The 141,165-nt window shown below is 45.7% G+C and overlaps 9 protein-coding genes and 3 pseudogenes across 10 annotated transcripts; 8 read left to right on the top strand and 4 right to left on the bottom strand.

Annotated features, from left to right (window-relative positions):
- Positions 1 to 8,930: 8,930 nt before the first annotated feature.
- Positions 8,931 to 17,296, bottom strand: LOC112886119. Its single transcript, XM_025951904.1, has 4 exons — positions 16,585 to 17,296; positions 16,335 to 16,460; positions 15,617 to 16,216; positions 8,931 to 10,098 (listed from the first exon to the last, which is right to left on the bottom strand). Exons 1-4 carry the CDS (start codon positions 16,814 to 16,816, stop codon positions 9,404 to 9,406), a joined length of 1,653 nt encoding a protein of 550 aa, XP_025807689.1. The 5' UTR covers positions 16,817 to 17,296; the 3' UTR covers positions 8,931 to 9,403.
- Positions 17,297 to 27,199: 9,903 nt separating this feature from the next.
- On the bottom strand, positions 27,200 to 28,085 carry LOC112885326 (annotated as a pseudogene).
- A 4,765-nt stretch (positions 28,086 to 32,850) lies between these two features.
- Positions 32,851 to 44,521, bottom strand: LOC112884165 (E3 ubiquitin-protein ligase KEG). Its single transcript, XM_025949519.1, has 15 exons — positions 43,791 to 44,521; positions 41,533 to 41,880; positions 41,227 to 41,457; positions 40,898 to 41,023; positions 40,488 to 40,821; positions 40,249 to 40,406; positions 39,902 to 40,059; positions 39,585 to 39,706; positions 39,345 to 39,479; positions 37,811 to 37,935; positions 37,498 to 37,602; positions 36,446 to 36,679; positions 35,381 to 35,714; positions 34,825 to 35,013; positions 32,851 to 34,749 (listed from the first exon to the last, which is right to left on the bottom strand). The coding sequence occupies exons 1-15, from the start codon at positions 44,519 to 44,521 to the stop codon at positions 33,193 to 33,195; spliced, it is 4,887 nt and encodes a 1,628-aa protein (XP_025805304.1). The 3' UTR covers positions 32,851 to 33,192.
- Positions 44,522 to 47,007: 2,486 nt separating this feature from the next.
- LOC112887002 (decapping nuclease DXO homolog, chloroplastic) lies at positions 47,008 to 53,410 on the top strand. The gene is made up of 13 exons (XM_025953072.1): positions 47,008 to 47,509; positions 48,525 to 48,748; positions 48,827 to 48,892; positions 49,016 to 49,094; positions 49,473 to 49,555; positions 49,641 to 49,664; positions 50,001 to 50,122; positions 50,780 to 50,987; positions 51,068 to 51,121; positions 51,607 to 51,653; positions 52,359 to 52,443; positions 52,722 to 52,785; positions 52,913 to 53,410. Exons 1-13 carry the CDS (start codon positions 47,101 to 47,103, stop codon positions 53,032 to 53,034), a joined length of 1,587 nt encoding a protein of 528 aa, XP_025808857.1. The 5' UTR covers positions 47,008 to 47,100; the 3' UTR covers positions 53,035 to 53,410.
- Positions 53,411 to 53,852: 442 nt separating this feature from the next.
- LOC112887307 (pentatricopeptide repeat-containing protein At3g49240, mitochondrial-like) lies at positions 53,853 to 56,061 on the top strand. Its single transcript, XM_025953449.1, is given in 2 exon segments — positions 53,853 to 53,907; positions 53,910 to 56,061. Coding segments are annotated over 2 exon segments (1,986 nt in total). The 5' UTR covers positions 53,853 to 53,867; the 3' UTR covers positions 55,856 to 56,061.
- Positions 56,062 to 57,860: 1,799 nt separating this feature from the next.
- LOC112886564 (EEF1A lysine methyltransferase 4-like) lies at positions 57,861 to 60,141 on the top strand. Its single transcript, XM_025952504.1, has 8 exons — positions 57,861 to 58,062; positions 58,636 to 58,749; positions 58,831 to 58,899; positions 59,053 to 59,072; positions 59,155 to 59,207; positions 59,306 to 59,336; positions 59,418 to 59,499; positions 59,805 to 60,141. Exons 1-8 carry the CDS (start codon positions 57,861 to 57,863, stop codon positions 60,008 to 60,010), a joined length of 777 nt encoding a protein of 258 aa, XP_025808289.1. The 3' UTR covers positions 60,011 to 60,141.
- Positions 60,142 to 78,683: 18,542 nt separating this feature from the next.
- On the top strand, positions 78,684 to 86,382 carry LOC112886434 (cyclin-dependent kinase D-1). The gene is made up of 7 exons (XM_025952336.1): positions 78,684 to 79,069; positions 79,758 to 80,056; positions 80,118 to 80,226; positions 81,644 to 81,769; positions 84,986 to 85,221; positions 85,304 to 85,624; positions 85,758 to 86,382. Exons 1-7 carry the CDS (start codon positions 78,938 to 78,940, stop codon positions 85,819 to 85,821), a joined length of 1,287 nt encoding a protein of 428 aa, XP_025808121.1. The 5' UTR covers positions 78,684 to 78,937; the 3' UTR covers positions 85,822 to 86,382.
- A 3,634-nt stretch (positions 86,383 to 90,016) lies between these two features.
- LOC112884980 (SNF2 domain-containing protein CLASSY 4-like) lies at positions 90,017 to 97,994 on the top strand. The gene is made up of 5 exons (XM_025950641.1): positions 90,017 to 92,584; positions 93,931 to 94,086; positions 94,175 to 96,146; positions 96,583 to 96,973; positions 97,716 to 97,994. Exons 1-3 carry the CDS (start codon positions 90,155 to 90,157, stop codon positions 96,104 to 96,106), a joined length of 4,518 nt encoding a protein of 1,505 aa, XP_025806426.1. The 5' UTR covers positions 90,017 to 90,154; the 3' UTR covers positions 96,107 to 96,146; positions 96,583 to 96,973; positions 97,716 to 97,994.
- Positions 97,995 to 104,240: 6,246 nt separating this feature from the next.
- Positions 104,241 to 104,732, top strand: LOC112885325 (annotated as a pseudogene).
- A 3,098-nt stretch (positions 104,733 to 107,830) lies between these two features.
- Positions 107,831 to 111,439, bottom strand: LOC112887025 (peroxisomal adenine nucleotide carrier 1-like). Its single transcript, XM_025953097.1, has 5 exons — positions 111,100 to 111,439; positions 110,049 to 110,280; positions 109,830 to 109,976; positions 108,592 to 108,758; positions 107,831 to 108,511 (listed from the first exon to the last, which is right to left on the bottom strand). Exons 1-5 carry the CDS (start codon positions 111,261 to 111,263, stop codon positions 108,220 to 108,222), a joined length of 1,002 nt encoding a protein of 333 aa, XP_025808882.1. The 5' UTR covers positions 111,264 to 111,439; the 3' UTR covers positions 107,831 to 108,219.
- A 2,046-nt stretch (positions 111,440 to 113,485) lies between these two features.
- Positions 113,486 to 117,841, top strand: LOC112888106 (putative leucine-rich repeat receptor-like serine/threonine-protein kinase At2g14440). 2 transcript variants are annotated; one of them, XM_025954458.1, is made up of 8 exons: positions 113,548 to 114,349; positions 115,207 to 115,661; positions 116,113 to 116,248; positions 116,339 to 116,410; positions 116,487 to 116,555; positions 116,642 to 116,713; positions 117,230 to 117,301; positions 117,383 to 117,841. In XM_025954458.1, exons 1-8 carry the CDS (start codon positions 113,670 to 113,672, stop codon positions 117,423 to 117,425), a joined length of 1,599 nt encoding a protein of 532 aa, XP_025810243.1. In that variant the 5' UTR covers positions 113,548 to 113,669; the 3' UTR covers positions 117,426 to 117,841. The 2 variants fall into 2 exon arrangements, 1 of the variants encoding a protein (XP_025810243.1); XR_003227721.1 differs by lacking the exons at positions 117,230 to 117,301; positions 117,383 to 117,841 and having other exon boundaries at positions 113,486 to 114,349; positions 116,100 to 116,248; positions 116,642 to 116,719.
- A 382-nt stretch (positions 117,842 to 118,223) lies between these two features.
- Positions 118,224 to 130,450, top strand: LOC112885324 (annotated as a pseudogene).
- The last annotated feature ends 10,715 nt before the right edge of the window (positions 130,451 to 141,165 follow it).

Here is a 141,165-nt window from a genome sequence, read left to right as displayed (position 1 = left end):
TTTTGGCTTTATGTTTCGACTTTCCACCATGAGTTTAATTCCGAATCTTTTCATTGTCAAAGTTCTAAGTGCCATAGTTGTGTGCAATCTAAACAACCTCGAAACCTCACAAGGTGGCAAAGGAGAGATATTTGGCACATTTAGAACTCGTTCATTCAGATATCTGTGAGATGAATGGCGTGTTAACAAAAGATGGAAAAAGATATTTTATGACCTTGATTGACGATGCAACGCAATTAGATTTTACTATGTGTACTTGTTAAAAATGAAAGATGAGGCTCTTAACTGCTTTAAAATCTATAAGGCTGAAGTAGAAACCCAACTCGAGAAAAAGATCAAACGACTTAGGTCCGATCGAGGAGGTAAATATTTCTCTAATGACTTTGACTTATTCTGTGTGGAGCACGAGATTATTCATGAGAGGACATCTCCCTATTCACCCCAATCAAACGGTTGCCGAAAGGAAGAATCGTACATTATCTGACTTGGTTAATGCCATGTTAGACACCGCTGGATTATCTAAGGCAAGGTGGGGGGAGGCAATATTGACTGCATGTCATGTCATGAATAAAGTTTCCATGAAGAATAAGGAAAAGACTCCCTACGAGGAGTAGATTGGGAGAAGACCTTCACTCTTTTACTTGCGCATATGGTGTTGTTTGGCCAAGGTGAATGTGCTAATCAACAAGAAGCGCAAGTTGGGACCTAAAACTGTGGATTGTATCTTTTTGGGTTATGCACATCATAGCATTGCTTATAGATTTCTAGTAGTCAAATCTGAGGTGCGTGATATGCATGTAAATTCACTGCTTGAGTCTCGTGATGCTACTTTTTTTGAGATTATTTTTTTATGAAAGACTCGCATGTTATATCTTCATTACCTCTGAATTAAACAGTGAATACAACTCCTGAATTTGTTGAATTTTCTGAGCATGATGAATACACATTTGAATCAAATCATGAGAGGCAAAGGACTGCAAAGTCTTTTGGTGATGATTTTATTGTTTATCTCATAGATGATTCTCCCAAAACAATTACTAAGGCATTCTCATCTCCTGATGTGGATGATTGGAAAGAAACTATCCGTAGCGAGAAGGACTCCATTCTCTCCAATGGAACTTGGGAGTTGGTCGAAAGACCGTATGGTTGCAAACCTGTGGGTTGCAAGTAGGTGTTCAAGAAGAAGATTAAGCCTGATGGTACTATTGACAAGTACAAGGTTTGACTTGTGGCTAAGGGTTACACTCAGAAAGAAGACGAAGATTTTTTTGATACTTACTCACCTGTTGCGAGATTGACCACTATTCGTGTTTGTTATCACCATAATTTAGACAGGCTGGAAGTGGGCCGTAGAGCAAGATGGATTTGAAGGATAATTATAATGGGCTTGTGAATCGGACCTTGTGCAGATGTTTTGGGCCCAGGGAGGCCGTGTATCTAGATAGGTATGTTTAAATAGTTTAGATAGAGATAGTTAAGATTTATGTCGTGTTTGGTTAGGGTTATTTAGGAAAGGAAAGTCTACGGATTATAAATATGTATCATGAGTAAACAATAGAGGAATCATTCAATTCGTCAACTGAAAGGATCGATGGACCAAGAGCGGGGGTGAATTGGACCTTTTTCAATTTCTAAAACAAGATAAAGCAATCTTAACCTATGCAAAACTAGAAAGGCACCAATTCACCAACCGGGTAACTACCTACGCAAGCTAGGAAAGATAAAAAGAGATAAAGCCTAGCAAGGTAGAGCAAAAAATGATCCCTTTATCAAGCACATGAAAATATTACAAGAAAGATAATGCTTGAATAAGTAAAGTGGACAAGAGACAACCGGATTTTTCCCGTGGTATCGATGTGTTGGCACACACCCCTAATCCACGTTGTGACACTCACTAAGAGTATTGTCACCTCCCAAGTCACCAAGATAAGGGCGCTCACTAAGAGTCTCCGTTCACCATCCCGGTATGGTGGAGATCAAGCCACGTACAATCTTCTTCTCCGGGCTCCCACAATTCTTGGCAAGCTCCGCGAGAATCACCTCGATCACCAAGATCGCCTAGGTGATGCCAATCACCAAGAGTAACAAGCTAAGTCCTTTCACTTGAGTAAGAACCGATCACCAAGAACGGATGCACACAAGCTTCTCTCTACTCAAGTCCTTAATCTTGCTTCTTGAATGATTTAATGAACAAGTGTGTGAAATGATGAAGCTCAAAGTGGCTCTTGACTATAGTATGAGGGTTTGGATGTTGCCTGGTGTCAAGAGTGGTAGAATGACCCATTGGAGGGGTATATATAGGCAGCTCACACGAATAGAGCCGTTGGAGAAAAAGCTGCAAGAAAACTGCGTAGCGCCGGTTAATCCGACGTCCCTCCAATAGTCATCGTCGTTTTAACCGGTGAATGTAAACTACCCCTTCTGAAAACTAGCCGTTACAGCTTGGGCAGATTAACCGTCGTAGCATCGGTTTAACCGGTGAGTTTAGTTGTCCACTGATCAACTGAAAAATCAAGTCTCTGGACAACTGCACCGACGTTAAATTCAATATCGTCGGTTGAACCGTTGTATAGACTTGTTCAGACTCTGTTGACACCGTTTAACCGACGTGTAGAAAATAGAGACCGTCGGTTCAACCGGTGTTAAGGATTTTTCTGATTTTGCCTTTTCTGACTTGAGTCTTGAATGTAATCCAAATATTCTTGAGATATAAGTTGAGAACCACTCATTTGAGCTTCTAGAAACCTGAGTGACCGTTGTGTGCATCCATTTTCAAATGACCATGTCCATGCTCAAGTTACTAAGCCTAAACCCCTCTTAATAGTGCGATCACTACGAAACTATAAAACCTATACTAACCTAAGTGTCCTTCTCAACCTTATGACACTTAGGACTAGAAAGATCCTTAGTCTTGACATATTATTGAGTTGAATACCGAGATCGCCTTTTTGAATAAAAAGAATTGGGGGCCTCTTTTGACATATAACCAAATGAGCGATAATGATCTATAAAGCTGCACAAACTCATTAGTCACAATAATGGTTGTCATTAATCACCGAAACATACCTTGAGGGCCTAGATGCTTACATCAACAACTCTCGGCGCATCGCCTCCCCTGTTCTAGGGTTTCTCGGGTAAGTGCCATGTAGCCCCGATCACGCTCTGCTTGATCGGAGCAGCATCACCCTTGCTTGTTTACTTTATGTGTTTCTCGTTCTGAAGCATTGTTGATGGCGAGTAGCACTAGTTATCTTGACGCGTATAGAGTAACGTTAGCTTTTTCATATTTTAATCGCGATTTGTTCGTTACCTATGAGCGTTCAGCAGTTATCGTGCCCGAGCCCTGGTGCGAGGGCTGCACATTGCTTTGTTCTTGTTTAGTAGATCCAATATGTTATGGTTAGTATTTGATTGTTAAAGATTTAGTTTAATATCTGCATAATTAGGCCTTACAAATGAGTTGAAAGCTCCGGCAGTATGATTGGTATCTGGTAATAGCCTAAAAAGAGATTGTTCCAGAAATCGGCTTTTGGTTGGTTTTTAGGCCTCTGTTTAGGTTATTTTTGTCGTTACCTTTGGTATTTGTTAGACTCAATCACGTGTGGGATGTTCCGATTATACAGTGAAAGCTTTAACCATCGTAGATTGGATTAGCTTAAGATTTACAAAGCAAGATTGATATTATCGTTGGAAGATTTCACTTTATTTATAGATCCGATCCGGTATTGAACACAATCAGCTCTTTACAGCCGATGCCGGGGAACATCCGATGAGCGGATCACGGCTCGGACTAATGTTTATGCGTGTCTGTGCATGCAGGAAACTAATACATCATACCTTCCTAATCAGGTACAAGGTCAGGTGGCACGTCTAGCGACTCCGAAGACAGGGTGTGTGCCGGATCTCAGACGGTTGACCGAGAGACCGAGGCCCACCAGCAGTCCCGGAAGCCTCCCGGCTCCTCGTGTTGCCTGTCACTGCCCGTCGGCGGGTTTTGACTGACAACAGTGTTCTACTCTCCCTGGCTACCTCGCATGGTCTTCTCATCCATCAGATGGATGTTAAAACAGCTTTCCTCAACGGAGAGCTGGAAGAGAAAATCTACATGACACAGCCTGATGGGTTTGTAGTAGAGGGTCATGAGAACAAGGTGTACAAGTTGTATAAATCTTTGTATGGCCTGAACCAAGCACCTAAGCAATGGTATGAGAAATTCAACTTGACACTCATATCAGCAGGCTTTAGTGTCAATGAGGCTGATTGATGTGTGTATTACCGCTATGGTGCGGGTCAAGGAGTTATATTGTGTTTGTATGTCAATAACATACTGATTTTTGACACTAGTCTTGATGTAATCAACGAGGTCAAGATATTCTTGTGTCAAAACTTTGATATGAAAAATCTTGATAAGGCTGATGTTATTGTTAACATCAAGCTGATCAAGGGAGAGAATGGGATTACTCTTTCGCAATCCCATTATGTGGAGAAAATGTTGAATCGCTTTGGCTATAAGGATAGCAAATCTACTTCAACTCCTTATAATCCGAGCTTGATCCTTTGAAAGAACATAAGAATTGGTAGAGACCAATTGAGATATTCACAGATGATTGGCTCACTCATGTATCTTGCGAGTGCAACAAGGCCTGACATCTCTTTTGCTGTTAGCAAGTTGAGCCGTTTTACTAGTAATCCGGGAGATGATTATTGGCGTGCGCTTGAGCGCATAATGCACTACTTGGTGGGTACTATGGAATACAGGATTCATCATTCCGGCTTTTCTGCAGTAATGGAAGGATACAGTGATGCTAATCAGATATCGGACCTAGATGAGCTGTATGCCACTAGTGGATGCGTTTTCACTCTTGGCGGTGCTGCTATTTCTTGGAGATCATACAAAAAAACGATCCTAACGAGGTCTACTATGGAGGTAGAACTCACAGCACTAGATACAGCTACAATGGAAGCCGATTGGCTTCGTGAGCTCTTGATGGACTTACCTATTATCGAGAAACCATTGCTGGCAATAATAATGAACTGTGACAATCAAACGGTGATTGATAAGGTAGACAGTTCAAAGGATAATATAAAGTCTTCAAGACATGTCAAGAGACGGTTAAAATCAGTCAGAAAAATAAGAAACTCCGGAATTATCATTGTGGGTTATATCCACACTGAGAAAAATCTAGCTGATCTGTTCACCAAGAGCTTGTAACGTAATGTGATAGACAATGCATCTAAAGAGATAGGTTTGAGACCCGTATAAGCTATTCCTTAATGGTAACCCAACCTATGTGATCGGAGATCCCGTGAATTAGAATCTACGAAGAATAAGCTAGAGGTTAGTATGAAAGTAACCTTTTAACTCACTTGAGAAGGATGCAATACTCTCGATTACTGCATGGCATGTTGGCATTAGTCTTAATGTATTCTGTTGGCTTTAATTAGCAAAGACGTTATTTTGCAGAACGTTCTCGAAAGAATACACCTATGTGAGCCCGACTGTTGGACGGTCGCAGTCTGTAAGATTCGGGTGATCTCTATTAAGCTCATGAAGAGACAAAGGAGTACGACCTATATGCTCCAACCATGAAGTAGCCTACTGGAGGTCAAGTATCAGTTTGACAATAAGTGAAACTCATTTGCACAAAAATTACAATTCAAGGCTTAATCCATTGTTCAAGTTGTGAATGAGTGTAACTTGGTGTTCTAGATGGAAGTTCAACTTAATAATCTCCATTGAAACACTCGCATATTAAACAACAGTGGGTTGAGACAAAGTTATAATGAGATTTTGAGATCTAGTGGGGGATTGTTGGAATATTTAGGCCCATTAGTGCAAAGACCCACCATGTAAATCCAAATAATTCCAATAAAATCTCAAAGATCCATTAGTGCAAAGGTGAGTAGCAACAAGTTAGTCCCACCTTGCTAGTGGAGGTGGAGGAAACCCAAATTAAATAGTTGGATGCTCTCAATGCTCTTCCAAGTGTGGGTGAGAGGAAGAAGGAAGAACACACATGCTCGCTCGCCTCGCCGGGCCGGGCTCGGGCTCGGGCTCGGGCTTCGGGCGAAGGGCGCGCAACGTGCGCGTGAATGGTCTGCCAAAATCCAATCCAATACTTGCGGGCACGCGGCTTCCTTTTGCCACTTCGAATCTGTTACGAATTTCACGTGCGGAATTTTGGAAACTCGTAACCGACTTCATTTTTGGGACGCCAAAAAACCTAGCGGTTCCTTCTTATAAATACACGCGGGTGCCGAAAAAAATAGAGAAGACGCACAACACGCCTTAACCTGACTGCTGCGCCGCCGCGTACGCTGCTTCGTCCCGTTCGTCGGCGTGCACCGGTGATCAGGAGAGCAAGTCTTCGGAACCTCGTCCTCAACGATCCTGCACCGGGAGAGGGGGAACAAGGTTTTTGGGAAGCGCTCTGCGCGACTGCTCGAACGCTTCCACATCGCCGTCCTCTACGACCTCATCGCCACGGCTCGTTTTCCTCCTCGTCGGTGGGGCGCGACTCGGCGTCGTCAAGCGCGCGGAGGTGCTTATCATCGCCATCATCTTCTTTATCCGGTTGTCGGAGGAAATCTCCAGCCGGGTGGCGGAATGCACCCGCCTAATCCTAGTTAAGGATGGGTTTGGAGGAGACTTAGGAGCGCTCGATCAATGCGTGGATGAACACAGGAAGAACACAAGAATTTAGAGTGGTTCGGGCCGCCGGAGCGTAATACCCTACGTCCACTTTGGTGTTGTATTGATTGTGTGAGCTCGACCTGAACCTTATCTTCTAACGAGTGCACTCTCCTTTTATAGTCCAAGGGGAGTGCTTACACTGTGGGGGGCCCCGACAGGTGGGCCCGGTAAATAGGAGCCTGTTCTATGAGAGATATGGAGATCTTCATCTCTAGCTCCTTTCCGTAGTCTTCTCTATCGGGAAGTTGATGTGCGTATTTGCAGCCTGGATATGGCCATGTGCAGCCTTGTCTTGCACGGTGACCGCTGTCAGTGTTTTCCAACAGTGAAGCCGTGTTGCCACTGTTGGGTGGGAACCTGTCAGGCGAAGGAGCAGCGCTGACCCGCTGCGCCGGTGCCTCTGCGTGCACTGTGGCAGCGCACGCCTCGACTCTCCAGTTACAGGCCATCATCACGCCGCGCGCGGCGCCGTGACGGGACTGTACGCCGCTTGCGCACAATATACGGTGACACGACGCGCCGTCTTGGAAACAGGCGGGCTACCGTGGTGTCAGCCTACCTGCCCCGTGTGTCAGTGGCATGCCATACTTTTTAACTTGGGCGCGCCCGGTCCAACTACCGCATTAAATGCTGTTAGGTGGGTTGGAGACCCGCGAAGGGCCTCCTGCCACAGGCACGTGGCAGGGCCAGCCCCGCTCCCACCGCGGGGGCGGCACGTGGCGGCACCGGACCCCTTCCCGAGGGGAGGAGGGTCCGGACCCCCGAGGCCGGTTGGAGCAGTTAGGGCTGTGATGGTTTGGCCATCACACGTGGCGGCGCCGGACCTCCCTGGGGAGTCCGAGTCCGCAGAGGCTACTCGAGAGCTCCCCTGGCTTCATGGGCACGTGGAGGCCCCGGACCTCTGAGAGCACGGGGAAGGTCCGGAGACCATGGTCCCAGCTGTCAGGCCCGGGCCGTACGCCACGTCACCCAGAAGACGAGGGGGAGATTTCGGATGGTGAGACGCTAAGGGCCTGGACACCCTAGCAGGAGGTACCCCTGTCCGTATATACCGACACCGGTTATTCCGGTCAGGCGAGAAACATACGGTTTTCTATCCCTAACTATATCTTTCATACCTAGTACGATCTGGTTAGGCTTGATCTTGCTGCTGCAATGTTATATCTTAAATCACTTGATGAGCATATTTTGATGAGCATATTTAGATACCTTCATTTTCTATACGTAATTTTCGTCATGGTCATAATTTATCTTCAGATTAATTTAAAACTGAAACTTCACTTGATGTGCCCTGGGGTTAGTATCGTGATAAAGATAGTACTACTACTATGAAGCAGCAGCTGGAGTGAAGTCATCGAGGTCGATCTCAAAAGAAAATATTTGAGGTTTGTAGATCGACGAAAGTCGAAGGATGTGCTTGAGGAACACGTCCTGGAAACGTGTGACTTGGTCGGGGGTTTTAATTGTACAGCTTGGTGTCTAAGCACCAATGGTTGCAGTCGCAAGGAGCTTAATTTTCCGCGTTGGAGATGTAACAGTGTGGAGTATGGAACTGATGGAGATGTAACAGTGGCGAACTCCACCCACTGCTGTCCTGACGAACTGATGATGAGCATCATCATCTGCCTCACGGGTACAGGTTGACTAACATTGTCCACGAGTTCCACCCGTAACCATGAAGCGCGATCTGATGCTGGCCAACATCATTTCGTGCAGGGAGCCCCAGCCCAAACCGCACGACGCTCGCCGCCGGCACCACCGTAGGGAGGAGACGCCATCAATCCCAGGCAGGCCCGGCCTCTGGGTGCCAACGGTCGTATGGCTGTCAGGTCAAATCCTCCCCCTCCCGTCCCCGCTCCTCTCCACTGGCTTGCTACCTTTCACTTCACCCGTCGCCGTGAACGCGGGGGAGCACGTGGCGCCAGCGCCATGCCTTTCCCGTCGGCAGCATGGCTGCCGCGTGTGCTCTTGGAGGGACAGCTCACAGCTGCGCTGTGGGAGCAGCGAGGAAGGGTAGCCAAGCCCCCAGGCGCCACGTGCTGCTGGTGAGAGCCTAGGTGTTCACGACGGTGAAAAGACACAAGTGGACAGATTTAGAGTTGCAGACCATCTTCTCCATGTGAATGGACCTCTCTTATCATCTTTCCCTTTCTCTTTTTGCATCAAAAGGCTCCACGAGGGCTGCAATGTGTAGTTTCGTGCTGCCTTTTTCAGATTCGTGTCTCCATGCTGGAAGTGAGATGGCACTCAACGGCCGTAAAAGAAAGTCTGGATTTCTATTGCTCTTTGTTACAGAATGTAGTTCCTTGTACATCATCTGGACACCCAAAGAATGAGAAGAAAATAAAACAAAAAAGGGCAAAGAGAAAAAAAAGGAAAAGAAATAAGAAGAGCTGAAACTCCTATGACCTACTGTGAAGAAGAAGCCGTCTCAGGAGAGCCCACCCCTATCATACATTATTCCTCATCTCTAACAGCACGACGACGAACTCAACGAATGCACTGTGCACGGAGGCGATTGATCCCTACCAATCTCTCTCGACCAAGAACCAACCCAATCATATTTACAGGATCACATCTCATCTCCTTTTCTTTTATCCCTCCCCCCCTCTCTCCTCCCAACCAAAAAGAAAATAAAAAACCACAAAGAAATTGACAAAGTATGACTAAGTAATTAACACCTAATTAACGAAGCTCAATTAGCATCTTCTACCTCAGTGCCGCGGCGGCGCCGGCGCCGGCGGCCTTGGCGCAAGCCGTGGTGTTCCTGAGGTGCGTCCGCGCCGCCTTGAGCAGCTCGCCGAACCGCTTGATGTTGACGGTGACGTTCTGCCGGTCCATGTACACCTTCTTCATCTCCCACCACCCGCGGCTGCTGATCACGGAGGGGTCCCGCACCACGGTGCTGTTGAGCCCGTACTCGGCGGCCAGCGAGCTCTCCTCGGGCGCCACCTTGTACTCGAGGTACTCCAGCCCCAGCTGCTGCGCGGGCTTGCCGTAGAAGGCGTCGGCGGCCCAGTCGAGCCCCACGGGCACGATCTGGAGCAGCACGGACCCCGGGCGCATGAAGAGGAAGTGGGTCACCGCCGCGCCGTGCACGGCCACCATGGCGTCGGCCGAGGCCAGCGCGGCGTGGATGGCGGGCAGCGGGGTCTGCCGCCGCAGGTTCATCACGTGCGGCGCGAACCCGGCCCGGCGGCAGGCCGTCACGACGTGCGGGAGGTTGAGTAGCACGCGGTTCTGCTTGCGGATGAAGATGAGCAGCTTCGGCTTGGCCGGGCGAGGGCACGGCCGGGACGGCGGCGCCAGGGGGAGCGGCACCGGCGGCGACGCCGACGACGAGGACGACGCCGCCCGGCTGTAGCCCTGGTGCAGGAGCGCCTGGAAATCCTTGATGCTCTTTCCTGCGCGTACCATCAGCAGCATTTCGCGTTAGCTTAACATCACAGTTTCAGGTAGCATTTCCCGTGCAGGACGTCGAATCAATTTAGTCGAGTGTTAATTCAAAGAGAATGCAAGGTAATTCGCAATTTTCTGTTGGCATGCTTACAACTTTCATAAATCAGAACGGCCGGAGTCACGACCGTTGGGAAAGACCTGAAAGGCATGACAAGGACACACGCACCCCTTCCCAGGTGGTTTTCCTACCTCCCCCGCCAGCGGCGACGCGATCTAACACGAACCATCCCCGCCGCATAACCGCTTGCCCGTTTCGGACGAGCCGCGTGCTCCGCGACGGCATGGCACACATCCAGAGATGCTACTACGGCTACAGCCGCCGCCGGAGCGTCATGCCTAGATCATCCTACTTCAAGCCCGGGAAATGAGCTCTCGAAAAAGGCATGCAGGTTCGCTTCAGCATGACGCAAAGCAACGCCCCGGATCGCCGGATCGCTCCCAACCACCAACCAGCACCAAGCTCACCAGCCGCAAAGGCACGAGCCAAGCCAGGAGCCACGAGACCGGCACTAATTGCCACCGGACACCCGCCGCACCGAGCAGCGGCCGGCCGATCGGGCCTCCCCCGCGCGCGCGCACCATCAATCGCCTCACCACCGACCGGTCCGCGACACGGCCCGGCACGGTCAGGTCAGGTCAGCGAGCAGCAGCAGCCGCCGCCCGCGATCCGGCAGCAGCGGCAGCGCCGTGGTCCGCCCGTGCGCGCTGTCCGTCCTCCCCAATTGACCACCCCCTTGGTACTATCTGATCGACCAATGCCGACAACGGACAGGTAAGCTCCGCGTCGCCGTGCCGAGGCCCCCCCTGCGCCTTTGCGTGCCACGCTAGGCTCCGGCACGGCGCCGGCGCCGGCGCCGCCCCAGCCTGGCTTTGGCGCACGGGGCGCTGAACCGGAAACCGGGTGTGCGCCCACGGAGTCCCTGGGATGGCTGGATCCATCCGCCCCCCGTCCTCCAGCAACTGGGACACGGCGGGCCCGTGCTCTACCTCTAACATGCATGCTACTATCGCCACCAACCAATGAAACTAGTAGGCACCAATGCGAGACTAGATTTGATCCTGATTGGTCCGGTGGTTTCATAAAAGTCCCAAACGAGGGCCCCGTCCAAATGGATGGTTTCACGAGAGGTGCTAGAAGGGCAGGGGGTTGTTAATAGTGGGAGCCATCTGATGATGAGATGAGAAACAGATGAACCGAATTTTGTCTACGTACCAAAGATAGAAGTACAGGGGGTGACATTTCCCAAGCGGGGCGGTGACTCTGTCAGCAAGAACCTGTGTTCCAAGGATCTAGTAGACCATGTCAGTGATCAGACTAAGTCAGCCAGATGCTGTTCGCCCCGTCCGTACCCGTTTCTCGTTCAGCGATGCACGCAAATAGTAGCACCCACATCTTGCGGATTCGGCAGACAAGAGTACGCTTAGTTTGGTCGTGTTCTACTTCCTATGATTCCTAGGGCATTTCTAGAGCAACAATCCCAGTAATTGGCGATGCACAACGTGGTGATTCAGCGGGCGCCCTTCTTAGACATGATGGTTGATTAGCAGTGCTGCTAAGATGCAGGAGGGAGGATCTAGGGGTAGATAAACGTTGGTTAGCTCGGCGCCCACCAAATTTGCTGCCGGCTCAAGCCCACCGACAGACTGGCCGTAACTGAAGTTTGCTTTCGAGAGTTGAGGCCAATATTACGCTATCAGCCGCTCGCCTCTCTCCTGCCCTCTTTTACCCTTTTGGGGAGGGCACCTTTTCGCTTTGCGGAGCATTTTTCGGTAGTTTGGTGGCCTTTCTGCGGCAATCACAAGTTCCAAGCCTCTTTCATTGCCAAAGAGATCTAGGATTTGGTCAATCTGGGGCATTTAATTTTCGGCTAACGGTTAATAAGACCGCGTCATGTTCTTCCCACGGATCCCACATGCTAACTTTGCCAATCCAACACCATCTCTACTCAAGTCGCGTAACACAAGCACGTGCTCTGTTTCTGCTACTTGTACATTTTGTTCCTTTATTGGAGTGGAGTCCTAGGCTAGCTATCAAACACTTCACTTATTACCAAACATGATTAAGCTAGTGCATTCATTCATTGCAAGCACTACGCTTTCACTCCGAGAGCAGCAAGCAGAGTAGTCCTAGTAATAAATAAAACCCAGCTGAGCACGTTACGCAGCGTGTCACTCTCACCAGCTCGGTCCTCGCCGTAGCAGGAACTCACGTATCGTTCCACTTCCGGACATGGTTTCTTCTAGCGCTAGTGCTAGTGTAACTTTCAGGGTGTCGGTCGCCCCCACAGCTCAGTGACCGACTCCTAATAAAAAGGGCTGATCAGGCATGCGTCACTGCACGAGAAGCATATTGCAGCCTCAGCTAAAGCACCCCGGGCGTCACCCATCCCAGTGGAGGAGGAGAGGCACGATGACGGCTCACAAAAGCCGCTGCGTGCTGGTCTTGTTAACTAGCCGTCTCTGTCTCTGTCTCTGTCTCTGCGTTATGTTTGTTGTTTTGCCAGCCTGCATCCAAGTCGCATGGTCCCAGGAAAAAGTTTGGCCACCCTCCCTGGGCGCCCACGCATCGCGCCATCACACAGGGGCAGGCGCCTGTCAAGACTGAAGATCTCCTATTCCATTCCATGCCCCGCCCCGCTCGCCTGACAGTAATGTGGCACCAACCTGCTGCGATGCTGCCAGTGCCCATCCAACACCGAGCACCCGTCCACTCATCAGCAGGCTGCAGCAAATCCACTGGCACGACACGATTAGGACGCGAGACCGAGCGCTTCGGCGAGTGAGATGATGAGATCACACCACAGCTACCCGAGTCCTTACACGTCCTAGTCGAGCTCCGGGCACGTACACCTGTCCTCTTATCACCTCATGGAATGGAAGGCTTGTACTTGATTTCTGAGGAGGACCCGGCGTTTCGATCGTACATCTCCTGCAGATTCTTCCGCGGCTACGCACAGTGCCGGGAGCGGACAAGGCTTGGTGTCTCGCTACATGGTGTCCCCTCTGATGGTTTAGATGCTCGGGTCCATCAATTCAGACACAAAACCAGGGTTGATCACGACTACTTAGGGCCGTTGCTCTTGGGAAGAAATGGCAGGCAGCCACATCGCCAGCGGCCATCAATCGGTGCACGTGGCACGCACGACGCTGTAGCTAGCACCGTGCCGTCACGACCGGAAGTCGGCATAAAACTGAGGGAATAGACAACAGTCCTGGTCACAACCAGCGAGGCTCCAGGTGGTGATAACGACGGTAAAAAAAAAAGGACGCGGATGCCGTATTGCCATCGTTGTACGGGGGGCGCTCATGCTTCGTGCAGCTAGCTAGCTAGCTCTACTTCACCAAAAAAAAAAAAAAGTGGCAGGGCACGAACCGCCGGACCCTAGAACCGGGCAGCTACTACCTAAAGAGGGAGGGCATAAGCATGTGGCCGTAAGAACTAGACAGAAAAAAAAATTCTCACACGGATCACGAACGCCCCTGCCCATGTAGCGCCCGGTCTAAATTAGACGCGCCGGTTGTTATTTCCTGCAATGCGGGGGGGCCCGACATGTCGCGCCCTGTGAGACGATTCCTGCGCGCAGGCAAGGCAGGCAGGGCCTCCAGCAAGCCCTCGCGCCCCCCCGCACGCCCGGTCCGGTCGATTTCAAAACAATTCCACGCACATGCCGCGGCTCGCCTCGCCCCCTCTCTCCGGCTCGCTGCCGCCACGCCATTAGCCGCCTATTGTTAATTTGTTATATATATATATATATACTATAGTATATTATATCGACCGCGCGCTGCAGCCTGCGAGGGTACGTGCTGCAATGGCGCGCGTGCCTCGCCATGTCGGGGCACCACCAGTTGTTTACTGCTCCTGGCGAGATCCGGCGCCGCAGCGGCTTGCGACCTCCCGGTACAACGGGGGCTTAATGGGGCCATAAACGCCTTGTAGTGGGGCTCCGGTCGCTCAGAGCAAATTGGGCTTGTGTCTGCTCCTAGCGTAATTCCTTCCTGCGAACCCCATTAACCAGTCGCTGCGCAAGCCTGACCTAAATAAAAGTTCGTGGTGATCCGTTACTAAACCCCCTGCGGTTCCACCGAATCAGTGCGGCAGGTTTCGAAATCCAAATGCTAGTCCATGTTACGGCTGTTATCCTGGCCCAATCAATGCATCCCTCGTCCAATCAATGCATCATCCATCCCGTTAAGCTACTGGTAGAGCACTAGGAGGAGGAGAAAGAGGGTTGTTAATGCCACTGCTCTCCGAGTGGTGCCGCACGACGCGCGGCCGTTTCCGTTGTGCCCCTTCACGGCGACTAGTCCGCGCACGCTGCCGGAAGTGGCTTGCTTGTCCGCCGGATCCCGCGGCCTCGCGGGCACCGGCATCGGCATGGACCCTCCCTCGTTTGTGCGGAGCGCGCCCTCCCCCCGCTGAGGCTAGCTTTTCGCACTGACGCTTTTGCGAAAGCCGCCCTTCCGCAATGATCCCCGCCGCAAGATTCCCGCGCGACCCACCCCCCAATCGTGCTTCGCCTCTCCTCTCCTTCCGTTCCCTGCCTGCTCCTTTTCCTCCTCACCCGACGATGCCGTTTCGCCGTGCCGCAAATGCTCTTCCCTCTCCCTCTCTGTTGTGGTTGGCCTGGCCCCATGCCTGCCGTTAGTTAAGAAGAGGAGAACAGAGGGAGGGTGCCGAACTCGCGGGGCCAGAAACGGTGCCCGGCGCAGAGCGGCATGGACGCGAGGGGCAGGCAGCCCGACCGGTGCCGTACGCGACGCGCCCGTGCGGGGCGTGCCGCGCTGACGGAACGCCGGCCCGGGGCTGTCGCCATCGCTTGCGAAGGATTGAAGGGAACAGCAGAGGGCGGGCGAGAGCAGAAAGGTAGGGTGACGGATCGCGTGGAGTGGGAGGAGAGGTGGCTGGTGACCATTGCAGTGGAGGAGTTTGGCCGGGACGGGAGCGTCGGATGCGTCAGCAGCAATCTACCGTCCCCTCGCCCCTCTCCTCTAACCACCCTAACGAACTGGTCGTACCGCCGCTGCAACCACTACTCCACTGCCGAAAGGAGTACTAGGAGAGGAGGGGAGAGGCAGGAATGATTAGGACATGGCGCAAATTGGGGAGGAGGAGGAGTGGCTAAGCACGGCGCCTCGAGGTGTAGTGTAGGGGCAAATGATTTCCCCTCCCCGGCCGGCGTTATTAGCCGGCACGGATCTCGACCGGGGCGCGCGGATTTTCACACGCCTTTTTGCCGCCCCCCCCCCCCCCCCCCCTCTTCACCGGCAAGCTAAGCGAAGCGGAGCTGGCCGGTAATTAGCCGGTGGATCCCAGAATCATCCTAACGAGAATTAACTAACAAATTGACATCGCAACGCGGAGAATGCGATGCGATGCGATGCAATCAGCGCCTGATGCGATGTGAAAATGGGCGGATAGAATTGCAATTTGCCAGAGGAATTGGGGGCAATTGGGGGGCGTACCGTTGGGCATGAGCTTGGGGTCGACTACGAGCTCGCCGTGGATGCGGAGGCCGACGATCATCTCGTCGAAGCAGTGGACGCGCCGGTCGTAGCGGAAGTCCACCACCTTGTAGTTGGTGAGCCGCTCCAGGACGGCGCCGTAGCGGCCGAGCCACCAGTAGTGGTACTCGAGCACCACGAACACCACCTCGCCGGCAAACCGCTGCGCCGTGATGAAGAGCGGGATCAGCCCGTCGCTGAACTCGTGATACACGTTCCCCGTGTACCCGCCCGTCGAGAACACCACCGCCGGCACGCCGCGCGGGTGCCGCACGTCGCACCGCCGCCGCAGGGTGCCGCCGTCGCCGGCGCTGGCGCTCGCGTTGTAGGCGCCCGCCACGGGCAGGATGGTCACCTCGTCGATGGTGCTCATGATGCTGCCCTCGAACTTGCGCGTGTACGGCCGGACCTTCTCCGGGGAGCTCCCGCGGGGCGCGTTGTACAGGAGCACCGACGAGGTGGACGGGTCCGTGCGCACGTCGCCGCGGAGGTAGCACACGTCGCTCCGGTAGTGGCTCCGGTCGCAGCACAGCACGCCCTCCTCGCCATACCCCGCCTCACCTGCGCGCCGCAGCAATTCGATTCGATTTCATTCTCATTGAAGCAGAAGCGAGGGAGCATCTCGAGCATAGCAGACAGCAAGCTGATCCCCAACCCCAACCCCAACCAAGCGACTCACCGTTGATAAAGGCGGAGCAGGGGAGGGAGGCGACGGACCGCGTCTCCTCGCGGGCCTCGAGGCTGTTCTGGTTCGACGGCAGGTGGGTCTTGAGCGCCTCCAAGTCCTCCCGCCGCTCCACGCGCTCTGCACAGGACCGGGTCGCCATTTCAGCGCGCGCAGGCAGAAGAAGGACGGGGAGAAGCGAGCAATCCAGCAATCCACTGCGGCGAGAGCTGGGAGGATTCGGGTCGGGAGCCCCCGGGGTTACCTGAATCGGCGGTGGTGACGACGAGGGAGGAGCTGGGGATGCGGAGCACGGTGAAGACGCTGTAGACGGTGAGCACGAGCAGGGGCACGAGGCGGCAGGCGTACCGGCTCCTCCCGCCGCCGCCGGGCTTCTTGTGCGGCGGGGACGGCGGCGGGGACCTCCGGATCCAGGACGAGCAGCAGGAGGGGGCGGAGGGCTTGCTGGGCTTGTGATGCTGCGGCAGCTGCATCATCCTCCGCGCTCTCGCTCCCCCGGCTCCCTGGCTGCTCCTCCCTCCCTCTCACCGCCGCATGCTACGCCGCCGCCGCCGCCGCCGCCGCTGCTCTCCTTGCTCGTTTTCCTCGCTGCCACGCCGCGGCGCGCTGGGGCTAAAACAGCTGACCTCACACACACACACACACACCCACGGGTCCAATTGGGCGGGGGCTATATACACACACAGCTGGTGGGATGGAATGGCGGGGAGGTGGCGAAGTGGAGGCTGGGGATGATGCTAGCAGCTTCTCGCGATCATATTCATGGGGGTGGAGTTGGGGAGGGGAAGAGGTGGGGCGGTGGAGGAAATGAAGAAGAAGAATACAGAACACGGGGCTCACAACTCACATGGAGGACAAGGGGAAACAGGGTGTTTTGATGACGTTGATTATATGTGCGCCCTCGGGTGCTAATTGGACTTCCCCTTCGCCTTCCTCTTCCTCCCCGCCGCTGTCTGCAGCTAATCCGTGCGGCTCCCGGCCGGTCAAAACCATATGGTCTGAGAAATGGGTTGCCCACGCTCTACAGTCTACACTACAGCTGCTCACACCGGGCCAAGTGGGCTTCGGGCTGGGCCTGAGAAAGCCCGATCCCATAATACCATATTTTTTAATAAAGGAAATACCGGATTAAAGCCTGGAAAAGAACCTGCAATTTAGCATTTCATTATTCAAATATTGGTAAGCTTCTATTGTTCAAAACTGTTTTTATCTTCTATTCTAAATTATGAAAAGATTATTTATAACCTATTTCTCGAGTTGGGCCACTTCAGCATGACAAAAAAAATTGACATCCATTCCATGATCATGTTTTCCTTCAGAATCCGGAAAACTCTCTATGGAATAGAGTCTAAGATGTATTTCGGTATATATATATATTTCTTTACTTGTCTTTTATGCCATTTTCTCTTCATCATAGCGGTTTCCCTGTAAGAGATATTTTCTTTCTATAGTAAGTTAGTGTATCTTTTAGATGCAAGGTAGCAACCATGGCTAGCTTAAAGATACAGTGGCTAGATCATTTCTCGAAAAGTGTTCATAATTTTTTTTTGCTCATAATACTTAATCGGTTCAAATAGCCATGCAAAAACTAAAGATATCATTATTCACATTACGGCAAGACTTAATTTGGTTCACAGCTACTTAAATTTGTGATGATATTGTAGTTTGTAGTCATGGTGACTCAATTTCAAAAATGGTATCATGATTTTTCAACATGCCAAGTATTACCAGCAAGATTGATTACATTGGACATGTTTCATGACTACTATGATATTACTCTGACAATACGACAAGAGGTACCCGTTGATTTAGTATGATTGAAGATTTTGGCAATGCGAAAACTACATTACAAAATTATAGAATCCACATGTGACGGAATGTGTTCATTCCAGAAGTGTTCATTCCATAATTTGTAAGGTATCCAAATGTCTACTGCACTCATGATAAATTGTACTGAAAATGACACCAAGGATATCAACAATTTGAATGAAGAACTAAGAAAATGCAACTGGTGCAATTATTATCATAAATTGAACTAAGAAAGTGATACTAGTTTGGCTTCTCCTTCCTTCTGGGCATCAATTGTCTCAAAGATTACCCGCATTACCACAAAAATAAAACCGTTTTGCCAAATAATTTATTCAAATATTTCAGCTCCACCGAAAAATCTGCTTCACCATTGAAACCAAAGTCAGAATCATTTAGAAGGAGCCAAAACATTGCTTCCACATTTCTTCTGATCAAATTCTGTTGCGGCATGCCGGCACACATGTTGCATCGGGAGAGAGCATGTACGATTTCTCTCACAACCCTATTCATCACCACGACATGCATATTCTTCTATCCACCAAAAAATCTGCGTCACCCCGGGTCCGCCGGTCCGCCCGTTCCCTCCGTGCGGACGCGGAACCGGCTCGCTCGGTCGCCTCCCGCCCGCGCGCGCGCGTCCGACTCCGCCCGCCCTCCGCCGGCGGCCTGGCGGCTGGTGCCCCTGCCCCAAGCAAACCTCCTGGCTGGCGCGGCACAGCGCACCACCACGCGCCCACGCCATTCCACTGCGCACGCCGGACGCCAAAGGAAGGAATGGCACAACGCACAAAAGGTGCTTTCCGCCCCCTTCCCCGCGCTGCCGTGCGCCGCCGTGTGAGTGCGCGACGCGTGAGAAGATTCCTGGATTTCGGCGGGCGTTCTACTCCGGCCGAAGAAAGAGCGCCGATGCTCTGCCACACGGAACGGGGATCGCTGGCGGCGGCGCCGCCCGCCGCCGCCGGCAACGCTGATTCCTCCGGCCGGTCCCGGCTCGGCTCCTTTCCTTGCCCGCCGCGGCAGCCGCCAGGCAGCAGCACGGCTACGTGGTGTCGTGCGCTCCACCGCGAAACGAATAGGGCAACGGATAACTGGGCGAAAAGTTATGGAACGGAACGCGTGCTGGGTCGTGGGGTCAAAAACGGTGAGGGATTACTGGATTAGCAGCGGTGGGTGCGTCCAGGGCACGCACGGCACAGGGTTTATTGTTAAACAAGTGGTCGTTGGGCGAACTGGAGGAGCGGGGATTAGATTCTCGGCTCGGGTCTCTCGGGAGTTAGTGGGATGATGCGTCGGATTAGAATAATAAATTAAGCTCAGTGGCGAGTTGGTGACGCACCCATGCCTCTCTTTGTCACGGGAGATCCTTTTTTTAAATAAAATAAAATAAAATAAAGAAGTATTATTCCCAGGCCGCTTTTGTGTTCCTGAGGCGGCTGGCTGTGTGCTGTCGTGCGCTCGTGTGAGCCCGTGTTCAGTTCCGTCTGGAGAGGCATGGTGTACGTGAGCTAGTTTTGTGCGTGTGCGGCGAAGTCGTGGTTCTTCGGTTTCCGGGAATATGATGGCCAATGATCGCTGGAGAACAGGGGAGGACAAACAGACAGAGAGGCTCACAGGCAGCAGCCGGGGCCATCGCCCGGTGTGAAGGATGGACTGTGTGAGACGGACGAAGCCGGAGTCATCGCGCGCATGCCATCGGCACGAAATCCCCCCGATGAACAGTAGCATGCGCGCTGCGCGCGCCGGCCGTGACCACCTGAGGTGTACCGGCGCCAGCGATCGCCTGACCACCCGCGGACGAGCCACCTGCGCGAGCAGTGCGGCGGGTACTCCCGCCAGGCCCTGGCGCCTTGCCACCGGCACCGCACCGCTGCGTCCTGGCACCCCAACAGTGGCGTCGGCGTCACGGGCCACGGCCGCATGGCCGCATCGGCGAGCCAGTCCAACAGGACGGGTGGAATGGAATTCCTCCGCGAGGCCGTACAGATCCGCCGCCGCGTCCGCGTGCAGTGTCCACGGCGCGGCGGCGCGGGCGGTTCGGCGCCGTAATTATTGCCGGCTGCCGGTGGCCCCGGCTCGTCGTCGAGCGAGCGATCTGAGCAGTTAACCGACACCGGCGGGGGCGACCGCCGTACGCGGCACGAGGGGAGAGCGGTTGGTGGCTGCCGCCGGCGCTGCGCCCCCAATTCATTTCACCGCAGTGGAGTGAAGCGAACCGAAGCGCTACCGGCCGGGCTAGCTGCTTCAGCTTCACTGCCACTGCATGCAGCCTTGGGGGGCCCATGCATCGTGTGCAATAAATGACTCACGTTCAGATCGCGAGCTCGAAGCGCTGGCTCCTGTGGTAGGAGTGCTGGCCCGATCAGTCGTGCGGTGCGCCACCGTGCAGTGCCGGCCGGGCCGGCGAGAGACGGCGAACGCCGGCGATGGGGCGGTAGGCCGGCCGCGGCCGGTCGGTACGACTACGACGGTACGGTAACCTGTGTGGGCTGTGGTCGTACGGCCCTTTGCTTGGGGGGGGGGGGGGGTCCCTGGGCGGGCGGCCTGCCGCACTGGCCGGGAGATAGAGCGGCAGCGTGCATGGCCATGCTTGGCTGGGTCCGGTGGTTGTGTGCGCGGTGCGGACCGGTAGGGCGAATGATTTTAGCTTCGAGTGCACACCATCCAGGCGGGCTCGTGGGCGCCACGCGCGCGCCTGGTCGGTTTGGCGCTTTGCTTTGTTGGCGCGGGTGAGCCTGCCGGCCGGCCGGTTGGCCGGCACACGATCAGTCGGAGTTCGGGTGAGATCGGGATAGCCGGCTCAGTGCTAGCTCTCTCATAGGCCACACTGGTGATGGCCAGCACGTCGCCATTGCCCGTTGTCTCCACTCCCTCGTCCCTCCCTACTACTGTATACTACTACTACTACTATAAGCTGCCATCAACTGTCGTCAGATTTTCTCCAGCCTAGAGGCGAGAGAGAGAGAGATCCATGGGTCGAGGGGACCAACCGACCAAGTGACCAACCAAGCATTTGAAGCCCTGCTGCTCGATCCACCACCACGACACCTTCTGATTTCTGAATTCTGAATTCTGATCCTCCAGGGAATGGGCTGAACACATGCGCTCATACGCCCTCGTGTCAGCAGCCTGCAGGCTGCCGCTGCGCCCTAACGGTAAAATATTCTCTTCCCGCCGGCGCCGTCGTTCCCGGCCGGCCTTGTCCGATCCAGCGGCACCCACCTACACCTACCACGCCAACCCCGACCGCCGTAGCCGGCGCAGCGCAGGACACAGATCAGAGGAGGGCGTGCACGACAAGGCCGGGGCGCCGGCACGAGGCCGAGCAGTGCGGCTACGCTGCTAGCTAGCTAGGCCGCCGTTGCATCGGCTCGCTCTGGGATATGCTGTGGCGCTGGCAAGGCGTGGGGATCTGCAAGCAGCCGCCTCCGCCGTGCATGCACGGCACGGTGAAGTGCGAGCCACTCCAGGCGATGGCAAGCCGACAAGGCCTTCGACATGTGTACAGGTCGATCCTTGTGCGCCCATATCCCTGTTTGTAATGGCTGCACACCCTGCTTGTTCTTGCATGGTCATCAGTTGGTTGCTGCTGATGATTGGGACGATTTGGTTAATCACCCAACGACCTGCGGTTGCCTTGGGTGAATTGCCTACTACAGTAGTATAGCTGGCAGCTTGTGTGTTAGCAGCTGAGAATTCAGTAATCTTCCTTTTCTGAACCAGAGAATGGAGTGATTGACCGACAGGGAGTCACAGCTCACGCCTGGACGTACGCCACGAGCCGGTGTTAGCGGGATTGGGGACGTTTTGGTCAATGTGGCGAGCCGTTTCTTTTTTCTTTCTAGACAGCAAGATACCAGTTCGAGGGGTTAGTCAAACGTAGGACTTGCAGGGATGGAGAGCTGGAAACACACTTGGTATTCCGGTGGAGAAATGAGGTGCCATGTGCTCTGTGCTACAGTGGTCGCATCGGTTGGATGGCCGGTCTTTGGCCACGTATTGTACACCACCACATGTGTAGCGAAGACCGTTGACATGTGAGAGCATAGGCAATCATTTGCTTCTTTTCTTTAGACTTTCATTTTCTTTTAAAAAAGGAGGAGAGTAAATGCCGAGCATTGTTGAGAGTAGCTATGCTTTTACAAATTATATGCCAGAATGTGGGCTCCAAAACAACCATCCAGCTACGATACCACAATGCACTGCAGTATGACCCGTGACCAGCGGCCAGCAGCTTGCTTACTCTGCAGACTCGAGTCACTGTGCGTGCTGCACTTAAAAATAAATGAAAATCTCTTCCACGCTCACGTCTCGTCGAGGTACAATGACAGGCTACTTGAGCCTCTTCCACGCTCACGTCACGTCGAGGTACTGCAGGAAAAAGAACCACAGAATCCGATCCAACCAATTTTTCGTAATCGATACATGCTCCCAACCAAGAAAATTTTGGTTGGTGACAAGTGTCTGTACATCGTTGCATTCAGGTAATGTAGGTGCGAAGCACTGCAGCAGCATGCGTGTAGATGCAGGTGCATGCACACCTGCTCCACTGAAGCGATACCAGCTGAACGAAACAACGATAAAAGGATGGACAAAAACGGCGGGCACAATGTGCAAGAAAACGCGAACACTGAGAAAGATTCTAAGAACTTGTCGCAAGGAACGAAGTAGCTAGAGTACATCATTGATCAGAAGCACCTACCATGAGTGTGCCGTGGTCTTCCATTTCCTTTGTCATGTTCTTCTGAAACTAACTGTACCTAGCTTAGCTACAACAACATAACGAGCAGGTTCAATCAGAAGTGTTTGGTAAGCTAACTCAAGTCAAGCCGGGACGACATGCACGCTTGTCCATCGAACAAACGTTTGCAGCCGATGGGTCGAGTTATTATTGTATCAAAAGAAAAGACAGGTTCAAGGAAAATTAGGAGCAATAATTTCATGGGCGAAGCTTCTTTTCTTACCAACTACGAGATTCGAAACTGTTTGTGCAGTTGGTGGAGTAGTGTAGGAGTAGTTGGTATTTGAACCCTTTTGAGGCAACAAACTGTGATCTCCCTTCCTGTTAGAAAATGAGTTGAGCAATGGAAATCTTGCACATGTAAGGGATCACAAAATGGGTCGACAGAAGTATGAATGTCCGGGGACATGTTTCAATCAGAAACCAAACAATGTCTGTGATTATTTAACGTTTTATTTATACATTGGTACCTGTTTGAACTAGTTTCAGATCAGGTTTTGGGCACTGGAGAGTCCAAATCCTTATTAGAAGCTAATAGCAAAAAGTTAGGGTGTGCTCCAGCATACGGCTTAATTGCAACTTCCACCGTCAGACCACAAGGCACAGGAGCCACAAATCTCATATGGTTTGGTTTTCCCTTTTAGTTCATTTTGGGCTTCTTCAATAATTCGGAGCCATGGCACGAAACTTTGCGTATCTTCAATTCTGCCCAACCAAGTTCTTCTGCCGTGTGCCTGCTCTCAACTTTCGCTTCTTTGCCATGAAAAGGGGTGGTTTTCCCTTGACCTTAAATGTACAGGTGCATTAGCTGTTTACACTCTCAGAAAGTGGTGAACAAAAATAAGATTTCTACATAACAGGGACAAGAAGTTCTCCATAACAACGATAGCCTAGCCCCTCGCAGAGTCAAGGGTAGATAGAAGAAACATGGAAAGTTCTGCACATAACAGTCTGTTCCAGTTCCAGGCGTCAAACCTGAAAATCATAGTCGCTAGATGCTTCAGTCCAGAGCATTTGATTGATGCACAAGGTACTCCATCATTCACTACCGCAGGCATGCATGTGCCCCCCGGCCGTCTTCGGAGGAACACAGAAAGGGTAAAGAATACCGAAAAGGATAAAGGAAAGGCCGGCCCAGGTTGTTAGGAATAGCTAATCAGGTAACCATAATCATTCCTGAGGTGGTGTCAACACACCACACAGCCTGTGGTTATCCATCTGCCACCATGTTACATTCTGCTTGCCCTGTTTGCAGGCAACAGCCATAAACTACAGAGTGCCACAGCCAGCTGCTTAGTTCTAAGCATTTTGCAGGCAAGGAACTGGGAAGGACAGCGCAACACCTAAGTCTCACGTGTTTACACTTTCTTTTTTCTTCTTCTGGCAGCCTTGCTAGCAAAGGGGCCCCAAATTGTTTACATCTTCATGCTGTTGTGTTGCCCCCAAACTAACAGCCACCATGCTCGCCAGCAGCATCCTGCAAGTTGGAAGCAGTTAACAGAACATGCACATACGAGCCATCGCATGCAGCCAAGCGTGCACGTTTGCAGGAAGCCATTGGGTGTCTCCCTGACAAGTGGGGGTTAAAATTTTCAGACTTGCAGTGTCCAATTCCCCAACGATACTTGTTCATATTGTAAAGCCTATGTGGCTATGTATACATGAAAAATTGCAGAGCCTTCAAACAATTCAGATATACCATTAGCAAGGATTAGGTACAGTATGTGAGACCAATAAGTTGTGTGTCCCATGTAGGTGATTCTTCCTACTAGCTTGTAGCCTCCCGTGTGCATGCATGGCCTCTGCTTTTGCGAAGGAAAAATGCAGTGTGGGCAGCCTGTAATCGTTTGTCTCTCCTCAGGGCAGAGACACCAACCTTGTAATTAACTAGTAAAAAAATTATTTTGTAGGCTTATCTTAACCACTGGCACAGGTACTACCCAAAACCAAGGCCACAACTCAGTCTAGAATAATTGGCGGTGCTTGGGGTGCAAGCTTTTCCCTGCACAAAATGCATTGTTTAAAGTGACAGCTGGGTTGAGTGGGAAACAGCACAAATACTGCAGACTTCCCTGCACCATTTGTCTGCATTTGTGTTCAAGTTCTAAAGCATATGTGTGAGCTAAGATAAGATACTGGCACTGAGAGCAGCCTACAACCAAACACCGGTGACAAAACGTAGCAACACTACAGCCGTTAATCACCTGGGTCCCAAGCTCCAACCCGATCACATCCTATGATCTTATCCTCATCTCTTTTCAAGATCACTTAGGTGAGCACCGGCAGGGTTTTGTTAGACTGGTGGTTAGCTGTATGGATTGAAGCTAGCTGCCTTCATTAGATTTATGCCTTTTTTTTGTTCCTCTTTGTGACAAAAGAATGAATGGCGATAAGATCGTAAGACTAGATATGTGGAACTAATTAAGGGTCCATCGGTGTATATTTTGAAGATTGATGCGCACTTAGCATGGCTAGTGATGATTGATATGCTACACATATATTTAGCATTGTCCGGGCCCTGTTATTAGTTGGTTGGAGAAGCTGCCGTGTACGAATCATTCTGGCGTCGACTTGAAACAATAGCGACCCTGATGATGTGTTCTTTCAGTTGATTATATGCACATAAAATTGTCACTTTAATTTCAAGACGTATCTTTTCCCCTCTTTTCTTTTTTTGAGAGGTCTTTCCCCTTTTTTTTCTGATGGTAAGGACTTATGAGGGCGTCCGTTCGGTCGCAAAGGGTTTATGAAAAATGAGTATAGTGTACGCATTTTCTTTATATAAGACTTTTGGTGTGGCCTCCAACACCACACTTGACAATTAACATGTGTTATAATGTTAAGAAGTATGAATCTGGCATCATATTGAGGTATTTCCGATGATACTGAATTATTTGTGGTATAATGTATAAATTTTTAGACTAAATGTTAGCCAAAGATTAACAAAAATAGGATTATTGCTGACGAGTCATGGCAACTGGCAAGTGGCAAATACTCTAGCTTGTTTTCTTTTTCTTAAAAAAATGGTTCCACCTTTTCATGTATACAGACGTCGTACCGAATGGATAGGGTGTCAATGCGTTACTGTGCACATCATCCGAGGTTGAAGGATAAAATCGTTAGATGTTGCACAATTCGGCAGCAAGGGCCTGGACCTATCATCCAGCTGCATGAAAGTGAGCAGATTTAGGGCTCGCCTTTTCAGGCCGGGAGGTCCCTTGCAGCCGAATTGTCTTCCGTCGTCTTTGCAGCTGGGCACAGGCTTGAAATCATCACCTAATCATGCCCTTTGGGGATGGTCGTACGCCTACGAAAACAGAAGACGTAGCTAGCTCACGGGAAAAAGGTAAAAAATATATGCTGCGCTTAAGGGGGTGTTTAGTTTGCGCGCCGTAAAGTTAAAAAAAAAACTTTTTACAAAGAAATCTTACCAATTTGAAGTACTAAATGAAGTCTATTTATAAAATTTTTTGCATGGATGGGTTGTAAATCACGAGACGAATCTAATGATGCTAATTAATCCATGATTAAGCAATAATTAGCGGATGGTTACTGTAGCATCACTGTTGCAAATCATGGATTAAGTAGGCTCATTAGATTCGTCTCGCGATTTACAGCCTATCCATGCAAAAATTTTTGTAAATAGACTTCATTTAGTACTTCAAATTAGTAAGATTCGTTTAAAAATTTTGCGTTTACGGCTTTTTTTAGATTTACGGCCTGGGAACTAAACAGGGCCTAAATGCTGAAACCAGATACCAGCTACACAAGCACAACCTTAAAGAAACAGAGGATCATTTGAAAGTTGGAGCAGGTCCCGTACAAATGTAAGGCGCCGCAGCGCATGGGTCAGCTTTCAAGCACGAAACATCACCAAATCAAACCAGAGACAACGCTTGCAGATTTGCAGCGAAGCTCCTGCAACCCTGACGTACCAGAAGCATCATAAGCATGTGCCACTACGCCAACGACAACGAGCCAATGAAGCTGTCAACTAATTGGAGGGTTCCATGTCACGAATCCCTTGGGCATCCTAAAAGACCTCTTCATTTGTTTTCCCTCATATAAAAAAAACCCTCCATTTTTCAGGAAAATGAAATTTTGTGATACGAAAAGATTCAATTACAAGTTCTATGTTTAGAGCCCAACAACCAAAAGAAGGGTCACATACTACCGCAGCATCCCGTCCTCAGGTGGTTTTCATGTAACGACGATGCAAAGCATTGTACAATTAACTAAAAAGAAAGGCTTGCCAACCATGAGAGGCTCTAACTCGGAGTCAAAAGACCAAAGTCGTCAACATCTGCATGATCTACCTGCAAGAAGTTGAAATGGTATTCGTAAATGAGCCTCGAAGCATAAATAGATAATTAGGTGCAGCACAGAGATACAGAATAAATAACATAAAAATGACATACCTAATACCAATACTCGTTCGGCTTGATAACAATTTCTGGCAGAGATTTGGCATTTGCCAGTATAAACTTCGCTACTCGGGACCCTTGTATCTCCCTGCACGCAAGTGATTTTAAACTTCATAAAATGTTTGCAATTAACCTTCACTTCTGATTCATCAGTTCCGTGATGACTAGCTGAAGCTCCAATCTGGTGAGAAGAATGTAAACCCTGTCAAAACATTGATTCTAAAGCAAAAAAAAACTCCAACGTGATAGGAAGGAATGTGCCCTTACCAATCGAAGACGCAGGGTAAGTTTTTGTATGACTGGTGAGCATCCAAGCAAGTGGATCAATGCATGGAGGTCATCATCAACGCACCAATCACCAAGAGACAGGTTTTTCAGGTTGTTTAATGTCTGGCACCTCCGGAGGTCCCTTTTCAGTAACTTGTTTAACATTGATGAATAATCATCATACTGCAGTTGCATAGAAAAGCGAAATATGAGCTATACAACAGAAAGAAGGGAAGAGAACCATGGTAAAGTCAAGATCAGAGATCATACGTTGTAAACTGGAGAAAGCAACTTCAACTTCGTAACATTTGACAGAGCAACCAACTATACTGTATTTTGCATCAAAACTTGAGAAGGACTCTTCTTCAAGGGAAATTGAGGCTGTTACCAAGGATGGTACATTCACAAGGCAAGGAGCTAAAAATGGAAGGTCCTCCAGGTGCAGTGAAATAAGGTTTGGGGCATCTATCACAAGATCTTCAAAACCGCCACCATAATTACATCCATCAAGGCTACGAGACATAATAATTAAATTCTTCAGAGTGGTAGAGGAAAATTTGGTGGCAAGAACATGACAGTCTACCATCACTAGATTTTCCAGTGCTGGACAGCCCGAAAAGAGCCTCTCAATGAAGATGTCAGTGATTGAAACACCGGAGAGATTTGGTATTCTCAGATGGGCTGAAGTGAAGTAAGAGTGATCTAGATTCAATAACTGATGATACTCATTGATCTCAAGCTCCCTAACATTGCAACACAGAGCATAGGAGACACACAGGTTAGCTATGTCATCGTTAATTGAAACTCCACCATTCGAGGTCCATCGAAAGCTGTCCAGAGGAACATAACCACGGCAAAGTAGTAAATTGTCCATGAACTTCATGAATCCCATCATGCTAGTGAATTCGCGTCCTTCAATGTTAAGGCGCCTCAGTGGTTGCCAAATGTGGAGCCACCTCATAGACAGCACGCATGTCTGCACAGCCTCCCGAGCTGTCATGAAAGATAGGATATGGTGAAGCAACTCATCAGGGAGGCTGCTGATCACGTCACAGGTGTTGGCCTCGAGCAGTTCGTCTCGTGTTCTTGTTGGACATCGTCGTCACTGAAAAACCTCAGTCCAAGGTGCATCTACTCAAGCACGTGGTGAACAATAGCCCTGTGTGCAAAATCAATGACATACATATTAGTGGATTTTGCAAACTTAAGCTGTTTAATCCAATCAAGTAATTCTTGCCAAGTGAATACAATGGACAGTGTAGGTGAAAACCATGAAGCGATCAGAAATTTCACAACCTGCGTGTCTTAGGGAATATCACAATTTGCATTACTACTAAAGAAAGAAAAAGTCTAGAAGCATCACAAGTTTCTCTTGTCTTCTTTTATGCTGCTAAGTGCTAACTGAATAGCACCAAACTATAGACGTGCAGTAGAAAAGGGAGACAGCAAAAACCAAAAGGGCGAAAACCATCCGCAGAAACAATAACGACAAAAAGCTAATAGCAATTCAACAAGATTGCAGTGGCAGCACTTTCTACCATCACCACCACTTCAAAATAGAAGACCACATATGGAGCATAGCAGACAATGACAACCAGCTCAATCTCCTTGTTTGACTTCTCTACATCCATCAGTCAAGGTACGATCCAAGTAATTTGGTGCCCCATCTCTTGAATAAACCAAAGGGCCATTGCTTGGAGTTGCTCAGCATTGCTGGTCATAATGTCCATCATTGATTCATGCTGTAGAGTTACCCAAAATTTGATAAAAGCACAGGTGTGGCAGACTGCAGATTATCTTCATGGGGGATTTGAGTGTCTTTTTTCTCGAAATAAACTAAACTGTGTATTTAACAGCTGGCCCAGATTACTGCTGCTAAAAAGACAACATACAGATGAAGAAGCTTCCAAGATAACCACTTTCCACCAGTTCTCAAGCATGTTCTTATACATAGATTTCACATCCCAATAGTTCGCTAGGATACTATGTTCCCAGTGGCCATTGTCAGTTCACAAGATCATTCTGTAGGCAGTAGACGCAACTTCAGTTTGCATACAAGTATATTTTCATCTCGATTCAAAAAAAAAACTCATGGACTCAGATTAATACTGCAGCATGAAGCAAAATGTATATTTCAGCCTTATCAACCATCAAGTAAATCCTTGCTAACCTCATCAAATGACACTAGAAGTAAAGCATTAGTATCCTTTTCAGCCAAACCAATCCAAACCAGAAACCACAATATTTTCATAGCTTCCTATGATCACCTACTACAAAATTTTATCACTAACCAAATCTAACCAAAAAAAACAGCCAACGCTGCCAAGGACCTAAAGGAAGCAGAGGCCACGAAAAGCCTAACCAGCAAATGTAGCTAGAACAAACAACAAACAAATGCAGGTCCACACACACCAAGGTGACATGTTGTGCTCCAGTCTCCCTTCCTAAATGCCTCTGCACGCTACCATGTGTTGGCTGGCAAGACGAGCTGGGAGCACTACCAGCGCGCACGTGCAAGCCCAAAGGGCTAGGGGCGGGCATTCAGTCAGTTGCTGTGGTTAATTTTTGGGGGAAAACATTTCTGTTTTCAAGATACAACTATTATGAATGTAGAAACATCACCAGATTAACCTAAATTGTAGTTTTTTTCCAAAAAAAAAAAAAATTGCATGTGATACCACCATCTGTACCAATTCATAGCAGACCACATCTTTTATACGAGATTAGCACTCGGTGACACAAATGGGAATTACTAACAAATTGAGGTTAACCTGTCGGCTAACAAATCGGCACTACTTAGGTCAGCAGTTTACTACTCGTACAAAAGACACTAATTGGTGGCGGAGATTTAGTAATCGGTGGTTGAGATGGAGTAGGTCGCGGAGTCACTTACTGAACGTGGAGAAAACAAATCTCCGCGGCTCGTTGTACCGCCGCCGCGCGCGCGACGGCGCGACCGCGCCGAGTTTCCGTTCGCCGTCGTGGCCGAGAATGCAGGCTGTGGTCGATACGGCGCGTTGCCGGGCGTGGCCTGGCGCCGATGGATCTGCGCTGCCTCAGGCAGCCTCCTGGAGTGGATTAGGGCCGGGGCAACGGGAACTGGAGCGAGGCTACAAATCTTACGGCCTAGTTACGGGGGTCCATGACTCCATTCGCCGCTGAACGAAAAAAAAAACAATTTCGGTAAAATAAAACTCGTAGAATTTGAATTTTAGTGTAATAGGCTGTATAATCTTAAACAACAGATTTCTCGTTGCGTAGTCTTTCCTCTCCTCGTAGGAAGATGGGACAAATTGTGAATACCAATTGTATAGCTTCTTAAATATTTGATTTTTCCTTTTTTGTCAAAATTTTGAGAAAAGAAATGCGGAATCTCGCAACATCGTGACACTAGAAACCATATATTTCTTGAAACACCCGTCTGCATTACAACTAGGAGCGAAGCTAAATATTAACTGGGAGTGCCCATGCACCCGCAATTAAAAAATAGTAAATAGGTTTAATTTTTCATCGTATATGCACCTCTCATGATTCAAATCCATGCACTCACAAAGCAAGCGCACCCGTTCAATTTACTCTAGCTTCGCCACTTATTACAATATTTCGACTGTGATGCCTCAGCGCACAGAGATGCACCTGAAATCACGGATGGATACTAGAAATGTGCAGCACATCGCCCTTTGCCGAGCAAGGTGACCACGGAGTATATCTTGCACTCCGCTTGCATATAGTACAGAAAAACAGATGAAGTAACTGATATTTCTTTTTTTTTTTGGCAAGTTTGAAAACCCCATACTTTTTTGAAGCATGCCACATAAACATCACTACAGCCGGATAGCTATCTGAACCAGTGGCGGAGCTAGGAGTCAATCAAGGGGGGCCGATTGCTATAGCATATCATGCCTATAGCCGAAGTGTTAACGCCTGCTCTAAATAAAAATTATACAAACTAAGAAATAGATGATTTTTAGGGAGTAGCTCTTGAGGTTTAAACTTTAGAAGCAAGAAAAAATAAAGAAGCAAATATGAACTACAGTAGTGAAGCACACAAAACTGATGATGGACTAGCATTGATGTGCGGTAGTATTAATATCCAAACTAGCAAATAAACTTGATGAAAGTCAAAATACATAGGAGAATATCGGGCCGTCTGGATCCTCCAGACTAATTTTTTATTCCATCACATCGAATATTTGGACACCAATTAGAAATATTAAATATAGACTAATTATAAAACTAATTGTATAAATAGAGAGTAATTCGCAAGACGAATTTATTAAACCTAATTATTCCATGATTTGGCAATGTTGTGCTATGGCAAACATGTGATAATGATAGGTTAATTAGGTTTAATAGACTTGTCTCGTAAATTAGTCTTCATTTATGCAATTAGTTTTATAGTTAGCTTATATTTAGTCCTCCTAATTGGCATCCAAACATCCGATATGATCCGGACTACAAATTAGTCTCTGAATCCAAACATGCATGCAGTCATGCAAATGTGCAGAAGTAATACATATGCAGTAAATATAGGCCTTCATCCTTTATATAAATGTGTAGAAGTAATAGGTATGCAGTAAATATAGGATTTCATCCGTTATATGTATGATCTAGTAAATATAGGCTTTCATCCTTTATATGCATGATCTGTTGTAGATGTACGTATCAAACACAAATTGCTGAACTATAGGTTCTTTAAAAATTTATCCAGAACAAGAGGGACCCGAGCCCTCTATGGCCCGGAGGCTCCGCCAGTGATCTGAACAGAACGCAAGCAGCTTGGGAAAGCGCAGGACGCCATGCAACCATGGGCCTGTTTAGTTCCTTCCGTAAAAACGCAAAAAAACCTGTAAACGCAAAGATGCCAAAGGAATCTTACTAATTTGAAGTACTAAATGAAGTCTATTTATAAAACTTTTTGTATGGATGGGCTGTAAATCGCGAGACGAATCTAATGAGCCTACGTAATCCATATTTTGCAACAGTAATACTACAGTAACCATCCGCTAATTATTGCTTATTCATGGATTAATTAGCATCATTAGATTCGTCTCGTGATTTACAACCCATCCATGCAAAAAGTTTTATAAATAGACTTCATTTAGTACTTCAAATTGGTAAGATTTTTTTGAAAAAATGTTTTTGCGTCATGATCTAAACAGGCCCCATATGCCACTGAGCAGCTTCCAGTCACTTCTGCGAGATGGGGCACGGCCAGGCACTCGGTCCACATCGAGCCAGTGATTGTCGGAGCTATCAGCACAGCCGCCAATTAAGTAAAATACAAGGCCACTATCAATTAAATTAATGTTCAGGTCCGAACCTGTACAATGGTATATATGATACACTGAAACCAAAAAAAGGCGCCAGGCACATAATTATACATGTAAACCAAAGAAAAAAAACCCTAGGTGGTGGTTATCAACTCTATTTCACTATTGCTGTCTCTTTCCATTCCCGGGTTATCAACACGAAATACACCCCTCCATGCTAGCGAGGATAACTATGTGCAACTTGCAACTCCACTGCAGGTTGAGATCTTACTAAATTTGAAATGCTGCAAAATGGATGGGTGCAAGAAAATCAGGTATGGGGTCAAAAGAATACCACAAGCCTATGAAAAAAAGCCATTAGGAGCCTCTGTCAGTGAGGGGGCATCATCGAGAACGATATCAGCAGGGTCCCCGATCCAAAGTCTATCCCTCCACCGAAATTTGATCCTCAGTTTTCCATTTGCATCGACACCTATAACCTCACCTTTGCTGGCATAAGTCTCCATCCCCCAACCCCACCTGGGGGATACAAGACCTGGTCGTATCCGTACTCTATCCCCTTGTCGGAAGGGCCTCACCTTCTCCACTTCCCATGCTTTGCACAACCATAGTCTCTCACAGAAGCAGAAAGCAATCCAGAGCTCTCCATCATCAGCCCGGTGGACCACCCCTATGCTGGTGTGGTTCACATCACCCCATTGATATGTTGGGGTCGCAATGGAGTCCTTAACCTTCACCCAGTCCCCGACACAGATTTCCTCCTCTTCCTCCACTTTCTCCACCTCTGCTGGGTCTATCAACCAAGCCCTGGCACCAGCTGGTGTGTGAATCCTTAGTTTCCCATCGGCGTCAATAGATGAGATCGTTCCTATACTCGAATGATTGTGATTAGACCAACCGAATCTTGGCTGGCGGATACAACCTCTGATTCGAACACGCTGCCCAACAACAAACTTGCTAACACCTTCAAGCTGGCTAGAAGGCCCTGTCCACCTTTCCTGCTCACCACAGAAAGCCACATGAATGGTTCCATCCCAAGCATCACCATGATATCCCACCCCATGCACCACACCAATGCTACCAGGTCTGAGCGATTTCCACTGATCCGCATCGTTCCTCAGCCTAACCCACTGTCCAACCTCAAAGATTTTCTCGATTTCAAGATCTGCAGGATCACCTCTCCACAATCCAGGCACACCGAAGAAGGCAACCCTAACTTCTCCATCAGCATGTACACCAGCGATAATGCCTCTAGAATCAGGCTTTGCATCTCTCCATCCCCATCTAGGCTCTGAAATTCCGGCACGAAACCGAACATGCTGACCAATCTTAAAGGGCTCTACCTTCTCAATGTCTGTGTTATGAGTTAACCATTTCCCATTCCTGAAGCAACCAGCTAACTCCAAGTAACCAGAGTCCTGAATGCTGTGGACTACTGCAATGCTTATTTTGCCAATACTATTCCAGTCATAAGTAGGTCTGCTCCCAATACTTGGTTTCTGGCGGACCCAGTCTCCAACCTCAAAAGCTGAAAGCCTCTCAGCATCACCAGGAGCAACCTTCCACAAGCTTTTTCTGCCAGAAACCTTGATATTTAAAGTTCCATCCATGTCAATCCTTGCTATGGCTCCAATGGTTGCTGCAGTTTCATTCAACCATCCAAGGCGTGGCTGAGATATGGAAGGTGATACATGAACCTTTTCCCCTACTTCAAATGGCTGTGCCTTCTCCACGTCTGCAACAGAACAAAGAAAAAGCTTGCTTCTGAAGCAGAAAGCAATACCAACATCCCCATCATCTTGTAGACTATGCACTATTCCAATACTATTACGAGTCACATCCTCCCATCCATATTTGGGTGAAGGTACCGTTGCTTTGACTCTAACCCAATCACCAACCTGCAAATAGAAACGGAAGATGAGGATCCAAAGAAATTGAGAACAGCACCGACACGAATGTTAAGAAGCTTATACCTTAAAGTTCTCGATCTTCTCCATGTCTGACGGGTCTGCCTGCCATTGTAAAGCCCGATTAGGAATATCAATGATGAGCAGACCATCACTCTCGATGTCAATTACTTTCCCCACACTGTGATGGGTCTCACCACCCCATGCATATCTGGGCTCTGCAACAGACCTCTTTACACATACTTGGTCGCCAATCTGGAAAGATTTTTGCAAAATCAAGAGCATCAAACTAAGCAAAACCAGACAGGTCCCAAAATGACACAGAAGCACAAATATATGAAAGGTTAGTTCCTAATTGTTGTGTAGCCATACTGAATCTAGTTGGACAGAGAAATAGTGAAACTTTGATGTTTATGACTCTTAAAAATATGTATATAACCAAAAGGAAGTAAATAAAAGTGCAGATAAAAGCCACAGCAGTACCAAAGGGACTCTTAGTTGTAAAGGATTGCAAACACAAGAATAAATGGATCATATTCACTAGTATATAGTTCAAAAAAATGTGTGGGAAGCAACTTAAAAATAGACCATATATTAAGTGGTAGATAATTCAAACAATTACCTTGAATGGGTCAACATGTTCGACCTCCTCTGGTTCACACAACCATGGATTGGACAAGTAGCAAAGGCCCAACAGAAGACTGCTATCTGGTCTGATGGAGTATACAATGCCAACACTTCCGGGAGTAATAGACTCCATGCCATGTACAGCAACCGTTAGTGAAGGGCGAATCCGAACCCAGTTACCAACCTTATATTCTTCAACCCTTTCAATCTCAGCAGGATCAGCTCTCCATCCCCTAGAAGCTCCTGGGAAACCAACCCTCAAGATTCCATCATCATCAACACAGAGAACCGTCCCAATGCTATCTCGCGACTGACCACGCCATCCAAATCTGACAAGAGGATATTTGATAGTGATAAAAAATGACAATTTCACATGAAAAACAGCTATATACTACAGTTTTTTCAGACACTTCACACATTATTTCGTTAGCACAATGATAGTGAACGTGCCATAGAAATCAATCTCAGATGAATGATCATGCCAATATCATTAGCATGCAAATGGAAACTATGTATTCCACGAGTGTTTTAAACTTCACTGTTTGCAGTAGTACGAAAGTGCAACTTCAGTTTTTGTAACAGATAGAAGCAAAGCCCCATTTGTGGGCTATCTATCACTTGAACGGCATAGGATCAATGAAGAGCTTAATGTATCAGTTTAACATTTTTTCAACAGCTGAATATAACCAGAACAGAGACTGACAGGTCTCGTGCAAGTTTTGTTTGTCACAGAACTACAAGTTACTAGCATGATCATTGATCAGCGTCTGTGTAAAACCTAGAACGCCAGATTGAATAAGTACATAAAGCATTAGGGAATCTATCTGCTGGAACAATCATATGGCCTTCTACTTACAGTTACTGACGGAAAACACATGGTATAAATCATAAAGTGATTCACAAGTTTTCGAACAGACTAATAATCTCAGTGTCCAGCAAATAAGGAAAAAACATGTTAACATAATACTATAATAGGCATTGCTTTATTCACTTCACAGTGAGGTTTCAGCCACATAACAGGGTGTAGCATCAAAAGTATGAAGAAATAAACTTGATTTACCTAGGTTCTGAAACATCTGGCTTGAGCTGCACATGTTGGCCCCTATTTAATGGAATGACTTTGATAACTTCACTTGTCAAAACACGTGCTTCTCCAGTACAAAATGACACAACAAGGTGGTCATTGTCTACAATAGACTGGACAAAACCAATGCTTCTGGGTCCTGCACCTTGCCATCCAAAAGCTGGGGATGTTACATTTCTTCTAAATTTCACCCAATCCGCAACCTCGTATCTGATTACAGCATAAAGCAAATGGATTACTAAGACAATTTGCAAATAGCATGACTGAGTTCCTCCTTGCCATCTTAGAATGTGTTGAGTCAACTTTTCCAAAATATATTTCTTGGATTGTCATCAAAACTCAAAAAATGTGAATATCATAGTTTGCATAACATTTTTTTCGCAACATATAATTAGGAAAGGCAACGCTCGACATTGTATATTGGAGGCTGTTAGTCAAAACAGCGTGTAAAATAAACGGAGTTAGTATTGAAGATGCCCAGCTAGAACTTAACTCTACAGCACTTAAACAGATTGCAAAAATGCTAATAAAAGAAAGAGTGGATTTCATGAAACTATGTTGATCAAACTGTCACAAACCTGACACTTCCACGAAATTTTTACATAAGACCCATGCATCTTTTGACAAACATATTAAAGGAAAAAATATGAACAAATTACAGTCCCATACAGCGACCTCTGACCAATTGGGCCCTCCTGTAAGTGATACATGGTAATACTCAATGTCATGTGGACCAGATAAATCATCATATAACCTGCTGGCTGACACGACAGATTTATGGGATGGAGCAAACACCCCTTACTACCCTTTGGTGTCATGCGGATGACAGCAAATTGTTTGGCCCACATGATAGCTCCATCTTAGCATCATTACAAACAGAAATTACTGTATAGCGCACACAGATGGGCCTGCCAGTTGGTCAGAGTATGTCGTCTACAATGAAAACTTGCTAAAAGTATGGTTTAGCTAAACCATACATGTAGTTTCGCAAAATTTACTCAAAAAGCAACGCAGCACAAGTTCCTTACATGGTTGGGGAGAGATGAACTCCTTCATCTTCAAGTGTTTCCATCAATTCTTCATAAATCCATTCTCGTGGAAGCCTCTCAAGAAAATCTCTTAGTGTCCAGCCTCTGTAATTTATAGGGATATTCTTCTACTTGTTAGCATACAAACCATGGAACTTCTTCATTCACACAACTAAAATTCAAACAGCATTGCAAAGAGAAGGTTTCAAATAAAAGAAAATGTTAAGCAATAATCAGATTTCATCTCATGATGCTTGCTGTTTCCTTTGGCATCACTTTTTTTGGATAGTTGATTTCCTTATAAGTTGCTTACCGGTGGTTTCTCACATCAACAGCTGGTGACGGCTGTTGTAGCATTTGAACAATCCAAGTCAGGTTTTCACGTATCATTTTTGCTGCATCAGCAGCTATGTGAAAAGCATTGTCGCCATCATCATCCTGATAACCAAATAGCACAACAATTAAATATATACAAATAATTTGGTTCTGACATAGCATAGCGGTAGTACCAGGTTGTGTAAAATGGTAAAGGTGCACCAAAAATGGTATAAACAATCAGTCATGTGTAACATAACTACAGACCTGAAAAGGTCTGAGATAACCGAAAAAAATGAAATGAAAGAAACCAGGCAGAAGACCAACAGTAAGGCCTTCCTAGAAAAAGGTCTCAGTACATCCAAATTCGTTTTTGGGTGGTCATAGCACCAATCATCTTGACTTCTGAGCAGACCACCAATGAATATTACTTTAGCAGCTAAACATTTTCGAAGCATCCATATGCCCACTACTAAAGTACTAAGATGATCCATTTTATTCTGGAGATCATTAGATCATGAATAGCCTATTTCCAACACTTAAACATGGTCTTATAGTTATAGTCTTGTGCTCTTAAGAACATTTCAGGAATTGGAGGTATCTATCATTAATAATCATCTAGCCATAGTGCTGGAGCCTAGTGGTTGAATACTTGATTGGGATGAAATGGGATAATGCAGTTGATCTTTATATGTCTCCGGGGTGCAGGACTAGGAACTACATGAAGCCCAATATTTGTTGGCACATATCATTGAGAAGTTGGCACATTTAGTTTCAGACAAATCAGTACATTTGAGACAGAGCATCTCTTAATAGCCAGGTTTATTTGAGAAACACTGGTTAGAGGCTGCAAAACTACTTCAAGTCACCTCCTACTTTTATATAGGCTGATGTAGCCAAATTGTTGGGATGAATTTTATCCCTTATGATTTTTGCTTTCCTTTTGTTTTTTTTATCCAGTAAACTTCTTTTGTACAGTTGATTTCCTTTTTAATGTATCAGCTAGGTCTTCCAGAACTAATATCAGCCAAAAACTTAAACATATATGTGATTGGCTGGATGTAGAAATAACACAGCAAAAACAAATTCCATTACATGTACCATGCAAAAATAGGACACAATGCCAACTGACCATGAAAACCATAGCATTTGAGTAGATTATAATCACGGAAACCATATTACATTTATAGAGGATATCAAAAAATAAATGTGACAGACACTAATGTCATTCATACATTTTATAGGTTTATGGTATATTTTAAGTTCCTACTGAAACTCCGCAAGAGACAAAAACATATGGTGCCAAGAACAGAAAACGCAAAGAACATAAGCTTCGTTCAGTACAAAGTAAATCATAAATAAAGTGAATTAGAATTATTAGAAAGAGGTTCACTACAGCTCCCAACTAGTAGCACTACTGTATATTTCCTAATATTGACTTGCACAAGAGTATTTTATTGGACTTGGCTTCCAAAATTACCCAGTGCTATGTACAAAAATTATATGAAAAAACAGACAGCAAGACAGCAAACCTGTATGTTGCAGTTTGCTCCAGCTGCCAAAAGCAAGCCAACGCACGAGTTTGCACCTCTATTAAGTGCAACATGTAGTGGGGTTGTATTTTGAGCATTTCTTATATTTACATCAACTCCTGCTTCCAGTATGATCTGCCATTAAAAAGATAACACAAACAAGTCTTGTTATCATATGTAAGCAGAAACAGAAGAGAGTAGGGGAAAAATCAAGTCACCAGATGGCTTTTAGACCTTTACCTTAACCAGCTCCACGTCATCAATCATCGCTGCAGTATGTAATGCAGTTCTGCAGTGTGGATCATCTTGTGCTGTAGGATCAGCACCAGCAGCGAGCAAAATTCTTACTAACTCTCTACCCTCTGGCAAATGTAAGTCAATAGTAGTATTAGAACAAAACAAGATTTGCAATAGACAAAAGAACAGAATTATCCAAAGATCCTAGACCTGATGGAACTGTAAAAACAGATTATCCCATAGTGTTATAACCAAACATAGAACTATAAAAGTATGTCCTTGTATCTGCCGAATGTAATAGAAGCAAAACCATAAATTACCTTTCTCGTGCTCCTTTTTAAGAGCTGCTGCCATGCATAAAGCTGTCCCAACAGGGCTGGGTACATCAATCGCTTCTGCTATCTCCTCTAAAGATGCAACTTCAACCCATCTTCTTACTACAGCCGTGTTCCATGTTTCAATACATAGATGCAACGGCCTATTCATCATAAGAGTGAAATGTCACTAAAACGAAATAACTAGACAGATAAAACATGCAAATGGAAAGATTTAATGCAGACATAGCTTAAATGAGTTTTTTTTAATGCTAAGTGGCAGATCAGCAGTAAAAAACATAATAATAGAAGCTGATTCCCTAGGTTGGCCCTTCCACTAGGCAATTTCTTACGTTTTATGATGAGAATTTGGTATGCCCATTGATCTGCAGCCTCCGTTTTCCAGTATGACAATAGCACAATCAGTATATCTCCTGGCCACAGCAATATGCAGGACAGATTCACCTTCTCCATCTACTGCATTAGGATCAGCTCCAGCCATCAGCAGCTCCTGCATACACATACAATGATACAAAATCTAAAAACAGGAACCAGCAAGCTCAAACGGTATGAGATGAGCATGATGACATACTTGCATGCACTCCGGTTGACCATGATGGGCACAGACATGGGCAAGGGTAGGACCCAGGCCTTCTCTAAGCCTAGAATTGATACTAGCAGACCTGCCTACAAGTGCACGAACACATTGAGGAGAGCCAGCAGCCAAAGCAAAAACTATAGGAGGGTCATCATCCTTGTCTAATATGTCTACATTCTCTTGGTAAGCCACAATAGCTTCCACAAGCTCTGCTGAGCCTCGGCGGCATGCTAAATGTAAGGCAGTGTGCCCATCTGTATTTTGTGCTTCTAAGAGAGAACGAATTAAACTACCATTTCTCTCTGACGCGGCCTTTGCAAGTAGATCCCTGGTATTTACAAAAGGTTTAGTGTGAAACAGTATACGATGTATGTGCAACTATACAAAATTTGCCAAGGACAAACCTAACAACAGCAGCATCTCCTTCACATACAAGATGATGTAAGGCATTTGGATTATCATGAACCATCTCCAGGATGGAGGTTGTTGGAGGTTCTATACCATTGGGCAAGCTTTCATTTGCGAAATCACTGCAGACGCAAGTAACTAAGTCAAAACTTAAGTTCGGAAAACAATGTACATTTCTAGTTGAAGATGAAAGAATCTTTTTAGGAATAATTAACTTGAATATATTTCACTATTTGCTGCTACACTTTAGGGTAAGGTTCTCCAAAGCTTTTAGCTTCCATGTATTTTCTCAATATAGTAATACAAAGGCAGATAAAGAAATTACTTCTCAGGACTAGCAGGTGAGCTCCGTGGTATGTCCAGAAGATGTCGGAGAAAAGTTTTTAGCATGTCCTGGAAGGATGGTCTTCTTGAAGCTCGGAACTGCAAACAATCACCAATCATCTTCCACAACTCCCCCGGAAGTCCTACACCTACTACTCTTGAATATTGAGGCGGTGGCTTCTTTTCTTTCACAACAGACTTACAGATTTCCTCTGCACTTAGCCCAGCCCATCTGCATTTCAAGAGCATCTAACCACACCATTCACAAAACATTAAGGATAACAAATGAAATAATCATGCCACTTACGGTACAGCACCAGTACACATTTCCACAAGTGTGCAGCCGAAACTCCATGCATCTGACTCTGGTGATATGCCATTTGCACTATCCCAAAACATATTCAATGACTTCTTCAATGGTCCCCATGCCTCTGGAGCTGTATAATTGGGGCTAAGCAGTGTAGCATCAATGCCAGCACTGGAGTCATCAGGTACTCTCCTACTAGTAAGGTTCTTCAGAATTGCCGAAAGACCATAATCTGAAACGACAGCATGTCCACTTGCATCCAAAAGAATGTTTGATGGCTTTATGCTCATACAAACAATACCCGCTGCATGGAGTTCTGCTACACCACGGGCAATATCTGCTCCATACCTGCAACGTCAGGTACATGAAAAGAAATCATCAGTGGTTCCACATAGTTGAATAACAAAAGGATAATCGATCACAGCGACACTGGTTAAGAATGCCACGAATTGTTAAAATGTACTGGACAGTGACAACGAAATAGACTTATTCACAAAGCTCAGCCTCTCATTCAAACTTCAAAGGCAGAAGAAATAAATGAATATGAATGTCATTGCAAGATAACTAATTATACTAATTTTCCATGCACTCAGCATGAAAAAAATAAAAATCAATCCACAGGTAGCTTCAGTGTATACTTGGGGGACTCTGTTGCTTACTTAGAGATAGAGCTCACTGGGTATTAAAATGCTACAAGTTTCAGCATATTGTATTCATATGATTTTGTCCATCAGCTGTTGACAGATTATAAAAGCTTTCATCAAATGTACCACAGCAATACTGCATACTCAGAACAAGTTTACACAGTTAACTTGACAATATAAGAATGAAGTTGAACCCCAGATCGTTTTGGTAGAACCATAAAACACCACCGTAGGGTTTTCTTTTTAACCTACCCCAATTTGTTTGTGTTTAAAAGGCTTGCTGTTGTTGTTTTTCGTTCTGCCACCATAAGTTTTTGATACAAATTGTCAGCAAAGCTAACTCAACTAGCTTAGGACATTAACTGATCTTCCACAATTTTGGCCAGTGATATAAGGCGCGCTGATTTCGAGTACCAGAGTATCACTACCACACTGTTATGTTGATTATGAACTTTCACAGTTCAAATGTACTCTGAATCGGAAAATGATCAAAGTGCTATAAGGAAATCCAATATCTAAGAACGTGAAATAGGACAGGCTTCCATATTAGGGGAAGTAATGAATTGGCATATAATGACATGCAATTAAGTATTGCCAAAACTAAACTACAATGTAGTTATCACCTTATAAACAGTTAGCTGTATAGAAAATCTTAAACATGAACTGTTGTTAATATGGATGCATCCAAACAGACAATCACCATGACATATTGGTTGAATTGCCTTGCTAACATATAGGAGGAAATCCAACAACAGTCAAAATACAGAAATGGCCTCAATTGCGCAGAAATATAACATAGAATCTTTGAATTGAAGTTAGAGATGACAATGATGGTCTCATTGGTGGGAGTTTCGCTTCGGGCTTCCATTCAAAAGACCACATCAGTCTGGTGGAGAAATGTTAAATGTGCCAGTGCCTAATGTTGCTGGGAAAATCATGGCACTTCATGAGTTGTGCATTATTATAGAAATTATACTCACAAGAATGCAAGCCATAGGGACTTTAATGTCCTCGGCATATACAAGCGTTGTAGTCGTTCTGTGAACTGATAATAGACAAAACTGAAGCTGCACAGCTTGGCAACTTGATGGTAATTGACCCAGCAACAAATAAATGGCAATCCAAGTTATGTAATTCACAAAATATGTTGCGCAGAAATATTAACCAATATGACGAGCATTAGTCGTGATCAAGTTTACCTTCTTCGAAATTCTAATGCTATGACACGACAACGAATAGAAGAAAAAAGCAAACAAAGAAGCTAGCAGCACTCATCGAGCCATAACCAGACACGTAGCCATATCAAAGACCCAATGAGATCGAACTGTGTAACGCCATTATTCAAGAGGCTACTTTACATGTCAGGAATCAAGCTACCATACTACCAGTCTACCAAAATTTGACACCTTTAGTGAACGTTGTAGCAACGCATGCTTCTTACTGAGTAGAAGGTTCAAAAGCTCATGTGAACATGTGTATTGACAACATGATGGTGCAATTCGATCCATATTTACAGCACTGCCATTTCCAGCAAGGCAGCTAGCAATGGTAAGACCGCAGCAGAATAAACTACTCAATACTAGTAAGTATCCAAGTTTAGATGCAATGCCACACCTGAGAATCTGCTCCAGTGTGAGGCGTCCACCATTCTGCCGCATCTCCGCCTGCACAGACCCCACATATCGATCCATCACGAAGCAGAGGTGGCCACCGACCCTGACAGCGCCATGGAAGGTGCACACGTTCCGACACCATGTGGAGGCGCGCCTCAGCCGCTCCACCTCCTCTTGAACCCCCTCGAGTCCGTCTCCTGCAGCCACGGGCACCCTCTTCACCGCCACCTGATGCTTGCACCGCTTGGCCCCGCCGCCGCCGCGACGGGACAGCGTGCCGGCCCACACCTCCTGCCCGGCGGGCCCGGGAGGGCCGCTCCCGATGCGGCGTGCGAGCTTGAGGTCCGGGTGCGAGGCGAGGTCGAACGAGCTGCATCCGGGTGGCGCGGCAGCGGGCACGGACGCGGGGCGGCGGCTGGGGCGCGCGAAGAAGTCGTCTTCGTCTTCGGAGCCGTCGGAGGATGACCCCGAGTCGGAGTGGAGGAAGGAGGGGGATGAGGGGGACGCGGAGAGGAGCGAGAGGATTGGGAAGTTCTTCCGCAGCGCGGAGACGGAGTTGCCGACGGCGGTCAGGTGACGGCACCGCGGGCACGGCAGCGTGGCGCCGGGGGCGGCCGCGAGCATGCGGGAAAGGCACGCGCGGCAGAAGCCGTGGCCGCAGTGGAGGAGCAGCGGCGTCCGCTCCTCCTCGTCGTACCGGACGTTGCACAGCGAGCAGCACGGCACCCGCATCGCGCCCGGCGCCGATGGGTCCCGGGCGACGCGGCGCGGCGCGGTGCCCTAGGGCGCGGGGTGGGGGGAGGGAGCTGCAAGGCGGAGGAGAAGGGGGTAGATCTGGGCGTCGGGGTGGGGGGGTTTGGGGAGGGAGACGGGCCGAGGAGCGTGGGATTTTCTGAGAGGAATGGCGGGGGGGCGGGTGGGTTGGTGGTGATGCGGTGGGAGGAGCCTGGGAGGGACAAGCAAGCGCGGCGCGTTGCTGCTTCCTGCTCCTCTCCCCCTGCTCCGCCCACCTTTTCGTGCGCTGGGAATGGAGGTGCGGCGCTGCCGCGTGTGTTCGGCGGTGTTGGTGAGTGCTGAGTGCTGACGGTTCTCGTGAGCTCATCCGGGCTTTCAGCGTTGTTGATCGCGGCTTTGCAGTGTCGACAGAAAAAAATTCGGAAAATTCGTGGAAGGCTCTTAAGCAAATGACGCTTCCTTGTATGATCCTGGAAAACTGAGACGCTCTTCCGTGGCCTTCTTTTTATTTTCGTTCCCTTCCATGACCCTTCCGTTAGATCCGTTAGCCCATTCTGTTAAGATTTAAGGTTTGAGGTGAGAAGAAAAATATCTTGATCTGAACTGCCCCTGGCACTCCCACACGCCCCTGACCCCATCTTCCCCATCCATCCCGTGAGCGGCGTGCGGGCGGCTGCGGGCGGCGAGCGGCGGGCTGCGGGCGGCGGGCGCGCGGCGGGCGGCGAGCCGCGGCGCACGGCGGGCGGCGGGCTACGGGCGCCGGGCGGAGGGCTGCGGGCGACGGGCGGAGAGCTGCAGGCGCCGGTGCTGGCTTGTTTGGAATCTTAGAGCTAATAAACAAAGAAATATTTATTACAAGTTTCTTTGCTGCCATTTCATGATATCTGGAAGTAGGCTGCTCATTTTATGTGCCATTTTTCTTCTTGTGCTTCAAATGTAGGAAACATTGTGAGCTCATCAGGCTCAAATAAGGAAGTTGCAGTTTTGCAGGGCCATAAAAGGAAGCGTGATTTGTTTGAGGGCCTTGCAGGGGATTTCGCCCGGGGGTACTATGGTCTTTTCACAGCCACTTAACTGGGACTTAACTGCAGATGTAACGGGAGGACCGTGGAAGGGAACGAAAATAAAAAGGAGGCCACAGAAGGACGTCTCAGTTTTCCAGGGCCATAGAAGGAAGCGTCATTTGCTTGAGGGCCTTTCAGGGAATTTTCCCAAAAAACTTTGTAGGTAAGCTCTTGCGAAACACTCTGGGAACACACTATTCTTAATTTTTATGTTAAATAAAGTACCAACATGATTATAATTCTACTAATATATAACAGGTTATATAAAATGTATGAGAAATTATCTTTAATGTTACACCATAATTAGTACTTGCAGCTTCTTTTAAAATATTGCTAAAATGTACAGTAAGATGATATGTTGTTTGATATTTTTTATTATCAATTTTGCTGTAGCAGTGCATGAGTAAGTAAAGTTCTAAAAATAAGTTGTGCATGTGGCTTCTACCATGTGGAAAATTTGATATTTATGAAAAAAAAAGATAGTGTGCAAAGAAATAAATAGTGTGATTGCATTTTACGACGAACAGTTACGTTATTTATTTTGTAGATATTATTATAGGAAGTATGAGATCTATATTTTTCAAAATTGGTTTGGACAAGAGCCTTGGTACTACAACAATTTTGTAAACACAGTTTCGTTGTTTGTCTTTTTGAAACAATTAGTATGATGTATGTGGTAAAATTGTTTTCCATGTTCATAATATATGTGGCGAAGTTACATAACAAAAATAAGTAGAATTTTTTTTACTAGCACTCAATTCATAAAGTTGTAGAGTAAAATTTTTTTGTCATTGCAACTCATAAAGAGAGGGGAAGAAAATTTGAATTTGCTGAAATAATGGCATGCCTATATAAAAGAATGGATATTGATGTAATAGCTAACGAGTTTTTTATTTAGCATTGTTCAAAATTAACACATTCTAGTTATGAATTATTTTATTTAATCTTACATTACAAATATTTCTCACTAGTGCGCTAATATATCATATTTGAATTAAGTGTACAATCGATATTTATTTCAAGGTGGAAGATTTAGTTTAAAAAATATTTAACACATGGAATATTGATGAAGGAACAATTTCTTTTCTCCTCAACAAGGAAAATACTAATGAAGCTTAGGATAATAATCGGAAGAAGATCTAGGTATATTCTTTTTATTGGTAACGTTACCAATATCTATTCATCGTCATATGAGTTGTCTCGTAACTTTGAAGTATGGTATTATAAAATAGAAGGTAGAAAATTATATATATGTAGAAATAATATAATTTTTTATAAGGATAGAAATAATATGATTGGTTTTGCATGCCAAAATGGCTGTTCAGCTGAGAGACCCTCTTCATTTGGATCTAAGCCGACGGACACACTGCCCGTCGATCTGGTCCGGTGAACCCTATTCCAGGGGTTTTTTTCGCTCCCTGCCTTGTCGGATCCCACTACAACCCTTCTCGCCTCCGACCAGGCCCGAAAGGAAAAAGCCTTCCCGGCCGCCCCGCCCCCGCCGCGCTCGCCATGGACTTCTCTGAACAGGACGTCGACGTCTTCGGCGAGGACTACGACGTCCAAGACGGCGGCGCTGAGGCTGAGGCCGACGGCGGCGGCGACTCGTCGGGCTCGTCCTCCCCGTCCTCATCCTCATCGTCCTCCGCCGCCGCGTCCTCCTCATCCTCCAGTGGCGGCTCAAGCCGCAGCAGCAGCGACGGTGCTGGCGGCGAGGGCGAGGACGGCGCCGACGAGGGGGACGGCGAGGAGTACGATTCGTCCAACCTCGTGGGGACGAGGGGCACCGGCGCCGGTGGCTACCGGGACGACGAGAGGGGGGAGGATGGGGACGAGGAGGTAGAGGAAGAGAGGGATTTGTTCGGCTCCGACAACGAGGATTACGTCAGAACCCCCGCGCGCAGCCAGTACCTAGTCCCAGGTCCGTCTCTCCAGTACTAAGTTGGGTGCCAATGCCCTAGGGCCAGTTTCTAGATTGAATAGTAGTAGCTTCTGTCGTTGGTTTGCAGAACTAGCTACGAGACCGCTACAGAACCTTACCAAGTTTCTCGAATGGTTTTGTTTTGAGTTGGTTGTCCGTAGGGTTTAGTGAGGTAGGGTAGACTTTTAGATTGTAGAATTTCATACTTTAGGATACATAACAATGTAGTGATTGTTTTATTGTTCTCTATCTCCTTTTCGGCTTCCACTTTCCTTAGACATAGTGTGGCGGTGGTTTTCAGCTGTAGGTTGACCATCGTCTTCTGGCTGATGGTTCTTAGGCTTTCGCGCGCTGTAAAATATTTTGAATTAAAGCAGCATGAAAGTAAAATTGTTAAGGAGTATACTTGAACAGCCACAGTTTGAATTCGGAACATTTAGTGCAAAAAGGCTTTGCCTCAAAATTGGAGAGCAGTTATTTGGGATTGGGAAGGATGCATCTAAGCTGTTTTCATTTCCATTCACAAAATTGTAAATTATATCTCTGAAGAATAGTGCACTAACCTTAATGTGTCTGTGCAATGAATCGTCATAGTCTTTTTGGTGAATAATACCTGGTCACTTGGGGATAATCAATAGGACACAATTACAAAATGTAACGAACACTTACAGCTTTTGGCAATGCATCTTTGTGTTGAAAGCATTCTGAAAAGTTACTAAGCACTTCATTTGTGCGATTATGGTGACAACGGTATAGCGCACATCTGACAAAAGCTTCCTATGTAATAACTCAATATCTACCGTGTCAACATTCATTCAACCTACCAATATTTCATTATAGAAGGAAAATGCCCTTGCTTTGTGTTAAGGAATGTGATGAATGGCTGGATTGTTTTCATGGCCAAGATTCTTGATATTTTGGTGCTTGGTGCAACTGCTTTTAAAAGCTTAGATGGATTTAGGTTGAAAGATGGGATTAATAATACTTTATTTCATTATGGGTAATTTTTTTGCAGTGCTTCCTGCAATTCGGAACACTAATAATCATTCCCGAGGAGGCTTTGGAGGACGAGGTGGCAGAGGTCCACCACTTCTTCCGAGACCAGGAGGTCATCCAGGGCGACATAACTTTGGCTATGGTAGATTTGGGAATGGGCGTAATGTCGAAGGTTTTGTTTCAGACCTGAAGCTTAATAAGAGCGAAGAAACATTGTCTAGAAAAGCTGTTGCTTTTCAGGAGGTGTGTATAGTACTGTCATGTTCATTTCATCTTCTGATACAACTCATCTCTGTGGAGTCATGTTTGCTGCTCATGCAGCCTTATGAGATCGCATGCTTAAGCCGCGTTGAGGGTGGAGGTGTGTTCTTTGATGATCGCAGCTTGGTAAGATACTGGAGCAGCATTGATTTATCTTCCTTTTCTGTAGATATCTGCTAAAAATTTTGTCTGTGTTTTTACTATTTCTTGTTATATTGGATGTTATACTAACATCCTTCTGTTCTCTAGAGGCTCTTCAAACGTGAAATTTGTGACTATGTCGGTGCAGATCTCAATAAAGGATTCGAGTCATTTATAGAGAAGAAAGGTACATTCTTTCTTGAGCTCATGTTTTTCTTCACTACATCCTAGTTGATGCTCACAATTACAACTCTTATCTTAGTATATAGTGTATGAATCTGTTGCTGTCAATGCCTCACAAAATTCTTTTTCAATTATTATGATATATAACTTACATTGGACGGACCACTTAGGGCATATACATTGTAGTAACATAGAGAATGCAAGTAGAAGATGTTTCAAATAGTAGATAAAGGGAGAAAAAACCTCACTGTCAGTTTTTCCTTTTGTATTGTACATAAGGATCCTGAAAAGAAGTAATTCTGCTATTGAAAGGTAGTCTTTTTTAAAAAAATGTGTTTGCATCTGAGGGTGTTTTGTCATGATGGACTTGGTTCAATGACAGATTTGGGCTCTGAAGGATTTGGCGATCTTCTCGCATGCATAAGAAGTACGAGCATAATTCTTCAGAATAATATACATTTTGTGGTAACGTCACATTGATGCCAATCTTCATTTGTTACCTTACTATACAATTTATTGGTCCTGCTGATAATATGTGCTCTTCTTGCAGACATACCGCAATAATCTTAACAAGGTATGGTGCATACTGTCTAAAACTTCTTTTCCCCCTTTTTGTTACTTACATTTCTAGTGACTTTTTACTAAAACATTGCTGGTATGGGGCTTCGGGTGCAAATTATCTGAGGACAACAAATTTTTTTGTATCACTAATCTAGTGCAAACTGTCTAAAAGTCCTTCCCCCCTTTTGTTACTTATTACGTTTTAGTGACTTTTTACTAAAACATTGCTGGTATGACCAACATTTTTTTGTACCTTGTTTAGTTTCTAATCACCCTGCAACGCAACATTTCTCAGTAACTTTTTATGCGCTTTTATTCTGAAAGACAAATATAACAACTTTGGCATCAGATATTGGCCACTGCTTACCTAAGAGAACCATGGAAGATGGGCGTTCACAAAAGAAGGGGTGTTGTATACCTTGATGTTCATAAGCTCCCTGAAAGACCAAAAAGTGAGATGGAGCGTAGGAGGTGATTTCTCTCCCCCTTTCCTTCCTATTTTGCCCCCTTGCATGATAGAAGGTTGAGTAACAAAGAAGTTAATCAAAGTTTAGCATATATATATGTTGAATTCGCACAGGAATTGTCTTGTGGTGATTCTAGCAAAGGAAAGTAAATGATCATCTGATATTAACCTACAAATTAAATTTACTTTTTATAGTGCAAAATTGTTGTCCTGTCCAATCTTAATTTCACGATGCTGATTTAATTTGTTGCCATATTTTCGCCCAATAAGAAATAATTAATTGTCTAAAGTGTTAATATTTGGTGGGAAGTTTGGACATTTGGGAAGATATAACTTCAAATCTTTGACCATTCCTTTTAAAACTTCACGTGTTACATGGGGTGATACCCCATAGTGAAAAAAAAACATGGTTTGCAAAAATGGCTCATGTGCATTCTAGTTTGATAGACCAGCACTGTTTAAGAAACCAAGTATAAACTTCTATGATATTTATACACATTCATTGGTGGTTTTTTTGTTTGTCGGTGTACAGCTGGATTAGCTTAATAGTGGCATATTGATATTTCTGATGATGCGTTCCAATTCCTTGATAACATGGAAAGAACCCAAACCACATTAATACTGATGATCTGGTACTTTCTCCCCTTATATTCGATTCTCAGATGTTATTGGGGCTATTCTTTTGAAAACCTTGCCACTGAGAACTCCTTAAGTGAGGATGGGGGAGGTATTGATGCAAATGTAGAGTATTGTTCTGTAATAAAGACAAAATTGGGTGCCCATCGCATTATTATGGGTGCTGAGATGGACTGCTGTGATGCAACTGATGATGGCAGGCGATTCTATGTGGAGTTGAAAACAAGCAGAGAGGTTTGTTTTTGCATGAATTCCCAAGTTATGCTACCACATTTTTTTATTAAGATTTTATCATTGAGCTTGATGTGTAACAGCTGGAGTACCATACATTGGAAGCATATGAGAAAGAAAAGCTACTTAGGTTTTGGGTATTTTACTCATCTTGTTCTTTCCCCTTTAAGCTAGTTACATTCCAGGGTCTACAGCTTGTTCTCTATTCTTGTTGTTTTAGTTAATTTGAATTGTTTTCAAAACTATCTATTCATTTTTCTTATTCAATTATCCTTTGTGGTGTGGAATTTTATTTCAGATATAGATGTCTTTTCTTGAAAAAGTGTTTCTTTATTATATTTGATACTCCCTCCGTTCCAAATTGTAGGTTGTTCTCGCATTATATTTTGATGCATAGTAAAATCTATGTATCTATAAAAGTCAAAACAACCTATAATTTGGAACGGAGGGAGTACTCAATATTTCCTTAACCTTTTTATATGATGACATGATGTATAGAGTGTAAGATGATAACATAGCAATTCTGTTACTAGTCTGTGGACTAATACTTTTCAGCAAATAGCGTTTTAATTTCATAAGTTCCTAATATCTTGAAACATCACTACTTCTCTAAATATTGCAGATTCAATCATTCCTGGCTGGTGTTCCTTATGTTGTTGTGGGATTCAGGTATTATTCACCTTTTATCATGTTCTCCTCTATATTATAACGGGATTCTGCCATTCTGGTCTACTGAGCTTTGTCACTTGCCATGCAATTAAATCTGACTGCTGAAGCTAAATCTTGTTGGTATGATTATAAAGCAAAATCTGTTGCTAACGGTAGCCTTGGGTTTAATAGCTCTACGCTTATAGGTGCTGATTATTAATCTGCCATTCTCACCCATCTGTATGACTGTCTTATCTATACTATTTTAAAAGTACTCTAAGCTATAAAGGCACAGGCATCCACAAACTAGATGGATGGTCAACATGTCTCAAATGGTTGATGGTTAACCATGCACTATATTTAGAAACCATGCCCTGGATTAGGAAGTCAATTAATTTCATAACTAACCACATGAGGGAAAAATTCTTTTCCTAAACAACACACTCTCAAATTATAGCAACCATCTGATTCTATGGGCCTAATCTATTCTAGCATTCCTGGGCCACGTGCCCAACTGCTAGTAGCCTAGTACAAGTTGTTGTATCATTTTTTATTACTATTCAATTGGATGCCTTGCTTGGTTTTTTTGTTCTGTGTCTAACACATTGTTTGTCATAAGAAGACTAAATTTCTTGCTTGCTCTAAGTTTTCAAACACCCAAATTCTAATGCTATCATGTGGGTCTAATGCTTCCGATGGGATATCTACATTTCTTTTGGCTTTTAGGAATGATGCTGGCATACTCGTGCGTACAGAAAGACTAAGAACTAAAGATATTACACAAAAGGTGAAGGCAAAGAACTACTGGCAGGTACGCTGAATAATGTTTCTATAATTTATCGGTAGTGGAGGAATCTAGCAATGTTGAACTAATTCATGAATCGTCTAATGTACTCATTTTTTCTGGCACACTATCCTATTTTAAACACTGTTTGAAACTGAGGGTGAAAAACTTTTGTGGTAAGTTGAGAATCCAAATGGTTTCCTCCAGATTAGATATGATTGGACCAAATGTGGATTTGCAGTTACTTTCTTGCACTCAAATTTTAACATGTCTTTCAATAACTGTACTAATCTCCCTGTACTTAGGGTGGTGTTTGCCTGGCCTTCGCTGATGAGGTCTTATGCTGGCTGTATGGGACTGTCAAAGAGAGTAAGAATTTCTTCACCTTTTTTATTAAGTTACACTTTCACCTGGCAACTTTTTAATATTGTTCTTGTGTTCATAATGTTGTCATCTCAGTTGGCGCTCTTGCTTTTGTTTATCCCATGTCTTGCAGACGAAGACTATGTTCTGCAATTTGTACATCCATTTAATCGCTTGGAACTTCTACGTGCCCAGTCTCCCTGCCCTGAAGCCATAACTTTGCATGTGCAGCAGCTCTCAGGTGCAGCAGATTAGATTCTATTATAGACATGACTTCAGCGGTGACAACTACCTTGGAGAAAGTTCCATGGGCTCCAGTTCTATCAGATGAGCTAGAATTGTTGAGCTGACAACTTACTCTAACCCAATCACCAAGCGAGATGAGCTGATGCATCAAGAGCTAATGGCATCGATCACCGGGAGCAGCTACATCCATGGTGCACTCTCTGAGTGGCCAAAGAGATTTTGAACCCATCAAAGATTGTATTTTGATTGTAACATTATGTTATAAACTAGAGAGATGAAGAGCTATAGTACTATGCTACTGGTTCGAGTTATCAATCATGTAAACTGTACCATTGATGAGATGAATGTTGAACATCCAAATAGCCATAGTTGTTGCCAGTTATATGTGAACAGAACTTTTTCGTACACTAGACTCGAAATGACAAATTTTCATTAGGCGATTGGAGTGGATGGCCATGATGGATTGCAAATGTGAACCTGCTGTAATACGCCCGTGCAAGGTCGGTTTCTGTCGTTCTTATAGCGACGGGGAATGGACTCTGCAATTGTCCTGACATCTGATCTTAGTAGCTTGCCGGTGATCGCTCATAAAATTTTGACATCAAACCTGTTGCGGACCGGATTCTTATGAACCTACCTACAGGTGAAGCAAAACATGCCTATCCTGGGTACCGACTGGCCGGCCGGCCGGCCTGTCTAGGAAGAGCCCAGCCCACCCTACACTCCAGGTCGGCCCACTCTCCCGTCTTCTTCGCCTCTCCCCATTCCCCTCCTCGCGGAACGGAAAAAATCCCGCAACAAATCCCTAGCTAAACCCTCCTCCAGGTTGCTCCGTCGCCGCCATGGCGCTCTCCAAGCCGCTCCTCTCTCGCCTCCTCCCCTTCCCCTCCGTCTCCGCCCCCAGCTCCGTCTCCTCTGCCTCGCCACTCCAACCCCCACCCCAACCGACGACACCCAGCCCCCCGCGGACGCGGCCGCCGAGCGCCGCCGCCGCAAGCGCCGCCTCCGCGTGGAGCCCCCGCTCTCCCGGGGCCCGGCGCCGCAGCGCGCCCCGGGGGCGCCCCGCTCCGCTTCCAACCCCAACGCGCCCAAGATCCCCGAGTCGGCCTCGGTGCTATCGGGCAAGCGCCTCGACCTCCACCGCCGCATTCTCGCGCTCATCCGCGAGAACGACCTCGACGAGGCGGCGCTCCTCACGCGCCACTCCATCTACTCCAACTGCCGCCCCACCGTCTTCACCTGCAACGCCGTCCTCGCCGCGCTGCTCCGCCAGGCGCGCTACGCCGACCTCCTCTCGCTCCACCGCTTCGTCACCCAGGCGTCCGTCGCGCCCACCGTCGCCACCTACAACCTCCTCCTCCAGGCGTACTGCGACTGCCGCCGCCCCGACGCCGCGCTCGAGCACTTCCGCCTCCTCCTCAAGGATGACTCGCCCGTGCTCCCATCCCCGACCACTTACCGCATCCTGGCGCGGTCCCTCGCCGAGAACGGCAAGCTGGACCAGGCGATCGAGCTCAAGGATGGCATGCTTGAGCGCGGCCTCGTCGCCCCTGATACACAGGTCTATGCCTTCATCATGGGCGGGTTTGTCAATGCCGGGGATGGTGACACGGCCCTTTCATTGTATGGGGAGCTGAAGGAGAAGCTTGGTGGTGGGCCTATTCTCGATGGCGTGGTGTATGGTAACCTAATGAAAGGGTATTTCCTCAAGGGCATGGAGAAGGAGGCCATGGATTGCTATGAAGAGGTGCTTGGAGAGGGTTCCAAGGTGAGGTTTGGTGCAGTGAGTTACAACATGGTGCTTGATGCGCTTGGGAGGAATGGGAGGTTGGAGGATGCACTCAAGTTGTTTGATAGAATGTGCATGGAGCATGACCCACCCAAGACGATTGCTGTGAACCTGGGGAGTTTCAATGTGATGGTTGATGCATATTGCCGTGCTGAAAGGTTTCAGGATGCAATCGAGGTGTTTGGGAAGATGGCTGAGAAGAGGTGTGCTCCAGATGCACTCTCCTACAATAATCTGATTGACTGGCTGGGGAAGAATGAACTTGTTGGGGAGGCAGAGGGATTGCACAAGGAGATGGCTGAGCGAGGTGTAAACCCTGATGAGTACACATATGTGTTGCTCATTGAGTCCTGCTTTAAGGTGGATAGGGTGGATGATGCCGTTGGTTACTTCAATGGGATGTTTGATGCTGGCCTGAGGCCCAACGCAAATGCATTTAACAAAGTCATGGGTGGGTTGGTGAAGGTTGATAGGCTTGACGAGGCACAGGGATTTTTTGATATGATGCCTGAAAAGGAGGTCAAGCCAAACATTGCCAGCTATGAGCTGTTGTTGAGGGCATATGTTGATGCTGCAAGATTGGATGATGCGATAAAGATAGCCAAGGGTATTCTCTTGGACGAGAGTGTTGTATTTAGTGATGAAATGAAAGCACTACTGGAGGGGGCACTTGAGAAAGAGGGGAGAGACGGGGATATGACAAAGTTGTATGAAGATGTCGAGAGGGAGAAAGCGGAGGCAGCTGCACGTGCTGCTGAAGAGAAAGCCAGAGCAGAGGCTCTTGCTAAAGAAGAAGAGGAGAGGAAGAAGGCTGAGGCGAAGGCTAAGGAAGAGGCAGCTGCCAGGGCTAGCCGAGCAGCTATTGAGGCAGTGCTGGGTCGCAAGAGGGAAGCAGAAAATGAGGAATCGGCTGATGGACTGAGTGCTGAGGAGGCGGAGGTTGTTGAATCCAACAGTGGCACCATGGGTGTTTCTGGGGAACAGAGTGAAGGCGATGAGCAGAAAAGGCAAGAGTCTGTTGAAGCCTCATTGGGGCCATAGCTTTGTCATCCTAGAGGTTCCTTTCTGGCAGGATTGATCATTAGCTTCATTTCAGTAGTATAATGTGATTAGGAGTTGCTCTCTGCGGAGGTTAGCTCAATGCTTTTATTTGAACTCACATGGACTCAAGTACTGATTGTATGCTGCAATCTTGTGTACGACATCTCGTATTTTTGAGATAAATATAAGCTATAAACTTTCTTATATCCCTGTGATCCCTGAATTCACCATTTATTATTATATTACTAGATAGATTATCCTTTTCATTCTTCATTCTGCAAATTTAAAGCAATATCTGTTTATCTTTCCATTTAACAAAGTGTGCTCATTTGAGGACCTTCCATGGCTTCAACATTCGAACTACAGGTTAAAATGCAGAGCTACCGAGGGCTCGTGGCTTGGTTTTGGCTTCCTCCAAAAGCAGACCTGTTTTGACTAAAAAGAAAGTGATTTTAACTTCTTCTTTTTTTGCCATCACTAAGAGTAGTGCACTCTTAGATGCCATCCTCGAGCTACATTTCGCCAGTGCCAAAGGATTATCTATTTGCTGCCTACATCAATTGTCACAGAAGCCCACAATGAATTGCAGGTCCAGAAATATATGCCTCTGATTTTGCAAATGATAGAATTATTCCATGTAACTACAATTATGATCATTGGCAGAGTACCTAGTGTATTGTTGAAACACCTTATTACTTCATCAGAGGCTATTGGTAAGCTACTTAGGTTTGCACTAATCCCATAGAGTTAAATTAGCTTATTTTGATACAATCCCATAGTCATTTTTTTTGAAACATATCTTAATAAATGGAGTTGTTTCTTCATTGTTGAATCTATCTTGTACTGCAGATTGGTGCATTTGTGGCAAAGTTATTAGGAGTCGACATTATTGATTCTGTAAACATGCCTTAAAGCGCTGCTGGCTATGGTGATCAGATTACCAAGAAGTTCTGATCCAGTCGAAAGATAGTGCTGTTCTTGTCAAATTGAAGCAGCAGAAAACAAAAATGCAAGAATGATTACTCTCCCCTTAGGCATTGGGGATGCTTCTGCTTCCTCATTAGAATACATGAAGAAGTTTGCTGATGCTGTTGATAGGAAATCTGGTTTTACCCTAATTCTCGATTTTATCATCAGACAGAGCAGTCTTGTGAAAGATCCGCAGTCAGCGGGGCTAGCTGTGTATGCACAGGTGTTCTAGTGTGGTCTGGGAAATGATCTGCTGTCAGATTGTATTTCAATTGTAACATTACCTTATAAACTATACAGACGAAGAGCTATACTGCTATGCTACTAACTAGTTCATGGGATGAATCATGCAAACTCTACCATTCATCAGACTTATGTTAAACATCCAAATTGCCATAGTCGTTGAAGTTTTATGAAATAACAAATTTCATCAGCTGCGATCGAAATGGTGCGTGGCTGTCTCCAATGGGCTATCGCTTCGGTCTGCGGAGGGTTTTATGCTTCACACGCCATTATGAATTGCAAATTCGAACCTGCCGAAATATGAGTATGAAAGTACCGTTTGTGTCTTCTAGTACATAGTTTGTGTTATGCACCTGAATATGCATTACCTATACGCAGTTAAATCAAAACAATCTACAATTTATCTATGTTCTTTAAATTGCTCGTTCCTATTTATCTTTTGGAAGTTGCAACTGATATTGGTAATGCCGGGCTTTCAAAACCGAAGTTACTTCCATTTTGTATTGATTGTAAATCGCAATCGGCTGACATCAAACCCTGGTGTCGACTTAAATTTTGCTCCAAATTCTGAAAGCTGCCTCCTAGGTATGCCCGGCGTCCCCGCTGTCTGCCGACACGAGCCCACACAACACGATACGCCTGCCTTGTTCGGCACTGCAGCAAGCTCTGCAACCCAGCCGCCCCCTCAAAACCCCGCAGCCTCCGGTAGCGTTCCACCGGCGAGCTCAGATCAGAATCCCCTCCCCTCTCCTCGCGAGCCCGCAGGGAAGGAAGGGAGCGCGACGGGGTCGGGATGGGCAGCGGCGAGTGTAGGAGCAACGACTACGGCGCCGCCGCCTACTGGGACGCCCGCTACTCCTCCGGTTCCCCCGCTTCCGGCGGCGGCGGCGGCAAGTTCTTCGACTGGTACCAGACGTACGCGGCGCTGCGCCCGCTCCTCCGGGCCCGCATCCCCGCCGCCTCCCGCGTCCTCATGCTCGGCTGCGGCAACTCCCGTACGTCTGCCACCCTGTCTCCCTTCAGTTGCGCGCTGCTGCGATTCGCCCACTGGCACTGTAACTACTACTGCTTTCGCTATGCTTCGCCGGCCGAGCTAGAGCTTGCAGCTTCGCGGTGTTGCGGGCTTGCAGTGTCCCATCCAGGCTCCGAAATAGCCAGCTGCTCTGAGATCGGACTGGCTCATGCCTGCGTTTCAAACTGACAGGCGTAGAGAACATGCGCCCTTTTTCGATCCACCAATTGACCAGTCAATTTTAACGGCTCAGAGCGTTTGTTAGCATCTGCCTCACTACACCATTCATCCGCTGGGAGCATTCCAATCTTTTATGGCTACGCACAGTGCTCCCTTGACACACCTTCCATGAATTTCAATTTTTCATGTTGACTGTCTCTATCACGCGTTCTTGTGAGCTACCTATGATAAGAAGTGTGGGCTTAACATCTTGAGCTTGAGGACGCTGAAGCTATCCTGTAGTTTGTCTCTCTAAGTTTTTTTTTTTGATATTCCGTGCACTGACAATTGACTTCATGATGCTATCTGATGATGCTTTTAATCTTGATTTGGGCAGTTCTGTCGGAGGATATGGCGAAGGATGGTTACAAGGACATTGTAAACATAGACATTTCATCTGTGGTCATCGAGCAGATGAGAGAGAAACACAAGGAGATTCCGCAGCTAACATGTACTGTTCGCTGATAGTTTCATCTTCTTAACTTAAGGCCTCTATATTTAGTCTACTCACTTAGTCTTCTTATGCTTTAAGATATGCAGATGGATGTTAGGGACATGACTTTCTTTGCCGATGAATCGTTTGATTGTGTCCTTGATAAAGGTAAGTTATAAGCATCACGTTTACTACAAAGCACATGAAACTGAAGTTGTTTCATAGTGTATGCTCGTGAAATATTTTCATGGACCTCATACAAGTCAACCCACTTTTTTGCTACTTGATTTATGGTTTAGTCTGTTGAACCTTTCTCTTTAGGAACCCTGGATGCTATGATGGTAAGCCCTGCTTGCCAAGTGAAGTACATATCAGCTTTCTGATTATGCATGTGTTGAGATTGGTATTGCTATAATGTTCCAGTGTGCTGATGATGCTCCTGATGGTGCTTCCAAAATGCTAGCAGAAGTGGCAAGGTTTAAGACAAAAAAAAAGTCTTCGTTCTTTGCATATCAATCAATCCCAGATGATTTGTTAGCTGTTTTGAATTTATCTATGCTGCTTACTTGTGCAGGCTTCTTAGGCCTCATGGGATCTACTTGTTGGTACATCCTCTGAGTTCAAAGTTTACTCTATTCCTTAATGCTAATAAGATGATTATATGAAGAGAGATTGTCTTCTGGCAGATAACGTATGGTGCTCCTAAGGAACGAGTCCCAATTCTGTGCCAGGCTGGATGCAGCTGGAGTATTACACTTTACATTATGCGTAAGTTTGAAACACTCCCTTCCGCCACAGGAGCACTCTAGCTGTCCTTATGGGATCCTTGTTTCTGAGGATTTACTTCACTAGATGTAAAATGCTTAATTGAACATCCTTTTCTTAATTTGCTATTATTATCATTCTCAAGACTCAAAGGGGTATTTGAAGATTTCAAAAGATTCCTCTAAATAACGATAACTCCCAATTATTGCAATAAATAATATTGAATGGAAAATATTGCAAAGGAAAATGTATGCCCTAATTTTGTGCTTATACAGACCTGACGCCAGATCTATTCTTTTTGTTCACAGCTACACCTAGATACCACTTGAAAATGAGCAAAGGTGCTCCACAGCCTACCATGGAGGAAGTCGCACTCACAGAGGATGGTCAACTGCCACCTGATTATGTTCTCAAAGATCCAGAGTCACATTTCATTTACATTTGTCACAAGTTGGCAGTGAAAGAGGCTAATTGCAGAGCTACTGAGCCAGAGGAAACAACAAACGCAAATTAGTTCCTCCTTATCCTTTAATTTTCATCTTGTTTGCTGCTGTTGGAGTTCATTGTTGATCTGTTGTATTGGCATAGCCCGCAGTCGTGATTTGTGTGATGTGTTACCCTTGGTATTAAAAATACATTACACCCCTTCCACGTGCATGAGAGCTATCAATCCGTAGTGTTTGTTCTAAAAAATTTGGAAGATTTAAGAGACATCTCACATGCGCTTCTATCTGCTATTGGGAATTAATAAGCTCAATTATGTTTGTTACTTCCACATCTTTGTGCCCTTCGAAGTTTTGGCTCAGAGTGCGTATGATGAGATCGGTTTTTGAGCTTTCACCTGACTACGTTGAGTTGGAGTTCCATATATCCCTTGTGCACAGCATGGTCTGGCTATTGCAAGGCAAGATGTTTTTTAGATTAAGGAAAAGAGTTCCAGCCTCAGCTTTCAAAAGAATGAAAGCCTACAGCCAAAACAAGACAAGATGTGAAAACTTGCGTTTGGATATTTGCATGTCAGGAGCAGCCCAATTGCATTTTGAGCAGGTAAATTTCGTGCCCTCAGTATGAACTCTTCCACGGTTCGTGCTTTATGTGCCTTGTGGCCTGTGGGTGAGTACAAGTCTACAAGGTAGCAAATGCGATTTGAAAATCACTTGTGGAAGCAAATTTGATTTGAAAACCATTCAAATATTAGATTGAGAGTTGATATCATTTAAGGATCCCACGGGTGATGAATTCACGCCTCCTTTGATGGCAGAACAATCCCCGACGGTAAAATTGTCGACACCGAGCATCAGTATTCCGGTGCCACACATCAACAGTGCTCTTGCTGCGAGCGGCAACGGCATGTGGTGTGGCGGAAGCGAGAAGGCTGCACGCTAGAAGAAGCCGCGGTACGAGAGGATGGTCGGTGCATATAGACGACAAAAAGTTTGGAAATAATAAGGTGACAATTAACCAGGAATAAAGAATATTAGGGCAATTGACTGTTGCCTTTTAGCTGTCGCCGACCTCGGTGCTCTAAAAAAAACAAGGATGGCAAAAATCCCAAAGCAGCTCCAAGTGCTAAGATGAAACAGTAGAGATATGAGTTCTGCTCCGGTGGTCCTTTCCATGAAGTTTGCACGAATATTAAAGCAGCTAACAATTAATTTTAATTTTTTCTGAGTGTGTATTGTTTTGGGCCCGACCCTACCTGTGCCCTAATGAGGCCCATCCCAAGACCAAGGACAGGTACCCAGGACTTGTTGAACCAAGGCTCCCCAAACAAACACCTGTGAATATTCCAGCTAAAACTCCCCTTCCGCTCAATTCTCCATAATTTTCTGCTAATCTAGTAACCTCCGTTCTTCTAATACACATCACCAAACTTTTAGAACTTTCATGGTGTTATATAACGACTCATGTGTAAACTCTCTACGGTGTGATAATGGCACCGAACTTTAGAAATCTGCAGTTGCGATCGTAGATGATTCCTCTGTAAAATAAAGATCATCGATTGACGCTCATTTTGAAGCTTTACTCATGGACAGTTTCATTGGTAATATTGGATTTTTAACAACTTACGCCGTCGCTAATTTGATGTTGTGGTGCAGTGAATACACCTCTTTGCAAACTGAAGTTGGATTTTTGCAATGGTACCGATTGGATTAACACTTGTTGTAATCTACTCCAATAATCTTTCAAGGTTTTCAAGCTAAAAAAGCTTGATGCACTCACTAAATCAACATTTAGAGCAGTACCGGACACTTCTTTTTATGGATCAAAATTTCCATGACCTAGAAGATAGCAAGAGAACTCGTGAACATCAAAAAGTCAAGCAGCACTAGTGAAGAAACAGGGAGGAGAGGGGCATACAACAATTGGACTCAAGAGGAAAATCACTTTAGCGATTCATCTAACACTTTTGTCAATATTTTCATAGGATCAACTGACTTCAACCAAGAATTAGGGAGTAGTATCTTCCTTTTCTTCTTCACTCCAATTGAGACATATGTCCCTCTTCTTACTTCCTCTTTGTTGTTGTCGCTTGATTTCTCCATGTCAAATTACTTTTCATCATGCTGTTTTGAGGGGTGCGGAAAGGCTTATTCTGATTTACGAGAAGAAGCTATGGCCAGAACTCTAACATCTTGATCTTGATTTAGTGAACGTATTTTTCTGGAGGATGAAAATCTTGAAATCTTATTTCAGTAGATTATATTTTAGAGTAAAATGCACCAGAGATCCACCAACTTGTAAGGGAGTGTCATTAGGGTCCACAAATTCCAAAAGTGTATTTTTAAGTCCATCAACTTGTAATTTGTGTCACTTATGTCCATAAACTTTGAAAATATAGGTCCATAAATTTTGAAAGTGCATTTTTAGATCCATAAACTTGTAATTTATGTCAGTCCATAAACTCCGAAAGTGTATTTTTAGGTTCATGAACTGCATCCATGAGCAGTCATAGACGCGCCCACAAAGGTTGCCCAGATATCATTGTCCATGAATATCTTTCAACCCCTCACCGATAAGCACTCTACCAAGTCTAACATCATCACAAGATTTTTCACCACAACATCTAGCACCACCATATCCGGCCATCCGTGCCACGGAGGATATAATATCCCCTATCACGGTACACATATTATTGAGTCCCTCTGTGACCTCCTACATCTTTCCCAAGCCATCACCCCCTCCTCTCCACCCATATTACGAGGTCATATCTAGATCTAAGCTCCAGAATTCACCAATAGCAGTCTGTAAGCCCCCCTTTAAATCCAAATACGTGTCAATAACCTTCAAGGTAAGTCTTTCATCCCTCCTCTCTCCTCTCCCTATGCACTTGATTCGAAATCGAGGCTCAAATTTGACCCTTCTGGCAAAACTCTAGCAGCGTGCAGGCACCGTGTAGATTCATGTTGGAGCGATATCAGTGCATGAAGGCTAGGTGGAGGGGTATGAACCTAGGTGACACAAATTACAAGTTTATGGATCTAGGAATGTACTTTCAGAGTTTGTGGACCTAAATGACACAAACTCCAAGTTTATGGACCCAGAAATGCAATTTTGAAGTTAATGGACCTAAGTGACACCCTCTTACAAATTAATAGACCTCCAGTGCATTTTACTCTATATTTTATAACCAATTTGCTTGTTGTAGAACATCATGAAACCTTTTATAGTTGATAATTGGCTGGAGGATCAAAATAGTAGAAATTCTCAAAATTAGCCTATAGTATTGGAAAATTTAAGGTATGAGGAGTTTTAGGTTGTATTATTGTGCATTGGTTTGCAATTCTTACGTGAACATATCAATTAAATCTTTCTTAGAAAGATGCTCTCCATCTAACAAGATTTAATAAAATATGCAACTATTTTATAATTTTTGTCATATCTTTATGAAAGGATCTAGAAGTCGACTAGAGAGAGGATGAATAGTCAAAATTGAAAAATTACAACACTTTAAATAATTCTAACAGTGACTTTTGGAGTCTCCGGATATTTATCCGAAATCTCCGCAACTTCACGAGATTCCGAATAAATGTTCGGATACTCCAGAAAAATATGCTGAAACCAAATTCGACCAATCAAATCTTAACCAAAAGTAGATCGAAGTAATTTCCAGGATTTCTATGCTTGTTTCTACCCCATTTCTCCAATTGCCTGTAGTCAAAATATTTCCAACAAGTAAATCGAGAGCAAACCCTACAATTCTAGTAAGAAACAAGAACTTTAACAAATCATAAAGTAAATGCCCAGAGACACAAGGATTTGTTTTCTGAAGTTCAGTTCCCCACAAGAAACCTACATCTCCGTTGATGCACCCAAGAAGAAAACTTACTTCTTGAGCTATGTAGCCTCCCATTAGCAACCCCAAGATTACTAAGATCACTTACTAGAATGTCGAGATCGTACAAACATCTCGTGGCACACCACAAGCTTGGATGCTCGACGGGTGACACCTAGCCGGCTAGGAGCTTGAAGCTCTAAGAGTAACAAACACGAAATCTATTGGCTTGACGAAGGACGAGGTGCTCAAGAGACGGGAAATCAGCTCACTAGCACTCTCACTTGCTCTCCCTTCAATTTTCCCTCAACCCCCTCACCAAATCTAGCTTGAAAGTCAAAGGAGCGAGTGAGGAGGGCCCTTGAAGGCTCAGGAATGGAAGCAGGTGAGTTTTGTTCGGAGAGAGTTAATATGGAGGGGTGAAGGGGTATTTATACCCTAGCTCGACAAAATAGCCATTGGCTGGTTAAGTTCCGGAGACTAAAGAATTCTTCGGAGACTCCGGACACCACCTCCAGAGACTCCGGAGATGTGCGGAGACTCCGCACATATCGTGACTATGGACTCCTTTCTGGATGATGTGCTCTCAACTATGGACTTTCTTTTCTCTTTCCTCTTGCCTTGAGAGCTATGCCTTCCTTCTTCCTAGTTGTTCATGAATGTTGGATTGTTCTTGAGTAATCTTTTCTTCCTTAACGGTGACAAGATGTTGCTCTATTCTTCCTATGATATCGGTGGGAGTGAATCTCTTGAACCCTATCTTTTCTCTAATCAATATGGGTGAAAGGATCGATGGACCAAGAGGGGGGGTGAATTGGGACTCTTAGTGAGCGCCCTCGTCTTGGTGACTTGGGAGGTGACAATACTCTTTGTGAGTGTCACAACGTGGATTAGGGGTGTGTGCCAACACATCGATACCACGGAAAAAAATCCGGTTGTCCCTTGTCCACTTTACTTTGTCAAGCATTATCTTTCATGCAATTTATTCATGTGCTTGATTTAGGGATCACTAGTTAGCTCTACCCTGCTAGGCTTTATCTCTTTCTATCTTGTTTAGCTTGTGTAGGTTGTTTAGTTATCCGGTTGGTGAATTGGTGCCTTTCTAGTTTTTGCTTAGGTTAAGGTTGTTTTATCTTGCTTTAGAAATTGAAAAAGGCCCAATTCACCCCCCCTCTTGGTCCATCGATCCTTTCAATTGGTATCAGAGCCTCGTTGCTCATTTGGATCATTAGGCTTCACCGCCTAGAGCTATGGCCAAGATGGGTGGTTCGCCGCCTCACTTCGAGGGCAAGAACTTTACCTATTGGAAAGTTCGCATGGCCGCATACCTTGATGCGATTGCCCCCGAAGTATGGTTGGCAACTAAAGTCGGATTCACCGGAGAACCCACCCCCGACCAATTAAAATGGAATGCTAGAGCTAGAAATGCAATTTTCGAAGCTATTAGTGAGGAGGTCTTTGCTAGAGTTAATGGCATGGACCTAGCAAGTGATATTTGGAAGGAGCTCATTGAAATACATGAAGGTTCCACCAAAGTTCGTGAACAAAAATATCACTTGTTTAGAGCTAAGTATGATTCCTTCAAAATGCTAGCTCATGAAAATTGCAATGATATGTATTCTCGCTTGAATGTCATTGTCAAGGACATTAATGCACTTGAAATATCCAAAATTGACAGTGCATCCATCAACCGCAAGATCCTCATGCTCCTCCCGAAGCCCAAGTATAACATTATCAATGCTATGCTTCAAAAGGAGGATCTCGCCACAATGGAAGTAGGAGAACTTGTGGGGGAAATTCGCGCTCATGAAATGAGCATTCTTGGTATGACCGAAGAGCCAACTTCAAGCAAGTCAATTGCTCTAAAGACCAAGACAAACAAATCCCGCAAGCTCAAGATGGTCAAACAAGACTCAAGTTCAAGCAATGAAAAAGATGATCATCATGAGAGCTCATCCGATGTTGAAGATGATGGAGAGCTTGCTCTCATGATGAGAAAGTTCACACGCTTGAATGAGAAGATCAATAAGAAGGGCTTCAACTTTGACTCCAAGAAGGGAATGTTCCGGCCAATGGATGTCAAGAACAAGATTTGCTACAATTGTGGCGAAAAAGGACACATCCGTCCAAATTGCCCCAAGCCGGACAAAAGAAGCAAGGACAACAAGAGTAAGCATCGCCATGATTCAAGCGATGATGAAGAAGAGGAGAGGAAGAACAAAAACAAGAGATTTGGGAAGAAGAAGACCCATGACAAGAAGACCAAGCTCTTCCCGAAGAAGAAAGGGCACACCAAGAAAAGTTTCTTGGTGGAGAAACAAGAATGGGTGACCGATGTCTCATCAAGCGAAGACTCAAGTGATGAAAAAGACATTGTCACCATCGCCCTCACCAATGAAGAACCATCTCTACCTCCGCCTCCTATGTGCCTCATGGCAAAAGGTAACACCAAGGTATGTGAGGTAGATAGTGAAGATGATAGTGATGAAGAGCTTGATCCAAATGAATTTACTAACCTCATCAATGAGTATACATCCGTCATCAAGAGGGAAAAGGGCAAAGTTAAAGTTCTTGAGAGCACTCATGCTAAGTTAGAGCTTGCCCACTCCGACTTACTTAGTAAGTACAATGACTTGCTCAAAAAGCACAATGAGTCACTTGTACTTGCTAAGCAAGTTGAAGAGAGCCACAAAAAGCTCAAACAAGAGCATAGGGAGTTGGCTCACAAGTATCAAGAACTTGAATTTGCTTATGAAGTAATTGACCCAAGTCTTGAGAAAGTTGTTCATGAAAAGGTCAATGCTTCTACTTCATGTGATGACCTACTCATTGATGCATATGCCACTAATGTTGTGCCCAAGCTTGCCTCTTCTAGGGAAAAGGAATTGATGGATCAAGTGGCAAGCCTCAAGAGTAGTGTGGAGAAACTCTCAAGGGGAGAATACATCCACAAGGAAATTCTCTTTAACAATGCCCGTGACTATGGTAAGAGAGGTCTTGGTTCATTTCCGGAGCCAAACATGGCTACAATTCCTTCTCCGGAGATCAAGACAAGCTTTATCAAGGAAGTTGGTTCATATTGCCAACATTGCCAAGTCACCGGGCACCACACTAGGGAGTGCACTTTACCATCACGTTCTCTTCCTAAATTACCCAAGAATTACTCATCAATGTTCCAAAACAATCATTTTCTCTTGAGTAAAGTGAAGGGCAAGGTGAAGGCCAAGTTCATTGGCAAAATTGCTAAGGAGTCGAAGAAGAAGCTCCCCAAGCAACTTTGGGTCCCAAAAGCTCTTGTCACACATGTGCAAGGCCCAAAGCTTGTTTGGGTCCCGAAAACTCAAAAATAAATTCTCATGTGTGTAGGTGAACTACAAAGCCGGTGGAAAACATTGGGTACTTGATAGCGGTTGCTCTCAACATATGACCGGCAATGATAGCATGTTCACCTCACTTGAAGACCCCGGCGATCATGAACATGTCACCTATGGTGATAACTCAAAGGGGAAAGTCTTAGGTTTGGGTAGAATTGCAATTTCAAAAGATTTATCCATTTCAAATGTTTTGTTTGTAGAAGCACTTAGTTTTAACCTCATCTCTATTGCACAATTGTGTGATCTTGGACTAACGTGTGCCTTTGACAAGAATGGTGTTGTAGTGACTCATGAAAAAGACAAGTCATTGGTATTCACGGGGTTTAGGCATGGCAATATCTACTTGGTGGATTTCTCTTCAAAGCAAACAAGCACCATGACTTGCCTCTTCACCAAGTCGTCTCTTGGGTGGCTTTGGCATAGAAGAATTGCTCATATTGGCATGAGCAACCTCAAGAAAGCCCATAAGAGAGGGATGATCACCGGCATAAAGGACGTCACTTTTGACAAGAACAAGCTATGCAAAGCGTGTCAAGCCGGGAAGCAAGTTGCAACTCATCATCCTATCAAGACGATGGTGTCTACCTCCAAGCCGCTCGAGCTACTACACATGGATCTCTTTGGTCCAACTTCATACAAGAGCATTGGCGGTAACCTCTATTGTCTAGTAATTGTTGATGATTTTTCACGTTACACTTGGGTCATGTTTCTAGGCGATAAGGGTGAAACTCCGGAAATCTTCAAGTCATTTGCAAGAAAAGCTCAAAGGGAATACAATTCCCCAATCGTGAAGATCCGGAGTGACAACGGCACCGAGTTCAAAAATATGAAGATTGAAGAATGGTGCGATGAAGAAGGAGTCAAACATGAGTTTTCCGCCACCTACACGCCTCAACAAAATGGAGTGGTGGAAAGAAAGAACAAGACACTCATCACCCTAGCAAGAGCAATGTTGGATGATTATGGCACGTCCGAGAAGTTTTGGGCGGAAGCAATCAACACGGCGTGTCATGCATCCAACCGTGTGTATCCTCACCGACTCCTCAAGAAAACTCCATATGAGCTTATCACCGGGAAGAAACCAAATATATCATACTTTCGAGTCTTTGGTTGCAAATGCTTCATTTATAAGAAGAAAAGGCTCGGTAAGTTTGAAAGTAGATGTGATGAAGGTTTCTTTCTTGGTTATGCATCAAACTCCAAAGCATATAGAGTATTCAATCAAACCTCCGGGTTAGTTGAAGAAACATGTGATGTGGAGTTTGATGAATCTAATGGCTCCCAAGAGGAGGTTGTTGGCTATGAAAATGTAGGGGATGAAGAGATTGAAGAAGCCTTGAAGAAGATGTCCATTGGGGATATCAAGCCGGAAGAGGTGCATGAAGGCAATGATCAAGGGGGAGGACCTTCCTCATCTACACCAAGTACCTCCACGGCACCCCTAGTGGATGAAGATCAAGATAAAGTTGATCCACTACCTCAAGAAAATGTGTCAACGCCAACACCCCAAGTCCAAGAACAAGAAGAGCAAAATGTTCCACCACAAGCACAAGTCACTCATGATCCACCCCAACAAGCATCCACGCAAATACCGCTAGTGAAGTATGGTCGCATCTCCAAGGATCATCCAATTGGTCAAATCATTGGTAGTCCTTCCAAAGGAGTAAGAACTCGCTCTAAGCATGCTTCTTTTTGCGAACATCACTCGTTTGTTTCGTGTATTGAACCCACTAGCATAGAGGAAGCGCTTGAGGACTCGGATTGGGTGATGGCCATGCAAGAAGAATTGAATAATTTCACCCGCAATGAAGTTTGGGTCCTCGAAGCTCCTCCGAAAGACAAGAACATCATCGGCACAAAGTGGGTCTTTCGAAACAAGCAAGATGAACATGGGGTGGTAGTACGCAACAAAGCAAGACTTGTGGCAAAAGGGTTTTCTCAAGTCGAAGGTTTGGATTTTGGTGAAACTTTTGCTCCGGTCGCAAGACTTGAAGCTATCCGCATCCTTCTTGCTTACTCTTCACATCATAATATTAAGTTATATCAAATGGATGTGAAAAGTGCGTTCTTAAATGGCTTTATTAACGAACTTGTTTATGTTGAGCAACCTCCCGGGTTTGAAGATCCGAGGAATCCTAATCATGTTTATAGGTTGCACAAGGCACTCTATGGGCTCAAACAAGCTCCAAGGGCTTGGTATGAGAGGCTTCGTGACTTCCTAATCATGCAAGGCTTCAAGATCGGGAGGGTGGACACCACTTTGTTCACAAAAGACGTCAACGGGGATCTTTTCATTTGTCAAATTTATGTTGACGATATTATCTTTGGCTCAACTAATGATTTGCTAAGCCATGAGTTTGCTACCATGATGTCTAGGGAATTCGAAATGTCCATGATTGGCGAATTGACTTTCTTCCTTGGTTTTCAAGTCAAACAAATGAAGGAAGGGACATTCATCTATCAAGAAAAATATACTAGAGATATCTTGAAGAAGTTCAAGATGGATGAATGTAAGCCAATCAAGACTCCTATGGCTACAAATGGGCATCTCGACTTGGATGTGGACGGTAAACCGGTTGACCAATCCCTCTATCGCTCTATGATAGGGTCTTTGCTTTACCTTACCGCATCTAGGCCCGATATAATGTTTAGTGTGTGCTTGTGTGCCCGTTTTCAAGCTAACCCTAAGGAATCACATCTTTCTGCTGTGAATAGGATCCTTCGGTATCTCAAGCACACTCCTAGCATAGGCTTGTGGTACCCCAAAGGCGCTAGTTTAGATCTCTTGGGATACTCGGATTCGGATTTTGCCGGAAGCCGTGTCGATCGCAAGAGTACCTCCGGGGGTTGCCACTTGCTTGGACGTTCTCTAGTTTCTTGGTCGAGTAAGAAGCAAAATTCCGTGGCTTTGTCCACCGCGGAAGCGGAATATATAGCTGCCGGTGCATGTTGTGCCCAAATTCTATATATGAAGCAAACCCTTTTGGACTTTGGTGTGAAACTAGGAAGAATACCACTCCTTTGTGACAATGAAAGTGCCGTAAAAATTGCCAAGAATCCGGTTCAACACTCTCGCACAAAGCACATTGATATTCGCCATCACTTCTTGCGTGATCACGAAGCCAAGGGGGACATTTCCCTTCAAGGTGTGAGATCCGAGGAGCAATTGGCGGATATTTTCACAAAACCTTTAGACGAGAGTACCTTTGTTAGGCTAAGAAATGAGCTTAATGTGTTAGATGCGGCAAACGTCATGTAAGTTGCCATGTCATATAGAAAAATGCATTCATATAGGACACTTGTCTAACGATAGTAAGATAGTGATGAGCAAGGGTTTAGCTAGAGGTGGTGGTCCACTTGTTTTCCTCTAGGCTTGTAGAAAGGCTCATCATGATGAAGCTTTCCGTGGGATCAAACTTGACAAGTAGATCTTAAATTCTCGCTATGCATTTCTTGTCATGTAGCTGTGCATCTCATGTTTACCTTTCTTTCGCATGTGTTTGTAATTTGCATTATCATTGCATGCGTAAAAGTCACAAAGGAGATCACTTGATGAAGATGAGACTTGTTTTACATGCAAGATCTTAATTCATGAGAAGTGAAGAGAGTAAAGTGTTAGGTGCGTTATTGCCTAGTGAGCAATGTCATTGTGAGTTTGAAGCTTTCCTCCTTCAATATTCCTATGACATGACTCATACATTTTAAATTGGCGCTTTGTCTCTCTTGCGACTTATCCTTGATTTTGAAAAGAAAAACTATTTAATTTATTAAGCTATCCTATTTTGAGGGGTAAAGTCGCCTATGCAAGTCCATTAACTTGAGTTTAGTTGAATCTTATAAGTTCATTGGACTTAGCATAGAAAAGTGAGCTGAGAGAGGGTTTTTGGGTTCACCGGTTAAACCGACGTTCAATGGATCTATACCCATCGGTTTAACCGGCGTTACTAAGTGTCAGCCACAGCTCAGTCATTTCAGGCGTTCAACCGGCGTATGCAAAGTTTGAAGCATCGGATCAACCGATGAACAGAACACGATTTTGACCTGAAAATCAACTGTTATTTGCATCGTTCAACCGACGAGTTCACTTTTCAGATCATCGGTTCAACCGGCGTACAGATACAATTTTGGCAGGATTTCTGGTAAACTGCACCGACGCAATCAACCGGTGTTCAAAACCTAAGCGTCGGATCAACCGGCGATAAGAAAATCTGCGGGGTCCACATGTCATATTCCTCTCTTGACCGGTCACGACCTCACTCTCGCTCGTGTTTTGCTCGACCTCTCGCCTTCGCCCTCGCTTCCGTCACGCCGCCGCCGTCCGCCGCCATCTACTGCCGTCGCCATCCGCCGCCGCTCGCCGTCCGTGCGCCGCCGCTGCTCGCCGTCCGTGCGCCGCCGCGTTCCCGCGCCCGCGCCCGCGCCCGCTCGCGTCCACGCACCGTCACCAGCGCCCGCGCCGCCGCCACCGTCCTTCACTCCACTGCCGCCCGTGCATTCCCACGCACTACAGCCGCGCCTTCGTCGCACCGCCGCCCGTGCGCCGCCAGCACCACGGCCACGTCGCCGCCGCGCCACCGTGCCCGCACGTCCTGCAGCTCCACCGTGCTACCACTCATACGCTTGCACCACACACACGCATACACGCCCCGCACGCCACGTGTTCGGCATCTTGCCCGAACCATCGCGCCAGCCCTCGCTCACCGCTCCGCTTTCTTGTTTCCGTTGTTGTCAAGATGGGTCGTGACAAGAGGAAGGGTAAGGAGATAGTGGTTGAGGAGCCCGCGCGCAAGCGGACTCGCGCAGCGAGAGAGGCCGAGAGGGCCGAGATGGTGGTTAAGGCCGCCGAGGAGCAGGCGTCAGGCCGCGCTCGTCCGTTCGCTATCAGGGACACACCAGCCAGGGGCAGAGGCAGAGGCAGAGGGATGGGCCGAGTCAGAGGTGCCAGGGCCACCAGAGCCACAGCCGCAGCAGCAGCAGAGTCAGAGCAGTCAGCTTCAGCGGCAGAGTCCGATTCAGTTTCAGAGTCAGAGCAGTCAGAGCAGTCTCAGGGGCAGGGTACACAGCAGTCACCAGCTCTACGACGTTCTGGCCGCACCCGGCAGACGTCCCCCGCAGGGGAGACTTCACCTGCGACCGAGCGTCGCACCGGACCTAGGACGCGAGGAGGCCACCAGCCACAGGAGCCTCGCAGGTCCTCCGCAGCAGCAGCAGCAGCTCGACGAGCCGAGGCCCTAGCGGCCGAGCGCGCAGTGTTCCGCATGGACACTGTCGTGCGTCTGGAGCCAGGTGTGCTGCTCCAGAACTTGACCAAGGCCAATGCGGCGAAGGTCAAGAGGCTCAGGTGGAGTGTTCAGGAGGAGGAGTGGTTCCCGGTGACACGAGACAGCAGGGTCGATCGTAGATTCTGGACGCTCCTTCAGGCCAGTTTCTACGAGACCTATCAGAGGCGGGGCCACAGGATTTTCCCTCACCGAGTACTGGACTGGGTTTCTCTGAGGACAGCTGCAGGGGGAGCCGATGTCCGCGAGCACTTCGATCACTTCAGAGGTCTGCCCAGGTTGCTCTCGATTGAGAGGAACAGATACATTGAGGACTGGGTCAGAGTTTTCTATGCCACTGCTTGGATAGCCCCAGAGCGCAGAGCTGTTCACTTCATGTTCGGAGGGCAGGTGTTTGGTTTGTCCAGAGCGACACTCGCAGGGATACTTGGAGTTGATCTTGTTGACGTCTCTCTGCACGAGATGGTCTACGGTGATGCAGATCCACCTCGCAGGGCCATGATTGGCGGGATTGCACCTTCTCACGAGGCGATCTCACAGTGCTTCCGCCAGCCCTTCCCGGCTTCCTACGCCAGGGTTCCTAGCCTGCTGACCCCAGAGGCTTACGCTGTTCACATGGCACTCCGAAGGACTTTGCTCCCGAGGAGTGGCTACCCAGAGGGGTTCACAGGTCTGCAGCAGCTGCTACTACTTCACATCCTCACTCACGAGCCGTTCGATATTGTTGATTTTATTCTGGCAGAGATTGAGGATGTCATCACTGATGGGATGGGGGTCGTGCGTCAGTTTCCTTATGCTCACTGGATTAGTTTCATTTGCTCTATGATAGTGCCAGCTGAGTCACCCATCAGTGCAGTCTACAGACAGGACGAGACTCCCTGGTTCCCAGTCTACCGCCCGACAGCACCCTCTGACAGGAGGAGAGGGAGACAGGCAGATCGTGCTGCCATGGCACGATTGTCACCGGAGGTACAGGCCCGAGTGGCCCAGGAGGATGAGGCACTGCTTGCCGCAGAGGCACAGCTTCCCGGAGGAGATGATGAGATTCATTGGTCAGACCTAGAGTCAGACTCCTCCGAGGATGAGGAGTACTTCCCTGCACCAGCCCCAGCTAGTCATGATTATGAGGCAGGAGGTTCAGGAGAGCCAGCTCCAGTGACAGCTGCTGCTACTACAGTTTCAGAGTCTCAGGTGTCTCAGCCGTCTGAGCTCACCGCACTTCTACAGCAGCTGGTCACACAGCAGAGAGAGGATCGCCGTGCTCAGGAGGAGGCCAGGAGAGCCCATGAGGCCCAGCTTGCACAGATTCAGAGGGAGGCCGCCCGAGAGCGAGCTGCTACAGAGGAGCGTTTCGTCGGCCTTATTGACAGAGTCTCTCAGAGGACGGACGCTCAGTTTCAGCAGATGCAGCAGGGCATGATGGCGATGTTCGGGATGATTTCACAGTCATATTCTCACACCGGACTCGCCCCTCAGCAGCCAGCACAGTCAGGCCTTCAGGGCGCCGGAGCACCACCACTTGCAGTTACACCAGCTCCGGCCTCCACTGCTCCAGCTTCCTCCGCGACCCCAGAGATTATGTTCTCATTGTCAGCACTTCTTGGGTCTGCGAGTCGTCCTCTCTTCTCTCCTCTGCCTGCGACCTCACTCTTCCAGGAGTCACCCTCTGCAGTCCAGTCAGTTGGCCTCCCCGCAGTACCACAGCCATTACCTTCAGGGGGAGGCGGAGAGGTGTCCTTAGCCCAGCAGTCGTCACAGCCGGCAGCTTCAGCACTCACTACTTCAGATGTTGACACATCTTCTGCTGAGCCGGCTACTACTTCCACGGACCCTCTCCCAGGCAGTGCTAGCACCAGGGCCTCGACGACAGCCTCGACGACAGCTACACCTCCGGTCAGCTCAGCACCTACCGGCACTTCAGATCAGCAGCTACCGTCAGTCACTGAGGATCCACCGTCTGACGACGACGACGACGATGACCCGGATCGCTTCCTCGCCGTCCCGCGGCACCCGGATCAGTAGCTAGCCTTTTTGTGCTTTGATGCCAAAGGGGGAGAGGGAGTCAGGGGGAGGGTAGCACTAGAGAGAGCTCGATCAGGACTTTTGTTGTATTATATATTGTCTTATATTTGGTTTTAGTTCATGGATATGTACATTTGTCATTTGAGCATGCTGAGCTTTTGAGACATATCTATGGATTTCGTTTGAGCATTTGAGCTCTTTGGTCCCTTTCTTTCGAGTTTGCCTGTGTTTATTCTTGCCATATCTTTCTCGCTCTCTCGTTATTTATGTCTGTGTTGTCATCAATCACCAAAAAGGGGGAGATTGTAAGCATCTAGGCCCTTAAGGTATGTTTCGGTGATTAATGACAACCATTATTGTGACTAATGAGTTTGTGCAGCTTTATAGATCATTATTGCTCATTTGGTTATATGTCAAAAGAGGCCCCTAATTCTCATTAATCAAAAAGGCGATCTCGGCATTCAACTCTATAATGTGTCAAGACTAAGGATCTTTCTAGTCCTAAGTGTCATAAGGTTGAGAAGGACACTTAGGTTAGTATAGGTTTTATAGTTTTGTAGTGATCGCACTATTAAGAGGGGTTTAGGCTTGGTAACTTGAGCATGGACATGGTCATTTGAAAATGGATGCACACAATGGTCACTCAGGTTTCTAGAAGCTCAAATAAGTGGTTCTCAACTTATATCTCAAGAATATTTGGATTTCATTCAAGACTCAAGTCAGAAAAGGCAAAATCAGAAAAATCCTTAACACCGGATTAACCGACGTCTAAAGTTTTCTATACGTCGGTTAAACGAGGTCAGCAGATCTGGACAAGTCAATACACCGGTTAAACCGACGTTATTTGAAATTGGACGTCGGTGCAGTTGTCCAGAGACTCGGTTTTCAGTTTATCAGTGGACAACTACACTCACCGGTTAAACCGACGCTATTTGAAATTTGACGTCGGTGCAGTTGTCCAGTGACTTGGTATTTCTGTTGATCAATGGATGTTTACACTCACCGGTTAAACCGATGCAACGACGGTTAATCTGCCCAAGCTGTAACGGCTAGTTTTCAGAAGTGGCAGTTTACACTCACCGGTTAAACCGACGATGACTATTGGAGGGACGTCGGATTAACCGGCGCTACGCAGTTTTTCTGGCAGCTTTTTCTCCAACGGCTCTATTCGTGTGAGCTGCCTATATATACCCCTCCAATGGGTCATTCTACTACTCTTGACACCAGGCAACATCCAAACACACATACTTTAGTCAAGAGCCACCTTGAGCTTCAACATTTCATACACTTGTTCATTCAATCATTCAAGAAGCAAGATTAAGGACTTGGGTAGAGAGAAGCTTGTGTGCATCCATTCTTTGTGATTGGTTCTTGCTCAAGTGAAGGCCTTAGTTTGTTACTCTTGGTGATTGGCATCACCTAGGCGATCTTGGTGATCGAGGTGATTCTCGCGGAGCTTGCCAAGGATTGTGGAAGCCCGGAGAAGAGACTTGTACGTGGCTTGATCTCCACCACACCGGGATGGTGAACGGAGACTCTTAGTGAGCGCCCTCGTCTTGGTGACTTGGGAGGTGACAATACTCTTTGTGAGTGTCACAACGTGGATTAGGGGTGTGTGCCAACACATCGATACCACGGAAAAAAATCCGGTTGTCCCTTGTCCACTTTATTTTGTCAAGCATTATCTTTCATGCAATTTATTCATGTGCTTGATTTAGGGATCACTAGTTAGCTCTACCCTGCTAGGCTTTATCTCTTTCTATCTTGTTTAGCTTGTGTAGGTTGTTTAGTTATCCGGTTGGTGAATTGGTGCCTTTCTAGTTTTTGCTTAGGTTAAGGTTGTTTTATCTTGCTTTAGAAATTGAAAAAGGCCCAATTCACCCCCCCTCTTGGTCCATCGATCCTTTCAATGGGCAAGTTGTTGACATCCGTAGCCATGTATGCGGTCAAGATCTTGTCAACTATATCTTTATCACTCCACTTTTCTCCTCCAAGAGCTCTTATCTTGTTCACAGTCTTGTTCAACCAGCTGAACATCTTTTGTGGTGTCTCATTCTCGCAAATGATGAAAGCGGTTAAGATCTCCTTCTAGTGCATGAATTCTTCCTTCACGCACTTTTCTTGTACCCTTATGGTTGATTTGAAATGTATCCCATATTTGCTTCACCGAGTCCATTCCATCTACCTTGTCAAACTCATCTGGGCTCAAGGAACTAAGGAGTATGGATGCGGCTTGCATATTCAATTGTATCTCATATTTTTGATCTTGTGTGATTGGTTCATCCTCCTCCGGAATGTTAACACCTACACACACAATATTTCAAAGGGCCGGATTGAACCCAATCAAATACACACGCATTGAGTGACATCACGAGGAGTACCCCGTTCCATTGAAACGAGGAGGCTCCCAAAAGTTCATTGGTGCTCTTTGGGTGGTACCACATAAGCGATCATAGTTGAATGGAATTTTGGCAAAGATTTTGTTACCTCCCTTTTTGTCACATTTACTGACTTATCTTCATTATAGTCGCAGTCGGAGTTAGAAGTCTCAACATGACCATCCTTCTTCTCATTCTCATTGTTCTTGGCACTCTTCTCCTTTTGTTTATCATCATCTACCGTGGTCGAAATTCCCTCTTGTGTTGTCGACATGTCGATTCTCCAAGCGGTTAAGCTTCAATCCAAAGACCAAAGCTCTAATACTAATTGAAAGGATTTAGAAGTTGACTATAGGGGGTGAATAGTTGAAACTGAAAAGTTACAATACTTAAAATAATTCTGTCAGTAACTTTCAGAGTCTCCAGATATTTGTTCGGAATTTCTGCGACTTCTGGAGATTCCGAAGAAATATCCTGATACTCCGGAGAAATGTGCTGAAATCAAATTCGACCGATCAAACCTTAACCAAAAGTAGATCGAACTAATTTCCAAAGTTTCTAGGCTTGTTTTTACTCCTTTTTTTTCTCCAACTGACTGCAGTCAAAACCTTTCCAACAAGTAGATTGATAGCAAATTCTAGAATTCTAGTAAGAAACAGGAACTTCAACAAATCATAAAGTAAATGCACATAGATACAAGGATTTATTTCTCGAAGTTCAGTTCCCCACAAGAATATACGTCTCCATTAAGACAGCCAAGAAGAAACACTTACATCTTGAACTATGTAGCCTCCCCTTAGCAACCCCAACCCCGAGGTTACTGAGATCACTTACTAGAAAGTCGAGGTCATACAAGTATCTCGGAGCACACCACAAGTTTGGGTGCTCGACGGGTGATGCCTAGCCGGTTAGGAGCTTGAAGCTCCAAGAGGTTAAACATGAAATCCACCGGCTCGACGAAGGATGAGGTGCTCAAAAGAAGGGAGCGAGGTGGGTTCTTAAATGCTCGGGAACGGAGGCAGGTGAGTTCTAGTCAGAGAGAGTTAATGTGGAGGGGTGAAGGGGTATTTATACCCTAGCCCGAAAAAATAGCTTGTTAAGTTCCGGAGATTCCGGAGATGTGCAGAGACTCCGCATATATCGGGATTCCGGACACTTCGTAGAAACCCCATGTCCGGAGACTCCGGAAAAATCTCCGAAAACTCCGGATTTTTGTGCAGTAACACTCTAAACAAAATATCCCATACGTTAAGCGAGTGCAAATGTATCTCTCATTGGTTTATTAGATCATAATAACGAGTGCAAATGTGTCTCTCGTTAGTTTATTAGATCATCTTGAGCATCTTTTTCTACATAAAGCGAATATATTCCATATCCTCCTTCTTGACAGTACGATATTACTATACTCAAATTCAAAATATAAACAGATTAAACCCTCATATTTCTTCACTTTGCAACTTTCATTTTATTTTTTAATTATTTTCTTTTATTAATTCATTTACCATCTATAGTACCTGCTCATCATGCTCATAGATAATAGTTCCACAAGCGTATGTTATTAATGAACCAAAACCCATTAGGCAGATCTAGATCTTTTTTTCACTTTGTTTCACTTTGTTTCGTAGAACACGAATCCAGCACCGGTTAGAAGGCAATGGCCAATTTTTTTAAAAAGGAATGGCCAATTTTCTTTGTAAATGGTATTGTGGCGACTCTAATGATCCACAGCAACGAAACCCTCACAGCCTGGCAGCAGGTTCGGCGAAGAACCGGCCCCAACGGAACCCAAGCCACCTCGCGGCCCAGAAGTCCGTCGAACGGTCGAAACGGGAGGAGGAAAAGAGAAAAAAAAAATCAGACCTAGAGAGCCGGAATCAATAAAGTGAACGGAAACCAACATCAATTCTTCCCCGGTGCCGAACGCCGAACGGCAGCGCAGCCGAAAGCCCGGACCAGCTCGCGCCGCCCCCTGCCTCCCTCGCCTCGCCCAGGCGCGCGCGCTCCCTTCTACCGCGCCGTCGCCTCCACGCGGCTGGGCCCCGCGCACGCCGCCCCAATCAGACGCGCCGCCGCCCTCCCTGGGGGAGGCGGAGGCGGCGGGGACCCGCTCCCATGGCGAGCGCCGCCAGCAGCGGCGGGGGGGACGACGACTCGGCCGGCAAGCTCTTGGTGAACCGCTACCTGAAGGGCGAGATTGTCGGCGAGGGCACGTACGGAATCGTCAACAAGGCCATCGACACCAAGGTCCGCCCCCTTCCTACATCCCTTTCCTAAACCCTTCCCACGCTGATCTGCGGGCGGCCACCACTCGAGAATTAGAGCCTGGTTAGTCCGATCTGTCTGGCTTGGGGTCGGAGCTTAGGGGATAGTGGGTTTTGGGCGTAGCTCATGAATTGGCGTCGCTGGATGGTTGCAGCTCGGCTCTCGATTTGCTCGGGTGCTTCTACTGCGACTCGGTCTGATGAGAATACAGTTGGTGATTTGATGTAGCGTTCGGCTGTGTGTTGATTGAGCTGCCCGTGTCCACACTGTGACTGGTTGAGCTTTAGTTTTGGTTTTGGTATCTCACTTGTAGTGAAGCTGCAGGTATTATCCCATTTGATGTGAAAGGGATAGTTAGGAGGCTGTATTGGTCCGTTTGTCAGAAACCAGATTTTTTTTAATTTTTGGGGGACTCGTGTAGTTGTGTATTCCAGGTATCTAAGGGTGACAACAGATTTGGGTGTGTGCTCACTGGTCTTGAGTATCAGGACTTGTATATTTAGCGTTGTCACGGTTTATTCTGTTCTCAAGGAAGTATAAGCGCCTATGAATTTAGCCTTGCCAGTTGCCACAGTTTAGTCTTCCAGCTGTTGTTGATGCTCACTCAGATCTGTTGTAGTTTTTCTTTCCGTTTAACCTGTTTTGTTGATGAGATGTTGTTTCTTTTCAGACTGGAAATATAGTCGCGATAAAGAGAATCCGGATAGGGGAAAAGAAGGAAGGTGTCAACTTCACAGCATTGAGGGAAATTAAACTACTGAAGGAGCTGAAAGATCCTAATATTATAGAGCTGATTGATTGTTTCCCTTACAAAGATAGCTTGCACCTTGTATTTGAGTTTATGGAGACTGATCTGGAAGCTGTCATAAAAGATAAACACATTGTATTATCTCCAGCTGACACAAAATCATATGCCCAGATGATGTTGAAAGGTCTAGCTTTCTGCCACAAGAAATGGGTGCTGCACAGGTACCTACTATATCAGTAATTCCCTTTTGATGAAAACAGCATTTGACAAGCTGTCTTGCAGGGACATGAAACCAAATAATTTACTCATTGGTGCTGATGGGCAGCTCAAGCTTGCTGACTTTGGTCTGGCACGTATGTTTGGAAGTCCAGGAAGGAACTTCACTCACCAGGTTATCTTTTATAGACTTGTGTATATATGCATCCAGTCAATTGTAGTCTGAACTCAGTAGCTGGTCGCAGAAGCAAGGTTCACCTAGAGCACCTCTTGTATTGTTATAGTTTCTTATGCAATGTATTCCTTCAATTCCTCTGGATATTTATGATAAATGGCTTTAGTTTTTTTAACGAAGGAAAAACACGACACATGCATGCCAATATTTTGTTGATCCTATGTAATTCCTTTGAAAGAACAGTAATAATCAGAATGTGTCAGGTAGGTCAACTTTTGCCAGTTTTTTTTGTGATTTATTAACTGTAACCTATTTTGGAGCTTTATTTTGAGCCCTTCCAGTAGAAATTGTCTATACAAATGATTCAATATCTTAAGCCAGCAAAGTATCCATGCAACTGCTGAGATTCTTAAGTAGTGAAAAATGCCTCATGTTGTACTGTTGTACAGAGAGAGAAAAATACATACATGTGAGGAAGATATTTTATTTCCAGGATATCTTAGTCGACATCCTACATTATGGGCGTGTTTGGTTAGCTGGATGAGGTCCGACCAGGCTGGTGGGATGCAGGTCCTTGTTGATTGGAGACCTGGGCCTGTCCAGCTGCATGCAAAAGAGTCCAGCCGGCCTGGCTCCCGGGAAATGATTTTTATTTCCGTTTCCAGCGGGCCTGGCTCGCTGCATGCGAGCTGGCTTACGGCTAATGATGGTATTACTAGATAATTACTCTATATTAAATAATATTAGTGTTTTTTCATAGTTGATTAAGACTTGATGTAGTAAACTAAGGGGTATAAAAATATACTTATACAAAATAAATATCATAATAACACTTGTTCTAAATATTTCTTCTCATGCGACATGTACTCGCGAGGGGAACCAAACAACTTCTATCTGTAGCTTGGCTGGACAAAAATGGGCAACCAAACAAACCACTCCTGTATCGATTGAACCTGGCCCGTGGGAGCCTGGCTCCTAGATACGAGTCAGGCTAGGCTCATCCAGAAACCAAATGCCCCCTATGAGCTTTTAGATTGCTGTTCTCCTTGCATGAACCAATTCAGAAAAAAGTGCTAAAAACATTTATTTGGGAAGTATACTTCCAGCTTGCTGATTAGGAAAGGTGCTAACTGCTAAATATATTATTTATTTGCAAAGGACATCATTTTCCTACATAAGCACAATCACTGATTTTCATCTGAGCAATACATCTCACCTGGAAGTTCAGCTAATCATAGATCCTATTCAGTAGCATTATGTACTACACAGTCAAGGACCGACTCTAATTCTCTGTGCTGCTCAGTTACCATTAGTGTGATTTTCCTCACTGCATTTCCCTTATATTTCATTCCTTCAACTAGATTTATTTATCCTGGTTCTGGTGGACACTTTAATGTTAACTTTTTTTAACATGTAGGTCTTTGCACGGTGGTACCGAGCACCAGAATTATTATTTGGCTCGAAGCATTACGGATCTGCGGTGGATATTTGGGCTGCTGGATGTATTTTTGCTGAACTGCTCACTCGCCGAGCCTTTCTCCAGGTTAACAACGACATCTTAATTCTTTCAATGGAACACTTTGTTGTTCATTCCATTCTATTCAAGACCAAGAAATATTTCTATGCTCAGAATTTTATGTCCATGACTAAGATGATTTGTTCATTGATTCTAACTGCACGTGTTAACCCGATTTGTACATCAATTGTCATTTTCATACCAGGACTAGACTATTGTTTTGATTGGAAAAACTGGAAAACTATCTGTTCCTAGTTAGGTGATAGGACTGATGCTACAATCAGCCTTGCTTTGAACTGCTAAATAATTAAATTAGGCCAAACACTGTAATTGCCTCTCTGAGGAAAGCTCTGACTGTAGGTTGTGTAAAACGGGAATTTAATTGCACCCAGCCACACAATCCTAGCATTTTAGCAACCCATTTAGGTAGCTTCAGGTATATTAAGCCTGACTCTAATTTTTGTCTACTCATTATCTAACTTTTGTCTACTCATTACCATAATACATTATGGTTGTTGTAGTCTGAACTAGTCATTGGCTGGTTTGATTTTGTAACTGGGTTCAACAGAAGGCGGCACTAGGCTATACTTGATATCAATTGCTTCTTTTTTCTATCATTAAATGTTATGAACAAAATTACAATCCTTATGTACCTACTAAGCAAGTTGGGGTAGGCTAGAGGTAAAACCCAACACGAGATAAGGTAAAAAAAAGGGTAAAGGAGCAAAGAAAAAGAAAGAAAGAAAAAGAGTTCCTAGCAATAGTAACAAATTCTATGTGGGATTATGCTTTCTTGAAAAGCTATATCAGTCTTTTCTTGTTTCTTTCCTTTCCATCTCTTGAACCAAATGTTATTTGAAAGTGTGTGTGTGAAGTACCATTGCAGCACTCATCCAGGTTCTTGCTATTGTGCTGTTTCTTTTTTTTCCTCGAACACGCAGGAGAGATGCGTATCTTTGTATTAAGAGGAAAAGGGTTGGTCCAATTACAACGGGCAGCACCTCACCTTGCAGAGTTGAGGGCTGCAGAACCTGGTAGAACTATTACATAGAATGGTGAACCTAGGACCTGACCACACAACCCCTATCAGCCTAAGCTTGCTCTACCAACCTTCCTGGGCTCAAGGCAGCAAGCCCCTTAGCCCCAGAGAACCTCCATTGAAGGTATTCATCCTTGAAAGCCTGGAGTGCTTGCTGCAGATTTGGGGCCACCCCAATTGTGCTGTTTCTTCATAGTAGCATTTATGCTGGAAGGTGAATTATTGCAGCATGTGATCTGAGGTCTGTCATGCATTGGATCTGCAAGAGCTAACAAACTCTTTTTATGGAGAACTATTCATTGTATTTTTGATGGGTTTCATATTTAGCCTGCCCTAACTTGATTTGGACTAAAAGGTTTTGTTGTAAATTGTTGTTTTACTGCATTGTGTTTTCCTGTTCTGTGCGTGCTCGTAAAGTTCCTTTGGACAGCAGCATAGAGCTGAGAGTAGAGTACCCCCCCCCCCCACCTCCTCCTCTTGAAAAAGAGAAAATGTTATTCTAGGTAGTGAAAACTTGTTGGGTGGTTGTACATTTGAAAAATCAAGTTTTTACTTGCTTACTAGTTATCATTATCATTCTGCATTGAATTTAAAATTTTGTGGACTCGATCTGCCATTTAGAAGACATGGCCAACCATTTTATTGACCCAGCTGGTTTCAACTCTAGCCTACCCAACTTGTTTGGGACTAAATCTGCCATCTAGAATAAATGGCTATGCATTTTATTATCCCTTCTTCTCTCATGGGGAGGACATCGTGTAGATGGTACCCAGTTTTGAGATTTCACTTATACAGTTCAAAAGAATTCTCGAATAGTCCATATATGTGCATTATGTTAAAATATGTATATCTGCAAAAAGGTTGTGCAAAAATATCTAGTGATTATCACTTGTGCTTTTATGAAAATATCTTATGCATTCTTTAATCTCTAGAAGTGTACGGTAAAAAGTACAAATATGTCTGTTACACAAGGTGTAGATAACAGATGTCCAGTACTGTTATGAGTTTATTTCTTGTTGAAGTCAAGTTCTTAGTAGCTGAAGTGTTGATCTTGTCGAAGTTCAATTGCTTGTCGAAAGTTGATATGACCTGGTATGAAGGTTCCTTAATCCATATGAGGAAAGCAATCTTGTTGCACCTTTCATGTGAGCTTGTTACTTTATGCAGCTTTTTGGGTGTAAAATTGCAGCTGATTGAAATGTTTCTTAGATTTATCTGTTTCTATATAATAGCCGCTTTTAAAAATATAATTCTTTTTCAATGGAAGTGTTTTCAGTAAAATATTTCTCAGTACCTATAAATGCCGTAACCAAATACTTCCTTACATTGAATATTTAGAAGTCAACTAAATGTTTTGAGTTCAGTTACCACTTGACTAGAATTCTTGCAAATGGATTGTGAGTTTGGTTCTTTCTAAACTCTATAAGGATCCTTTGTGTTAATGGTTTTATTTTCTGGAATTCATTGGTGCATCTGATCCTCTTTGCACGTGTGCCACTAGAGTAGCAGACACTAAGTGATGTGCAAAAAGAGAGTGAGTAATAGGGAGAGTGTTTTGTTATGACATAGAAATAGTGTTAATGATTTCATTTCTTCAAAATCTTTGCCGTTAAGGCCCTTACTGGGTAGTCCTGGCAAAAATTTAAACTGGCCAACACTTTTCACTTTTGTTTGAAATTAATAATATTTAAGAATTTTAAAAGTATTAAAACAACACTATATTGCAGTTAGTTCTTCTGACCTTGTCCTGGTTTGAACTCTGCTTGAGGTGTTGTTTTTCTCAATTTTTTTTCACTGACATATCAAATATGGTTCTCACCATTTGGAAATGAAAAAAAAAATTATATACTCTGCTTGCCAGGAGAGTTGAACCAGCAAAGCAAAGCATGGGCACGAGGGATGCCTCCAACGAAGCGAGCTGCACTTCTTAGTTTAATATAGGGTCCTATTTCTCTTTATTCTTGCATCAAGAAATTTAAACTGAAAATAATTTAAACGATTTGAATGAGAAACAAAATCCTAGGCTAGGGCTTACTGATGTCCAGCAGTTGTTTTTTTACTAAACCGTAGAGTTAGCACTACCAAGAACCATGCTTTGGTTTTTCTTGTTTAACAGTGTACCTAGATGTTGAAACTGAAACTATATTAAAGTCAATTGGTAGCAATTCTATTATGTTATTGACACAAAAAGGTTATTTTTGCAGGGTTCTAGCGACATTGATCAACTTGGGAAGATTTTTGCAGCATTGGGGACCCCAAAGCCTTCTCAATGGCCTGACATGGCTTATCTTCCGGATTATGTTGAATACCAATATGTTGCTGCTCCTCCACTACGTACATTATTACCGATGGCCAGTGATGATGCTTTGGATCTTCTGTCAAAAATGTTAACATACGACCCAAAGGCAAGAATCACAGCCCAGCAGGCTCTAGAACACAGGTATTACAATATGACTGATTGGAAACTCAAGTTTTATTCTCTTGCTTGTATGCATGACGAACCATGTTTATGTTTCCTTAAGGTACTTTTCATCGTTACCAGCTCCAACAAGACCATCACAGCTTCCAAGACCACGCCGGAAAGGAGATTCAGGGAATAACAAGATACCTGACCTGAACCTGCAGGATGGCCCTGTGGTGCTCTCCCCGCCAAGAAAGTTACGGAGGGTGACAGCACATGAAGGTCTGGAAGTTAATATGCACAGGGCAGATAAAGTGGATGAGCATCCTTCTGGGATGAGGCACACTGATGAGATGTCCAGTCATAGTTCTAGAATCCCAATGTCAGTTGATGTTGGAGCTGTGTTTGGCACACGACCTGCTCCTAGGCCAACATTGAACAGGTAAACAACACTAACCTTGCTGAGTAAAACTTGTATCAATGTATTTATGAGCAATGCATCTGTTCTATATGCATATACCATTTGTGTACTTAGCTCTCTTCATAATTGAACATGTCAATCTCCTGTTTTGCAGTGCTGAAAAGTCTCATTTAAAACGTAAACTTGATATGGATCCAGAATTTGGATATGCAGAGTAAAAGAAACAAGTTTGGAGGCACCATTCTTTTCTTACTGGCATGTTGATTTTTAAAATATTCTTTGGGAGACGGTTCCACTATTTATCTGAAAAAAAGGAGGATTGTGTTGAAGTCATAAAACTACACCGAAGGATGCTGACACAATCAACTGAGCTGTCACCATCACTGGTGGAGAGGAAACTGAAGAGATGATTCTAATTTACCGAGTCGTGCACAGGGCATTATAGCTAACCAATTCCGTAAGGAAGGCTCCTAAAACTGTATGCTTTTTATGGGATGCATGAGTGGAGAGTGTGATTTATGGGATACATGAGCTTGCTCCAGTTAGAACGTGTGGCATCTGTACGTGTTTGCACAGATTGTGCTGAAGCATCTGGTCCTCAGTTCTCTTTTGGTATCAATTTCCCTTCAACTCTTGTATGGACACTGAGCTTTGAGCATTTTTCAGTCGGACACCTTAGTACAGTGATTTTTTGTTGTAACTAGGAGCAACTTACATTATCTGACATTTCGCGTGATGATAAAAAAAAATGCATGACGAAAAAGTAAAAATTTGGTTTTGATTTCCTGTCCTGCAGTTACCATGTCTATTCTTTCTACACTGAATTGCCTTAGTATATTACCGAAATTCTGTTGAGAAAGATGCATGATGTGGGGCTTAGCTAATGGAACTATTGGTTTATTTTTCGGACCATGGAATTGTTGGGTGTTGTAAACCTTCGAATTGTTGGCCTAGCTTCTGGACTTGATTGCTGCTCGCGCGCGAACATGAAGGGACTGTCATTGGCTTATTGCCCTTCTGCGGCAACTGTTGCAGGCTTACAGCGCGGTTTGTACATCTGTAACCAACGTGTGCTTCGCTTGACATCTTAATTTAGTACCACCTAATGCGAGTAGTAGATTATTGGACGCAGTGGGTAGATATCTTAAACCTTTTAAAGTCGATCTTATACCAGAGGGTCTCTAGAACTGGGTCATCCCACCTTAAAGTCTACCTCGCTCTTATGCACTCCGGACGCCCAAGGTCATGTATAAATAGATAAACTACCGTGAGTTTTCTGGAAGCAGTCTACATGGTACATATTGATTAAAGAACATGCAAACGGATTAGACTGTGTAATAGAAAACATCTATAAGGTGAGGAAAGACAAGTTTTATAATAGTGTCTTTTTATACTTCGGGCCACGTGTTAATCAATACCCCTTATCCAACGCATGTACAGAGTTTAAAATGAGTCGTGGCAAATAAGAGCAGTGTTGAACTTGCAAGATGCACATGTCATCCAATGAAATAAATTTTGAGTAAAATATATAACCGATCCTTAAGTTTATCGAAGAATGTTATCTAAGGTCCTACTGTTAATTTACAATTAATATCCCTAAACTTGCGAAGTAGCTTAGGGAGGTCCAAACCTCTATATTTAGTGTTAATTAGCCTACTTGGCATTTACATATCATCCATCACAAAAATTAGTGACCAAATAGGGCAATATAAATTGATGGTTTAATGGCCTAAGTGACATCGCTAGCCAATTTAAGAACTGCTGGTGTATTTTTTTTTTGCGAGGAACTGCTGGTGTATTTTATCTTAACATAAGATGGGTAAGTATGCAACACCAATAATCAGTTGGGTGGCATGAACTATGACCGATTGGAGGAAATTTAGAAACGGTGACTCCTTCAAATTATTTTGGTGCCTGGTGTGAGGCATACATTGACAGAACAACAACTCAGATTTTCTCTTTTGCGGAAGAACAAGTCCTCAATATTAACTAATATATTTCTAAAGCACGTAAGGTTTCCACGTAAATTTTTGGTTGGTCAGCTTTGTGTCATTGACAGGCGGGGCTTAGTCCATCCCGTACGAGAGTCGGACCAGCCCTCCGTCTACGACTCGATCACATAGATCACTGCAAATTAATGTATGGGCAACTATACGTATCCGATGCTTATACCAACTTTGTCCGTAGTAACGCACGGACATATTTGCATAGTATTAACTAATTAAGATCACTTATTTATTAGTGTTAGAAATGGAATATATTTATCCATCTCAATACCACTAAATCATACTACTACTCTATTTAGTACAGAAATCAGAAATACCACCAAATTCATACGAGAATCCAGTAATGAATTAACTGGCTTATTACTAGATAAGATGAATTAGTTGAACTCAAATCCTGTGTATATTTTCAATCTGAGGCCATTTGCCATACTAGATCATTTTTCTATTGGACCTCACAGATTATTAAACATGCTAAGAAGGGATAATGATGCTCTGAGTAAACCATTTGTTAGTCTAATAGTAACGCGCAAGCTTAAGCTCGACTTTTGCGCCTAGGACTAATATGCTAGGAGGACCTATAGGGTCGTGCAAAAGGTCAGTAGATTTCGAGGCATGTCTCATGGAGAACCAGGCACTAAAAAACAAATTATCTCTGAAAAAGATACTTTTGCTAACTTCAAAGGAGATGTGTGCAGTTCATGCATGTGACCTTTATGATGATAGATGGCTCAATTTGAGTAGCCAGGGGCACGTAATTCTTTTCACATGTTCTGCATGCCTTACAAGGCATGCGCCGATATTTATATATTGATATTATACTTTTGTAAATTTTAAAGGTGACCTTTTATATTTATTTAAGCTTTAAAATATACCGACAATATATTATATGCATATTGCATCTTAATAGCAAACATATGTATAAAACGGTGTGTAACCTATGCTTTACTAGTGAAAGTATGAAAAAAAAGAGTGATTCCGGTTATATCGTAAGCTACACAATTGCTTTGATGCATTTACTTTCCGTAGAAGAATAATCAACCCACTTAAAAGGTACTACTTATTCCCAATTAAAAAGTTGTTAAAAATATTCTTTAAAGATGTTATGTATGCTATATATATAGCTTATTAGTAGATGCCATATATATACATTTCATATTAGTGGTCCTCTTCATATTTTTTTAGACCCATGGCAATATTCTAGCGGGAATATTCGTTTATGGTCTTATTATGGTTGCGCTTGTTTACAAAAGGTGTTTTCGACACCGTTGTGCTGCATACTCATATGTGTTATGAAACGAAGTAGGGTAGTGATATTATGGACAAATTTTGAGACAAGAAATGTTTATCGTGTCGAGCGAAGGCAGACTAAGATCATAAGAATTGAATTATCCAAATATCTAAACAAACATATAAACCCACGCCTTATGAACAAAAAATGACTAGGCAATCCTCCCTCTAGATTTTAGTCCCTTCCAACATTTGTTTTTGCTAAACCCGACAAGGCAATTTGGCTCAGAGCTTTATCCTACATCTAAGCTTGAAAAAAAAACTTAGGTACGGTGCGAACCTTAAATTACTCCATTCTACAATTTCACTTGCTTTTGCAGACTAACTATGCGTTTCCATTAAGCCTACATACACAAAGTAACATGAAACCATTGTGTCAACACTATTGATTGAACATAATAAAGCACGAACGGTAAAAGCATGAAACTAAATATTCCATCGTAGATTTCTCCCACCGAAGGAGAGGCGAGCATCTCCAGCAATAAGTCTTAAATCAGATCCTCCATTTCTTAAGTAAGAGTTTTTTCTATTTATTTTATTTTTTAAGGGCCAGTTTTTTTATCTCAACTCGAGCAGTGAGCTCTAGATCTCACCCTCTTTATTTAATTTAAAGGGTGAAATCCATTTATCGGTGGACAGGAACTCTCCAGAGAGGGTGCAGGAAGAGATTTGAAAGCATCTCCAAAATAGAAGGTTTAGTGGAGAATCTGCTGGAATATAATTTTTTATTCCATTCTTTAAATTGAAAATATAGATTTATTTACAGGTTCCGCCGGAGTTGCTCGGCCATTAACGCTCGCATTGACCGTTTCCAAAAACATCAGCGAATCGAATAAAGCGTGCGTCGCTATCGAATCCGAATCCTCTGCCGCTGCCACGCGCTCGCTGCGGCGGAAAGGGTGACCGGGACGGGACACGCTGGAGCAGCAATGCAGCATCCTGCCATCCACGATCCATCCCGGATTCCCGGGCGGCATCCGGCCACAGCGCGGTGCGGCCGCACACGATCCTGCCGCCTCGGGGCTCGCCCCCCGCCCCCCGGCCCCGGCCGCCGTTTCCCGGGCTTTTCTCTCTCCTTGTCGTCCGCCCCCACGGAGCGCCACTCCCCAAACCCCTCCCTGGGCCCACCCGTCAGCGTCCCTCCCGGGGACATAAACCTCCCTCCCCCACCGTACTGTCAACTACCCCCCACCCTTCAATTCCCCCACCCGGTGCCGCGCCGTTGCAGCAGCAGAATCCGCCGCCCCCACCCCCGCGCATGGATCGCGCCGGGCGGCGCGCCCGCGGCCGCCGCGGCGAGTCCCCGGCGGCGGCGCGAGCGGGAGCGCCGTCCTCCTCCCGCGCGCGCCGACGCGGCGAGGGGCCGGTCGTTGTCATCGACCTCGGCGACGACGACGACGACGAACGCGGCGGTGGCAGGGGCAGGGAGGCGGCGGGCGGCGCTGCGGGCAGGCGCGGGGGCTCGGCGGCGGCTGCCTCGCCTCCGCGTTCGGCTACGCCGCCGCCGATGATGGTGCCGGCGGGGGCGGTAGCGATGCGGACGCGATCGCGGAGGCGGGCGATGGAGGCTGCGGTGGCGGCGCCGGAGGAGTCCGGGGCGAAGAGGAGGAGGAAGGGAGCGAGCTCGGATGTCGCGGAGGCGCCCGGTGGCCGGGGCAGCAAGGCCGCCGGGGCCTCGAGGTCGACGCCGAGAGATAAGCGGCGCGGGCGCGGGCGCAACCGCTCGCGGCGAGCGTCGGAGCCAGCGAGCACGGCCCGCGCGCGGAAGCGCAGGGGCAAGGGGTCGGAGGCGGAAACAGAGGTGGAGGCGCCAGCCCGTGGAGAACGGGTGAATGTGTCACGTGGCAATGAAAGTGATGACGACGGCGGGAGACGCGATGACGCTTCTGATGGCGGGAATGGGGAGGCTCGCACTGGAAGCGCCACTGATAAAAAGGGCAACAGGGATCGTCGCAGAGCCACTGGTGGGGACGAGATTCTGGAGCCTTGCGTAGCCCGGGAGGTCACTGCTTTGGATTTGAATCATCGCACGGACGAGGTGGTCTCGGGAGATGCAGAGGAAGTGGAAGGTGCTGGTGATGAGGGAGGTGGGCGAGATGATGGCTCTATTGTCGACGAGAACACGAGGGATTCTGGGAACAGAGAGCAGGCACCGATTGTGAATGTAGTGGCTGAGGAGATGGCACCCTTTGAAGATGACTATGACGACGAGATGTTGGAGGAGCAGCTTGTTGGAGATGTAATCCGTGCTTACAGCAACGGTGAAGACTTGGATGCAGATGGAGTGGATTGGGAGGCAGAGGATGAGATGGAGTTCGATGATGAGGAACAGCTTGTTGGAGATGTAATCCGTGCTTACAGCAATGGTGGAGACTCGGATGCAGATGGAGTGGATTGGGAGGCAGAGGATGAGATGGAGTTCGATGATGATGCTGATGATGGCGATTTTATGGATGATGCTGATGAAGGTGGCATGACAGAACCAATACAAGACCATGATAAGATGGAAATGCAAGACTTGGTGAACCATAATGTTGTTTTGAGTGAAGGGAGGTGTCAGGAGGCAGAGGCGGAGGCAGAGGAGGAGGAAGCAGGTATCAAGGATGAGGTGGAATCAAAGGGTGAAGCAGCTCCAGGTTCTAGTCAACAGGGCTTGCATGTAGAAATTCTAGACTCTGATGAGGAAGAAGTCAAGGTGCTCGAAAACGTGAGTAGTGCCCCCTCCAGGAAGGCATCAGTGCAAGCCAAGTTACCAACAATTCCATCTTGTGTTGCATGGAGAACTCGATCTTCGTGGGGGATGATTCAAGATAGGCTATCATACGATACATATTTTGACGCATTGTCTGATGAGCCAAAAGAGGAGGAGGATGACACAGAAGTTGAACTTGATGAAGAGGACAACAATGATGATGACAGTAGTGAAACTTCTGATGAAGATGAAGAAGAGGAGGAGGAAGAGGAGGAAGAGGAAGAGGCTGAGAGGAGAAAACTCAAGAACAGGATTTACACATCCGATGATGACATGATCGGTACTACTGTTCCTACCTCAAGATATGAGGATACTACTGTTCCTACCTCAAGATATGATATTGAGTGGGAGGAGGATGAAGATGCAAGTGTCGATATTTCTCAGCCAATCTCCTTTATGAAAGCTACCAGATGGAACCCTGTGGCTGTGGGCAATGGCAATGACACATTTACCGAGCAACAAAAGCAATCACGATTTACTTGGGAGCTTGAGAGGAGGAAAAAGGTTAAGCTTGGGATGAAGACACATCCTTTGTATGAGCAGGATTTGGACTCAGATTCGAGTTCGTCGGGTTCTGGCCAGATCAAAAGGTATGGATTCAAGGATGGTGATCATAAAGTTGGGAGGAAAAAGAAGCATCCATCGTCCAAATCAGGGAAGAAATCTGGCCATGCAACCATGCTGAAGAGACAGTCTCTTCTGAAGCTTTTGATAGATAAAATGAGCGGTGATAAAAATGGAGAAACTTTCCCATTTGATCAGAATCCTCAGCTCCAGTTTATTTTCAAGGAAATGCATCCGTTGGTATTTTCATTTGGAGATGAAGATTTGGTACCAGCTGACAAACCAGAGCAAGATGGTGCATTGGATATGTTGTGGGCTGACTTTGACTTTGCTTTAGAGTCGGAGAATATTGGCACTTATTATGATGATGAGGTACAGTTTCATTTCTGCATACGTGTGGTACTGTTTTTCATTTCCTTGGTACTCATTTAGACATTTGCAAAAAATAAATATATGGTGGTCGATTTATTTGAACACCAACTCTATGACTAGAACTATAAAGTAATAATGTCCAACTTGAGGCAGATTATTATGGAATTCGTGACAATTCCATGCAGAGAGCTCTATCATGTCACGGATCCACTCTAGTTTACTTTTAGCTCTATAAGAAGAAAAAAAACAACAAATCTTATATAAGTTTGTACCTTATATGGATTGACATAGCTGCCTATAAGAAACTGCAAGAGCTAACTTCATTAAGCATAAACTATCTGTGTTTTTTTTTCTCTTGTGTGTGAATTGTCCACATCTTTCATGTGCATTGCAACAGGAGAAGAACATTTGAACGCTGTGTGATAAATACAACACTTCTCTGAAAAGCCTTTGCACGTGACATTCAACCTATAAACATGGGCTCGGACCTGCAGCATCCGCCTTGACAGGGCGGTGCTCTGACCAATAGCTTCAATATCTCTGAATGTATAGATGTATCGTGTTCATTTAGAACCTTACACTTTATTGTCCACAAATACAGCACAGGAATAAGCAAACCTTCTGCAGCAACACTAGTGAGGCTGAAAATGTACATAAAAAGAACCATTAAAGCATTATAAGGAGTTCCCTCTGCACTGTCTTCTTCAGTTCGGCTACCTTCTTCAATGTTCCCACAGTGGTCTATGTCATAATAGTTTACAGCTAATACACAGGAAACCAACATCATTTGCCAGAACAGAGTAGTTTAGTAAATATTAAAAGTGTTTTCTGCAAGATTAAAAGTGCACTTAAAAGGTATTCTACAGAAACTCAGAACTGTAACTTTTTGGGTGATAGCCTTAAGGGTAAATAACAATTTATTTATTATGATCTTTGTGAATGGCACTATGGTTAATGTTCCCAGACAAATAGGAAGCAGAGATGTTTGTTTTTTTCTTAAAAGTTTCATGTTTGTTCTTTTTGGAATGCAATTTACTAACTTGGTATCATTGAGCTGACTCAAACATACATAGCATTTCTGCGTACCTGATGCTACTGGTAGATTTCTACTCTTTATTCAGCATAAAAAGTTTTCATCTTTTAGAAACTAAACATCTCCTACCATTTTTGTGTAAAAGTGGGATAGCATTTCAAGGTCATACATACATCCTGGATATGCTGCTTGATTTTACTGTTTATTTTCTTGTAATCATGCAAGAGTTTCTATCATGCCGGACACTTTGATACGCTACTTATATCCAGTGGAAGTGGCCAAACTGAACTTATTAGCTTATCCTGTGTTGTAGGGTCAAGGAGAGGGCAATCAACTAGATTTTGCTCTTGCCCCAGTAACACCTTGTTCTCGAGGGAAGCATGAATTTATCATTGATGATCAAATTGGAATCAGATGCAAATATTGTTCCTTAGTAAATCTGGAAATCAAATTCATGTTCCCATCATTGGTAAGTTTGTTATGACCGTAATGCATTTAGCTTGCTTTCCACAGCACAAGCTTGTAAGTCTGGTCATTTAACTAATATTTTCTTTCAGGTCTCAGGTTTTGCCGAAAAATCTGCATGGCCAAATGCCAAAGGTGTGAAGAATGCATTGATGTTTCATGACCTTTATGAAGAAGCAGACAGTGGCACCGAGCACTCTCAAGATTTCCATCTATATGGAACAGTGTGGGATCTGATTCCAGGGGTCATTAGTACTATGTATGAGCATCAGCGTGAAGCATTTGAATTTATGTGGACGAATCTAGTTGGTGATATTAGGCTTGATGAGCTGAAGCATGGAGCAAAGCCTGATGTTGTTGGAGGATGTGTGATCTGTCATGCTCCAGGGACAGGGAAGACACGATTAGCAATTGTATTTATCCAGACATATATGAAAGTGTTTCCAGACTGCCGGCCAGTGATTATTGCACCTCGTGGGATGCTTTTTGCTTGGGATGAGGAATTTAAGAAATGGAATATTGATGTTCCTTTTCATATAATGAATACAACTGATTACACTGGAAAAGAGGACCGAGACATATGTAAGTTAATAAAGAAAGAACATCGGACAGAAAAGTTGACAAGACTTGTGAAACTGCTTTCATGGAACAAGGGGCATGGTATTCTTGGAATAAGTTATGGCCTTTATACGAAATTAACATCTGAAAAACCTGGTTGCACAGAAGAAAACAAAGTGCGAAGCATTCTTCTTGAAAACCCTGGCTTGCTTGTTCTTGATGAAGGACACACACCTAGGAATGATCGTAGTGTCATGTGGAAGACACTAGGAAAAGTTAAAACAGAGAAACGTATAATTCTATCTGGAACTCCTTTTCAGAACAATTTTCTTGAGCTTTACAACATTCTTTGTTTGGTAAGGCCTAGGTTTGGTGAAATGTTTCTGACTAAAGCAAGAGTGGGTCGAAGGCACTATGTCTCAAAGAAGCAAAAGGATAAGTTTTCTGATAAATATGAAAAAGGAGTTTGGGCTTCACTAACTAGCAATGTAACTGATGATAATGCAGAGAAAGTAAGATCAATATTGAAACCATTTGTTCATATCCATAATGGTAACATTCTTCGAACTCTTCCAGGGCTCAGAGAGAGCGTGATTATTCTGAAACCACTTCCCCTTCAAAAGAGTATTATTAGAAAGGTGGAAAACATTGGTTCTGGCAACAACTTTGAGCATGAATATGTAATTTCTTTAGCTTCTACACACCCTTCCCTTGTAACAGCCATTAACATGTCTGAGGAGGAAGCTTCACTTATTGATAAATCTATGCTTCAAAGATTGAGGTCAAATCCCTATGAAGGGGTAAAAACCAGATTTGTAATCGAAGTTGTTCGTTTGTGCGAGGCACTAAGAGAGAAGGTTTTGATTTTTAGCCAATTTATTCAGCCACTAGAACTGATAAAAGAGCATCTTCGCAAGTTCTTTAAGTGGAGAGAAGGGAAGGAAATTCTTCAAATGGATGGAAAGATCCTTCCAAGATATCGCCAGGCTTCGATTGAAGCCTTTAATAATCCAAATAATGACTCCAGGGTGTTACTTGCATCCACAAGAGCTTGCTGTGAAGGGATTAGCTTGACAGGAGCTTCAAGAGTTGTGCTTCTAGATGTTGTTTGGAACCCAGCTGTTGGAAGGCAAGCCATCAGCAGAGCGTTTAGGATAGGTCAGAAGAAATTTGTATATACATACAATTTGATAACTTATGGAACAGGTGAAGGTGACAAATATGACAGGCAAGCGGAAAAGGATCACCTGTCCAAGTTGGTCTTCTCTACAGAAGACGAGTTCAATAATGTTAGGAACATGCTATCTAAAGCTGAAATGGAGCACTGTTCTAAGTTGATTTCAGAAGATAAGGTTTTGGAGGAGATGACTTCTCACGACCAACTTAAAGGAATGTTTTTGAAGATACATTATCCACCAACCGAGTCAAACATTGTTTATACTTACAATCAGATTGCTCCTGCGTAAGTTGATGGCAGTCTTCATCATCAGATTGATTTATTCTAAGGTATGCTCATAAATTTCTGATGTACAAGTATTATCTTAGTTCCTAACATTTGTTTTCCACCTGAGTACCCTCATATATTATGTATATCTAGTGTTTGTGTACCTAGATGTGATGCTGTCTTGAAATTTTATTTGCCATCTTGACATGTCCTCCCATTTTCTATTTAATTGATTTTGTGTTGCATGAAGCAGTAATTTTCTCTCGTCTACTAAACTGGTTCAGTATTTTAATTTTAGTGGCCATTTTCTGCTGTACGAGTACTTGTTCATGTAAAATCAAGGGCTCTGCCCTGTTCTTTTCATCTGCGCGAACTTGATATTGTCATCATTAGGTGTACACACTATCTGGTTTAGTCCTGCTTGTGCCTTGTTACTGGCTAAATAAACACATGCATTGTCTGTTATTGATTTGCGTCTTTCCAAAAAAAATTCTGCAGGCTAGATGCAGGCTAGACATGCACTGAAGAACACCAACAGGTTTCATTGTCTTTATGTCCATTCCACGATAGATCTACAATTGTATTGTAAGTTGTAACCCATCATGCAGCTTGGTTAGGACTAAAAGTAGAACTTAATAATTGGTAGCAGAGCCTCAATGTATTTGGTGGTGCGCACAAGGTTGCAGGCTTACCGATCCACATGTTTCCATCCAAATGTGATGTATAATAATCCAGTTGGATCATTTGAGGTGGTCCAACTTTATTTGAATAAAAGACTGCCTCAATTCAAATAAACAGACTCTGCCTCAATTGGTGATTTGGGTGGTCCAATTCATTTTGTGGTACTACCCATGCCACTATGCAACTGCGAACCGTGCTTACAATGAGTGTAAGTATAACCAAGCTTTGTGTTCCTTCTTCCTTGTGTCTTTTTTTTTTGTGTTGTGTGAGTTAGGGTACATGTACCCTTTTAGTTTTTGTTTTCAGTTTTTTTTCAATACATATATGTTATTTATGGAGTATTTATTGCGTCTAGATTCAAAGAATATTGGAAAATAGCACCCTGCCTTTTTACCAATAGTCCCAGTATGGGAACTGTTCTTGACAATTTGGGTGGTCAAACTGGGCACCACCTCACAGTTTTTCTTTCTCTGTTCTGGTGAAACATATACATAGCTGGACTATACTAAGTACAAACTTGAGTACAAAAATGCCATTATGAAGATGGGTCATTGGTAGTGTAGAAGCTGGTGTCCAAGACTCTGAGGAAGGTCCAGAGTTATTGGTTTTATTCTGCTTGTATCCAGCATATTGTCCAATCAGGTAGTATGTTTACTACACTCCCAGTTTCCTATTGTTCATCTTTAGCATAAAGTTTGTTGAAACTTTGCACAGGACTGGAACTAGGCCAGTTGTATGGTAACTAATAATTCATCAGGTTCAGGTAAAGATGATTCATGCAATAAGATCATTATTAGCGTTACATCATTATTTCACCAGTTTTGTGTTTGAGAAAAACAACACAAAATGATGACAACCTTTTTTTGCTAGTATAAATGTATCTGGGAAGTTCTGTTGGAACCATTCAAGAGAAACAAACTCAAGGTGAAATTATACCTTATTATTTGCAGTTTTCTGACAACCATCACATGTAGAAGAATATGGGTCAATCAGGTCTGGAGAAATTGACACAAAGCATAGGCGCAAGAATTTATAGTGAGAGAGAGACAAATGTGAAACCTGTACACATATTGATGAAAAAATGAAGTTGTAGGTTTTAGAAGTCCAGAAGAGCTTATTCACTTCCATGCAGGGCCTTTCATGCCACCGATAACATCTGCTCATCTCGTGGACTGGGATCATGCAGGCATACTGTAAGTTCTTACTCAAGTCATACAGTTCTACTGAAATATGTGGTTTTCATTCATGGATAGCACGGTAGCTTTTATGCTGATTTCTCTTTTCAAGCCGGCATGTGAGATTGGAGAATATAATTTTCTGTTGTCTAAACAAAGATGTGGAACATTCAGATTGCTGCAGAAATATTGTGAAAAAATGGCAAGATTGAATTCAAGTCAACATACATGTCATTTTAAAAGCCACCAAGTCACACCTGTGGTTGGTAGAAAAAGGGATAAATTGCTACAGCTGTATGTTGGAAAGGAATGTGATGCTTGTGTATTATGTACGGCTATTGTAGATTTATAGCCATTAACGCCTCCCTTTTCACTGAAATTTTGAATAATACTGCCATTGCCACACACCACGTCACTCACCTGGTACTACATTCATATATATGACATCGTTGGGGGCCATAGGGCACCTGACTGCAAAACCAAGAGGCCACATGCCTTTTTGTTGACTGAATAGTCACTCTTTGATTCAACATTTCAGTACGTGTAGATTCTGAAAGGATCACATTCTATCTGGGAGGATCCTGAACTCATTGTTTAAAGGCGTCACTGAAGTTTGCATTCGATTGCCGTGTGAAAAGAGTAGGCTGTTTTTGTTCGGTTGACTGGAAGTGGCTCTGAATATGTTTGAGGTAATTAATATCTGAATGAATGTGGTCGCAATTTGCTAAAAGAGAGCTTCATGATATCTTACAAGTAAAACCTGGATCCATGAGAAGGTCCAAGAATTGCCCATTTCCAACAAAATTAGCATCTCTCCTCGCTGTCTGCCGCTACCAGCTGCCATTTCACTATGCAATTGGATGGTGCCTGCAAAGCAGATTCCTCTTTGGAGCTTCTGAATCTGACTGTGTGAACGTTGCTCTTCTGTTTGTGGATGGACCAATTATGATTGAAAAAGCATGCTCCTGGGTGTTCTGACGACAAATGCAGTAAAACGAGTTGTCTTGTTTTGTTTTTTTTAGTGCGAGGTCCGTCGACGGCACGAAGCTACGAGGATAATGTCTGTGCTTTGTTGCAAGCATGCTGGTACTCGATGCTCATATTTTCTTTTTATAGTGTCCTGTAACTTCTTACTTAATTAATACTTATCACATGGAGATGCGTGCTAATGTTAAGCGCTTATCAAGAGTCAAAATACTCGAAAGTTTGGATATTGTAGAAATCTTCATTAAAATTTTAGCGAAGTTTCGTTGAAATTTCATGAATTTAATTTAGTGTTTTCACCCGTGGCAATTTTTTTTTGTAGAATTATCAAACCCTGCGCAGAATCAACGCGAATCACTAACTCACTTGGTCTCGAGTGCCGGTGGAGGAGATGGAGAGAGAAAAAGATAGAAGAGAGAGAGGATGGGGCCGGACCCACGTAAATTTAGGAAATTGTGTTATAGTAAGACTGTTGGATAGACCATCTATATAGCTTACTACATCCTATGTGTACTACAACTGTTTTTTTTTAAGAAAACAGCGGGAGCACTGCTGTATCATTCAAGAGAGGAAGCTAGCGGAGTTCAATACAGGTATATTGTATGGAAAAAACTTAGAAGCTCAAACAACACAGGAGCTGAGCTTAACATAGAAACTAGAGAGACTTCTCTTCTCCTCTCGCCCTCTTCCGGAGAGCAATCTTCTTCTTGATCTCCAGCGGTACCTGCGGCGGTGTTAGCAAAAAGATGATCGAACACTTGACGATTTCTTGCTTTCCAGATGTTCCAAGCGGTGTAAATGAGAATTGCCGCCTTGGATCTCCTGTTCTCCTTTGAAAGCCCAGCAAGAGAGCTATTCCACCAATCCTCCAGGCTCAAATCTGCAGCAGGCTGCACAAAAGATTCACCTGACCATGAGCTGACTCGGTGCCAAACATCCCTTGCAAAAGAGCACTGCAGAATTAGGTGACTTGTTGTCTCTGGCTCTTGATCACAAAGCGCGCAAGTTGGATTACAGGGCTAATTCCTAGCCATCAGCTTATCAGCTGTTAGAATCTTGGATTGCACAAGTAACCAAGCAAAGAACTTATGCTTCCCTTCAGTTTCAGCTTTCCAAATGGTAGAGGCGTTGAAGGTGCAAAACGACCCATTGAAATGTTCTTTGTATGCTGATTTAGAGGTGTACTGGCCATCAGAAGTCCATCTCCAAACTAAATGATCAGGTTCATTGGTAAGCTGAATTTGCTGTACATAGTCCCAAAGTTTAACAAAGCTGGCTATTTCCTCAATCGTGCTCATGCGCCACAGCCCTCTTGTCCAACTCTGATTAACTAACTCATCTTTCACCACTCTATTTTTCCTCCACGCCAGCCTAAATAAATCAGGGAAAACATCCATTGGTGCTTGGCCATCTAACCAAGAAGACTGCCAGAAGGATGCTTTTGCTCCATCTATCTCCAAGGTTAACCACAGTGCTAGCTCTAAACAATTGTCGATCCACTGGAGTAACCGGTGGCACGGTGCCCACCCATGATCTTTCGGGCTCAACCCACTCAAACCAGAGCCAACGAAGTCTAAAGGCCCTGCTGAAAGCATCAATATCCAGAATTCCAAGCCCACCGAAGTTCTTGGGTTGCTTTTGCCCAGCGCACCAGGCAATGGCCACCATTAGCCTCAGCTGCACCTTTCCACAAAAAGCCTCTTCTAATTCTGTCAAATTTTTTCACCGCCCACTTGTGAAGTTGGAAAACTATCAGGTAATAGGTTGGCACCGATGTAAGTACTGTATTGATCAATCTAAGACGTCCTGATTTGTTCAGCGAGCCTCCTTTCCAAGTAGAAAGCTTTGCGGCTACTTTGTCCAGTAAAGGCTGCACATCAACTCTTCTCAATTGCCTAACGTGAAGCGGCAAACCCAAGTATTTGCAAGGAAAGGAGTTAATTTGACATTGGAAAGCTTCCATCACCTCTTGTAGTTGGATGCCGTCACATTTGATCGGGTACACAGCACTCTTTGCTGTGTTTGTGATCAGTCTGGATGCCTGACCAAAGCCCTGTAAAATATCCTTATTCAGTGTCACTTCTTCTTTGATAGGATTGACCAGAATTGCCGCATCATCAGCATACAAGCTAATTCTTATTTTTGCTGATCAATGTCCAATCTCTGTGAGCAGACCCTGTTCCGTAGCTTTGTTGAGCATCAGCTGCAAGGGTTCCATTGCTAGGATGAAGAGCATTGGCGACAGTGGATCGCCCTGCCGAAGACCATTGCGATGATCAAACCACTGCCCTCGAACTCCATTCAGTAATATAGCCGAAGTTGCACTTGCTAGTAGTGCAGAACCCAAGCACGCCATCTAGCACCAAAGCCCATTCTCTGCATGACTTCCAAAAGATAGAAGCGGAAACAAATAGAGAGTTAGTCGCAGCAAGCGAGCAGAGACCGTAAGTCTTCCGAAGACTGGAGGCGTCCGTAGGCCCGGCAGAGTCAGCAAACAGGCTAGAGCAGATATCGGAGAGTAGATCGAGTAGAGATATCCCTTAGGTTGGCTAGGGAGAAAAGGGAGTCGCGGAGGGGAGTGGTCCCTTTCGCACGCCTTTGCTTTACCCAACTGTCCGGTTCTTTTCTCGTCTTTAGCGGCTCCTGTATTCTCCTTTCGGCTCTTGTGCCTTCAATTGTCGCTCGATCATGTCAGCTTTCGCTTCCTTGATCTGCTCTCAATCTCCAGTTCCTAAATAGCAGGTTGAGCCTTCCTAACCTTTTTATAGCTGGCTCAACCATTCCACCCCTTTTCTTTGAGGGGGTTCGGGGGAACTTTCTTTTGTCCCTCCCCCGAACTGAGCTATTCTAGTCCCATCTGACCGAATTAAAAGCTTTTGCAATGTCCAATTTCAAGAAAAGAGTAGGTCTGCCTGCCTTCTGTGTATAAAGGAAATTATCCTGAATGCTCCTTCGCTTGATAAAGGCACTTTGTGCACGAGACACCAACCAGTCCAAATAGCCAGCCAACCTGGTTGCTAGAATCTTGGAGATCAATTTAGCAATACTGTTTGTAAGGCTAATCGGTTTGAAATCCCCAATACTCATTGCATCAGTCTTTTTTGGTATAAGGATGATGTGGGCATTGTTCAAATGTTTAAGATGCTGATCATGCTGCTGATAGAAATAGTTTACTGCAGCTAATATATCACCTTTAATCACATTCCAAGCTTTGAAAAAGCTTCCAATATAGCCATCAGGGCCAGGTGCCTTTTCAGCAGCAATATCCTTCACTACAGCCAGCACTTCTTCCTCTGTTAACATCTCCTCCAAATGATCCAGGTTATGAGATTGCAGATTCAATGAATCCCAGTCCAAAGTAACCTCTCTAACAGGTTGCTGGCCAAAATGTTTACTAAAGTGATAAAAAAAGAGCTTTTCTTTTTTCTGCATGGGCAAAGAAAGTTCTTCCATTATGAGCCAGCTGTTGTATGACATTCTTCCTTCTTCTTGCAGCAGCATGCAAGTAGAACAACTTGGTGGTTGCCTCCTCAGCTGTGATGTGAACCAACCGTGATTTCTATTTTGCCCTTAGCTTTTCAACTGCTGATAGCCCCAACATCCTTGCCTTGGCATCCCTTCTCCATTGGATTTCCCCAACACTCAGCTGTCTAAATTCCTGCACAACATCTAGAATGCCAATCAATTGCTTTGTTGCACAAAGGAGTAACCTGACATTCCCAATTTTTGACTTTGGCCAGGCTTTCAGCCTTTTGCTCGTTCTTTGAAGCTTAGTATGCAAACACAGAAGGGGATTGTGCAGTTGAACCGGCTTGTTCCAGGTTTCCTGGACAGTCTCATGAAAACCATCAATCTTGGGCCAAAAAAACTTCAAAAAGAAACCCTGTGTACTTTGGTACTGTAGCCGCCCCGACAAGTAGGAGGGGGCAGTGATCTGAAACCATGGACGATTGGGCTTGCAGTAGTGTGTTGGGCAGCATGAGGTCCCATTCTCTCGAGCAAAAGGCCCTGCCAATACGAGTTTGTGTCGTGTCATTAGACCAAGTAAACTTTCTCCCCCTCTGGTTCAGCTCTTTTAGCTCTAGATCATTGATTAAGCCTCTGAAAGCTCCCATGAGTCTTCTATTCAGATTTGTGTTACTCTTGTCACTTGCCTACAATATCATATTGAAGTCCCCAATCACGAGCCATTTATCACTCACAACTGTGCTGATGAATCTCAACTCTTGCAGAAAATTCAGTTTCTCCTGGTCTCCCAGTGGCCCATAGACAACTGTCACCCACCAAGAATCTGCACAATGTGTTGATTCTAGGAGAGCTGAGACTGAATGAGTTCTGTGCTCAAACTGTCTGATCAAATAGTGGTCCTCATCCACTGCAACTAAGGCTCCACCTCTTGTTCCTTGCGCTGGCAAGTATACAAAGGACTTCATGAATTTTGTCCCCAAAGTTTCCATGGCATCCTCTGCATGAATGACAGCAAGCTTAGTCTCCTGCAGTGCAGCTATAGTGCATCCCAAATCAGACACTAGATCTTTAACAACTTTCCTTCTTGCTGAGTTGTTGAGTCCTCTCACATTCCAGTTAAGTAGAGTACATTTTTGTTCAGTCATTGGAAAACAAAGTAGCTCCTGCTGCCCAACCGACAGCTAAACACCAAGCCTCCACCCTCGAAGTTCCTTGGACACACAGACGAACGCTGCCAAAGATGATGACAGCAAAACACAGAACACCCCCAAAAGCTCATGTAACATAAACGTGAGCAGAAGTACACCACCTCCTCCCTCCACAACACACCACGAGAAGGGCTCCCAACACACTTGAGCCCCAGAAGCAAAAGAAGACACACTAATACATAAGCACAAACACGCGCGCGCGCGCGCGCACAAGCGGCCACCGCCGCCAAATTACGCTTCAGCACTGACAGCAATCGCAGCGAGGCACTCAGCGCCGCCCCCCCCCCCCCCCCCCCGACCTTGGGCAGCCCAAACGTATCTCTAAGGTTGTCCACCACCACTTCTTTCAGTGGCCCAATGAACATCTCTCTGAACTGTTCACCTTTCTCAGGCACCAAATGCTCATCTTCCTCAAGAGTACCATATTTCTTCATCAGTAATACGCAGTACGCACACCTGCGCGTTGTGCCCGCTACGCTAGCCACTGTATAGTCGAGCAGCCGCCACCTCGAACAAGAATCGCGGCAGCCTCGCTCGAGTCCGTTGCAGCCAACGTCTCGCCTGTTTAGCCACCGCCGGCGTGGGGCACCGATCGAGTTGACGAAGAGACCACGTACCCCACGCATGCGGCATGCCGACGATGTCCTCGGCCGAGGAGAGCCCCGTCGTGACGGGCACCACGTCGGAGGAAGAGGAAGAGAAGGTCGTGCTGCGCTGCTGTGACGGGGAGGAGTTCGCGGTGGCGGTGTCCGTCGCGAGGAATAGCGGGACGATCAGCAACATGATCGACGACGACTGCGTGGAGGGCGGCGTCCCGCTGCCGAACGTCAAGGCCCCGGCCATGTCCAGGGTGCTCGAGTACCTCAACAGGAAGCATAGCGCCGCGTGGGAGGAGGCCAGGGCGTTCGAGAAGGCCTTCTTCGAGAGGATGACCAAGGAGGCGATGTTCGAGGTGATCCTGGCGGGCAACTACCTCCACGCGGAGGAGCTGCTGGACGCGGCGACGCAGTGCGCCGTGGATGGGATCAGAGGGAAGTCGGTGCCGGAGCTCCGGGAGTAATTCGGCATCGAGAACGACTTCACACCGGAGGAGGAAGAGATTAGGAAGGAGAACCCCTGGGCGTTCGACTGATCGATTCGATAATTAGTAGCCTCAGGAATTTATTGGGGGGTGTTTTCTCCCATGGTATAGTATGTCCCTTTTTGCTAGGGATAGTCCTAATATGAAGTCCAGTGCTTCTTTCAATAGCCTGATCCAATATCGTTTTTTTTTTTGGTTTGTGGTTAAGTATAGTTCTTACCTGGCTATGATGAACGGTTGGTCGGTTAAGGACGAAGATTGGATTTCTCCAATAAATTACGGTTAGGAATTTTGAGGTAAGGAATCGCATAATATCTGTATAGCCATATAAAGAGACATCTTAGGAAATGTGTAGCCACCTTTGCGTTGATGTTAGAATTAATGCTCGAGATGATTTTCCTTATAATTGGTAGGATCTTCTTTAGACTTGCACCAATATTACTGCCTCAGTTCCAAAATAGAGCTATTTTAGATTTTTTTTTCAAGTCAAACTTTTAAACTTTAACCATAGATAGTAAAAGAATTATAAACATTGATAATATGAAATTGGTATTAGTTTATTCATAAAGAAACCAACTATCATATGTAATATTTTCTATTTAAAATAATTATTTTTGAAGATGTTATTGGTCAAAGGTAAAAAAATTTAACTTTAACAAAGTCTAGAAGTTGCTATGTTTTAAGACGAATGTAGTACTAGAAGTTGGGAGTAGTATGGTAGTAACTGTATAACTAGCCAATTTGTTAGATACACCAGGTCAAATTAGCATCTTCTCTGGCTCTCTAGTATTCGTATTATTGCATAATCTTTGCCATCTAAAATTCCCCATCGCCATCACTCCAAAATTTGATGCCTTCAATGCCAGTCCGTCTATCTGTCCATATCCATGTGACGCCAAATTGTTCTGACTTGTACTGAAAAAGACCATATCGCCCTCCATCGGACAATCAGTCCTGTTCCCATCTCTCTCACACGGGGCTGGCGCTCCCCTGCACAGTCCTCGTCTGGCTCATCCTGGCTCCCGGCGGCGTGCCCTGCAACATGTGGCACGCAGCTCCCAGCTCCTCGACATCTTCCTGTGTGGCAACTTGTGGAGATCATGGCCGACACGCTGCTGCTAGCCTGCTACGGTGGCATGTCTATGCGCTGGACAACTTGTGATGAGAGGACTACGGAAGTTGGGCACCAGAACAGGTGGTCTAACAGAAAGACTACGGAGTGGACAGAGAAGCTAACAGGATGCCGTTGAAGGTTTAAAGGTTTTAAAGTGATGGCAATGGGGAAATTCAGAAGTATTGATGGCACAGAAGGAAGTGGTAGGTTTTCCAGTGGCACCAGGGAATTTTGCTCATGTCCGTGGCAAGCTCAACTGAGGCCTAAAAAGAGAACTATAAGGATCGATTCGATCTACATGCACAGCTGAATCCTGGGCGTTCGGGTAATTCGGGAATTTCGGGTCGGATAATTCGGATAATTAAAAGTTCAGGTTTTCAAAATTATTACCCAAAATTCATCTGAAAAATAAGAAACCCGAAATGCTGGGTACCCGAAATTTCGGGTTCGAGCATCGGGTAATCCAATTTTCATCCCAGTTCACACATTTAGTGCGTCGGCGCTGCGAGCGGCGGGGTCTGGTGCCGTGGGCAGCGACGGCCGGCGGCCCTGCTGGCCGCTGATGCGGCTGCGCCGGGGCGGCCATTGGCTGGGCAAGCAGCACGGTCGGCGGCAGGGAGCTGGGGCTGCGGGCTGGCCGGGGGCGCGGAGGCCGGAGGCGGCGGCGCGCCGGCACGGCCTGGCGGGTGTTGGGGTGGCAGGCCGCCATTCGCAGGCGAGCGGCAGGTGAGCGGGTGGCTCTGGGCGCTGGCGCCCAGCGGCTTGGGTGCCTGGTAGGCTGGTAGGCGGTGGCTGGCCGGCCGCGGCGTTTCTTGGAGTTGTCTGAGTGGGTGGTGGTCTGGGCATGGATGAGGGAGCCAGGGAGAGGGAGTTGGGAACGAACCATCCAGTGAGTCTAGGGTTAGAAAGTTGTGGGCCGGGAGTCTGAGATGGGCCTGATTATTTGGGCTGCTTACCGGGGTTGTATACCCGAATTTTCCAAACTAAATTTGGATTTCGCGACGTCATACCCGGAAATAGTGATCGGGTATTACCGGTTCGGGTTGTTCGGGTTTGGATTCGGATATTTCAGGTTCGGATTTCGGGTTCAGAAAATTGTGCCTAAAGCTACAGCTGATGAGCTAAGGCGGCCTACATGACGAGGACCACTGCAAGGATCCATTCAATCTACATGTACAACTGATGAGATGAATGAGCTATCAACCTGGGGAGTGAAAAATATCCCCCCAATTGATGCTCCCAAGTGATGGCAACGGGTTGGGTAATATGCGGGTAAAGTAAATATCCATCCGCGATAATATCCAAAACTCTAAAGCATATCCGTACCCGCAAAGTCTAGCAGGTAGAATTTATACCCGTACCCATACCCGGTACGGGTCGGGTTTCATGTACCCATAGGGTCTATTAATGATATATAAATAACATATCATTTGGTTATATAGACTAGCATATTTTGAATTTATCGCCTATACAAGCGAATGCAAAGCATTAGTAAAATCGAGAACTAAACGGTTCATCATGCACCCGTTTTTTCTTATCTTCAGCATCTATTTTGTAGTTGTATGTAAGTAAATGCATTCAATTCTAGCTAAGTATTTCATCTAAAAAATTCAACAATGATGCATACACTTCACTACAAACAATAAGCAAAATGTCAATATCACTTTCACATCTGTTAGTTCACACAATCTCATTATCGGTCTATGTAATTCATGCAACCACAAGAAAATAAGATATAAATTTGAGAATGATATGAGTTCACTAGGTTATAATTATTATATTTCAAGTAACATCAGGTACCCACGGGTAAAAATTCTTACCCGTGCTCTACCCACGGATAAAATTCTATACCCGTACTCACGGATAAAATTTCATACCTATACCCTCACCCATAGTACCCGCACCCGCAGATAAAATTGCCATCCCAGGCTATGAGATGCCTTACCGATATTTAAGGGGAAAAAACAAATGCCACGATCACAAGTTTACCATTCCGTTCGGGGAAAAAAAGTTTTCAAATGGAAAAGGATTCTAATTCAAGGACCAGAGGGAATGATTGACAACATCTTACTATAGCAATCGATCCATTTGCTTCCAAGAAGGGGTCTGCTATTTTACACATCACGGACACAAACAACGTAAACATACAGTTCAGTTCTGGGTCCGGCAACACTTGACTATCAGAGACTCGGTGCTAAAAAGAAGCAATAATGAACAAACTTATTGAAGAACACTCCCTGACGCTATCAACATGACCCCCACGTAGTATTCTCGGGAAAAAAGGCCAACCCGCCACATATAAACCAAACCTTTTTCCTTCTGTAGTTCTGCTCGTTATTCCACAGATTTATTCCTTGGTATATGAGCTCCAGATGCACCATGTTACCATGGGGTGCTAGTCGTTTGAAGCAAACATCTTTACAGTTACGCAGACTTGATCCTCTTCTGAGAAACGAAAAGATAACGGCGCAGGGCAAGCAGCGAGACCCAGGTGAACTTCGAGATCTTCTCCTTTATCATCAGCAGCAATGCGGAGCTCAGAACTGTTTTAAGGATCTGAGCATGTAGACCTTTGAAGAAGCCTGGAATGCCTTCCTTGCTCCAGATAGCATGCAAGGCACCTAGCATCGTTTTGGGTGCTCTTGATTTGCTTGGCCTTTCAGATTCATCATCCTCATCCTCATCAGGGTCTGCAGCCTGAATCATCACCTTGCACCTGTTTGATGATGATTTGTAGTAAGACAACAAATTGTAAGGCCCAGATATACTTCTGTTGCCCAGGAAAGGTTTACAGACCTGATTAATGGATAAGTCAATACTGTAGCAATACTTTTGGAGATGGCCCCAAGCAGAAAAGCTGAGAAAGCAGAAAGAGCAACTCGGGAATTATCCTCTGCTGATCCTCCATTTTTACGTCGCTGCCTCTGAATTATCCTTTGCTTGAGCTGATCAAATGCAGTATACTGCAGAAGACAGATACCAAGAATCATCAAGCAATCACTTTGATGTGTTCTTTTTTTACCTATTAGACATCATTAGAGTCTCCAATGCACAAATTGGACCATTACTTTCTACAAATATGTCAGTAAAAGACACTAAAATATGAAGGTCTGAAAATACTTTTCATAATAATTCTACTAATATTGTTTTTCACATACAGATCTCAAAACATTAGTGTATATCATTGTTGTGGTGAAATTTTTTTATGTCTGCCTGCATGCCTTCTCATATATTTGAGAATGGAGTTAGTTCAAAGGAAAAAAAAATCACACAACATAAATAACTTACAAAGGTGGTTTTGTCTCCTTGTATATAAGTTACAAAATATAAGTTAAAATAGACAGTTTTGCTGTAACAGTGATCCATTAGACATAAACTTTGTATACTTCCTGCTTCAAATATGTAAAGGCAAAACATGTACGCTTGATGATACATGGAATATTTTGAAGGCTCTACTGTTATAGAAGTAGAACATTTATGCACAGTTGTTTTGATGAATGAAAGGGAATGCAGAAAGAGACTACAATTTTGCACACCATTTTCCAGAATTAAGATCCTAGTGTACATATTTGTATTAGTGAATGATACTGACAATAGCAGATATCCAAATGCTGCTGTTATTGCTTCCTTTTGCAGCAAAGTAGGTTCCTAGTCGTTCCTTTTGTAGCTCAAGAGGCTCTCCAGTGTTTCTTTATGGGAATCAGGGTAGCCACATTCCTATTATCATGTTTGGATAATTTATGGTAATATTGCAGAAGCAGAGATATATAGGGCCAATAGTCCCAGGATTTTTTTTTCCGCCTGTGTTTGTCCGTCCATGATGCCTCACGCGTCATATCTAGTTTCAAAGAATAAAAACTAAGCACCTTCTGTTACTGTTCGTAGCATGGAGATGGAGAACTATATAATATCATTTCAACACAATCTTCAGTATCTATGTTAATAGATAAAAAGGACACAGTCGGACACCATAGCGCATATGATCAATATGTTCTATAATATTCATCATACAAGAACCTTGCCAAGTTTAATACCTGAATAGAAGGATTGCAAGTCAGTATAATGGAAATGCCCAAGCCATCGAATGCTTCCATCCAAGTACCCTCTGCAAGAGTTTCCCTCAGCCCTTTAGACTTCCCAAAGGCACTTGTCTGCATCCTAGAAGCTGCTGTATCTAGTGGCTGATAGAAGAGAAGCACAAATAAGATCAGACAGCCAAGATTGATTTTCAGCAAACCTAAAGTATTAGTTACCTGTGTCACGATAACTGTGCAAGCACCAGCAGCAGCTGCAACTAACAAGTTGGCTGTTGTTCCAATAGACTTTGCTCCACTCTTCTCCAAGTAAAGTCTTTTAAAGTAGCTATACCCGTAAAAGTAAAAGAACGACGAAATAAAAGACTGAATGTTCTTCGTGTTAAGGCCCTGGTATAGGGACAAAAGTTGCCTTTTACGGATTGCTTCCCAAAAGACATCTGAAAGGTTCCTGAAAAAGCATTTGAACTCAATTAGTTCCTATAATGGAGTAAGTAGAGCAGTACAAGATAGATGCAGGACAAAGACAAAACTCCAGAGATACAACAATATCATCAACAGACAGCCAAGTTTACATGAACCACAAATAAAAAATTCTGGTTCACTCCCAAAAAATCTATAATTATGCATGGGACTATGGGTCTCAAAATTGCAGTCAACTGATTTCCCAGCATCACCATTTAGAAAAACTGCTAGTCTCCCAACATTGCAACTTGTTAGGGTCAAAATTCCAGAATAGGTGATTGGCCACGGAAACAACATCAGATGCATAACTCTCTTTTATTGTGACGTCAGACTCTTTCCCTGCTTGCTTAGTGATGATAATTGTTGTAATAAATTAAGCTAACCAATTGTGCTGCCATCATTTACTGCGTACCCCTTTCAACAGAAATTTCACACAAAAGGAGATAAGACTGGAGAAGCTCGCATAAATCGAGACCTCAAGTGCAGACAGTTCGATCGCAGAGAAATAGGGAGTAAGCAATGTAAAAAATCAACGCATCCTCGTCCAGACTGACGCTAGACTGTTGAAGCCGTCGCAATCAACCTCATCGCCTAGAGCACAGTTCAGGAAACCTCAGCCATCGCAAGCGTCCTCTGCGAAATCAGATCCAAATGGACCCAATCCTCACGGGGCGCCTCTCGACAGCTGAGCTCCCGGACCACACGATCACCACCCCCAGACCCCGACGAGCCCCGCCATGCATACGGATCAGATTACAGCCGGTGGAAGGAAGAGAGGCGAGGGAAGGGGGTCGGTCCGCCGTACCTGTACTTGTGCGTGCCCTGGTGCGTCTGGAGCTCGGCCTGGAACTTGGTCTTGCAGGTGTCGAGCGGGTAGAGCACGGTGGTGCTGACGAGCGCGCCGATTGCCCCCGACGTGGCCTCCGCGAGGCTCTCCCAGTCCACCCCGCTGCCGCCGTCCCCCGCCATCGCTCGCTCTCCTCTCCCGGCCGCCGAGATCCGGAGGGAATCTTCCCGCTCCGTTCCGCCTGCCGCCTACTTGCCCACCCCTCGGGTCCAACAAGTTGCTGCGAGCGTCGTGGGCGAGGCAGCCGCGTACCCGCGAGCGAGGGGAGCCGTGCGGGCAAGCGCGCTGCGGGGGTAAATAGGCGTGGGGACGGAGAAGAGGGAGACGTCACGGCAGATGGCGGAGGGAGTGGGATCGCTGGGATTGGATGGGTGCCAGCCGCCCCGCCGGCCGGGGCGAGGCGGGCGAAATGGGCTTTTGACTGTGCTGAGCTCCGCTGGTACACCCCGCGCGGCCCGGCGCGATGGTTTTTGCGATGTTTCGTGCGAGCCGCTCGCTACGTGCGCCGCCTGTTTGGTTTCGGCGTGGGCTCGTTGGCGGCGGGCGCGTCACGCGCGCACGTACCCACCGCGCTGGCCCTGGGCTCGGCGCACGACGGGGCCAGCGAGCGCCGCCGGCCTCGCAGCTGGATCGACAGGCTGGGCAGCGGGCCCGGGGGGTGTTTTTTTTACAATTTAATCCTTTTAAAAGTTTTTATATTTGGACCGGCGGAAATATTTGCGGAAATGTACTCTCAGCACAGCGCTAAAGGTCCTACCGTGCTTTTCCACGTGATATCGTTGTGCTGTAACGGTACGGAGCCAAAGACCATGACGCCGTGCTGTACCTGTATTTTTTGCTAATGTTTAAAAATATGGGTGCAGCTTAGTGGTTCAAGCACACCTTGAGGAGTGGAAGATCCTTGATTCAATTCTTAGAGTAGGAGCATTTTTTTTTCTTTTTCTACCTGAGCTACAACCATGTTTCTGAACATCACCGAAAAATACAGGTTATACAACCATATTTCTGAACATCATTGGAAAATACAGGTTATAGCACGGCGCCGTGATCTTTGGCTCTGTATTGCGTTATGATCTTTGGCGCCGGGCTGAGAATCCATTTCCGCAAATCTTTCCGCAGGATAAATTTTTTTAAAAAAGAACTAAATTGCAAAAAAAAAAATAGCCAGTCCGCTCCGCTCCGACGGATAATACTGGCTGTTTTTTTGATGGCGAGGACGGACCCGGAGGAGGACCGGGATGCGCGCGCGCGAGGCAGGTCCGTCCGGTCCGCTCCGACGGTCGCCGTGCGGGGTCAGTCATCGTCAGCAGTTTTCCACGCGGTGACGCCAGGGGCGCAGGACGAAGCAGGTCGACAACAATGTGAACCTCGTGCGCAACTTGGCATTCGTGAACCCAATATTATTGTTTGATGGCTATACATCGGTTTTCAGTAACATCGTGTCTCGATAGTCCGTGAAGTTCCTGGCAAAAATGAGTACCGTGACACGGAAAAGGCAGCCGGAGTTCATGTGAGATTTCCACCGCTGGTGCTAGGAGATTTCTAGCTGTTATTTTGGTTCAGGTCGATTCTATTTAATCAACGACGCTCGTTCGGCCAACCTCGTATAGGTATGCACTTGCTATGATTTTCATCTTCTGTTATGCTATATATTCCTTAATTTCATATCCATTCACGGGCTTCATAAAGCTAGGAAATATATTATATATCAACAAGCTCGTTAAAGAGTCTGTTTAGCAGAATTTATTCTATCTTCTGCTTTTTTATGTATGAAGTGATTTTCCAAAAAAAATTGGGAGTGAAGATGATCATCTAAGCTAAATTTTAAGTATAAAGTAGTATTTACAGCTCGCGACCATTAGTTTATTCTAAAAAAAATCATCTTAGAGAATCAGTCACACTGCCAAACAATCCCCGAGTCGAACACAAAATGTATCACAAACTCATTAACTGAACGCAAGAGATTGTGCTAACTTGGGTTGTGGAAACGGGAGTGAATCGTAAAAGTCAGTACAATTGGTCTGGCAGCCAACGAGAGATACTAGGGAGGGTTTAAAGTTACTTTTTTCCATTCTGTGTCATAGCTTCACGACTCAAGAGCGCTAGCTTACTCCACGCCAGTATGCCACCATCAATGAGCTACGTGACACTGGGTTACTTACCAAGTTACCAGTCCTGAACTTGCTGGGCCAGGCATTGAAATGGTCTCGCGGCCGATGATTCAAGAATGCGCCCATCAAACGGCCACAAAGTGCCAAACAAAGCTGACAACCGAGCCACGGAGCAAGGCGCCAGAACTGGTCGCGCGGCGCCCCCGCGTCACCGCGCTGGCCCGATCGCCCAGCAACCCCACACGTCATCCGGCGCCGAGCCGCCGAGACGCGCATCACGCAGCTCCTACGACTAGGACCGCGGCCACCATCCCCGCCGGCCGAGTCAACCACTCTGCTGCCGCCCCCAACCTTGGCGACGCGAAAACGACTCCCCCTCCATTCCCACCCCGAATCCAGCGAAACAGCCCGACCAAAATGCCGCCTCCCCAGCGCCCCCACCTCCTCGCCGCCGCCGCCGCACTCCTCTTCCTCCTCCTCCCCGTCCACCTCGCCCTCGGCGCCGCGGAGGGGTTCCGCGGCTTCTCCTACCTCCTCAACTGCGGCGCCGCGTCCCTCACCACCGACGGCCGCGGCCTCCGCTGGGAGCCCGACGGCCCCTACGTCTCCGGCGGCGCTCCCGGGGCGCCCCAGCTCCCGGGCTCGGGCGGCCTCCTCGACCCCACGCTCGCCACGCTCCGCACCTTCCCGCACCGCCGCGGGGCCAAGTTCTGCTACGAGCTCCCCGTCGACAAAAACCGCCGCTACCTGCTCCGCCCCACCTTCTTCCACGGCGCGCTCTCCGCCGCCGCCTCCTCCTCCGTGCCGCCGCCAGTCTTCGATCTGATCGTGGACGGCACATTCTGGACCGCCGTCAACACCACCGACGACGCGCTGGCCGGCGCCGCGTCGTCCTACGAGGGCGTGTTCCCCGCGAGCGGCAGGAACATGAGCTTCTGCCTCGGGGTGAACCCGGACTACACCGACGCCGGACCGTTCATCTCCGCGCTGCAGGTGATCCAGCTCGACGACTCCGTGTACAACGCCACGGATTTCAGGACCAGCGCCATGGGCCTCATAGCTCGCACCAAATTTGGCTCCACCGGCGATATCGAGAGGTGAATGGCCATCTCGCCTTATTCAAGTACCCATATGTGGCTTAGTGATGAAATGTTGGATAGGCCAATGTGGATTCAGTAATTTGCTAGAATTCAGTAGGTTTAGTGATTGCTGTGCTAATTGAATCTGACCAGGTAGAGTACTTTGGTATGTCGATCTGTAGTCGACAGGACTAGGTTAAGTTTCTAACAGATAGCACCGTTTCAGCTACTTTCTAGTGCGTCCAAATACCTAATAACTCCTGGTTTTAGCCCTTCTGATTAGAGTTTAATGTACAGCATCCGTTGAAACATTTATCAGGTAGCCATAGGTCGGCTGCTTTTGTTCTTTTAGAACTTGCACTTGATGTGCTCTCCATATAATCCAGTTTCTCATGAGATATTTTGCACGCTGGGTTTACTGATGTATGCTCTGGGGATTGTACTATTAGGATCTTTCTGCAGTAGTTGACAGATGCCACCATGGTTCTTAAGGCGTCCTGTGGCGCCTTGGGTACGCCTTATTGCCTAGGCGACACCTAGGCGTAACTAGGCCCCTGTGGCGTCTTGGGTACGCCTTGTCACCTAGGCGACGCCTTAAGAACACTGGATGCACTTGGAGATCTCTTTTGTTTCACTTATTTATTTTCTTAGTATGGTAGCTTTCTGTTTTATCCTTGGAGAGCAATGATCATTGTGTATACTGTTGCTGCCTTACTTGTAGAGCATATGGGGACTTAGTATAGTCCACACATATCAAACAGATGGAAGGTGCCCCATAGGATTGATTAAGAGTGCACATTTATTTATTTCTTGAATATGTACGAACCATGAAGTATTGATTTCTGACTCGATTCCTTCTTTGTATTTAATGTTAGGTACCCCCATGACAGTTTCGATCGCTATTGGCTGCCATTCCCAGACAGCAAACATGCAGTTAGTAGCACCCAGAATGTTACATCAACTGATTTCTGGAATCTTCCCCCTCCCAATGTGTTTAACACAGCTTTCATTGCGGAACAAGATGCACCCCTTGTGTTACAATGGCCTCCAATGCCTCTCCAGAATGATAGCTATTATGTTGCCCTCTATTTTGCGGATACATTATCTGAGAATTCAAGGACCTTTGATGTATATATAAATGATTACCTGTTTCTCAAAGGTCTAAATGTCACATCGGCTGGTCTCTCTGTCTTTGCAACACAATGGATTCTCTCAGGCTTGACCAGAGTTATATTGAAACCTGCTTCTCCTTTTGCTCTCCCCCCACTTATCAATGCTGGCGAGGTCTTTGGGCTTTTTCCCATAGGAAGATTGACACATCCACGGGATGGTATGGCAGTTGCTACATTTATTTCCTCATCATTTTTTTTCTTTTAAAAGTTTCCTGGCCAATGTGATATGATGCAGATTAAGTACAAAATTCTCTACCATGTTATGAGTTATGGCTCTGGAAGCTCTGATGTGGTTGTCACATTATTACAATATCAAGCACCATATTATGAAACTGCATTTGACAGTAATGTGTTGGGACAGGAAGTAGCCATGATATATTACTGTTAGTGTGGTTATTTGAGGTGTAATGCATTATTTTTCATTAGCACCACACAGTTCTCAAATAGTTCCTGCTATGTATCAGCGCACACGTCACTTTTAGGAAGTAAAAGGGAATCAGGGAATCCAAAATATCATTGCAGGCAAACAAAGCTGTACTATATATTCTTCATATGTCGCCATGCATAATGTAAAATAGCCTATTAATTTCTTATAGAATGCTTTTGCAGCACTTGCCCTGGAGAGTATAAAGAAAAACCTTCAAAATATACCAGAAGATTGGAATGGAGATCCATGTATGCCTTTGGGATATTCTTGGACTGGAGTTACATGCAACGTAGGATCAAGAATACGTGTCATCTCTTTGTGAGTTGAAACTGAACTGATTCTGCTTCCATCTGTATAATATGGTTCTTTTCCCCTTTGCAGTGACACCATTATATTGATTTATAACAGGAACTTTTCTGGTATGGGCCTCTCTGGGACTCTTTCACCTGAAATTGCGAAACTGACTGCGTTGATTGATATGTAGGTTTTCTTCAGATATTAAATAATTGAATTATTGAATAAAATAGCAAAAATATAACACGGTAACCATGAACAGATCTTTCGCAAGCAACAGCCTGCTTGGACGTATTCCAGATCTTAGCAACCTAAGCAAGCTTGAACGGCTGTAAGACCCTTAGCTTGTAATTCTCGAGGTCATGGTTAAAGCTATGTGCATCTATACATTACTTAGGAGAAAGGTTTATCCTGTAGGCACCTGCAAGAAAACAGGCTATCTGGATTAGTACCTGGGACACTGGGGACAATCAAGGCATTGCGTGAACTGTGAGTTGATTTCATCACTCTGTGCTTATAGTTTGTTATTATCATTACAATAATCCAGTATGCATATCTCAATCAGCACTTGCATAGTGTGTTTTAACTGTTTATGAATGGCATCAAATAATGAATATTTAATCTTTCAATTCAGTGGTAGTTTTTGCTATGAATTGCTACACTAATATATTTTGACAAGTAAATATGTGTAAGCATGCTTGAAGAACACAAGAAGGTGGGATACCTATTTTTCATATAGTGGAATGACAAGGGATATCGCTCCAAGGCCCACAATATTTTGTATCTTACTTGCATGCTCCCTCTATTTCACAATTTCTGTCCAATATATCTTGATTCTGCAACATAGGCATGTTGTCAGTTAGGTAAAGAACGACCTAGATTAATGTTATCTCTTCATTCACGGATGCACCTTGTATTGGATGTCCGTACTCTATCTAAACATGCTTTTGCATAGATTTATAGCAATGCCCCACTTTTCAGCTGATGTTTTTCTTCATTACTCAGATTTTTGTACAACAATTCTTTATCTGGACCAGTTCCAGATAACTTACTGAACAAGCAAGGACTGACTTACAGGTAAGTTCCATTTCACCCAAAACTCGAGGGTTTGGTTCAGTGCATGTGAGTTTTATTGATTATGTTTCATTAATTTGGCAGATTTCTCCCTGGGAACCTCTTCGCCCCACAACCACCACACTGACAGCAAGAAGTTTTGTGCAAACAACCACTGTATATGTACACAGCATGATTCAGAGGCTCAGAGCTAGCAGGACAATCGTTGATTCTTTAAGGGTGGCTATAGCAAGATTTTGTAACCATTCTGTACATAAAAGCAAGTTAGCATTCATGTGATCTGGACCAACCAATGCAAAGAGGTCGGCCACGGCTGGTCAAGATACATTTACTGCTTTCGATCTGTAGTTTATACTGAATGTATGCATTACAAAAGGTTGGGATAGAGTAGGATAGTGGAACAGTGTTTACATTGGTTGATCAACTTGAGATTATGTACAATACAAACTTTGAACGGTGCTTACAGCAGCTTGCGTTTGCAATGGTGGGTGTTGTACACTGCATATTGGAACTGAAAGAACGCTTACAAATGCTTCATGGTTTTTTAGAAATCTTCAGCAAAAGACAAGATCTTTCCTGTTCCTGAATCTGATACGTAAGCAAAAGGTTACGATTCTAAAAATTTGCTATGCAGATGGGCCGCAAGGCCGAACATCCCTGATTTAGGCCAGGCCCGCTCCACAATCTGATTTGGGCCTGGAAGGAATCCCACTGCAACGGCTTGCTCGCTGCCATCCACCGCCGCCAGCCCGCCACCAAGTTCATCCCCTCCCGGCTTCCATGGCAGCGACGCCACCCGCTTCGGAGACGACGGCAACGTGCTGACGTGCTCCTGAACCTCCGCAACGGAGGGCGCTACTCCATCCACGACGAGTTCCGCCCCGAACTTCTCCACGGCTTGCAGCTGCCGGGCGCAAGCCGCGTCATGGCCATCCTCGCCGCCACCCTTTCTCCGCGCCGGACGCCGACGGGGACCGCTGCGTCGGCGCTGCCATCGTTCTTCGCGCGCGTTCGCCGCGCGCCCTTCGACGACCGCAGCCGTCGGCAGACCACGTTCTGGCGCAGTGGCGCATGGGGCATCAGCTCGCCATGCCTCCTCATGATCTAGTGGGTGGGGACTAGGGAGCCAGAGGACGTCGTCTACCACGATGGAGCTCAACATTTCCTGACCGCAGAGGAGCAGCTCTATGTCTGCAGATCGGTTTTGGTTCAGGACGGAGCTCTGCACGCAGTAGACATGGGGCTCCGCGTCGTTCAGCCAACATTCATGCCGCGCTTACGATCAGGAGCCCCATGACCGCTACCTCGTGGAGTCCCGGGGGAGCTGCTGATGGTTCCGTCCTAAATTTTTCTAGAACGTTATAATTAAGTGTAAAAATATGAGTTTTTAAATTTTTTTGCAAGTGCTTAGTAGTAGAATCAACTTAAGATTAATTTCTCCTTTCTATTAAATTCCTAGTAATTCAAAAGCTCGATTTGAACTAATACTATACAGAACACGATATTAATCCAGGTTGGGAAATCCCCGTTAGTCCCGGGACAGCCAATCCGAGTTTAGTCTTGGTTGGTGGCTCCAACCAAGACTAAAGGTCCCCCTAGCCGTTGAATACAGAACTAATACTTTATTAGTCCCGGGCCCAACCCCGACCGGGATTAAGAGGGTGGATGAAAGATATGTTCTGTACTAGTGTAAGTATCAATAAAATGTTAGTGTGAAATAATCGGAGTTTATCTTATCTTTATTTTGAGTTAGTTTGAGTTGGTTTTTTCGAACTTGTTTGATCAATTTTCATTGGGTGGAATTCAAACCCAAAGTGTGCCCTTTGAATTTGAATTAAAAAGCTAACTACCCTAACCCGACCCGCTAACCAACCCGGCCCAAGACCAAAACCCTAACCTAGCCCAAACCCACAGAGCCTGCGACCCATACCAAACCCCGGCCTAAACCCAGTCAGCCCAGCACCCGCCACCCTGTCAACAGCCTGCCAGTGTGCCCCCACATGCAGCGCCCCACGCCGCCCTGCCACCGCCCGTGCGAACCAGCCCATGGTCCAGCCCAATAGAGAGCACGGCCCGCCAACCGCTTCGCTCCCCGCTCCCTTCCTGGCCTGCTAGTAGCCCTGCTCACCACGCGAGCCCTCGTACCCCTTCGCTACCTTTGCTGACGCCCCGAACCCACCTATAAGCTTTCCCCTTCCTCCAGCCTTCCACCCACTCCCTCGCCACTCCCCAGCGCCTGCGCCTCGCTCTGTCCCGCGTTGCTTCGCCCCGCTACACGACAGCACCATGAAACGGCCGAGCCCGCACCCGCCAACATCAGCCACAACCACCCGCGCCCCCTTTTCCCTGCGCCCTTGACCGCCACCGCGCACCCCCAAACCCTTGCGGCCGCACGCGCCGTGGAGACCCCGCCACACATCCGTGGCAAGGACACCGGGGACCCCCGCCGTTCCCCCTCACCTTGGCATGCACCAAACCCTGGTAGCCGCATAGAAAACCTTCCAAGCCTCGGCCACTGCGGAAACCCTAGCTGCCTCAGGGTTTTCCCCATCCCCGAATCCGCCACCGCCGTCCAATCGAGAAGAGAGGAGGAAGCCCGAGAAGGAGAAGAGGGAGGAGGGAAAGAGGAGCCTGAGAAGGGGAGGAGCACGCCGCCGCCAAGCTTGCGCCCTGTTCGATGACACTGCTGTAGCTGCGCTGCAAAACACGACCTTAACCTCGCTCGACCTCACCTCGCCACTGCGCTGCCCCTATCTTCTCTCGAGCCAATGGTGAGCGCCACCGCCATCCCATCACCCTCCTACTGCCAGCGAGAGCCTTGCGCAGCCGATGAGACCTCCCTAGCCAGCCATAGGGCCATCCGTCCCCCTCGTTCTTGCGCAGGAGCCCCCTTCGCCGCCGCCGCCCTAACCCTTGCAGCCCGACACCGCCGCGACCTGGCTACGCTAGAACACTGTGCGCACCGCGGCCTCGGCTGAAGCCGAGTGCCCACACATGTGCGCGCCCATAACTGAGAGTATCCTCAATTTGACAACGACCCAAGGAATATAAGATTTGCTCTAAGTGCGGATGGAATGAATCCGTACGGTGAGTTTGGCAGCGCTCATAGTGCATGGCCCGTGACCCTATGTATGTTCAACCTTCCTCCTTGGTTATGCCTGAAGCGTAAGTTCATCATGATGCCGGTGCTTATAGAAGGGCCAAAAGAACCTGGCAACGATATTGATGTGTTCATGCAACCCTTGATGGATGATCTCTTACTGCTCTGGAAAGAAGAAGGTGTACATGTGTGGGATGAGTACAAACAGGAGTCTTTCAACCTCTGAGCTTTGCTTTTTGTATGCATCAATGATTGGCCTGCACTTGCAAAACTTTCGGGACAGTCGAACATGGGATACATGGCCTGCACCCACTGTTACGATGAAACCGATAGCATTTATTTGAAACACTGTAAGAAGTGCGTATACATGGGCCATCACCGATTCCTTCCTACCGATCACCCCCTAAGAACCGAAGGGAAGCATTTCAAAGGAGAGCCCGAAACTCGTTGTAAGCCTCTGTTCCATAATGGAAAGCGTGTGTTCTCGATGATCAAGGATGTGAAGGTAGTATTTGGAAAGGGTCCCGGTAGCCAACCTGTTCCGAAGGATGACCAGGGACATATTCCAATGTGGAAGAAGAAGTCTATATTGTGGAACCTACTTTATTGGCAAGTCTTACAGGTTCGCAACGCAATTGATGTGATGCATCTGTCGAAGAATCTTTGCGTCAACCTACTAGGCTTTCTGGGAGTGTATGGTAAGTCAAAAGACACATTGGAAGCAAGGCGCGATATGTGGATGCTAGCTGGACGACAAGGCTTGCAACCCGAGAAGAGAGACAAAGGACGCCACTATTTAAAACCTGCTAGCTATAATCTGAGTAAAGAGGAGAAGGAAAGCATGTTTGATTGCTTGAACAGTATCAAGGTCCCGTCTGGGTACTCCTCAAATATACAGGGCATAATAAATGTGAAAGAGAAGAAAATCCAAAACTTGAAGTCCCATGACTGCCATGTTCTGATGACACAGTTACTTCCGGTTATACTGAGGGGTGTTATACCAGAAAATGTGAGATTGACAGTTGTAAAGCTTTGTGCATTCATGAATGAAATTTCACAGAAAGCAATTAATCCAAATAATCTAATAAAGCTGCAGAAAGACATTGTCGAATGTCTTGTCAGCTTTGAGATGGTCTTCCCACCTTCCTTCTTCAATATTATGGCACACCTTCTAGTTCATATTGTGACAAAAATAACTATTCTGGATACTGTTTTTCTACACAATATGTTCCCTTTCGAGAGGTTCATGGCAGTATTGAAGAAGTACGTGCGTAAACGTTCTCGCCCAGAAGTATGCATTGCTAAGGGCTATGGAACTGAGTAGGTCATTGAGTTTTGCGTTGACTATCTTCCTGATCTCAATCCGATTGGGCTCCCCGTGTCACACCATGAGGGGCGACTAAAGGGAAAAGGCACACTAGGAAAGAAATGTAATGTGCACATCCCTTGTAGTGAATTCAGCCAAGCAAACTTCACGGTTCTTCAGAATTCATCCAAGGTGGCTCCATATATTGATGAGCACATGAATATTATACAGTCTGAAAATTCACAAAAGAATCTTGCTTGGATTACACGCCAACATATAAAAACTTTTGACGGCTGGTTCAGACGAAAATTATTGGGCAACAACACAGTTGATCAAGAACTTCAATGGCTGGCTAGGGGACCATCAATCACTGTCCAGCAATACCAAGGGTACGAAATCAATGGGTATACATTTTGTACGAGAGCTCAAAACAAAAAAAGCACCAACCAAAACAGTGGTGTCCGTGTGTGTATAGTAAACAGTAATGGAGAAAAGAACAACTACTATGGTGTCATACAGGATCGACGAAGCCTAAACGGAAACGTGGCTCCAAGAGGAAGATGGTAGGATGTACGACCATCATGGAGATCAACGAAGCAACCGGCGAGCCACTAGCCCCTGGTCAAATTAAGACGACCTTTGTAAATCAATTGGGATATCTTGTTAGGAAGAACGTCCCCATAAAGTACAAGCTTTGGAAGAGAAATAAAGTCTCTGATCGATCTGAAGATATCGTGCCAGATTCAGAGAAAGATTTGTTATGGAAAGAGGTGTCGTTGCACTTCAACTTTCCCCCAGGCAAAGCTGACAAAGTAAAGGGATGAGCATTTAAGAAGATGGCAATTCATTTCGGCTCGTTCAAGAAAAAATTGGTGGCAAACTTTGTCAACAAGGGCCTCACACCAGATTTTGATAAAGTCTGGAAGAAGCAACGAGAGTGGTGGAATGAATTCGTGAATTACAAGCATAGTGCTGACAGCATGGCAGCCTCGATTCAAGGCAAAATGAATGCTAGCAAAAAGACAAACTTCCATAGACTTGGGCCTAGAGGTTATAAGGTTGCTGTTCCGAAATGGGAAAAGATGGAAAATAATTTAATTGCAAAAGGAATCGTACCGCAGACCTTGAGTTGGCCCAAACGAGCAAGGTATTACTTCTATGCTCATGGAGGCACACTAGACCCCGACACTGGAATGTTTGTGACTAGCGACGTACTAAGAGAGGCAGCCCAAAGACTTGACGACGCAATGAGGCGTACGGAAGAAGGAACCTTCCAGCCCAACAGAGAGAATGATGAGCTTACTTACGCTCTTGGGAATGCGGAACACACTGGACGGACCCGAGGCGTGGGCGTAGTTCCATGGAAATATGGCTTTTCCGGAGATCTCAAAACCTACCGAAGCCGATGCAGAAGCAAGGCAGTAGTGGCAGAGAAGATCTGTAGCCTAGAAAACCGGATAATATCACTTGAGGCAGCAGTTAGGCAACGCTCGGACCAACCAGCTGCCAATGTGGAGTTCAGCACCCCTTCTCAGCGTCGTAGCAGTGTTGCTTCCAGAGAGCACCCTACTTTGGGTGCTGACAGGACGAGGGACCCCATCGACGACATCCCCGTTAGGACCCAATGTGAGCTTCTGGTTCTTTATGGGAAAAAGCTCAAAGTTTGTGCTGAGGGTTATGCGGAAGTCCAAGAAGAAGGCAGGACAATACATTGCCACCCAATTCCTGAAGGATTCGCCAGAGTCTTTGTTGACCGAATTACTGAAGAACGCTGGGAAGACTTGGACCTCCCGATCCCTATAGGTCCTGAAGAAACAGAACTACAACATGCCGTACACACATGGATTGCATGGCCAAAGCGCGACATAAGATTGGTGCAAGCAGCCACAGATTCCGCTCGGTGCTCAAGGCAAAGATCACCAACGCCAGCTGATGACAGGAATCCTAGTGTTGGCCCACCTTCTCCACCGTCTGCACGGGACCCCAGCATGGATCCGCCATCACCAGCCGCACAAAGCGAGCCAATTTCGGCATCATCACCAGCCGCACAACAGAATCAGAGTCAGCGACAGAAGGCATACACGGTACCTTCGGTCCAGCCATCTCATAAGCAGCAAAGAAAGAAGAAAGCGAAGGCTCCAGAAGAGAAAGAGGCAGAAGAATCGTTTGAAACCTTCTTGCTGAAGCGCAAGCTACTGAGGGAGGCTGCGAACAAGAAGCCAGAAATAGATCCGGTTGCGAAGGCACACTTCATTAAACACTTCATTAAAGATCCCACCAAGGAGAAAGAAAGGGAGTCGGATTATGATCGGCAGATCAGAAAGTGCTACAACAACCCTAAGAATCGACGGATCAATGCAAAGACCGTTCCCCAGCTCGGAGAGCAGTCCAAACAATCAATCCCTCCGTTGATAGTGCCGCGTGAAGAATGTCCTGATGAATCAAGAGATCCGTTGACCATGGCTGGGATGATATTGCAAACTGATCTAACAAGGGCTCAGTTTCTTGGGGAGGCCCTGCAGAATGCCCGTGGCAGGAAAAAGTTTGTACTTGGTGAACCTTTGATATGGCCAGAATTGCTACCATTCCTACCAACGAGAATGGCCGAGTTACACAAATGGTATGCCGTGCAATCTAAAGCTAATGAATTAGAGATGTTCCCAGCCCGGATTAAAGATGAGCATTTCTGGCGGGGGGCAGATGATGTATATATCAAGTTTGAAGCACCTTACGATTTATACCATCAAGATGCCCTTCACAAGTCCCTCGTGAGTGTATGGTGCATGTGAGTATTGTCTCTCGTTTCATTATTTTTAGCCTTGTGTGTTGACTGATCCATATTTTTCTTGTGTCCCGTAGGTCAAAAATTCAAATTTGCCGAAAGCAGAACTTCCATAACGTCGCGTTCTTCGACCCCGATATTATACACGAGAAAACGGTAGAGCAAAAGCCTGAAGAAATAGTCAATGTTATATATATGGGGTTGCGTAAGAATAGCATGTGTCTCTTCATTCTCTTGTCATACAACCATCGGTGAGTCGTTCTTTGTTAGCCTCTTTTTTTCAATCCCTTCATATTAATAATACTATTTAATAACTATTATAATCAACATTAATTGGTTATGCGTATGTATATGCACAGCTTTCATTGGATATTGCTTTGTATTCGGATTGACGAGCACAAGGTCTTGGTGTACGACTCGTTAAGGCAAGATAAATCAAAGTACCAAGATCTCATCGAGGTGGTAAATACTACATGGCGTCGCTACCTCCGCAAACACATAGGCTTGCCCATAGGTGAAATCGAGCCTCTTTGTTGGGTGACTGATTTTCCGGTATGAATATACTCTGGCTACTAATGTCATTCGCAATAAACATCAGAAAAATTCTATATCGTAACCCACATTTGTCCATAGTGTTGGAGACAGAAATAAGGAAACAACTTATGTGGATACTACGTATGCGAGTGGATCAACACTTTTGCAAGTGAAAAAGGGCAAATGACAGTGGAGGCATTCAATGTACGTGAGTACAATCACATCTGCTCATCATTTTAATTCATTATCTTTTATTCTCATATTTTTATCGAAAAATGTGACAGCATTAGCGGATGAAAGAATAACTCATTGAAATGGCTCGGATCAGGGCAATTCAAGAAGTTATATGCGGATTCCTGCTCGATGAAGTCATAAATCCTAAGGGCGAATTTTATGGCGATGACCGTATAAGCGTCGCCAAAAAAGATCCGACGACGGGGAAGCTCATAAATTACTATAGTTGATGTTCTTAATAATTTATAATATCTCAAGTACTTTTAAACTCCTAAGTGTTCCATGCATGATGAATATATATATATATATATATAATATTAGTGTAATATACTGTCCTAATATTACTGTGCAATGCAAAAAGTACGATTATATAGTCGCATACGGTAGAAATACGCATAGCCATACGTATAAAAACGAAAAACAAAAGATAAATAGAAAAAAAGATTTAGTGCCGGCCAGTTATACCAGCCGGCACTAACCTTGCTGCCAGGAGCCGGGCGGGTCTGGCACGTTAGTGCCGGCTGGTATTTCGGACCGGCACTAACACTCGCTCTTTAGTGCCGGTCAATATAGCCGGCACTAACGACTGTCATGTTAGTGCCGGCCATTTAGTGCCGGTCACAGTGACCGGCACTAAAGCTTCCTGTGACCGGCACCGATGTGCCTTTCTCCGACAGTGTTATATCCATCACACGGACACGCAAACCAATCATTGAAGCAGAAATCCGAACGTACTTCTATGAAATCTAATACAGATGGCACCAAAAGTAAAGCCATATAGTAGGCATGTTCAGAGAAATGCAGAAATAATTCACAACCTATCAGGCACAAATTAATAAGCTTGTTTAAATTGACGGGCTTCCTTCCTGCAATGATGTAGAGGACGATGCATGAACTGAATCACCAGTGACATGCTCGTGCCCCCACGCACTGTCTAAGCAGGTCGTCTGCACAAAAGGGGAAAAAAGGGGAGAGGTCCAAATGATCAGTTTATGTCTCAATAAAAACATGGTACATTGTTTGTGTGTGGAGCCAAGTACTTTGAATGAGCTGGATCTTATCGTGAGCGCGTGAACTTTAGAATAATATAATAAATCCCCTTAGATCTATCTGCTCATCTTTAGTGATGCTGACCGTGATATCTTCACTCTCGAACAGTTCGTGGGTCTCCCTGGGCAACTCCTTTGCCATTCCTTCAAGCTCCTACTTCTCCAGTGATGTGAGGTCAAGTAGTCCATCTGGAACTGTCGCCATATGCCGCCATCAGTATAGTGTTCACGTTGCTTTTGGAGCCTCGTTAGAGTTGGCAACAGATCTGCGTGCCAGGGAAGCCCAGAACGAGGTCGCGAAGGTTCTGGGGTAATAGGCTGCTCTCTGGGAATGCAGTTGTGGATTCCCAAACACGGCCATAATGAGCCTACGAAACTGACCGTGGTTCGACAGGGTGGTGAGGGCGTCCACTACTGTTAGATAATTGTTAGTAAACAGTTCCACATGCATCAGGGATCTTCTCAGATGAATCCATCCTGTGCTTTGAGTCCTAATCAGCCCTCCTCCATAAATGCGCAAGTTCTGCAAACCGCTTTGTTCAACTGCCTCGGGGTGCGTATGTCGATCCCACAAAGATTTGGGGGCACAGAGTGATTGTCTCTACACGGCACAAAACCTTCCGTAATCCATGAACTTGTAAGAGTATCAGCTTGAATTTCGGAATCCTAAAGAAAGGACAGCATGTAGAGGAAACAAGATGTCAAGTAATGAGATGGCAAGTCGTCATAACTACGAGCCATAATCGCTGCATATTGTCCCATTTGCTGGTAACCTTTTTTGCTGCTTCTGTATTGTGGTGCAATGGAATAATAGCTTAAGTACTCTCAGTTCTTAGCTAGAAGTGATGGTGATAATGTATTTATACTGTCTGTTCTAGCCAAGAAACTGATGGCACCATCCGTCTGACCAAGAACTAACGGTGGTAATATACTTTTACCGTCAGTTCTGAAACCAAGAACTGATTTCTACAGTCGCTTAACTACCATCTATTCTGAAACTGACGGTGCTACCCTTTCTGTAGTAGTGCAATAGATTAAAAACTGGACAGCCTGCGCACCGGCGTGGCTCGCGGAGTCAACCCTTTCATTCCTCCATGTGAACAGCTCCTTGTATTCGATCCTTTTGAGTTTATTAGTGAGGAAATTGTGATCCGGTTGGCAGCACATGCCTCCATCTTCATTTAATATTATGTTAATCACTCGAGATATATATATATATATATATTTAGTATATATTATGCGCATCTGTAACTGCGAAGAACCTTCTCCCTCTTTATACACCAGGAGTCCAGAAGGTTGCTAGCAGTCCAGGGAGCGGGAGAGATTGGACTCTGAACGTGCTCTCAAGCTTGAGGTGGCACGCAGTACTGGTCCTCGGCGGTAGCCTGGTCAGAGCTTGCCACTTGCCAGCCCTCGCTGTCGCCGAACTGTTCCAGGTTCGCCCAGCTCTTTACTCAGTTTACTGGTATGCCGAATGCATTGGTTTCTTGCATCTTGCTCTCTTGAGTTGGAAAATCGTTGCTAAGAACACTGAATTTCTCTCCTATTATTTGTCCCGATCATGTCAATGCACTTTTGAAGGGAAATATGACATTGTGTTTCATCCCTTCTTTTGTTGAAAATTTTGAGCAGAGTACTTATATGGAGTAATTGTGTCGTTTTATCTAAAATGACTTATTAGAACATTTGATTCTACTAAAACTAGGGAATACATGGAGTTGTCAACTGTAAGTACTCCAAATAAGTACCCAGCTTATTAGAATATTCTGTGAAAAACTGAAAATACAACTGTAAGGCTGCTCTAGCATCTAGGCATCATAGATCCGTTTGGACTGTAACAAACTGTGTCATGACTTGCAACACAGATTTGACAAATCAGCACGTTTTGGCAGGTTGTCAACTGTAAGTGTAGACGACACTTCTGTTAGCATTGAAATGGAACACCGAGAAAATAGTCTTTTGGGTAGCCTTCTCATATCCGGGCGTGTCAAGACAAAGCAGGAGGTAGACTTTAATCATAACACCAAGCTCTTCACAGAAGATGAGATTAAAAGAATTACTTCCAACTATAGGACTCCTATTGGAAAAGGTGGCTTTGGAGAAGTCTATAGAGGGATCCTTGATTATGAGTACGTTGCAGTAAAGAGATATATGCGTGGCGATATGATTGATGAGTTTAGAGAAGAAGTAAAAATCCATAGTCAAATGAACCAAAAGAACATTGTGAAGCTCATAGGATATTGTGCCGGGGAAGATGCTCTAACGATGGTAACTGAGTATATCACAAATGGAAACCTTGATGACACACTTCACAACAGTACCATTCCGCTTCCTTTGGACACCAGACTGGGTATTGCTATAGGTTGTGCAGAAGCATTGAGCTACATGCATTCGATGCATCTATCAACAGAGAACCTAGTATGCCATGGTGACATCAAGCCTGCCAACATACTTTTAGATCACAATCTTATGGCAAAAGTATCTGATTTTGGACTGTCAAGGCTTCTTTCCGGTGGCATCACACGATACACTAGTAATGTAATAGGAAGCATGGATTATATGGATCCTATGTACAAAGAAGAGGGACGTCTTACCTCAAGGAGTGATATTTATAGTTTTGGGGTTGTTCTCCTAGAACTATTAACTAGAAAAAGGGTAAAGGAGGGTATCATTGGGGCCTTACGTAAAGCCAATGCTAAACGAAAAGGAATTACTCGAGTCTCTCCTCCATTTCTAGATTCCTTGAGGGAACTATTTGATGCAGAAATAGCAAACGAGAGCAATGCAAAGATTCTTGAAGGAATAGCAGTATTGGCAACTAAATGCCTGAGTTTAGACATTTATAAACGCCCTCAAATGAATGAAGTGGTAGATCGACTCTGTGAACTTTGGAAAGGTTTGCGAGGGAAAGACATAGGCTGGTATAAGAGTTTAGGCATTTTCAAGAGGAATGCTGGCAATGGCCAGTCTGAGATAATAGGAAAAGTAGGCATTGTTACAATTCTGACAAAAGAATATCTAAACCAGGTGACACAAAACTACTCCCATCGACTTGGATTGCCAGGTGAGGTTTACAAAGGAACACTTGAGGACAATAGGATAGTGGCAGTGAAGAAATTTACTGAGCTATTTGAGAACTTGAAACAGGAAGTTATCGATGATGTCACGAACCTCTCTCAAATGGTCCATAACAACATCATAAAAATTTTGGGTTGCTGCTTGGAAGATGACACTCCGATTTTTGTATATGAGTATGCTGCTAAAGGTAGTCTGTATAACATTCTGTATGGTTGGCAAGAATTCCAATTAGATGTACGTATGAAGATTGCAGTGAAGACTGCAGAAGCATTGGAATACCTCCATTCATCAACAAGTTGTATCATCACACATGGCTCTATTGTGCCATCCAATATACTTCTGGACAACAATTTCATGCCAAAGCTAACAGGTTTTTCTAGGGCAAGCAGGCGTATAAATGAAACAGAAATTACAACTGGTGATAGTGAAAATGTGCAGAACCAAAACCAAATTCTTTATGAGGAGGTGTTGCGACTAGTCCGAGTGGATGTGTGCCAATTTGGCATTCTTCTCTTTCTACTCATTACTAGGAAGAACTTTAAAAGTGAAGGAGATCTCATAAAAACCTTAGACGAATTTAAAGAGGCTTACAAGAGGGAGAACACTGGAAAGGCATTCTTTGATAAGGATATCACAGCTGAAGAAGATATCACTATATTCGACGAGATTGGGAGGCTGGTACTGAAGTTAGTTTGGATAGAAGATGGGCCACCAACTATGAAGGATGTGGTAAGACGCCTTCGAGCAATTAGGTGATCATGCATGGAAGAATAATATCAGTGCTGGAGGAGGTGCCCAAATAACTGCAAGCAAAAGTCTGCAGCTGCGGACCGTCGTGACATCTACTGTGGTTTGATTTTATTTAATTTCATGCTGTTGATGGCATGATGTTATCTGAGCTTGCCGGTGCTAAGGCTAATAATCCTAGTGCATTGTATCGTGGTTCTATGTCCAAGATTGACATGTTACTAGGGTAGAAACTTGTGTAGAACCAACTTGTACAATGTATTTTAGCATATTACTGTCTCCTATGTCACTCAACACAAATAATCCTATGTGTTTGCGTTGTAAGCACGTTTTTCTAATCTTGGATATCGAGTTCAACGGGAACTCCATGATGATACAAATTTATTCTCTCTCCTCTTTGACTCTGCTATGTCAACCAAACATCCTATGTGGCACTTATTTAAATGGGCATAATACTTGCACTGCCTAACAAATGTGTAAACTTAACGGTAATGCTATTAAGAGCATCTGGCTGAGAAAAACTCGGATGCTCTTACCTCAGCGATGGATGTTGCGGTGGGAAATTTTTACGCCTATTTTTTGATCGCGATACGTACGTATACGCAAGGGATGTTCCTCATCTACATCCAGTAACGTGGGCAACAGACCTGATAGCTGGTGAGAGGTGTGTTCCCTTGACGATGCATCTCTCGCTTGTGGCGTCTAGTCTCTGGTCTGGACGGAACGCTCGACGGAATGGCCGGAAACAATGGAACCCCGCAGTGGCACAAGGCTGCAGCAAGGTCATTTTGGAGGTGGATAATCGATCTGTCCCGACCGAACACCCTACGCTCAAAGACTGGTGACAGGTCATCTATTGTTGGCTTATGGCATGAGATCCAAGAGTTAGGCAGGTTGTTTACTTCTTTTTCAGTTTCTTCTGTTGGTAGAGAAGCAAACTCGGCAGCACACTGCTTGGCGAGAATGACTTCTTGTTTGCTCCTGTATTAACTACACTCCGGGACTGGTTATAGGAGGTAGTTATCAGGGATCGTAATCCTGCCGTGATTTGATGAAACTCCTGTAATCTGCCCTAAAAAAATTATCAATTAATTCACTGGTTACTGGTTAAGCAGAGGCACAGCAGAACGGTTCAGCGCGTTCACACACCACGTTAAGTCCACGTAACCTTGTTTTCAGACATGTACGTCCACGCAAAATAAATTTTGCTTCGAAGAACATAATGAGGCCTTTTCTGATCATGCTGTCTCGCTTCAACCAACACAGTAGCATAAGGTCTACTCCTAGGACAACAGTAGTACTAACACAGGGAGTAGCTTAAGCAAAATTAGCACCCCTGGCCAAGGCAAATCAAATCAAGTCATCCAAGTTTCAAGCCTTGTTCTACACAATGTACACTGACTACTACATTGAAACCACGTTTTCCGTAGTTCAAATTTATATCCATCAAGCGGACGCGCAAACCGATCATTTATCAAACAGAGAATCCAAACAGTAGGAAATCTAATACCAGTTGGTGCCAAAGTCATTACAGACATATAGGCAGCATGTTCAGGGGAACACAGGAAATGTTTCGTGAAACTGTACACTCTTAATAAGCTGTTCAAATTGAGGAGGCTTGCTTCCTCCACCGACCGAGAGAACGGGGAGTTGAATCATAAAGACATTTCGTATACAAGTGGGCTGGACACATGTGTGAGGAACAAAGCGTTTTGAATAAGCCCGATCTTACTGTAAGCTAAGTGTGTATGAGCTTACTTTAGAAAAATCCGGCCCCTTGGACCTATCTACTCCTCTTTAGCGATATTGACCATGATGCCTTTGCTCTTGAGCAGTTTATGAGTCTCCCTGGGCAACTCATTTACCATCTTGTTCAGCTCCAACTTCTCCAGTGCCGGCAGTTCAAGTAGTCCATCTGGAACCGTCGTCATATGACCGTGACCAAGGCGCAACTTGATGAGCTTTGGCATGGTACCAGCCTGAAACTTCAGTTGCTTAGCTTGGACCCCCCTAAGACTCAAGGACCGCAACCGCGGAAACGCACCGGCAGGGCTGGGCATGATGGGGGCTTCATACTCATACGTGGGGACTCCTGCACTCTGGGAACGCTGCAAGATCAATCCCGTATCGCCATCGGCATCGTCGTGTCGATATGCCGCCATCATGACCAAGATGCCGAGGCTTTGGAGCCTTCCTAGAGTTGGCAACAGATCTGCATGCCACGAGTTCCAAGTACCATGGAAGCCCAGGAACAGGTGGCGAAGGTTCTGCGGGAGGAGAGTGCTATCTGGAAACGTAGTTGTGGATTCCCACAAGAGCAAACTGAGGTAATCAAGATGACGGTGGTTCGGCAGGCAGGTGAGGAAGTCCACCGGTAGAAAATGAGTGCCAGCGCCAGAGTCCTTAGTTGTGGCATGTGCATCAGAGATCTTATCAGACGAAGGCACCCCATGCTTCGAGTCCTCATTAGTGACTTGTGCCCTACCCTGTGGATGCACAAGGTCTGCAAATTGCTTTGTTCATCCACTCCAACAGTGGTAGGAACATTTGTTTCCACCTTAGGTATTACAACATGCCTCAGGGTGGGTATATCCCACAACGATTTGGGGACACAGGGTATGTCTGTGCCCGTCAAATCGATAGACTGCAGGTTCAGGAGTTGTCCAGTGGATGATGGAAGCACCACACTTTTGCACCATTTCAACCCAATGAACCTCAAGTGGATCAAACGACCAATGACTTTAGAAATTTTCTCCAAGTTTGAGTCGGACATGTAAAGAGTCCTCAGGAATCTCAGTGTTCCCAGTGTTACAGAAGGTAAACCGAAGCCCAACATGCTTCGCACATTTGGTGTGGATATGCAAATCCGGTCGTCAAAGAACTCCAGCAAAGAGAAACGATAGGCAAAGATTCCATCTGACACATCATCCTGATTTTTGCACATCTTGAGAAATCCTTCTTTCCGAGATTGTTGGATTGCCCATTCGCGAACAACGTCGTGCATCTGAACACCAGAAATACACCCACGTATCTTATCCCGAGAATGAACATGAACCATAGATCTTTGAGCTAGCTCCTCCAGGCAGACAAATGCAGTTTCTTCCATTGTTTGGAACTTCTGTATCGTGTGGTGGAATGTAAGAGGGTTGGGTGACCCGGACAAATGTGCGCTTGTTAAGGATGCTCTTGTTTCTGCAGCTCCCTCTCTGATTTGCCTTCAAGAGACGAAACTCCATCACATTAATCAGTTCCAAGCCCACAGCTTCCTCCCACCCAGTTTCACGAACACGATCCAGTATATCAGTGCTGCAAGGACACACGGTGGCATTCTCTCAGCTTGGAACTCGAGCACGTCTGCCCTCCAAAGCTTTATCAGTAGGCGTTACACTTTAACCACCGTCCTAGCATCCACCACCTCAGATCACCTGCTCACGGTCACTAATGTTTATGCACCCTCCGACCACAGGGACTCCAGGATCTTCTTGGAGGACCTCCTCGAGCTGCGCCCCCACATTCAGGGCTCGTGGGTTTTACTAGGTGATTTTAAATTGATCCGACGCGCCTCGGACAAAAAACACTGGCAATATAAACCTTGGTCTGAGTACTCTCTTCAATGACACGCTCGAGCAGCTCGAGCTTGTCGAACTCCCTCTCCTTGATCGCCTGTACACTTGGACCAACAAGCGGTCGGCGCCGGTGCTTGCTCGTCTCGACCGCGTCTTCGTCAATGCTGCACAATGCGACGCCTACCCAAACTCGTCGCTCACCTCCCTTGTGCGATCTACTTCCGACCACACCCCATTAGTGCTTTCCATCGCCACAACCATCCCCAAAACGAACCTCTTCCGCTTTGAAAATGCCTGGCTCCGAAACAGCTCCTTCATCCCTTCTGTGCTCCCTGCGTGGCTTGACACTCCACCCCTCGCGGATGCTGCCGGTCAGCTTGCTGCTTGCCTCAAGTCGACTCGAGCTGCTGCAAAGGTTCGGGAACGGCGTACACGGTCGCCCCCTACACTCATCCCGGACTGTAAATTCATTATCTTGCTCTTTGACTACCTGGAGGAAACTCGTGCCTTGTCTGAACAGGAAGTGGAGGTGCGCCGCCTCTGCCATGACTGGCTGTCTCTGGCCGTCAAGGAGAGAGCGGCCTACTGGAAACAGCGGGGCAAACAGAAAGCGGTGCGTGAGGGGGATTCCAACACGCAGTTCTTCCACGCCCATGCTACACAGCGCATGCGCTGCAACATGCTTAAGGTGGTGGAGGTCGAGGGGGTCCCGGTAACGGCGCACGAGGGGAAGATCTCGGCTCTAACCGCCCACTACAGAAAAATTCTGGGTGAGCCAGGAACGAGCAGCTTCGACTTTGATCTCCACGAACTCTATGCTGGGCGCCGGCAAGCCAGCGACAAACTGACTGAAGAATTCTCGGCTACTGAAGCTCTGTGTGCCGTCCGCTCCATGAACCGCAACAGTGCACCGGGACCAGATGGGTTTGGGCCCAGTTTCTACGTCGCGGCTTGGTCAGCTATTCACGCTGAGGTTATGTCCTTCCTTCGAGCCTTCTACGATGGCAGTGCGCAGCTAGAGCGGGTGAATCGATCTTAAATGGTCCTACTGCCAAAAAAAACCAGATGCGGTGATCGTGGACGCTTTCCGTCCAATTTGCCTCCAGAACTGTAGTGTCAAGATTGCTGCAAAGATAATCACCACGAGGCTGCAAAAAGAGATCAGCGAGCTGATCGCACTGGACCAAACAGGTTTCCTGAAAGGCAGGGCCATCGCGGAGAACTTTGTCTATGCGGCTGAGTTACTTCAAGTCTGCCACAAGAGAAGGGCGCCGACGCTAGTGCTCAAACTTGACTTTGTGAAAGCATTTGACACCGTCAATTGAGACTGTCTGATGCTGGTCATGAAGACAAGAGGTTTCAACCCACGGTGGTGTTCTTGGGTCCGCACGAATCTGCAGACATCGCATACTGCGGTTCTCGTCAATGGGTGCCCATATCCGTGGCTAACCTGCAAAAGAGGGCTGCGCCAGGGAGATCCAATGTCTCCCTATCTGTTCTTGCTTGTGGCCGATGTGCTTCAGAAGCTGATCAAGCGTGACAAGCTGGTGCACCACCCGTTGGACCCTGCAGCGGCATGCACTATGCTACAGTATGCGGACGACAAGCTCATCCTGTTGCGAGGTGAACTTGCAGATGTGCCGCGCCTCAAGGTGATCTTGGACTGTTTCTCGGCTGCCACGGGGCTCCTCATCAACTACCACAAGAGCACCGCGGTGCCAATGCACATGCCGGAAGAGCTGATTCCACTCTGCATCGACGCGCTGGGCTGCCGCCGAGAAGGCTTTCCACAAACATACCTCGGCCTGCCCCTGTCCTGTGATAAGTTGAGGCTATCAGCGTTCGACCCCTACATTTGCAAGGCAGATCGTTACCTAGCAGGATGGCAAGCATCGTTCCTCAACCCCATGGGCAGAACGGTACTGATCAATGCGGTCTTGGACGGGCAGTTGTCGTATATCACGGGAGCTGTTCCGCTACCGCCTGGGGTGATCACCAAGATAGACAAACGGCGCCGCGGGTTCCTCTGGAGTGGTCAGGGTGATGCAAATGGCTCCAACTGCTTGATTGCCTGGGAGAAGGTGCGCCAACGCCGCGACCAGGGAGGGCTCGGCATCAAGGATCTCGCCGTGCAAAACACATGTCTTTTGCTGAAACTGCTCCACAAGCTCCATGATGCTAGCTCTTCCTCCTGGGCGCAATGGCTGAGACAGCATGTGTGCCTCGCGACATTGGAAGGGGACATTCATGGAGCGCACTGGGATCAACTCCGCAGCCTGCTACCCCTCTACCAAGCCATCACAACTGTCACGGTAGGCAATGGGGGGAACACCTCCTCCTGGTATGATGTCTCCAATGTTTCGAGTGTTGCTGAGCCACTGCAAGAAGCCGCGACAGACCGTTTTTGAGGTCATTAACGGCGGACCACGCTGCCAATCTTGTCCCCCGCCTGACACAGCAAGCTGAAGCTGAGCTCGAGCTCCTGGAAGATAAACTATCCCACTTCACCCTGATGGATACTGATGACCGGAGGAGCTCCCCGTTCGCTGACACGTCAGGGAAACTTTGCACGTCAACATTATATGCTGTGCTCAAGTCGCGGGCCGCCGAGGCTGGGAGCGCGAACAGTGCGTTCTGGAGGAGCTGCGCCCCACCGCGGGTGCAATTCTTTGGCTGGTTACTTATCCACGGGCGGGTGCAGTGCAAAACCTCCCTCTTGCAACGGAAAGTGGTCCAAGACAGCACCCGTGAGCTCTGCAATCGGGCGCCAGAAACGGCCAGTCACTTGATCTTCCACTGCGCTTTCGCCGCCTCTTTCTGGCAAACTCTAGGCTTCCAACTGCGGCAACACTGGGCGTCCAAGACATTCATCAGCTGCCGCGACCTGATACAATCCCAGCGACTCACTTCGACACGTTCGTCCTCCTCTGCTGCTGGCAGCTCTGGAAGCGACGAAATGGGATCATCTTCAGACAAGAAACGATGTCCCTGCGACAAACGATGCAGGTGTGCAAGCACGAAGCCACCCTTTGGAGGTGTCGCCTCCCTAGGCCAGATAGATCTTTGGTAGATCAATGGTGTTCTGTTTTTTCCTTTGGCAATGTAAATCGACCAAAACACTCATGTAACACACGATCGGGTCTTTCAGGGCCACTAGAAATGAATGAATGAATCAGGTGGGGAATCCTCTCCCCCTCCGTTGAGCCTTCAAAAATTGTTTGGTTGTTCCTATGTGGCACAAAACCTTCAGCTATCCATGATCTTGTAAGAGTATCGGCACTCGTTACCAAATCCTCAGGAAAGGAGGTCATGTCTAGAAAACAAGACTTCAGGTAATGCTGTGGCATGTCGTCATAGCTGCGAGCAATAGTTCGCCGCTTATTGTCCCATTGGCTGGTAGCTTCCCAATCTAAGCAACGATCCATAGTTGACCATGCATCTAGATGGAGGTTCTTTGACAGGTGAGATCCCAAAACAACAAGAGCAAGTGGTAAGCCATTTCATTTCTTCATGAGATTTCTGACTACACTTTCAAGTTCTTGGCGACTGCTGAAATCAATGAATTCATATGATGGGAAAGCTTTCAGAGAAAAAAGCTGCCAGCTTTCCTGCTCGTTTAGTAGCCTAACCTCATGAACATAAGTCAACCTATTGGCTTGTTTGGCCACTTGCAAATTCCGCGTAGTTAGCATCACTCTGCTCCCGTTTCCCATGTCAGGGAAAGCTTGCTGAAGGACCTCCCAAGTGTCCATTCTCCAAATATCATCAAGGACAATCAGATACCTTTTCCCTTTAAGAAAATTGTGCAGTTTTTCTGTCAAATCATCTCCCCCATCTTATCTAGCTCTTCTTTTTGGCCTGGGATACCTATCCTGTCAAATTCCCTATCTTTCCTTTAAGTCCCATAACATGTGCTGTGATTTCCTTCATTGCCTGAAGCATTTCGAATTGCTGTGAAATAGAAATGAAAGCAAACGCATCAAAATGCTCCTTCACCACAGCCGACCTGTACACTTTGCGCCCGAGTGTAGTTTTTCCTGCTCCGCCCATCGCGACTATGGAAACAACAGTGAGCTGCAGATTTCCAGAATCTATCAACTTTTCCACGATGTGCTCGGCATTGCCTTCAAATCCAACCACATGGTCGTCGGCGTCGCAGGTTGCTGCGAAGCGCGAGAGGCCTGCCCCATGAGTGTTGGGCCCTTGTGCGCGACCAGTCACGCGCCCAGAAGCATCGACGGCGTCAAGTTAAGAATCTCTCTGCTGGACTTAATTTCCTGGATCCTCCTCACCCGAAGAGTGTCCTTGCCGAGCCTGTGGAGGGCAACCAGATAGCTGGGTTTACGGGCGTACCTCGTCATGGCGCCGATTAGACGCTTGCACTTGCTGTTCCTCTTCGTCCTGTAATCCGCGGCCTCGATGATGTTCTCCGCTTCGTACGCCACGTCTCTGATCCGGCAGACCGAGTCCTCGGCGGCCGAGTCCCCGCCGCTCCCACGCCGCGCCTCGGCAGCGGTACTCAGGAAGGTCTGCAGCGACCTGAGTTCTTCCTTCAAGAACTCCACCTCGTCATCGACGCCGCACAGGAACGAGACCTCCTGGCTGGCAACTCTGCCGAGGCTGCTGGCTGCAGCAGATACCGCCGACCCGGCCATTGCAGGCTCTCCTCCCCTTCTGCGATCTTGGGCCGCCGCCGGAGCCGCGGTAGCTCTGCCCTTCCGGGTGCGTTTGTGCTCTCTCGCTTCCTGCAGTTTTCGTTTACTGCGAACCGTGTCTGGGTCAAGGACCAAAGGGGACCGAAGTAGGAGGCGACAAGAGTCAGTGGTCCATCCAACACGTTGTAATCCGCCTCCATTGCTTACCCCTAGAGTGCGCATACTGTTGCATCGTTTGGCAGGCCCCTATAACTGAACTAAAAAGGAAACGAAACTTGTTTCTGTCATATATTTTGTATATAAGTAGCAAATTGCTTGCATTCTAATATTAACTAAATGAAAGGTTTGCCATAAGTCAATGAATTTTACCGGCATCTATTCAACTTTTACTACTCCCTCCGTCACATAAACAAATACAATTCTAACTTTCTACCAAGCTAGTCTATCTCGACTTTGACCATATCTACACTTGCGTGTAGCTATTTTCACCATCAGTATACCACTGTGCGTATATCCGCATACTCATTTTATCACTTTGAGTATGTTCATATACTAATTCTAATTCTAAGATACTTTAAAAGGATATATAAAAAATTCAAAAGCACCGCTACTTTTTAAATATATTATAATTATACCTCAATATTAGTATATAAAAGTTAGTATGTCCACATACTGTATGTATGGTCACATACCCAACATATATACCATTATAGATATTATAGTATAATCACATGCTTCACGTACATGCTTTTCGTTGGATTAGATACATCCTACATTATGAGATACACATGTGGGAGTAGCTACAAGTGCGGGTAGAATGGATTTTTCATATATATATAATATTTATGATACCAAATAGTTATAATTATATTTACCATGAAATATTTTTATAGTATCTATTAAGAGTCATAAAAATTAATAATATTTTCTATAAATTTAATCAACCTTATCTACAAAAATATAGTCAAGTTTAAAAGGTTGGACACAGTTCAAATCTAGAGTTGCATTTTTTTTAACAGAGGTAGTACTTATCTTTTTATCTGGTTGTGATAGACTTTATTTTCAACCACATCATAGTTTTTCCAATTTATATCATACCTATATGTGTTAATTAAATATTTAATCCTTAGTTTGGGTTATGTTTACGTATTTAACATGAAAATTAATATTCTCATCGTTTCTTGCATAAATATATACATGGTCTACATGGTAACACACATCATGCATGTCTTCTAGGATTAACGTGTTGCCAAAATAAGTCTAATTGTAAGATGGTTAAACTCTACTATTTTTATGGTTGGATATTTCTGATTTTTTTAAAAGCTTTTATGATTTATCTTTGTTTCGTCTAGTGAGGATGAACATTTATGCTTCGGAATGAACCTTCTAATAAGAATCAACACGTTGTAGCCTGTCATAGTGCAACGTGACCCACAGGGGTGGGCCCAGGATTTTTAATATGGGTATTCAAAATTCAAAGGGATAAAATATTTTTTTGACAACCTAAACCGTAATTTTTATTTGTATAATTGATTATAGCATCAAATAGTACAAATTGACTAATTGTATAATATATAGAAGTACTGCCAATTATATCTAGGAAGTTTTTTCTTCAACCTCATGAATCTGATATTTTTAGATCAATAAACGAGAGGCATAACTAAATTTTAGAACGGCAAAGAAACTTAAAAATAAGGAAAAAGAGCAAATCTTACTCATTCCTTTATTTTCTTTTCATGAAGATGCCCCTGGCTACTGTCATTGTAAAGTTAGAAAACAAAACAAAACCTTGCAACCAAGGTGGACCATAACCATTAAGGACTGAATAATCTACTAGAATGAGTACTGGACAATGCATACACAAACAGGATTATTCAAATCGGAAGCAACAGATTAATACCTTAGCTGAGACGTGCTGGCTCTCTCGCAGCTCGCTGCAAGGCTGCCGCCGGCCATCGCGGAGCTGCGGAGCTCCCGCGGGCCTAGTGCGCGCTCGCCGCCCGGCTAACGCCGGCCCCGCGGAGGCGCTATGCCCCTGCTGGCCTAGCCAGCGCGTGCATGCGCTGCGCGGCTGGGAGGCCTCAAGGCTCGCCGCTCGGCTACCGCCGGCCATAGCGTGTGCACGCGCTGGAGTGGCTCGGCTTCCGCCGGCCGTCTTCCTCGGCGAGTCGTTCTGGCTCTTGGCTTGGGCCCTAGCGCAGAATTGGGCCATTGGGCCGTCGAGTAGGGGCGGGGGGAGGTGGGATAGGAATTTTTTCTAAAAAGGGGATTAAAAAAAAATTCGAAAAAGGGGTGCCAGTTGGGAAAATTTAGAGAAATGGGTGCCTTCCGTCCGCTGAACGGGCGGAAAGGAGCCTCCCGCCCAACCATAGGGCGGGAGGCTCAAAAAAAATTTCCAGGGACCTCTTCGCGAATAAAAAAACTTTTTTTATTCGCGAAGAGGTCCCTGAAGCAGGCCTCCCGCCCGGCCACTGGGCGGGATGCTCCATTTTTGCTATATTTTTTCTTAGATTTTTTGTTTCAGAAACTATTTGCAATTCAGAGTTTTTTGAAATATAAGATTTATTCGCCAAACTCGTACGAAGAAGATTTATGCATATAAAATTTTATTTCAATTTTATAAGATTTATGCATATAAAATTTTATTTCAATTTTACGAAGAAGATTACGGTATCTAAAACTCGTACGAAGATAGTTAAACGATAACGTTTGCAACGTAGAATCTAAATATTACGATAGTACAATACATGAAGCCATTAAAAATAAAATAATATGATAATGAACATTACAAATATTACAAATACATGAATCCAAAT

The sequence above is a fragment of the Panicum hallii genome, chromosome 3 (assembly GCF_002211085.1).
Source record: "Panicum hallii strain FIL2 chromosome 3, PHallii_v3.1, whole genome shotgun sequence".
Taxonomy (NCBI): Eukaryota; Viridiplantae; Streptophyta; class Magnoliopsida; order Poales; family Poaceae; genus Panicum; species Panicum hallii.
Note: the sequence above shows the minus strand (reverse complement) of the source record. Positions and strands in the feature narration are given on the sequence as shown.

What these genes read in the sequence shown, in the direction of transcription:
- LOC112886564 (XM_025952504.1), top strand. Translation starts at nt 57,861, where the DNA reads ATGGGCAGCGGCGAGTGTAGGAGCAACGACTACGGCGCCGCCGCCTAC. An exon ending in TGATTGTGTCCTTGATAAAG is followed by an intron (nt 58,900 to 59,052) that starts GTAAGTTATAAG and finishes CTTTCTCTTTAG; the next exon opens with GAACCCTGGATGCTATGATG. An exon ending in TATTACACTTTACATTATGC is followed by an intron (nt 59,500 to 59,804) that starts GTAAGTTTGAAA and finishes TTTTGTTCACAG; the next exon opens with CTACACCTAGATACCACTTG.
- LOC112887002 (XM_025953072.1), top strand. Translation starts at nt 47,101, where the DNA reads ATGGACTTCTCTGAACAGGACGTCGACGTCTTCGGCGAGGACTACGAC. An exon ending in TATGTTGTTGTGGGATTCAG is followed by an intron (nt 51,654 to 52,358) that starts GTATTATTCACC and finishes TTTGGCTTTTAG; the next exon opens with GAATGATGCTGGCATACTCG. An exon ending in GTATGGGACTGTCAAAGAGA is followed by an intron (nt 52,786 to 52,912) that starts GTAAGAATTTCT and finishes CATGTCTTGCAG; the next exon opens with ACGAAGACTATGTTCTGCAA.
- LOC112886119 (XM_025951904.1), bottom strand. Translation starts at nt 16,816, where the DNA reads ATGATGCAGCTGCCGCAGCATCACAAGCCCAGCAAGCCCTCCGCCCCC. An exon ending in CGTCACCACCGCCGATTCAG is followed by an intron (nt 16,461 to 16,584) that starts GTAACCCCGGGG and finishes GGTCCTGTGCAG; the next exon opens with AGCGCGTGGAGCGGCGGGAG. An exon ending in CTGCTCCGCCTTTATCAACG is followed by an intron (nt 16,217 to 16,334) that starts GTGAGTCGCTTG and finishes TGCGGCGCGCAG; the next exon opens with GTGAGGCGGGGTATGGCGAG.
- LOC112884165 (XM_025949519.1), bottom strand. Translation starts at nt 44,521, where the DNA reads ATGCGGGTGCCGTGCTGCTCGCTGTGCAACGTCCGGTACGACGAGGAG. An exon ending in GAGCAAACTGCAACATACAG is followed by an intron (nt 37,936 to 39,344) that starts GTTTGCTGTCTT and finishes TTTGGTTATCAG; the next exon opens with GATGATGATGGCGACAATGC. An exon ending in GTTCATCTCTCCCCAACCAT is followed by an intron (nt 36,680 to 37,497) that starts GTAAGGAACTTG and finishes TGCTGTAATCAG; the next exon opens with ATACGAGGTTGCGGATTGGG.
- LOC112888106 (XM_025954458.1), top strand. Translation starts at nt 113,670, where the DNA reads ATGCCGCCTCCCCAGCGCCCCCACCTCCTCGCCGCCGCCGCCGCACTC. An exon ending in ATTGACACATCCACGGGATG is followed by an intron (nt 115,662 to 116,112) that starts GTATGGCAGTTG and finishes ATGCTTTTGCAG; the next exon opens with CACTTGCCCTGGAGAGTATA. An exon ending in CTGACTGCGTTGATTGATAT is followed by an intron (nt 116,411 to 116,486) that starts GTAGGTTTTCTT and finishes AACCATGAACAG; the next exon opens with ATCTTTCGCAAGCAACAGCC.
- LOC112884980 (XM_025950641.1), top strand. Translation starts at nt 90,155, where the DNA reads ATGGATCGCGCCGGGCGGCGCGCCCGCGGCCGCCGCGGCGAGTCCCCG. An exon ending in GCACTTATTATGATGATGAG is followed by an intron (nt 92,585 to 93,930) that starts GTACAGTTTCAT and finishes CCTGTGTTGTAG; the next exon opens with GGTCAAGGAGAGGGCAATCA. An exon ending in AATTCATGTTCCCATCATTG is followed by an intron (nt 94,087 to 94,174) that starts GTAAGTTTGTTA and finishes ATTTTCTTTCAG; the next exon opens with GTCTCAGGTTTTGCCGAAAA.
- LOC112887025 (XM_025953097.1), bottom strand. Translation starts at nt 111,263, where the DNA reads ATGGCGGGGGACGGCGGCAGCGGGGTGGACTGGGAGAGCCTCGCGGAG. An exon ending in CAGGGCACGCACAAGTACAG is followed by an intron (nt 110,281 to 111,099) that starts GTACGGCGGACC and finishes ATGCTTTTTCAG; the next exon opens with GAACCTTTCAGATGTCTTTT. An exon ending in TTGACTTATCCATTAATCAG is followed by an intron (nt 108,512 to 108,591) that starts GTCTGTAAACCT and finishes ATCATCAAACAG; the next exon opens with GTGCAAGGTGATGATTCAGG.
- LOC112886434 (XM_025952336.1), top strand. Translation starts at nt 78,938, where the DNA reads ATGGCGAGCGCCGCCAGCAGCGGCGGGGGGGACGACGACTCGGCCGGC. An exon ending in AAGAAATGGGTGCTGCACAG is followed by an intron (nt 80,057 to 80,117) that starts GTACCTACTATA and finishes GCTGTCTTGCAG; the next exon opens with GGACATGAAACCAAATAATT. An exon ending in GAAGGAACTTCACTCACCAG is followed by an intron (nt 80,227 to 81,643) that starts GTTATCTTTTAT and finishes TTTAACATGTAG; the next exon opens with GTCTTTGCACGGTGGTACCG.